Source organism: Camelus dromedarius, chromosome 19 (assembly GCF_036321535.1).
Source record: "Camelus dromedarius isolate mCamDro1 chromosome 19, mCamDro1.pat, whole genome shotgun sequence".
In the NCBI taxonomy this organism is placed as follows: domain Eukaryota; kingdom Metazoa; phylum Chordata; class Mammalia; order Artiodactyla; family Camelidae; genus Camelus; species Camelus dromedarius.
The window spans coordinates 27,025,888-27,148,662 of record NC_087454.1 but is presented as its reverse complement, the minus strand read 5'-3'; the positions used below and the strand labels follow the sequence as shown (position 1 = coordinate 27,148,662).

The 122,775-nt window shown below is 43.6% G+C and overlaps 6 protein-coding genes across 29 annotated transcripts; 2 read left to right on the top strand and 4 right to left on the bottom strand.

Moving 5' to 3' along the window:
• Nucleotides 1-4,131: 4,131 nt before the first annotated feature.
• LOC105086742 (adenylate cyclase type 10) lies at nt 4,132-41,086 on the bottom strand. 8 transcript variants are annotated; one of them, XM_031434743.2, is made up of 32 exons: nt 40,924-41,086; nt 39,908-40,012; nt 36,936-36,974; nt 36,048-36,191; nt 31,829-32,034; nt 31,453-31,543; nt 31,271-31,359; nt 30,483-30,674; nt 29,647-29,768; nt 26,103-26,179; nt 25,806-25,995; nt 25,262-25,317; nt 24,369-24,522; nt 24,025-24,247; nt 22,741-22,827; nt 21,838-22,109; nt 21,156-21,292; nt 20,344-20,469; nt 17,851-18,120; nt 16,870-16,988; nt 14,425-14,488; nt 12,996-13,210; nt 12,521-12,646; nt 9,944-10,116; nt 9,217-9,373; nt 7,614-7,818; nt 7,428-7,524; nt 6,866-6,984; nt 6,502-6,619; nt 5,858-6,056; nt 5,137-5,332; nt 4,132-4,633 (listed from the first exon to the last, which is right to left on the bottom strand). In XM_031434743.2, exons 1-32 carry the CDS (start codon nt 41,078-41,080, stop codon nt 4,566-4,568), a joined length of 4,593 nt encoding a protein of 1,530 aa, XP_031290603.2. In that variant the 5' UTR covers nt 41,081-41,086; the 3' UTR covers nt 4,132-4,565. The 8 variants fall into 8 exon arrangements, 7 of the variants coding, with proteins under 7 accessions (XP_031290603.2, XP_031290604.2, XP_031290596.2 ...); XM_031434744.2 differs by having other exon boundaries at nt 17,995-18,120; XM_031434736.2 differs by having other exon boundaries at nt 4,134-4,633; nt 12,996-13,215; nt 16,659-16,988.
• A 1,055-nt stretch (nt 41,087-42,141) lies between these two features.
• Nucleotides 42,142-67,548, bottom strand: NFYA (nuclear transcription factor Y subunit alpha). 6 transcript variants are annotated; one of them, XM_010977306.3, is made up of 10 exons: nt 67,397-67,548; nt 61,093-61,240; nt 59,575-59,661; nt 56,594-56,740; nt 51,199-51,330; nt 50,883-50,988; nt 49,422-49,588; nt 48,108-48,281; nt 47,226-47,327; nt 42,142-44,745 (listed from the first exon to the last, which is right to left on the bottom strand). In XM_010977306.3, exons 2-10 carry the CDS (start codon nt 61,165-61,167, stop codon nt 44,692-44,694), a joined length of 1,044 nt encoding a protein of 347 aa, XP_010975608.1. In that variant the 5' UTR covers nt 61,168-61,240; nt 67,397-67,548; the 3' UTR covers nt 42,142-44,691. The 6 variants fall into 6 exon arrangements, with proteins under 6 accessions (XP_010975608.1, XP_010975609.1, XP_031290612.1 ...); XM_010977307.3 differs by having other exon boundaries at nt 49,422-49,570; XM_031434752.2 differs by having other exon boundaries at nt 59,578-59,661.
• Nucleotides 67,549-67,858: 310 nt separating this feature from the next.
• Nucleotides 67,859-73,333, top strand: OARD1 (O-acyl-ADP-ribose deacylase 1). Of its 5 annotated transcripts, none has more exons than XM_010977305.3 (6): nt 67,859-67,967; nt 68,759-68,835; nt 69,178-69,322; nt 70,342-70,400; nt 71,384-71,496; nt 73,028-73,333. In XM_010977305.3, the coding sequence occupies exons 2-6, from the start codon at nt 68,797-68,799 to the stop codon at nt 73,128-73,130; spliced, it is 459 nt and encodes a 152-aa protein (XP_010975607.1). In that variant the 5' UTR covers nt 67,859-67,967; nt 68,759-68,796; the 3' UTR covers nt 73,131-73,333. The 5 variants fall into 5 exon arrangements, with proteins under 5 accessions (XP_010975607.1, XP_010975604.1, XP_010975603.1 ...); XM_010977302.3 differs by lacking the exon at nt 67,859-67,967 and adding an exon at nt 67,984-68,141; XM_010977301.3 differs by lacking the exon at nt 67,859-67,967 and adding an exon at nt 67,987-68,157.
• Nucleotides 73,334-75,406: 2,073 nt separating this feature from the next.
• APOBEC2 (apolipoprotein B mRNA editing enzyme catalytic subunit 2) lies at nt 75,407-86,086 on the bottom strand. The gene is made up of 3 exons (XM_010977300.3): nt 85,830-86,086; nt 78,445-79,008; nt 75,407-76,042 (listed from the first exon to the last, which is right to left on the bottom strand). The coding sequence occupies exons 1-2, from the start codon at nt 85,958-85,960 to the stop codon at nt 78,465-78,467; spliced, it is 675 nt and encodes a 224-aa protein (XP_010975602.1). The 5' UTR covers nt 85,961-86,086; the 3' UTR covers nt 75,407-76,042; nt 78,445-78,464.
• On the top strand, nt 86,083-110,674 carry UNC5CL (unc-5 family C-terminal like). Of its 8 annotated transcripts, none has more exons than XM_064476469.1 (10): nt 86,083-95,096; nt 98,619-98,895; nt 102,396-102,915; nt 103,355-103,655; nt 104,393-104,655; nt 105,381-105,482; nt 105,744-105,811; nt 106,651-106,751; nt 106,880-106,993; nt 108,891-110,674. In XM_064476469.1, exons 3-10 carry the CDS (start codon nt 102,531-102,533, stop codon nt 109,111-109,113), a joined length of 1,557 nt encoding a protein of 518 aa, XP_064332539.1. In that variant the 5' UTR covers nt 86,083-95,096; nt 98,619-98,895; nt 102,396-102,530; the 3' UTR covers nt 109,114-110,674. The 8 variants fall into 8 exon arrangements, with proteins under 8 accessions (XP_064332539.1, XP_064332538.1, XP_031290608.1 ...); XM_064476468.1 differs by having other exon boundaries at nt 86,083-96,245; XM_031434748.2 differs by lacking the exon at nt 86,083-95,096 and adding an exon at nt 96,938-97,209.
• Nucleotides 94,533-95,653, bottom strand: TSPO2 (translocator protein 2). Its single transcript, XM_010977299.3, is given in 3 exon segments — nt 94,533-94,734; nt 94,972-95,109; nt 95,481-95,653. Coding segments are annotated over 3 exon segments (513 nt in total).
• Nucleotides 110,675-122,775: the final 12,101 nt, after the last annotated feature.

Sequence of the window (122,775 nt, the reverse complement as noted above, 5' to 3'; positions counted from 1 at the left end):
CTCAAACTGTTTAGTTTGAAAATATTTGCCCATATTGAGATGAGAGGCTTAAATGCAGAGGAATGAGGTACTCAGGAACCCAGTCTTTTTTATAATCATGGAAAGCTAGGCAAAAAGAGGTTTTCACCATCTAGAGGGGCCCTAAGCCTGGTTTAGGCAACTGAGAAGGGACAGGGAGGGACTATGTAAGCCGATTTTCAGGGAGCTCTGGCAGGATGTTCTGAGCTTCCCTTGATAAGAGTCTCAGCCTGTGACAGAACCTAAATTTACTCTGTCCCTTTGGAGGCAGCAGCTGCCCATCAATCAACTAAGACCTCATTTTCCTGGCTAAGATGACTGGGGACTTGCCTGGTGGGAAAGCAAGGTAGAGCTGGAGGCGGGGACAGGAGAATGTGGGGGAAGGGCAGAATAAAGTATAAAAGAACCCCTTGGGAGAAACTTACCCTGGTCTGAGTGTGAACTTTTTAGAACCTGACAGGAGTAGTATATTTTACAATACAAAGGAAAATACCAAGATAATCAATTGGCTGGTAAAGAAGAGGGAAGGAGGAAGGGGAAATATATTAATTCCATCATTGTTCATGGTAAGAAGTTGATGAATAACACAGTCACAGTTATAAAAGTAACTTCTAAGATGAAACTGCTAACCTAAATTTTATTATAAGAAACACAAAAACAAAGCAAAGAAAATGCAAGTGACATGGTGAGATGGGTGCTTCATATCAAAACTTTTGGGATTCAGTTAAAGAAGTTCTCAGAGGAAAATTCGCACCCTCAACAAGAATTAAGCATCTTCCTCAAACAGCTAGTTAATTTTAAATGAGAAAAATGACATAACTAATACATAAATAAAAGAGCATATTCTTTGAAATAAAATGAAATAAAAGAGATAAAGTGTTAGATAACTTACTCAAGAAGAAAGATGAAATAAGAAATGACAAGGGGGAAATAGTCACAGATATAAAGACAATGAAAAAAATAATAAGAGTATTTTGTGCTGCTGTTGGTGGTGAAGTGGAAATGATGGTAAAGAGGCCTGAAAGAATTTCTGGGGGTGATTAAAATGTTCTCTATCATGATTGTGGTAGTAGTTACATGGGTGTATACATTTGTGAAAAAGGTGTACTTTATTGTATTTTAAGTTATATTTTGATAAAGTTGATTGAAAAAGAAAAAACCTTGAAAGGCCACTGGGGAATAGTTAAAAAGTATTACACAAAACTCAGAAGTCATAAAAGAATTCATAGATACATTAAAACTGACACATTAAGATAAATTAAGACTGATACCTTTCCCTCCATGACAAAAATACCATAAACAAAAGAAAAAACACAAAATGAGGAAAAATTCTGCAACTCATACAAAGGCAGATGACTCATTTCCCTAACCTCTACAGATCACTACAAAACACTTAATCGAATATGGTCATAGGACATATACATGTGGCTTACACAAAAAAAGAAATATAAATATAATAAATATCTTTACCTTCAGCTAAGGGAAATACAAATTAAAAGTACACTGAGAGTGAGAGTGATTTTAAAAGAAAATGGTTAAAGAACTCTGAAAATTCTCTCTTCCATAAAAGAAACAAGAAAACTGGTAAAAATAGAATCAATTTTTTTTAGAACTCTGGAAATTAACCAATGGCTTGCATCAATCCAAGGAGTGTTTACTCAAGAAAAATGACTTTCCCTTACCCCTATCTGATTTAAAAGACAACTTCCTAAAGCAATAATTATACATCTGTGTTGGTGGACATACCATTTATTAAAATGCAACTTTTATGACAATAACAATATGAAGAAGGGGGGAAGAAATGGGGCTATACAGAATCAAAGTTTTTATATATTACTGAAATTAACTTGGTATCAATCTGAACTAGATTGTTTTAAATTAAAATGTTAACTGTAATCCCTATAGCAAGAAAATAAAAATTATACAGTAAAAGAAATAACAAGGGAATTAAATTTAAATTAAAATTATCTAATATAACAAAAGACAATGGAGGAATAGAGGAGGAAAAGACATAAGACAAGCAGAAAACATAAAAGGGCAGACATAAATCATATCTTATCAGTAATTATACTGAATGTAATAAACATTCTGATGAAAAGACAGAGACTGGCAAAATGGATTAAAAAAACACATGACCCAACTATATGCTTGCCTCAGGATACAAACTTTAGATTGGAAAACACAAGTCAGTTGAAAGTGAAAGAACAGAAAACATGTATCATGCAAACTAGCTACAGAGTGCTGGAATGGCTATACTAATATCAGCCCAAAAGGACCTTAAGAGAAAAATTGTTACTAGTGACAAAGAAAGGACATTTTATAATAATAGGAGTCAACCAATAAAGGAGATACAATTATAAAAATGTGTGATACCTAACAACAGAGTTTCAAAATATATGAAGCAAAAAATGACAGAATTGAAGGGAGATAAATAGTAATAGTTGTAGATTTCAATATCCACTTTCAATATCCAAATGATAGAACAAGTAGGTAGAAGATCAACAAGGAAAGAACAGACATGAACAACACTATAACCCAACCAGATCTCCACCCAACAACCGCAGACGGTACACTCTTTTCAAGTATACATGCCACATTCTCCAGGACAGACCATATGTTTGACCATAACCAAGTCTTAATAAATCTAAAAGAATGGAAATCGTACAAAGTATGTTTTCTGACCATAATGGAATGAAATTAGAAGTCAATAACAGAAGCAAATTTTGGAAACTAACAACCATGTGTCAATTAAACAATATATGCTTAAATAACAAATAGGTCAAAGAAGAAATCATAAGAAAAATTAGAAATACTTTGAGATGAATGAATATAAAAACACAACATACTGAAACTTAGATGATTCAGGAAAGTCAGTGCGTAGAGGGAAATTTATAGCTGTAAACATCTGTATTAAAAAAAAAGATCCCAAATCAACAACTTAACTTTCCACCTGAGGAAACTAGAAGCAAAAGAATAAACTAAACTCAAAACAAGCAGAAGAAGGAAATAATAAAAATCAGAGCAGAAATAAATGAAATAGAGAACAGAAAAACAATATAAAAAAATCAACAAAACCGAGTTGGCTCTGACAAGATTAACAAAATTGACAAAACTGAGCCAGACTGGAAAGAAACAAAGAGAAGACTTACATTATTAAATCAAAAATGAAAGTGTAGGGAGAACTACTAACCTTATGACATAAAAAAAGAATTGTAAGAAATATTATAAACAATTATATATGAATAAATTAGGTAATGCAGACGAAATTCCTAGAAAGATACAAACTACTGAAACTGACTCAAGAAGAAATAGAAAATCTGAAGAGACATATACCAAGCAAAGAGGTTTAATTAGTAATCAAAAAACTTCCCACAAAGAGACGCTCAGGTCCAGATAGCGTCACTGGTGAATTCTACCAAACACTGAAGAGGGAGAAAGGGGGAGGGGAGGGAGAAGGAGGGGATGTGCAGACCAGACAGCATGATTTAAAGGGCAAGTATCGGCTTCCCTTTCCCAAGCATCTCCCTCCCTGTCGTTAGAGTTCTGATCTTGGTCATTTGAACAGAACACTGAAGATTGGGTACAGGGTCACCTACTACAGGCAAGGTCCCATGAAAGTCTGTAGAGCCTAGTGGTGAAGCTTAAACTCTGGAATCAAAATTGAGTTAGAGTCCCAGATCCACCATCTGGTGGCTATTTCTTAAAGTAAAACCTTTCTAAGCTTCAGTTTCTTCAACTGTACTATGGGGATGATAAAAGTACTTGCTTCCCAGAGCTGATACAAGGATTTAAAGACTGTATTTCAAGCATTTAGTATAGTGCCTGGCACAGAATAAGTGAATAATAAATGGTAGCTAGTGTAACATTAGCTAATTGATTCTATGAAGATTAGATGATTGAGTTATAAACTATAAAAATTGGTGGGAAGATCATGTTCTGTGGAAGAAAGGCCATCAAACAGATAAAGGCCAAAGACACCAGCTCCAAAAAGGGAAAATAAAAAGAGACGAGAGCTAGGGTCATATACACTCTAGCCATTTCAGTTTCACATGGGAATACCCAAACCACAGTGCAAAGGAGAAATGGAATCCCACTGCCTTTTGTACCTCTCAAAAGACTCCTTGACTTCTTGGGAGCCATTTTCGCATCTGTGCCAAAAGAGGGCAATACCAAAGTACTTGCACTGCCAGCCTTCCTTCAGTAATGACCACTTCTTCATTAGGCCTATGCTTCCATCTCTTAGTGGATCTCACCTTACATAAGATGGAATCAGTTTATCTCCAAGCCTCCCTGGCCTCTGGTCCGGCTCTGGTTCTATTTTCTGCCACAGCTGTGATAATGACTATTACGAATTAAGAAAGATCTAAGTTTCACGCTTCATAAACATAGGCTTTTATTTTGGCAAAGCTATAGACAGCGGTGACTGTAAGCAGCTAGCATATTTAATATGTACACTACACAATATCTTAAAAAGGAGAATTTGGGACTTTTCTTTGTGTTATATATAATAAAAGAATCATGGTCCCTTCAGATGATTTTTGTTTGTATTAACATATGTATTCTTGAATTTCTTCTTCATCCTTATTCTCCTTGACATCAGCCACTCTGACAAATCCTGAAAGCAGGAACATAAAGAATAATACAAAAACAAAGAATTTCCTCAGCAATTACAAATTTAACCCATGGCCTGGAAAAGAAGATTTTCTGGGCTCTAAAGCAAGAAACTATATTCTTTCCTCTCTTTTTCTTGCCCACATCTTATCATTTACCTTCTTAGATATTACACTGTGATTTCTAAGGCCTTCTTTCTCCCTTAGTGACCATCTAGCTACTCCAAGGGAACAATCTATTTAAGCTGGGACCAAGGAGGAACTTTCTATGGCAAGGGTTATAGATGCTGAAACAAAGGGCTGAGAGAGGTTGAACAATATAAGGGGTCTCTGTCTGTCTAGGCTGGGTCCAGCTCTGTGAAAGAATGACAGTTACCTCTGGAGCAAGGACTAATCCTCATATCTGCACATCCTTTCTTATTTGGAGTTGTAGCCTTTGACTGCTGTGAGTAAGAATCTGAGACTGTTCTTTGTCTCTCAGACAAGGGTTCCAGGAAGGGATGCTTACTCTGTATTCCTAAATTTCCTTCAAAGGAGTTATTTTCCTCCAGGAATTTGCCCTCTATCCAAATCCTGGTAAAGCAGGTGTCAAAAGGTCTGGTGGACTCTTTCCTTCCATATCTCATTACAGAGGCTTTAAGCTCAGAGACCCACTGGTGATAGACGGGGCAGGTCACACATCGAGAGAAGAACTCCTTAATGTACTGAAAGGAAAGGAAGGTCCATTAGCTCAGGGATTAGTACTTTCTTTCCTCCACTCCACCCCACTCCATTACAACAGTCCACACTCAGTATACTCACTCAGGGATGGAGGAATAGAAAGGAGTTATTGATGGCAAAGCAGGCCCCCCAGATCGGTTTTGAGATACAGAGAAACTGGAATGTCTTAGACTCAGAAAGCACTGGCTGTGGGGAGATGTCAAATGCCAGACTGAGACAGAAGTAGTCCTTTGAGAAGGGCTAAGTGTTAATGTTTTAATGGTATTGGTAGTTGCTATGCAAAGTCAGAAAGTTAAGGAATCCAGTCCTGACCTACATGCAAGAATATCTGGGAGGAAACATGAGGTAGTTGAAAAGACTTTCTAGTAGAGGGAAAAAAAGGGTTCAAGGAGGAAAAAGAGACAGAGGCAGCAAGGAGAAGGGTAAGGGAGGGCGGCAGGTGGCAGAAATAGTACCACAGGGTCAAAGTATAACTTAGGTGTCAGTTGATGAACAAGAGAGACAGGTACCTTGAGGGCCTGGCGGTGAGTCTCTGAGGGAGTATGCTTGAAGACACCCTCTGGTATTTTCTGTAACATTAGCACATGGCACTCGAGGAATCGGACAAAGCCATGTGAACCAAATAGTGAAGCATTGGTTCTTTTCACCAGCTGGCGAGCCCTGGAAAAGTGGTGCTCAAACAGATTCCACTGCGAGTCCTGGGCAAACCTGGAGGGAAAGAATCACAGCTCTCAGCTCTCTCCCCTGCTTATCAACCATGGCTTTTCAATAGAACCGTCACTTCTTTAAGGCCTTATGACCTCCTGGACAGTCAGAATTGTGATTCTGGTAAGTGACCAAGGCTGCTAACTCACATGTAAGGAGACTTAAAAGGAGACCAATGATATTCAGACTTACCATGTCTTATCTAGCACTTAAATGTAACCCTAAACTTGGCCCTTAAACTATAATCCAAACATGTTAAGGGACAAAAAGAACCCTTTCCATAAGATGAGGGGAATAATGGGAGGTGAATGGTCTTTAGAAGTGGGTTAGAGATGTGAAATAGTCCTGCCTGGGAGGGCAAAAGGCCATAGCTTAAACGACACCATGGTGTCCTCAAATTGCTACCCTTTCCAATAGCCCTAAGTAAGACTCTGGTACCCCACATTACCACATGGCCAGAGAGGCATGGACCCCCAACATGACATTGAAGTCAGAAGTTAGAATGCAGCTGTGCTCATAGTGCTGAATGAAATGCAGACATTCCCCAAAGGGCCGATACAGCCATCCTGTGGACAGAGGGAAAAAACAGGCCAGTATAAGTTGTCATGTAGGAAGTGGTACAGAAGGTGTGTGGTACAGGGGAGGAGAAACACCCGAAAGGCAGACACCCCTGAATCACAACGTGGTTCCTAGACTTCAAGGAACCAGCCACGCCCAAGGGACAGGCTCATGACTGCCTTTCTGCTAAACCTAGGGCCCTTCCTGAGGCCTGAATCCCTTAGGAGCACAGCAGAGCCCTGCACAAGATTTACCTTCTCCGTAGAGCAGCAGATCTAAGCAAGCAGAATAGAAGCAGGCCAGGCCAAGGACATCATGACCCTGGGAAATGAGCGCCCACTGACTCTCCAGCACATGGACACACAGATCAAATCTGCCGAGAGACAGAGCCACTGGGACCAGCTAGAGAATGGGGATGATGGTACAGGAGAGGAGGGGACCTTACACCTTCAAAGCAGCTTAATATCCTCTAGATCTCCTCTCCTTAACTCTACTTATACAGAGAGCATGTGTGTGGGATCAGACCTGTCTCCAAGCAAAGGAAATGGGAAAATGCCTCTGAGACAATGCCCAGAGCCTTGAGCTATGGCAATTACCTACCTCCCCAGACAAAAGTGGAAAAAAAGGTTTATGTAGTAACTTAGACTCTGCATTTCCACTCCTGACCCCCCACACTTAAGATAATGCTTCCTGGAGTGAACAGAACTGTGGAAATGGAACAGCATCTCCGTCTCCACTCCAAACTTCTCTGGAAGATCGTACCCTCCCCTCCCCTCTTAGGCAACAAATATAAAGGACAGAAAATGATCTTAATACTTCTTCTTCAGAAATGCAGATCTGAAGAGAACTGAGAGAATTAGATTCTCCAGAGCTGGTTTCTTGAGGTGTCTGCATATCTCATGAGCTTGAAAACCTAAGGAGGTTAAAGAGCATTGTTTGAGCTCTAGTGGTGAACCTGGCCTCTTTAAAAGCCCCAGGACCACCAGCCCCAGGCCCCATTACCCAGCTTGATGGAGAAGTCAAGATGGCCGAGGCAGAGCTTGGTGTAGGCCAAGGCCTGCATGAGCTGGGCTGTGGCCAACAATCCCTCCCTGGAGAACCAACACAGGGTGCTTTTCTGAACGGCCATCTGCTCACAGTGCAGCCACTTCTCCCTGTCACCCATGTTCTGGGAGAGCTGGGAGAGGGCCACATAGGTAGAGACAACCTGTGGGGCAACAAACACGGGGCAGAATATTCTGACTGTCCAGTCACGCCACATTTCCACCTCATCCCTTTCCTGCACGAGAGCCCACTGCACACCTTGCTGCTCCCTCAGTGAGCACTCCTAGGGTCTCCACCACTCACCTCAACGCCGGTTATGAAAACAGGCTCCTTCTCACCCCTCCACGTCTAATTTGATCATTCTCACTGCCTGTTCTTTAAGCAAACCACTTTCTCTATCTACCCCTCTTCTTTTTCTCCAATCCAAGGCTTTCCCCTTCAAAATGCTGGCCAAACTGTACCTCTTTTATGTTCTCTCTAATTAAGGCCTCTGATTCTTGCTCCTCAGAGGTCTTCAGCACTGCCGCCTAGATCTCTGTTACCAGTTACACACACATTTGACATCGCTGATGACATTCTTCTTGAAACACTGACTTCATTAGGTTTCCAACAGGATGATAGTATTAAAATGTAAGTAGACTCTGTCACTCCTCAGAGCCCACTGATGGCTTCTCATCTTCTTCAGAGTAAAAACCAAAACCCCTTCAGTGGTCTACAAGGCCTGCACCGTCTGCCACCCGACCCCCAACCCCAGACTCTCTGACTCATCTCCTGGCTCTTTTTCTCTCCTCCCTCCTCTCTAGTCACACGGGCCTCCTGCCTGTTCCTCAGACACAGAGGGCATGCCTTGTGCACTCTCTCTGCCCTCTTCCTGTCCACTCTTCCCCAGATAGCCATATGACTTACTTTCTCATCTCCTTTAGATATTTGCCTAGATGTCACCTGCTCCGGGAAGGCTTTCCCTACCACCTTATTTAAACTTGTACCCCCCAGCTCCCAGAACTCCATGTCCTCCTGCCTCCACTTAGTTTTCCCTCATTGCATTTATTATCACCTAACATACTATATATTTCACTTATCTATTGTCTGTTTCCCTGGAACCAAGGTCAGTCCCTAGCACAGAACAGGCGTTCATCAAATATTTGTTGATCAGATGGCTAAAAGAGAGATAACAGACAGATGGACACTAAAACTAGGAAGACATATTTCCCTTTCTTCTTTTCACCTAAGTCAGCGACTCTAACCCTTTTTTTAGATCATGGACTTCTTTGAGAATCTGATGAAAGCTCTGACCCCCTCCCTACCTCCCATCACTCCCTGGATGCTCTTTTGAACATACACACAAAAGTCGACATTCAGTTCAGAGTTCACAGATAGCCTCGCACCTGGAAGCCCATCTATAAACTGCAGATTGGGAACCCTGCTCAAACAGATGATCAGCAGTGTCCTGTTAAGTCTGGGTTACTGTGGAACCATGCTTAACCAGGGACTTAGCAGGGTCCTCTCCCTAACATTTTAGGTTTCTGACTGATGTCCATAGGTAAAACAAGGACTTGCTTACCTGGGCTTCACTGGCAAACTCCTTGGCTGAATTCTTCTGCATAAGAGTGGCCAGGCAGGCAAACCTGCGGCTGCTGGGTGTGGCCTCCAGGTTGTAGAGCTGCCAGAGCAAGGAGAGGCAGTGCACCCGCTGCTGCAGGACTGCCAGCTTCTTCTTACTGGTGTGAAGCACAGGTGGTTAGCCTGCCCTTATTCTTCACCAGTGTCCTCTGTCCCTCCCCACAAGAAATCTGAATCTATCTATCCACAGACTTTCAGACTAGAAAGGTTCCTGGAATCCCACTACTTCTAACCCCGTATGCCTTTTAAATTCATCCCTCTTGACCAGGAAAAAAGTTAAGAGATGTTTTTAAAAAGGTTCACTCTCTGAATTGTTACTTTGGTTGAATATATTTCCTATGAATTATTATACCTCAATAACTAGGGAGCAATTTAATATTATGTATATGTCAGAGAAATAATATTAAATAGCTATTTTACGTGTATATGTACACACAATACACATATATGTATCTTTATTTGAAAGAGACAGGATAATACCACACTCCAAGAACAAAGTCCTCATTTTGCTACACTGAATTGGCTGGGAGAGTAAGGTAAATGAACTGGACCTGTTATATGCCTGAAAGGAGGAGTCTCTATTTCAAATAGGCAAACGCCAGGCTGGGCCCTAGATTAGTTCTCTGTGGCCCTAAATGGAACCAGGGCAAGTTGACCAGGCTTCTCACTTCTCACTAGTGTTGTTCAAAGGTTGGATCTGGGAACAGGAACGCCAGTATTTTTCTAGGAATGTTTGGAAAATGACACCAAACCAGGTCCAAGGGAAGCTCCTTTTTAGCAGTCGAAGGGCTTGCCTAGCCAATTTTTTGGCCAAGGTGATCTGGCCCATGTTGAAACAGACCTGGAGATGGGAAAAAGACAAACAGCGATGCAAATGTGGGAGGAGTGCAAGAGTCTGGATATGACACACTGGCTTTTATTTTGGGAAGTGTACTTGAGGCCACTGTGGTGCTCGAGTGAGCTGAGTTAGAACAGAGGACAAGCACCAGTAGGGCCATGAGCAAGTAAAAAAGTGAGAAAACAGAATTATAGAGAAGCCACTCTCCTTTCTCATCTTCCACACGTTTGTCAGTGAGCAGGTGAGGAAGTCTGTGATAAAGTGATGCTGCCAGACTCAGATGGGATTGTCATTTGCGCAGAGACTAAGATGTTTCAGATGCCATGAAAGCATCTGAGATATCACCTAATCCTGTATCTCACTTCATAAACAGGTTGTACTGCCATAGTGCATGTAGGGGTAGGAGCTGAGAAACCACCCTGAAGTTATCATGTACCTTCATGTTCTAAGGCTAAATCGACCAAAAAAGTGATAAAGTCCAAGGTGATTTCAGTACAATCTTGGGAAGACTGCACAATAATTCTTTTTTTATATAGAGAAAGAAATAATTATTTCACTTTGCTTCAAAGACCTTTTGTCTGAAATATAAATAATGCAATACTGTGGACAACTCTAGTAATCCCTTTGGTGTTTAAAGACATTGTACACATTAGGTTTATTCTCCTAATCAGGGTATCTTGAGGTTGACATTGAAATTAGTTTTTATTTACTTTTTTTTTAATTTTAAAGCTCAGCTCTGTAACAAAACACCCTCATGGGTGTTTTATGGAGTCTTTATTTATAAATTGATAAATAATTATTCCAACACATTTTGTCCTGCTGGATTTAGCAGGAATGAGGCTGGGAGAAGTTGCTGAGTTGTCCTGAGTTATTCATACAGAATAAATACATTTACTCCTGTGTGTTCTTTGAAAATGGAATGTCTCATGGCATGCTTTCCCCAGAATTTCTATTCATTATACAAATCTCATTCTCTGAGGAAATTTGTTATAAATGATACAGAATGATCTACAAAGCATATTATTTATTTATCTTTAAAGCAAGTAGTAGAATGGAGTACAGAAAGCTCCTATTTGTATATAACAAAGGAAGAGGGGAGATTATATGCATTTATGTATGCCAAGCCCCTCTGGTAGAAAACAAAGATATATAACCTTGAGGAGGGGACACAGCAGCTGAGAGATGGGGTAGGGAGGAGACTTTGAAATGTATGTTCCTTTTTTCTTTCTAGCTTTACTGAGATATAGCTGACATATAACATTGTTTAAGGTGTACAATGTGAAAATTCTTTTTATGTAACTGACATAGAACCTTCTGTTAGTTTTAGTAATACAACATAATGATTCAACATTATGTATATGCTGGAAAATTATCACCATAATGAGATTAATTAAATTCTGGCACCACACAGTTACATTTTTTTTCTTGTGATGAGAACTTTTAAGATCTACACTCCTAACAACTTTCAAATATACAATACTGAATTGTTAACTACAGTCACATGCTGTACATCACATCCCTAGAACTTATAACTGGAAGTTTATACCTTCTGACCATCTTCACCCATTTTGTCCACTCCCCCATACTCAGAAATTAGTTTGTATACACTCCGATGAGAAAAGTACATGAAAAGGTAATTCACAGAAATAAATGACCAATAAACATATAAAAATAATGTACCTTATTAATTAAGAAATATACATTAAAATATAATTATCATTTACGGATTAGCAAGTACAAAGAAGACTTATAATATTTGATGTTGGTAGGGATGTGAAGAAATGGGAAGAACTCAAATTGACACAATATTCTGCCAGACAATTTGGCAACATATTTATTAAATATATTCATATCTTCTGCTTTAGCATTTCCACCTCTGGAAATTTCTCTTACAGAAACACTCTCACAAGGGAGTAAAGAGATATTTATGAGAATATTCACTGTACCAATGTTTATAATAACGCAAAAATTAGAGATAACTTAAATGTGCATGTAGAAGGGAATGATTAAATAAATTTGACATATGGATACAATGTAGTATTGGCAGCTACAACTATGATTGGATACATGCCAATATGTGAATATGTTCAATCTGCATTATTAGGAATAAAAGTCAGCTGCAGAAGAAAGAATACAGAATATGATTCTATTTGTAAAAAATGGAAAACAATAATGATATGACTGTATGTGTACAGCTGGTGGAATTTGCACTACATTATTAACTACACTAGGGGTGACATGGGATTAGTAAGAGCTCTTTCACTCTACATATAGTTCTGTTTTGAATTTGTATAACCTTTTATCACACTTATCATCACACACAAAAAACAAAGAGATTTTAAAAGAAATAACAAAGTATCCCTCAAGGGGAAATAACCCAAACTTCAACGTCATCCCTCACCCTCACCTCTGATCGAAGACGGCAGAAAGTGGCCTCCTCAAACTGACAGATCTTCACCTTGTGCTTTTTCAAATATGAGAATGCTGAGGGTTGGCCCAGAAGACTGCTTGCCTTCCTCAAATAAAAGAAGGCCTCCAAACAAGACAAGAGATGGAGTAACTGGATTAGGATTCGGATGCTGCTAGGCACGTGCTTAGGGTGAAGGTTGGATCAAGGTTTCGGCAAGTTTGAACTGGGGCTGGATTTAGTTAGAAATGGGGACTAAATGGACTACGCATGCAGGAGTCAGGGGCAGCGCCGACAGCACGTGCTGCTCCTTCGCTACCGCATTCCCACTTCATGTTTTCTCCTAGGCCCATTACAGCTCCTTTCTCCCATTTTCCTCCACTTTTCATTCCAGGCTACTTGACAGTAAGAAATCCTAATCAAATTCCCTCAGTCACTTGGCTCAGCTCAGGGGCAGAGAGCAGAGCTTGCTCACCATATAATTATCTGACAGGTCCAAGGAGGCAGCAGCAGCCTCCAGCAGGTAATAAAATGCACACGTGGTTTCTCCAATGACCAGGCAGTGCTGGGTGAGGGGTGAGAGCACTAACTTCAGGATCTCATCACAGTGGCAGGGCTTTGTGGTCAACATATCTTTCTCCAGGTTGGTCTGAGCCAGTCTCCGGTTCACTTGATCCAGGAACTCTTCCTCTGTTCTTTGTGAGAGAAGATGAAGAACTGAGAGAGGCCACAAAGCAGACACTCTTGCCAGGCCATTACCAGGTCTCAAAGCCACTCTGTCCAGGAAGCTTTCCTTTATAATTCATTAATTCTATGTCTATCCTTCTCCTCAATCACTCCATAAGTTTTTGAAAGTCAGGGACCTGATCTATAACGGCAAAGCCCTATTAGGGAGTTTTAAAAACCCAAAGCCAATCTAAGTATCTCACAAACTACATGGGGAAATGACCATATCTGAAGAGTAAATTAAACAGTATTCCACGAAGACATAAAAAATGATACAAAGCAGTAAATAATACATTTCTCTATTAGTACATTTGAATTCTGTCATGGCACTTTGAATATTATTTTACACAATGTCACCATCTTATCCTACAATAACCTTGCCATTCAGACAGCCAAATTTACCTTTTACAGATGAAGAAATTGAGGCTCAGAGAGTGTAAGTGACTTATATACGACCTCACAGCTACCATGTAGAACCAAAACTGGAGTTCACCTCTCTAGCTATTAATCCAGTGTACTTTCCACAGGCACCATGAGTTCAAAAGAGGGCTGATCTCTCTGAGACAGAATGATTGAAAAAATGTGGGAACTGAGGAGGGCTCTGAAGGATGGTGAACACTCTGATAAGTGGAAGAATGTGGATGCCACTGAGTATTTTTAAAAGGGAGAACTGTGTGAGCAAAGACAAAAGGTAAGTGTAGGGGCGATTTGTGTGGAATATAGATTTTTGTTTGAAAACTGTAAAAAATCAGGTTGGATAAATGGGATAGGAAACTCTAGAGTGACTGGTGGGTTCAAGGTAGTGACATTTAAAACTGATAAGACATTAGAAAGTCAGGAGGTTCATGGTTATGGAAATAAAGTCATTTTAATATCATCTGGGTTCAAAAGTAATTGAGAAGGCAAATTTATAGCAGAAAAGAAAATCTGTATGTACAAAGCATTTGAGAGTAATTAAAGTTTTTCTCTACCACTAAGAAATAATTTCCCTACAAAGAATCAAAAATTGCCTTTCTGATTCTCTGTTAGCTTGAATTTGGGGCCAAGCACAAGAGTCACCACTCCTGGACGGTCAGCTGCCTTCCTTGTCGGCAGGTAAGGTGAATACCCTAGTTAAATGATCATCTGTGTCTCACTTTCTGGCCCCCTTCATGCCCACTCTCAGCATCTCCATCTACCTGTAGTGTTCATTTGTGAAGGCCTCCTGACTTCTGGGTGATTTTGTCTGGAACTGAAAACTATCTGTAGGGAAAAAAAGATGATTATCTTTAATTACCCATGCCTGGTATTAACTGAGAACATTTAAAATTCCTGACTCTATTTCCTTTGCAGCTTAGTTCATGAGCTAATTGCCTCTCTCATTATAAAAATGGTAAATTTGGGTTTACTATTAGCCTTACACACAAAATTAGGGTGCTAAATTTTTTTCTTAAAGGCAACTATCTGTGATTCAAATGGTAACTCCTTTCATTTGCAAACCTCCCAAACCAATTCCTAATTCTGTTTGCAAAAGAAAAGAATAAAGAATGTGTCCATCTGGCTGGCTGGCTAATTCTAATAGTAAAAATCCATGAATATATATGGATCAGGTTTATGAATAGATGGGAGTGAACCACAGAGCCTAAGACCTAGTGAAGAAAATCATGAAGGCACAAGATGCCACAGTTCACCAGTCAGTGGGGGTTTTCAGTGGGCCAGTGGGGGTTTTCAGCTTTACCTAGCTGGCCTTAAATACACTTTATCCTCCAGATTTGACTCTTCCTCTGCAGCTGTCTTCTGATCAAAAAGCAAAGACTGGGAATGATGTGGAGATGTTACCTATTACAACTCAGCAACACAGGAGGTGGGATTGAAAAGAAGTCCAAGAGAACTGTTATAGGGAGGACTTGTGTTAAATAAAAGAACTTGTTCTCTGATTATTTAATGATGTCTCATAAGGTAAAGTAAGGCTAAGGCTAGGAAACTGGAACTTGGCAGCACCACTGCAATGCACAATTCCCAGGGCACCATCCTATCGCAGCCTGTGAACAGAACCCTCCAGGTGTAGGCAGTACCTGTTTTGCATGGCCATGCACAGAGGCCCTGGGTCTGGGAAGCCTCCTCAGGGTTCGGCTGTGCTGGAAATGTCTTAAGCCTCTCACACCCAGATTGACTAGGCTGTCTAATCTAAAGCTGATAGTGACCTCTCAAAAACAAAAGGTCATATAGGAAATATGAATGATAATGCATTTCTTCATAACACCAACCAGGACATTCACTGTTGCTTTCCTCTTTTCCCTCAGAAAGTACAAAAGTGCAAATGCCCACAGAGCTCATCAGCCAGTGACCAGTTTCTCCAAGTCACTGGTCCACCTTCATAGAGTCATTAAGAATGTTACAGCCAGATGAGGTATTAGGATCATAGGTCAACACCTTCATTTTGGTCCTTTACCACCACCAATTTATCATCTCTCCCATATCCCTCTCCCCTGCCAACACCAACACCAACTCTTCTTCTAACAAAGTAGAAAAAGAGACAATTTCGCTGGGTCTTGATAGCTGTCTTCAAATATGAAAGAAGGTACAACTCTGAAAAAATGCATGAAAAAGTTGCAAGATGGTAGATTTCACCTGGATGAAAGCAGCTTTCTGACAGCTACTGACAATGAAATGGACTGTCCTACAACGTAAGCTAACTGAAAATGTTAAAACAAAGAGGAGGAACTCTTACCTGGGACGTGGTAGAAGGATTACAGGTTTGGGAGAATATCTATCCACTAACGAATCTTCTTTAAGTAGCTAGCTCTTACTTATCTTTCAAATCTCACTTCTGGCATCATCTCCTTCAGGGGAGAGTCCTATCTTACTCCTTTCTCAGGCTGGGCTAATGGCCCTTTCTCGATGTACCTAATCCCTACATAGTCTATTTTCATCACCCTTACCATACCATATTGGAATTCTTTATTTATATGTCTGCATCACCCCCAAAAAACTGATAATTTTATTTTGTATTCTTAACACAGCATCTGATACACACAAGGACTCCATGTACGTGTACTGAGCTGAATAATTATAAAAACAGTAACGAAAGTGTACTGAGCACTAACTAACCATGTGCTTGGCACTATTCAAAGCACTTTATATATTTTAACTCATTTAATCCTCACGACAATCCTGTGAAATTGGTATTATTATTTTCCTCAATTAATTGAGGTTAAGTAACTTGCCCAAGATTGCCAGCCGAAACAAGTATGATCTCTACAGTTCCTTTTACCTTTGAGATTACATTTTTCTTATTTCTGGTATTTCAGGGATAAATGGCTCTTTCACCTATTTTTCTCCCTTAATCTGATTTCACTTTTTGGATGAAGAGCTCCAAGTACATGAATAAGAAGTGCTGCCCACACGTCCCCTGTCTGCCCCCTGGATTTACCTTGGGGAGAAGGCAGCTGCAATTTGTCTGTGATCACTCGTGTTAGTATTGAGCCAGTATCTCTGTAGCTACAGAATCGGGAGGTCCCACTGGAACTCTTAGCAGAACAGATGGCAAAACGGTGGAAGGGGACAAAGTCGCCCCCCTGACAGCTCCCACAGCGGCAGGCCAAATCTTGAAGAAAGCAGGCACATTCAAGGTGCAGGGCTACCTGTTGTGCCTTGGGCCACAGCTCCCAAGCTGCTTCCCGCAGAAGAGGCACTCCAAATTCTAGGTCCTCGGTTTGAAGCAGGGATAGTCCCTCCCGTAGCCTGAGAGGAGAGGCAGTATCTGAAATACAGGAAAATCTAAGTGAGAGTCTCACTTAAAGTCCTTTTATGCTACCAGGTAGCAAATTCCCAAGCACATGCTGCTAGTTTATAAGAAAATTTTATTTCTAATTCTTACTTCATATTACTGCTTTCTTTGCATAAAAAATTTTATACCAATCTGAGAGTGACACTGATCATATTTAATATAAAGTACAAGAGGGAAGAAATGATCAGTGGTACAGAACTACACTGAATAGATTTCTTAGTTGTTTCTTCTAAGTTGAGCTTTTTTTTTACTAAAAAGTATCGTAAATATCAAATAATCAGAAAGGCTCTGCCCAAATATAAGGCCCAAACATATTTCAAAGTCAAAGGGAAATTATCTGTGGGTTATATGTGTTCTGAGTAGCTTATGCCACAATTTTATTCTTTCAGGTGGAGAATTTGAGATTGCAGCTATTTAACGTATATTTTGCGTTATTGATGTCTGTTTCAGTGTCACATGTGTTTAACTTCCTTATAACCTTCTAAAATTAGAAATAGTTCATCTTTATTTCTTTTTATTTATCCCAAAAAGCCAATAAAAGACTATGGCAATATTTTTTGAACCAAAAATCAAAACACAAATACTTAACACATGGGATTAACAAGGAACTAGAATTCTTGAAATTAAGACAACTCTAAAAAACACAGGCCATTCATTTACTATAACCATGGCTCCTCCATGATTAAAATAAGCAATTTTCCCAATTTCTTAGACATAAGCTTTAAGAGAGTGGGCCTGTGACCTATGATACGGATGCTCTTTCTGAACACAGATACCCTCACCCAAAGCTCTCTATTTGGGCCTGAGAACAAGGGAATAAATAGCTCTTCCTCACCTGGCTTTCTCTTCTCTTTGGTTTGTTCAATAATCTCGATAGAGGAAGGCACTAATATTGGCTCAGCAGGAAGCTCCTGGCTCTTGCTGCACCAGCAGAGCACGTGTATGTCCACAAGAGCCCTTAGCACCTGAAGTAGCTTACTTTCACTCCAGCCAGGCAGGAGGTGCTGCAGTAGATCTATGTGGAAGGAGTGACCGATGACTGCTGCACACTTAACCAGCAACTGCTCCTCTGGGTTCAATTGATCCAGTTGGTTCACTGCTATTTCTGAAGGAAAAAAAAAAAGCAGTGAATAAGCTTTCTACAAACGTAGAATATATTGTGCTAATAATACATTGTGTTCATTTAAAAAAAAGGCTTGCTTTTTGTCCACTCCTTTTTCACTCAGCCAAATCTCTTGAAAGAGCCTTATCTCCATGTCCTCTTTTGTCCCCATTCCCCATTTATTATTCAACCAACAATCAGGTTTTCACCAAAACACTGAAACTGTACTCCTCATGGTCACCAAAACCTTTTGTTAGTAGACCTGAAGTTGTGCTCTGAATCCTGTACTAACAATTCTTCCCATTTTCCTCCTACTTTCAACTAAACACTGAGGTTGGCTTCCAGGTCCCAGAATTCAAGTAACTGTAAAGATCTGAATTAACTAAAGTATTTTACTAAATCTCTCCATATTCTGACCAGTAAGCCACCAAGCCCAAAATCTTGGATTAATTCTAAACTTTTTCCTCTCCCTCACAACCACCAGTCACCTGCTCATTATCTTTCTAAATATTCTTGAATATGATTCTTCCAGAACAATTTTACTATAAGCAGTCATTTTCACCTGGATCACCATACTACTCTGTTTTGAACATCTCCAAGTTCCTCTCATTCTTAGCCCTAAGACACACTAACTAGTGGTTGGATTATACGCCTCATGTGCAAATATAATCATGCCAGCACCCTTCTTAAATACTCTTATAACTTATATGGCCTTTCACAATTTAGCTTTGGCCTTTCATTTAGACCAAGGCTTTGCTGACTGAACCATTCATTTTAGCTTTTTCTTTCCATGTGGATTAACTTTCTAGCTATTTTCCCAGGACCCTGATAAAATTAGAATGCCAGCTGAGTTACCAGGTAACATTGCTTATGCTAAGAGTGATCCCTCATAGGAAATTGAATTTGGACTAGGAGAACTGTGAAAAAGGTACAAATACCTGGTGGTAAGCCACAGTTTTGGGCTTCCCTGGGTATAGTAATTCTTGTGACAGGTCACACTCCTGGCAGGGCCTGGAGGCTATGCCTAGATGGCTATTATAAGAGATGCCAGTTCCTAGCTGGGAAATGGGGCATCCAAGCACTCATCCAGGAGGGATGAGTGACCTCATTCCATCACATCTAAGCTATTCCTTAAGGCTCCAGAGATAGCAGTGGAAACTGCTGTGGGGATTCCCACTGAAGAAAACCACTTGCTGCTGTTCTGCTAGAGTGCTGTTTCCTGACCTGCATGCTTCTAAGTTAGTAAAGCCAATGCTAAGTGTGGCCTATCACGGCTGTAGGTATATAACTGTCCAGATGGACCTAAAACCACCAGAGTGAATAGCTTATAATAGCTAACATTCATTGAATGTGTATTATGCACCATGATTTATTTGATTTCATCCTCAACCAACCCCATGAGGTAGGAACTATCATTAACCCCATCTGAATGATGAGAAGACTAAGACTTAGATCTAAGCTTATCTAAGGTTTCACAGCCAGTAAGTGGAGGAGCCAAAGGTACCCAGGTTTTTCTGACCCCAGAGTCCTGGCTCTTAATTACCAAGGTGTTCTGTACTGCTGTTTCATATGCATATCCTATATTCTCAGCAAGAACATATTTGACTTGAAGGCCTACTTATTCATCATAATTTTCCTCAAGAAGGTTAGCAAAGTACCCTGCCCACCAAATACCTGAATAGAATATTAAGGGGAAAAAAAAAAACCCAAAACCTCCTTGTCTCTAAGAAGAAGATCCTCTCTAATTATATATACCCAATTCTGATGGCTTCTTTACTCTTTATCTAATCATTCATTATAAACTTTCTTTGTACTCTTTTTATGAAATTCCTGCTATGTGCGTAACACTGTCTCCTCACTACCACCATGGATTTTCTTAAACTTCAGTAACATTGTCTCCCTTGTTCACTGTCTCCTCCAGCACAGGAACATGCACAAAGGGAAACTCAGGACATAATTTTTATTAAATAACTAGAAAACTTTTCCAGATAATCAGTCAGCCTCAAAGAGAACAGTGGGCTTACTTAAGTAAAACATTACTCAGATAGCATTACAAGTGTTTAAGAGCTCTTCTGGTAGTGCCAAAATTTATTTCTGGAAGGCAGGTTTCTTTTTTAAAGAAATAAAGCTAGCATGATAATGAGAGACCTATACTCAATCAACCACCAAATTACTAAGTGCAATGATATCTGTAATTGGTTTACTTGAGGTTTTTAGGGGACCTGCCTTTTAATAATGGTGGGAGAAGCACTGTATCCAAGTTTACATCATCCTTGACTGTACATACATAAAGGTCCTGGTCTTCAGAGCTGGCAGGAGAAATACTATACATTGTGGATTTCATGGCATTGGCTGTAGGAAAAGAAGACTACGACTGAGGAAAATGCCATGCTTAGTGACTGTGGTTTTAAAGATACAAAAATACAAGAATTTAGTCAAGAAACTAAAAGGATTAAGATGAAAGGAGCTATAAGATTTAAAGTGGTTTACCCACCCATCCTCCCGGTTCTCTAATTTTCTCTTAGAAATGAACAACATTTTCTGTACCACATGGTATCCAACATTCTCACCCTTCCTGTTTACCTTCCAATAGCCCTTGATTCTGCTACCTCACAGCTCCAGGATGCCTTTCTGGATTTTACACATACTTCTCTCTCTTTCCTCCTCCCTTCTTCCATTCCTCATTCAGATTATCACGTCACCCTTCTCATCAGTAACGTGCAATTCTCTATTGGACTCTCAAGTTTATCAATCCTTTCTAGTGGACTCTGATGTTTATAAATCCTATTTTCCTATCTTCACCTCCTGGGCTGCTCAAAAAGGAACTAAAGTAGATTGACTCAATTACTTTACCTGAGGAAAGATTTTGTGTTTTCAACATAACTACATATTATCTGTATAGTACACTTAGCCAGGAAGGCCTAACCTTGCTTATGATGCCGGTAGGGAATCATGCTTCATAAGGGCCAGGTGATGCCATGGTCAAGAATGAACTCCAGCAGCAGGACCAGGGCAGAACCCTGGGGTACTCAGCTTACCTGAGAGGGTCTCCCACTTGCTAGTCTCCTCCTCCTCCTTTTGGAGGTCATGAAAGAGCAATATGTTCTTAGAGAGAAGGTCCTGGCATAAGACCTCACAGTAAAGGGGGTTTCCAAAGCACCTGCGGAAAAGGTAGCTGTAGAGAGGTAAGTAGGGGATTAAAGATGTCCACTGACTAAAGATGTCCACTTGAAGAAAGCCAAGCATAAGGGTATTTCATACTGAGGAATATTTCTTCTGTTGTTAAAGTCAGTTCTTGATGATATACACTAACAGAAGGAAGCCTCGCCATAAAAATGTTAAAAAAAAGTTTCTGATTGGTTTTGAAATGTATTTTGGCATTAACTTTTCTCTCACCTATCTTCCTTCTATTGATGTTAAAAGGAACTAACATCCCCTTGCTAAAGGGCCTGACAAAAACTGGCCTGACCACACATAATGGACATGTAAAGCAAGTCATCCAGGTCCCAACAGACCTGTGAAAACCTGGATGAACGGCCCGGGGAGATAGTCCTTTACTGGGTACTAGGAGACTGTCTACCTTTAAATCTAGTTTTGGGCCTCACCATGGTCGCTAACGTCATTCTATCCCTCAACTTTGGTGAGACCTGAGCCTTCTCACTTATATTATGGCACCGGCTCCTCCCTTAATGAAGTGCCCAGCTGGTCCTAGCCACTCACATCTGTAGCTCTTGGGGGATGCTCACCACCCCCAGTTCCCAACATGCCATTCTCAGCAGTGAGGTCTCTGCCAACTTCGAAATGGGTACAAGGATGGCCTGAGGGCTCTGCAGGAAGTGCTGGGCCCAGCCACACAGGGTGAAGGTGGGGGTCAATGTCATCACCATGATGATGGGCACACTGGAGAGCAATGTTCCCAAAAACTCCCAGGAAGCTGCATCCATATACTGGGCCTCGTCAATGAGGAAAATCAGTGGTGTTTCCCTCACTGCCTGGAAATAACAGCAAGGAAACAATGACAACCTCTGATTAGAAATGAAGTCACTTTATTTTCAAATCTACCATAAATTTCCCATCAATAATTTTAAGTAAAATGTCAACATAGGCTGGGATTTTCAGAGTAAAATGTATCCTAAGTCCAGGTAATATTTTACTTCATAAATATAAAATATAGCCTGTATATCTAATTCCTAAAGAAATCTACTGAGTTTCTTTGAACAAGAAAATACTCTAACTGAAACATGAAATGAGCATCAAAATATTCTCCAAATCAAATATGAAGCTTTCAAATATTTCATTTTGGCAAAAGCTTCAAACTGTGGGAATTCATAGTATTTTAAACCAGCTTCCAGACCAGGCTGCATATGAGAATCACCTAGGAGTGCTTGCTAAAACTACCAGTTACCATGCCCCACTCATATACACTTTAAAAAAATACCTCCTCCCCATCAAAAAAATTAATAAAATTTAAAAAAATCTAAATATATATATACAAAATTTTTTAAAAAGATAGATACAAACAATGAAGAAATGCCTAAGTCAAGGTATGATGGAGATAGATTAAAATGAGCATAAACTATCTGCACATGTTAAGAGTTGACGGCATGTAGCAAAAGTACCCACCTTCTGAAGCACTTGAAAAAAACATGCTTTAACCTTCTTTTGTCTGGCCAGGTCATCCATGTGTGAAACTCTGAAGGATAAGGGAAACTGACCGGGAAAATTATTCAGATATTATCTTTCAAAATGACAATCTAATAAAAATATACAGGTTCTCAAAAGGGAACAGAAAATGATTCTATTTTGAGTGAGAATAGCTTTCCACAGGACTAGGCATAGGGTTACAAATACTAATCCAACATCCATATGCAGTTCAGAGGGCAGACTGAAAGTCCACTGGTGGTTAGAGAGAGTGCGCTCCTTTCCATACCAGACTCTGGCAAATCTTTAAAGGATCATGACTAAGGAGTAAAGTGACAGGTCAGACTTAGTAATGTCAATTTGGACAACTCCAGTACCCCCATGCTTCCAAGTATACTATAATGAACGTATGCATGACACCTGTGAGAAAGAATCTCAGTGGATGTCTCCAGCACTGTGTCAGGCTGGCACATGAGCTATCATGGACCTGAGAGCCAAAGTGAGCCTATTACTTGACTGCTTTGGCCAGAGTCCCAGGTAAGGCCTGGCTTAAGCAAGTGCTATGCTGAAGGATTGGACAAATTTTCATTTTTTCTATTTTTCACTCAATACAACATCCTGCATGCTGGGGCAGATTAGGAGAAGTGATGGAAGATGAATAAATGGAATTGTGGACCAAGGAATTCTTAGCCTACTCGCTGCTGGAGACCACATAAATCCTAGACCACTGGAAGCTTTTGAGATTCAGATGCTAGTTCAAGTGACATACTCCATGGCCTGGGATAGGGAAGGTAAGGTTAAAAAACAGAACACTGCAACTGACTCAAGAACACGTGGATGTAATTGCTGGAGATGCTCGACTGGTCAGTATCACCTGGACAAATTTTAGCACTTTCACATTTACAATGCAATCTCTTATATATTACATCCTTTACAAAATTCATGCAAAACCCATATAAAGTACTATCATCATCATTTCACAGGTGAAAAAAAACTGAGGCTCAGAGAGGCTAAGTGATTTGTGCCAAGACATACAGCTAGCAAGACTGAGAGTCAGTCCTAGAATCCACTCTTCTCAAAAAAGGAAAAAACCTGGGTTTTGGTGTCAAAGGCTTTTCAAATCTTGATCCTGCCACTGCTAACTATGTGTTCTTAGACTATGCATATACATATGGCCAACAGGTGTTAGATTAGAAGACAATCCTGGGTCCAACTATCCACCAAAAATACAAATAATCCAGTTCAGAGAGCTACTGCCTTCATTACCTTCACAAAGAAGAGGTCATTAAAAAGACAGTGAAGCGGTTCTTCCACCATCCCATGGAGCTGTTTGAAGAGGCACTCTTGCCGGTAACAGGCTGGGCATGTATCAATCTCAAAGAAGATAGCCATGAGGGTCTGGATGGCATAGAAGCACTGCTTGGAATCTGCTTCCTTCAGCTTCAGTGGCAACACCCTGATGAATGTTACTGTGGTCACTGGGAGTCCCCTGATCCACAGAGAGGTTACTCACTCCACCAGCCCAATGATTCTGAATCTAACAACACAAGAGTCTCACCAACGAGGCAAAGGAGCCCCAAAACAAATAGGTGCATAGCACAAGTCTTTACCTGTGTCCTTCTTTCTGGGCCAGGAAGTTTATTTCAGCCAACAGCTGACTTTTTCCATAGCCTTTTCCACCTTCATACAGAACTGCTTGTCCCTTCTTCAGGTGCAAACATCTCTGCTGTGCCATTTGGAAGGCTTCTAGTTCTTTCTCCCGGTCTGTAGAGAGACAGGGAGCACCTAACACCTGTGGTTTTTAGCAGACACTTATTTATTTGAATTAATTTATAAAGGTGACTCTCAGAATGGCTTTTTTCCCAATATCTTTGACAGAATCCCATTCTTTGATGAACCTTCACATCTCTTTCTAGAAAATCAACCCTTCATGATACAGAAATGTGTGTTGGGCTTGGGGGGCTTGCTCCAAAGCCCAAGTAATAACATTTAGAACAGTTAGGCAGCACATGGGCATGGAGACTATCATATCTTCTTAGCTTTTTGCAAAAATTTCCATTGTAACAATTTAGTGTTTAAAGTCTGTCACCACCACATGAAAATAATGGACGAACAGAAGTAGATAAAACAAAGATTGGGATATATAGTATGGGTGGAACAGTGTCGGTGCTATCTTTACTATTTCAGAATGAGAAATTTCCCCCTAAAGATGATCAACAACAAGCAGATCAGACCTCAACAGCTTAATTCTGACTTACAAAGATTCTTACTAAATGTTGGCACTTCTCAGGCAAAGTGATAGGACCCAACTTGAAATTTAAACATTCAACATGGAAAAGAAATGGAAAATCCACTTCAAAATTAACAAATTCACTAATAAAGCTTCTCTCTATTTTTTAATAAAAGTTTAGAAGCATTTAGTCTCGCATTTTGTTTTTTAAATCATATGTAACCATCTACAGCTGAAAAAAAAATATGATTAAAGGTAAAAAAGAAAACTTACCTAACAATGGGTGATTTTGATTTCTCTCTCTGGCCAAATGTCTCTTCCCAAACATTCTGGAAAAAAGGACAAAGGGAAACATTACAATTAAAAATAGATTGGGATGGATAGATAATACATCTCTAAATAGACAGAGGGCAAGTTGTCCTCATAAACAAGTATTTCAGACAACTAAAGAGGTCCGGAGTTCTGTACAAAAGAGTTTTTTAAAAAGTGAAAAAAAAATGTTTTTGGTGGGGGGAGGGGAGAAAAAGCATTGACTGCTCCAGGCTCAGGAAAGTAAATAGGTTGTGAAGTACACAAAGGAAAAAGAACATCTAGATTAGTGAGCTACTGCGATCCTCTTCCTGTTGGACAGCAAGAAGCTCACTGACACATAAAACCTGAAGCTCTCAGACACGAAACCCTCCTCTTATGTTTCCTATTCTAGCAGGCCAGCACTAGAAGCATCTTTCTTTCTACTTTCATATAATCAAGCACTGATTATTCCTATGCCCTGATACTATAAAGAGATGGGAGTGAAGTATCACATAATGACACTCACATACATCTTCTATGGCCAAGATATTCATACATCTTCTCTGGGTTGGAGATGTTTTTCATCATTTTCTCTGGGAGCTTCTTGAAGTTATAAGCAGGTAGCATAGATCTTAGATATGTTACCTCATCACAGGACACCAAACCTGGATAAGCAGTTATCATTCTTGCCAAAAGGCTCACTTTCGGGCCAATAACTGTATCAGGGAGAAGTAAAGAAAAGGATGCAGAATTTTTGAACCAACTCCTCCACCTTCACCCCTCTAACAAGTCACAGAGCTAACAGTCCAATGTCCTATTCTACCTGTATATTCATGTCTTGCTATTGCCCCAACCATGCCACAGAATACTGGTCCATTGGTGATACTGATGGAAACAAGCCTGGGGATCAGAAAAACAACAGTGGGTAAATATGCACTCAGAAGCCTCTAAGTCAGACACTAGACGTGCCACTCTCTGGATCCAGAAGTCTAGTTTAGAGCTCAAAATGGAAAAGGCCAGAAGCTGCTGTCAGTCTGCATCACATGATGGGTACACAGTACTGAATATTAGGGAGATAGTCAAAAGGAGCAAAATGGTCCCTCTACTCTAAGAATTTTAGTTAAGGAGCTATTATTAGTAAAAAGATGAAAAATACCTTATATCTATAATTAGATACTTTATATGTGCTTTTTGAAGTACTCTCAAATTGATTACCTCATCTGATCATCTGAGGACTAATTAACAACAAACATGTGAAGTATAAAGGGCAACATTTTAAACCCATTTGACAAAAGAAAAAAAAAGCTGAAGGAGTTAATTAACTTTGTCCCAGAGTTATACAGCAGAAGGTAATATTAGTGACAGAATGAGAATCCAGACTAATGTGGCAGAAATAGTTTCAACTTAAATCTACAAGTAAACAATTTTTCATTTGTTCACAGAGAGTGTGAAGAGGGGGAACAATCCTGATATTGCTGTCTCCCAGGCCATCAAAATTCTCCTGTTGTCCTCTAAGGACAGAATCGAGGACTCTCACTATCCACTTACCGGGCTCACTGCCCAGGGAGAATCGGAGACACTCAAGACAAGAAGCAGGCAGCTGGTTCTGCTGCCATACCAAGAATAAGACTAAAAATTTGCTTATGTTTCATGATGCTTCCTTTGTCTAAAACGCCCTTTCCCACTTTCTCCACCTGCTGAACTCCTTTCCTTCTCAATCTGGCTCAAAAATCATCTCTATAGTCAAGACTTCTCTGGTACCTCTGGGGAGAACTATTTCTTCCCATAGCACTTTGTTGTAGCTCCTACAGCATTTTATCCCTACACTTAAATTTCATTGTATTAAAGTTAGTTAGCTGAGGAGGTAGTGTCTTATTTCTCTTAACGTCCAGCACAGCTAGCACAGTGCTTGTCTCGTGGTTATGTTCTATGAATGAATTTATGCATGTGAGAAACTCAACTTTTAGTGAGACTACGATAATGAAACAGATTAATTCTTTTTTCACTTGGTTATTTCTTATCTCTTTCTATTTTACTTTATAATTCCCCCTTGCTCTTCCTGGCAGCCCATGTTCCTTCCTTTATAAAACAAAATGTTCTTCACTGATGAAGAATATAGTCTTTATTCATATACATAAAGTATTTCTGGTACTGCAAAACTGTAATGATGAGATCTGGAGACTGCACTCCCCAGGTTTCAAAAGTATCCTGGAGAAACAGTCACAAACCAGAAAAGCTTGATCAATTATTAGACATAGGGAATCATCTTTCTTTTGTAAGTGAGCTGAAAGCTGAAGGTATTTCTTAGACTAGAAAGAGGAACTCAGACGATGACCCAAGGTGAACAGGGTCCTTGAAAAAGGAGACATGGGTGTGGTTTGGGGTCTAGGTGAGGCTGATGTGATGCAGAGAGGCATGAGCAATAGTAACTGCTTATGACACCACACAGGCACCTCTGAGAGTGTATCTCTACACTTGAATTACATTGAAGAAAGCAAGCTTCAGCATCTGGCTAGTGCAGCATTTCCTAAAATATGTTCTTGAGAACATTCATTCTTCTGGGTGTCTCTAGGTCTTGGTGTTTGGTGATCAAGTCAATTTGGGAAATGTTGAATAAAATGAAATACAACAAATTTCTTTACTGTAAGGCTGATGTTAATGTATACTGTTAACCTTCAAGAAGGAAATATAGTCACATCACTTCTCAAACATATTTGGCTATGAATTTATTGGATTTATTAAGGGAGTAATGTTCTACCAAACATACTTAGAGAAATTACTAAATTCGTAATTATCTTCAAGGAAAAAAAATACTGACCTGGAAACTAGCTTTTAGGCTCTGACACTGCCAAGCTATTTGGCTTACCAACATAACAACCTTTGAATCTTAGTTTCCTTTAGTTGGGGAGGCCAAATGAGATAAACTCTAAGATCCTATCTCCCTTTTAATATCTACAATGTTCTAAACTAAGTAAGACAGCAAGGACCACGTTATAGCCTAAGAGCCATAAAAGGCATCCTTAAGGACACTGCAAGGTAGCCTCTACTCCTGAATGCTATCTCATTTAGGAGTAAGGGCTAAGGGCAGGACTCTCCAAGACCACAGGTCGATGCAAAATTTGAAAGCAGACTAGAGCAGCACTGGAAGGAATGGCTCAGCACACTCATACTGGAGATAAGACTGGAAAGCAGGTTGTAAGAGTATCTGTAGATCTCACCAAGCCTGAAAGAAGTGCCATCACATATCTGCTTTGGACTAAGAGTTTCAGTATTTATGAAGCAACTGTAGCATCTTTTTTACCTATAAAATAAGGAGTTGGATCAGAAAACCTCTAAGTTCCTTTTCAGTATCACTGCCTCTATAATGGTATCACTTAATTTTATTTATTTATCTTTTTTATAATGGTATCACTTTAGTAATATATGCTGTCCCTTTGGGGGAATATCCACACAGGATTTGAGGACAGACGATCTGGGTTTCGTTACCAGCTCTGCTATACGCAAGTAACTTCTCTTCTGTGGCCTTAGTTTCCTCACGTGTAAAAGAAGGATACAAATATTCACACTAGTAGCATATACTAAAGTATTCCATAAATGTTAAAGCATTGTGTAAATGTATGACACAGTTTTTATTCATCTTGAATAAGTATGGCAAGCAAACAAATCTCTGACTTAGTGTTGACATTAGAAATAACTTTTTCAAATCTATTCACTTTCCCCATGGCTTTCTAGTGAAAAAAAAAAAAAAAAGGCCATTTGAAAAATTCCAACCAATCTTATCATAGTTGCGCTAAGGAAAATGGAAATTTTCTATACTTCATTAGGACTAGGCTTTTGTAGGTGGGAGGGTGGGGTGGATATGGAGCAGGAGGTCAGTTCAGTGTGAATTCCAGAAAAATCAGTAGGACTGGGAAAGACCAAGAGCAAAAGCCAAGAAGGAGAGCATTAACCAGCTGTGGTCCCTCCTATCTAGGTTACTGCCCCACAATTTGTGTTCCCATGCCGCCCCTCCCCACAGACGGGCAGCCTTCCTTCCACACACAGATACATTATTTGTATATTCATTTCCACATCTGCTTGTTCCTTTGCAATGTTCTTGAATCTTGCTATGCATATTGTGTCCCTCCCCTTCTCCTACCCCACTGGATGGAAACTTACATTCATTTCCCCTGGGTATCTGGTACACAGTTCTGTATCCAGTGATTCTTAACAGACTTTGTTTTCTGACTACCCTCAGCATGTTCCCTCTCTCCCCTTTGGGCAGATTCCAGATGCCCTCAACCCCTGCTACTTGCTACTGCCTCCTTCCTTGGCTGAAGAGCCCCCTGGGCCTGAGAAGCTCCTCTCTGCCCCACCTTCCTCCTCACTTGGTCTCAGCAAGATTCTCCCAGCAGAAGCTGAAGATGCTGAAGGAGCTCTCCAGGGCATGTGCACACTCATCTGGCTTCTTATCCCCAGGAAGGCCGAAAACACAGAGGAACATGCAGCCCTGAGATAGATGACAGAGAAAGAAAACAGAACTTGATCTGGGGAAGAAATACGGCTTGCGTCCACTGCACCAATTTCCCTTAGTGAAGCCAGACTCCTTCCAGATTCCTTCCTAGCTGGTTTTCTGTTAGGAATGTAGGATTCTATAAGATTCATGAAATGGGCATGCTAGGCCACAGCAACACGGACATTTTTTTTAAAAAGAAGAAGAAATAAAATCTTAATTTAACTATTTAAAGAACTAAAATTCAAAACATGAGAAAAACTGATGTCAAGAACTTTTCAAAAATTCAGTTTTTAGTGTCCAACTTAAGCTAACTCTATCTGCTTCTATTTTCTTCACCTAGAATGTAAAATATTACAATACTGCTCTTTTTCAAGCTCCTAAATTATATGAGAAAGATTTGATTACATTTACTTTACTAATAGAGCCATAAAAACATTCTTTATGCCTTCAGAAGGATTTTTTTTCAACAACGATAGATTTAAAAAGGATATGGAGAGTAACCCTCAGTTACCTTGAAAATTAAATTAACTAGAACATCCCTTTCCTTAACTATTACTAGTTGAAGTTTTAATGTAATATAGCTTGCTACAAAATAAGCAGCCGGGGATCTGACTTATGCCTGTGTTATGTGAGAAATAAACTGGTGATACAAGACTATTATTCCTCACTCACCTTTAATGCTGATGTGTCAAATTCCTTTGTACTTACTTTATCAAACATAAAGATCCGGCTCAGCTGGCCACCCCCTTTCTCTATCACTGTGGAGATGTATAAGGCAGCCTCCTGGATAAGATGACACAAATGCAACATCCATTCTGTCTTGTGGAGCTCTAGGCTGACCAAAACCGTAGTCACGGTACGGAATTCAGATATATACTCCATAGGCTGGCCTTCATCAATCTACAAAGACACAGTGAGTTACCTTGTCTGTATCTTCAACTTTCACTATCATGCTTAGGCATTTAAATTCAATATTCCATGGTGAACATGAGAAAATAATTTATGGATGTTAGACAAAAAACTTAAAATTCAGGTTCAAGCGGTATGGTAGACCAACCAGTACACTTGGAGTTAAAACTGTTTGACTTTAAAACTAATTCACTGATGAAATTTGCTATGCTTTTATATTTCCTTTCTAAGACTTAGTTTGGTATGTCCAATTCTCCTAGCCATTAAATCACTCACTAAGGGATTCACATAGATTCAGATACATGTAATCAACACATATTTACCAAGCATATACTCTATACCTGTTTACAGTGTACCAGCTTCTAGAGGGACAAACATAAACAAATATGGCTTCTGCTTTCTAGGACTGAGAAATCTAAACTTGTAAGACATGTCACTGTAGTAACTGATGCAGATGAGAAAATCTGCTGGTATTAAAATGGGCAGCAGGAGGTGAACTGGATCAGTACAAATGATCATCACATATAAATGTACATTCTTTACACAAACACACAGTCTACACGATGACTCAAGAACTACGAAATAACCTTCTTCAGAAGGCTTTTCATTATGTGCTTCCTCAGGGTTTGCTCAAGTGCAGAGTCTGGATCCAACTCCAGGGCTGTTCTTAGAATGTCTGAGAAAAGGAAAACAAACAAAATGTCTCCATGCATGTGAAAAATTAACCTTTGAAATTTTGGTATTGGATACAAAGGGCCAAGTAACTTACCAGCACTTGTCCGGTAATGTGGCAGGTAATCCAGGCACTTGTCAAAATGCTCATCGAAATCAAATGGGTCACTGATCCGCATATCTCTTAACTACAGAAAGGAACTGCTTAATTCTGTGCCCACCCACCAACTGGATTACCTTTGGTTCCTTAACAGAGGGGCTGAGGATGCCATCTCCCTTGTTTATCTCTTATCTTTCCAGCCTTACTGTTCTGCCTCATCTATCTTCCTGGGAGAATATTCCCTGCCTCCCTCTAAAATAGAGTTCCAACATTTGTTGGTTTGGTCAGGCCATATGTGAGCACCACCAGAGCACTGCCCTGGGTAGTAGGAAGGCCTCTGCAGGACGTTCAGTGGATGTGAGCAGGCTCCTACCTTCACAGCTTCGTCCTCCCTCATGATTTCCACTTCAAACATGTACTGCTCACAGAGCTTCCAGCAGTTCCAGGACAAGACAATCTCATTTGCCTGAGCCAAACGCTGAGCTAACTGGACACCGTCCACATCCCGCCCAATCACCAAGAGGTACTGTCGCTGCTCGTCTCCAACAATAACCTGGGAAATCCGTCCTGCAGACAGACCTATCCAGGAAAAAGGAGACACGTGATGAACAGCCAAACTCAGTTGGAAAACTTTGCAAAGGGCGGGGTCTGGAATCCTCACATGGTTTTATGCATCATGCCAATCTCGTTATTGCCATGAAGTATTAGGTGAGCGCAATCTCAAAAGTAATACCTTGCTCCAGATTTCTCTGTCTTAAACACACCTAGAGATAGACATTCAAATAAGCCTGAGTTGTATGAGGGAAGAAAAAAGAGATCTTAGGTGTCTGAGAGTTTTGTTTCTAAATTGTTCTTCTAAAGGACAGCTAGGTCCTGATGGCAGAGACCAAATGGTTATGCTCAGAAACTGCTGACCACACCAGTCCTCCTCATGTGTAAGCAGCACTGAGACAGTAGACAATCACTATTTTACCAGACATGGGCTCTGCCATACGCTTTTATTCTGCCTCCTGTTTTTCTTGCCCTGGATTTCTTACTGCTAATAGGGCTGAAAAACTGGTTTGCTTGCCAGAAAAGAAATGCCTATAACCAAGAGAAGTCTGCCCTTAGGTAAGTCATTCACCCAATCTACACTAAAAACAAGCGAAAAGTAGTTTTAAAAGAATGGCAGAGACATATACTTTTAGCCAAGATGGAATAACAGGTAGTAAATTTACCACAACACCTGGAACAATCATGGAACTGGAAAAAAAGACATGAAACAACAGAAACAACAGTTCTCAAGATACTGGCCATCAAGTAATTAAGGACAGTATGCTTGAGAGATGAGAAACAAACAAGGTGAACCCTCTGATACCCCAGCTCACTGCTTAGAGAGTTTCCAGTACACAGCTTGGAGAGAAGAAACCCAGGTGCAGCCCGGAGGGGTCCCCGAGTTGAGGAGACAGAACTAGGAATCTGAGGGGCCAAGGTGGTTTGTAGGGCAAGTTTGTAGGGCACTGTGACTACTGGAGAGTAGAGAGAGAGAACTCCAGAGAACTGGGTCTCCCTCAGTCTTTAGCTGAGTACTGGTAAGTGCATCAATCTGAGGAAACAACCTGAGGCTACAGAAAGAACCACCTGAAAAGATTAGAGGGAACAATCTTTAATATCAGACAGGGCCGGGTATAGTTCCTATTCCCACTAGCCAGAGTATCAAACTTAATAATTCACAGGACATTAGGTACAGTACCCGGAAGGGGTTTGACTTAGGAATAGGGCAAAACTAGCTCTGGACTAAACACTGCTCTGGCCCCTCCAACAAAGTTTGAAAGTAAAACCTGGAAGTATCAAGTCAACTACATCCCAGAACTAAGTTCAAGAATATTTATAGAAATATTTAAAAATTCAACACTCAACAAGGTTAAATTCACAATGTCTGGCACCTACCAAAAATTACAAGGTGTGCAAAGAAAAGGGAAAATATGATTCACAATTAGAAGAAAAATCAATCAGTCAAGCCCAGTGCAGAATAATACAAATGACAGAATTTGGAGATTAGGACATTAAAAAAGCTACAACTATATTCTATATATTCAAGAACCTAGAGAAAAGACTGAACAATTAGGGACATGGAAGATATGGTATCTTCATATGGATGAAGACTATCAGGCTTGAGATGAAAAATATATTAGATTGGATCAAAGGCAAATTAGACATTGCAAAAGAAAACATCTGTAAATTTGAAAACACAGTGATAGAAACCATCCAAAAATGAAACACAGGGAGAAAAAAGACAAAAAAACAATAAACACAGCATCAGTGAGTTGGACAATTTCAAGCAGCCTAATATGTGTGTAGCTAGACAGAGGAGGAGGAAGAGAGAAAAAATTATTTGAAGAAATAATGGCAGAACATTTTCTAAATTTTACAAAAACAAGAAACCTATAGATCCAATAATCTCAATAGGTCCCAAGCATAAGAAAGATGAAGAAAACTGTACCAAGACACATGATAATCAGATTGCCTAAAATTAGTGACAGAGAAAAAAATTTTGAAAACAGCTAGGGTGGAAAAGGGAGAGACATTATATACAAAGAAACAAGAATAAGGATTTCTTGTTGGAAACATTACAAGCTAGATGTCAGTAGAACGACAGCTTTAATATAAGAAGGGGTGGGGGAAGCCCCTGTCAATCTAGAATTCCATACCTAGTAGAGATATCTTTCAAAAACAGGTGAATTTTTTCCAGACACACAAAAGCTGAACTAACACATCTCCAGCAAACCCACATTATTAGAAATTTTAAAGAATGTTCTTCAGACAGACAATGATAAATGTTGGCAAGGACATGGTGAGACTGGAACCTTCATACACTGCTGGTAGAAATGTAAAATAGTACAAACACTTTGGAAGAAGTATTAGCAATTTCTCTAAAAGTTAAATATGCATCTACTATATGACCCAGGCCTTTCATGTCTAGGTATCTGCCCAAGAGAAACATATGGATATGTCCATACAAAGACTTGTACGTGGATATTCATAACAGCTTTATTTGCAAGTCAAAACCTGAGAACCCAATTGCTGATCAAAAAGTGAATAAATAAATTATACTATATATATATATATATATATGCAATAGAACACTACTCAGCAATAAAAAGGAATGGACTACTGATACACACTACAACATGGATGAATCTCAAATTATGCCGAATTAAAGTAGCCAAAAAGTACCTACTATATGATACCACTTATATAACATTCTTTAAAAATGCAAAATAATCTCTAATGACAGAAAGGAGAGCTGTGGTTGCTTGGGGATGGGGAGGGGAAGGCTGAGAGGGAGAGTTTATAAAGGGGCACAGGAAACTTTAGCGAGTGCTGAATGTTCATTATCTTGATTGTGGTGATGGTTTCAAAATTGTATAAATATGTCTATGTACAGTAACAGATATGAATTATCTATCAATAAAACAAAAATCAGAAGAACTAAAAAAGGACGGTAGGACAGGATAGATGCCATATAACTCAGAATATGATTCTTCACTACTGACTAGTCCTCAAAATACAAATGAATAGCTGGAGTTTTGTGTCTAGAGCTAACCCTCCAATCCTGACTCTGCCACTGGTGAAACTTTCACCTCAGTGTACAGCTTTTTTCCTATAGTATTGTATTATATTTTTGATTATGTAATACAATGACATAGCTCAACAACCAAACTACATAAAGAATATACATTAAAAAGTCTTGATTCCATCTATATACCTATCTACACTATTTTCCCCTAATAGGTGACTTTTATTAGTTTCTTATATATCTCTCCAGTGTTTCTTTATACAAATATAAAGAAGAAAAATTATTATTTTTCCTACTTGCATAAAAGGTAGCATACTAAACACAGTGCTTTGCATCTTGTTTTTTCTCATCTATGTTTTGGAGATACTGTTATATCAGAACATTTTTTTTTTTAAAGCTGCAGAGAATCTCAGTGAATAAACATATTATTGTTTATTTAACAAGTCTACTATAGATATTGTTTTCAACCTTTTATCACAATCTGTATTGTAATAAATAATCTTACATACATGATATTTAATGCACAGTCAGGTATACCCATAGGATAAATGTTCAGGAGTGGGATTGCTGGGCTGAAGAATAAATGCATTTGTAATCTTGGTAGAGATGACTGGATCACCCTCTACAGAAGTTATACAACTGCTGACTCCCATCAACACTGTGTAAGAAGGCTTATTCCTCGCAGCCTCACCAACAGTGTGTCCAGCATCTGAATTTTTCCATATTTGTAGGTAGGGAATGATCTCAATGTACTTTCAATTGGCATTTTTCTTATTACTAAGTTGACTGGTTTTTCACACATTACAAGAGATGACTTCTGTGTTTATGCGCTATTTATTCATTCTTTTGCTCAGTTTTCTCCTAGAATGTTAGTCTTTTCTTAATTTCTAGGTGTTCTTTCTATAGAAAAATTTACCCTTTGTCTACATATGAGTCGCAAATATTTTTTTTCCAGGTTGTCATTTATCTTTAAAATTTTTAATCTTTCCTGCCCACCCCCACCCCCCAACTTATCACTCTTAATAGCTACTACCTATCTTTAACTGCAGGTCCTGGCCTTCTCTGGTGTGGTAGATCCCAAATTTCTCCTGTATCTCCAGACTGCATTTTGCCACCAGGGTAATGATGTCACTCAGTTGATTCTGTTCCACTGTCCAGAGTGCAAGGAGCACATTCCCTGTAGACACACAAGACAGGCTGACAGAGATCAAATATCTGAATTCACTTGCTGTGGCAGAACCCTCAATAATGCAAAAGATATCATGCAAGGTGTCACGCAAGGTTTCTCGCCCTATACATTATGTTAGGTTAAAATGCTGCCTTAATCCTCAAAAACCATGAAGCATATAAAAACATGACTAAGTAGAAGCTGAAATGTTCCTAAGGTTTAAAGCTATTTTTGGTAATTCTTTCCCCACCAGTATCCTAACAGAAGGGGCGGAGTACTAGCTAAGAGGCCCACAAAATATAGGTTTACATTCAAGTTGAATTTTAAGATTTTAAGTGGTTTCATTAAGTTTAAATGAAAAGACAGGCCAGCTCTGTGGCACACAGCTGTAAATGATCGCAAGAGTTCTCCAGATAGGAGACTCTTGACTCCTCTCCCTCTCCTCTATGTAGCTTCTGTTATTAATGACCAAGCTTCTCATAAGTTTTCTCACGAATGCTTTAGAGGCACTTATTTTTCTGTCAATCTGAACAAACTGTAAAATACATGGGAGCTTAACATGGACAAGGCTTTTCCATTAGACTGGGAGACCCTTTGAGGCAGAGACTGTCTTCCTCATCTGTGTTTCCTCAGGGCCCAGGACTTAGAAAAATAATCAAACAATGCTGAATAAAGAAACATGCCAAATTCCACCTAAAATACAGTCTTCCTCACTTCATGGTGCTTTAAATATTCAGAAAAACTGAGAAATACCTGTAATATTTAGGATATCCCCTCCAAAACAGAGCACATCTGAAACCAAGCAAGAGGGGAAAATGAATCAAAATCAGATATGCTGGATCATGGCAGAATCACATATGATGAAAAGAATGGCCTTCTGAGTTTCCCTTTGTATCTTTTCTGGTCAATTTGTTCATTCCAAGGTTCAGACTCCCTCTTCCTTTCTCCTAGCTTCTCCTCAGATATGTCTGTTCTTATACCCAACTTCTCTAAAAACAGAAGAAAAGCCCTCTTGGTATCTTCAAAGCCATCCCCCTATTTGTGCTCTGGATCCTAGTCCCTCTCACCCTCTCAAGAACTTCACTCCCTTCCTTGTGTTCTTCCTGTGCCATCATTCCCATTAATATCTTTGTAAAAAAAAACAAACAAAACAAAACAAAATTAATCCACCTATTCTTGACTCTGCCTTCTCTAGCTATGAGCTCAATTTTTCTGCTATATTCCCAGCCAAAAAAAAAAAAAAAAATTCTCAGTTTATTCCAAACTGACTTCCATCTCTACCACTTCACTAAAATTATCAAAACCACCCAAAGCATTCATCTTGCTATATTTAGTATTTTTCTGATATCACTGTATTTGACACCTTTTATTTTCAATCCAGCTAGGGCAGCGCTCTTCTTCTAGAGACACTATTGCCCTTTTGGCTTCAGGAACACCAAATAGCCTACCTGACTGACAGCTTCACAGTTGCTGTTGTAGGTTCTTTCTCCCTAATCATAATCATAATCTCCCCTTGGCGTTCTTTACAGTCTCCCTATGTGGACTCAATCAGTTCTTAACTTTAAATAAAATCTTCATGCCATCAATTCACTTTTCATCTCTAAAGATCTATTCTCTAAGCTCAATCACAGCTACTAACTTCGTTGCCTCACTTGACTGACTTACTAACAACTCAAACTCAGTATATTAAAAATAGAACCCTTGACTTTCTTCCTCAAAGCCTAGTCTTTCCCATCTTGGTATGTGACATCACCATCAATTCGGTTACAAAAGCCAAAAAACTTGACAGTTGTTTTCCTCACCATTTCCCATGGAAATCCAATACATTAGAAAATCCTGTCTGTTGAACTGCAAAATATATTTCAAGTCAGTTCATCTCCATACAGCTCCCTTCATTACCACACCTTGAGACTAATAGTTTCAGCCTTTACTGCACACTGAAATTGTCTGTAAGAAAAATCCTTAGTCCTGGGCTTACCCCAAGATATTCTGATTTAACTGATATGGAGTGAAGTCTAGACATCAGTTTTAACAGCCTCCTAAGTGGTTATCTAACGTGCTGCCAAGGTAGAGAACCACTAACCTCATCTAAATCTCTAACTTCTCTCCACAATTATTCCAATTGCCTCTTCCAGCTTCCCGTTTTACCACCTACCTTCCATCAGTTCCCTATAAAACAATCTCCATGAGGGCAGGTACCGTGTCTTATTTTCCTGTGTACTTCTAGTACTCAGCAGTTCCTGGTATTATAAATACATGCTTGATACATAGTTTCTATCTCCAGGAGACAGCTAAAATGAGCTTTAAAAATGTAAATCAGATCACATCACTCCCCTGCTAGAGTCTTTCAACAGTTTCCCTTCGTACAAAAATAAATAATCCAAACTTCTATGGTCTATGGAGCTTTATGGTCTATGGAGCTTGATGCTCTCCAGTCTCACCTCAAGCCACTCTTCTCCCTGCTAACTATGCTCTAACCACACTGGCCTTTTCAGTTCCTAGAACACGCCAAGCCTTCTCCACCTCAGAACCTTTTTATTTGGCATTCTTCTGCCTGAAACGCTCTACCCTTAGCTCCACACACAGCGTTCCTCACATCCGTTATGTCTTAGCTTACACAGCACCTTCTCAGAGATGTCTCCTATGACCACCCTAATACAGAAGCTCTTTCACCCTACAATTCTTTTCTTTTTTCCCACAACACCTTATTTATTTCCTTTGTAGACTACATACTCTGAAATTATCTTGTTTACTATCTTCCTTCCTTGGAACCTACAAGAGGGCAGGTACTGTGTCTTGTTTTCCCATGTATTTCTAGTACTCAGCAACTCCGTTATAATACATACATGATACATAATTTCTATCTCCCCCTTTCACCTAAACTTGATGACATCCATTGAAAGACCTCAGGCAGAATCCTCAGTGGTAAGGGATTAGTCAAATAGCGACTTTATGTGGCTTAAGGAGAGGCCACAAGGTAATTATTGTGGTGAATCTCAGAATGATGGAATAACTATGGGACACTGTCAGTAAACGAAGGGAATGTACATACATTAGTACTAAAGGGTGTAGAGCCAGTATCATTTGTTAGGTAGACCTAACTAGACTGAAAACGCCTCAAAAGTAGGTTTCTGTACCTTCTGCACTTATTACGGTGTATGTCATAGTAGGTACTCAAAACAAGTTTACTGCACAAATAAGTTTTTCTCCTAGATTAGACAAATATCCACAAGCTTAATACATGGCAGAAAATAAAACACTCACTCCTACTTCACAGGATCAAAATGCAGTAACCAAATGGGAAGGTATGAATTGACACAACAATGTAAACTGACTTATAACTCAATAAAATAAAATTTTAAAAAAATGAGGTGTGTTGTAAATTATACCTGATATACACACATGAAGCACATTATATTTTTGTTAAAAGAGACGGCCTTAGGAATACTTCATTTCAAAATAAAATACAAACATGCAGAGTTAAAATTAAAATTAGCATTTCCCCCCCTCTTTCTGAACACTGAGTCAATAGGATGTGAGATTGGGTAGAATGGCAGGTATATGGAAAGATCTAGCTTGTCAGTGGCAACCTGAAAAAATAAAACATGACTGACACTAAAGGAATGACCTTCACTATCCGTTTTAAGCACCTCAGGCCTGTTTCTGTTACAAACCCTCAGAAGTCCAGCACCACACTTCCTTGTTCCCCTACAAGGGTCACTCACGCTCCACGATGTCACTAATGTAATAACTGAAGATGTGGGCCAGTTTGTCCATGTCATGTTCCGACTTGCAGCTCAGGCTGAATCTGTCCATTAATGCTGTAAACCCTGACCAACAAAGCAAAAATTACTGTTAGCTGCAAATCCCAAACTTTTAGGCCTTAATCTCTCCATGCATTAGAACAGTGTAAAGAAAGCAGATCTCTTTAATATGAGTAATTTCACAATTCTTCTTTTTCTTTTTTTGAGTAATTTCTCTATTCTTTAATATGGTGTTACTTAGCAAGTACTCAGGGCCAGGCTGGTTGCTGCTGCCTCTAGGAGTCCAGAGGGCCAGCCTTCCCTTATTTCCAGGAGCTGCAGATGAAGATTCACCCACAAGAGCCTTTTCCATCAGAATGCAGCTACTGCTTTCCCGTCACACCCTCTTAAGGCTCTCTGACCAAGGGAAAGGATTTCCCCCGATATGAAGCGCAGAAAAACCAGTAACAAGGAGATTGGATTAAAGCTTCATGGAAAACTCATACGGTAAGCTCCTCGAGGACAGGCACCTGAATCACTCATTTTCATATCCATGACATAAACTCCCTAAGTATTTGTTAAATGAACGACCCTCCTAGTAGCTACTAGGTCTCTTAACACCTAGCACAATGGCAGGTACATACTTATGGACTCAAAGAATGAATTAATTGAGTAAATAAAATCACTAGAAGCAGCAGAATGCTTATTGGAAAACACTTGGGTTCAAAGCGTGCCGTATGGCCCCGAAAAAGTCCATTCCCTTTTCTGAGCCTCAATTTCATCATCTCTGAAGTGAACTCCAGGGCTACATCAGGTTATCTTCTTGCTCTGAAAATGACCCTCGGTTTCCGGCGGAGGTGGCGGAAAATGCGGTGAAACCGCGCTTGCTTTGCTCGCTCCGGAGCCAGGCCCATAACCGCAGCGGCCCCTACGAGCTGAGGCCCAACGGCTGCCCCTCCCGCAGGTCAGGAGAGCAGCGGGCCTCCTCTCTCCCTCACCCGTCACGTGGACGCCAAGAAGGACGCCCTGGGCCGTGGCGAGCTCGGGTTCCGATCCCCTGGGCTTCCTGAAGACCAGCAGGTCAGGAAGCAGCGCCGCCAACCGGGCCTCTAAGGGCCACAGAGGCGGGGCCACCAGCCGGTCGCCGGTCGCCATGGCGGCGACGGGGCTGCGCGCCGAGCTACCGGAAACAGGGTTCCTCCACGTAGCAGCCAATCCTCAACGACAGCCCTGATGGGTCCCTCCCACCAGCCAATCAGTGCGGGCTTGCTTGGAGCAGCGTCAATCGAAAGCCGCCGCGGGCTCTGCCCCACCTGTTTCCCAGCGCCTTGGCCCCTCGCGCTGGCTTCCGGGGAGGGGACGAGCAGAAGGTTGGCAGGACAGCGCGTTTCAAGGAATGCAAGCTGACGGTTTTAAAATCTCCGTGAAACGTGGTGAAGATACTTCTACGATGAAGCCGATCATCTGGGATAAGTTATCAGTAGAGTGGTCTTTTTCCGGAGCAGAAACTTGGGTCATCTCAGTTTGTAAGGAAAAGTTCCATTGATATCTGCCTGAAGCAAACTCAGGATGGCTTTTTAATTTACCGCCTTTAGATTAAGACTGTTTAACAGTGTCAGTCTTTTTCTTTAATTGTTAGCTTCTTCCATTTCTGTTGTCTGCCAGGACAGGTCACTGGGTATCATGGGAGTATTACCCGGGGCTGTTTTGTCAAGTTCCCGGGTCCCTGACTTTTGTGTAATAAGGTCACGTTTGTGGTTGCCCATCTGTTGCTCAGATCTGTGAACACAAGACAGTAAGAGGACGAGTATGTTGTGGATTAACAGAAATGCATCTGTTTTCCTGCATAAATAAAAACAAAAATCTAAAAATTACATCTTCACTATCTTTACTTCTACAGTATCTTATAAATCAATGGTGGTAACTAAAGGGCTAATTTTACTCATGGAATTACTTCATCGCGTTTTGATTAATACTTAAACGGTAAAACCAAATGGATGATCAATCCACAGGCGACAGGAAATACCTCCTCAGGAGGGAGAGAGGGCCAAAAGTGAAGGAAAAGAGATCAAGGGGATACACACAACCAAGAGGCTGGACACTCCTAGTCTTGACACACTCCACAGAGCTCATGTCTGTCTATAGAGCTCAAAATATCAACACTATAAACACAACATAGAACCCAGGGGATGCAGACTCCTCAATATTCAAGACACTTTTTAGCATTTTTATAAATTTATTTATTTAAAAAAATAACAATTGAAATGACATCAATGATCAATCGCCTGTGCTCCCCACTACTGCTGGGGGGAAAAGAACCTTCTACAGAGTTGAGTCCCAAAGGAAAATCAAGACATTATTATCAGGCACCTATTAGCCAGAAAATGCTGTTGGTCCAGTGGTATAGACACTGACATGTTCAATGTATCAGTGCAATTAAAATATATACAATTATCCTGCAAAAAAAACCCAAGAACAAAAACAAAAAACCACTCAAGAAGTGAAATAACTATGTATTAAACCAATTATTCACACACCCATACACTCTTTTTGCATATATGAAGTCGTCACTAGTCACAAGGACAAATGAATAAAAGAACTGGTAACAAAAAAATCCAAACCTCAACCCCTTTGTGGGTTATTATGTGCTAAAATGACCACAATAAAAGGGCCATGAGCTACCTGAAATGCAATGACAAAATGACAACTGAAAACTTCGTTTCAAATAAAACCAAACTCAAACTCATGGAAAAAAGAAATCTGCAACAATATGAGGTTGGTACTATGTACAAACATACAGACAAATAAATATTTTAGAACTGTTGTTAGCTTAAGTACTAGAAATTAGGTCTGAGGAATTTCTTTCTGAACTCAGCATCTTAAAGATTCCTAAACAAACCAAGGGATGTAAACTCATTGTTTTTAGTAATCTATCCTCTGAAAAACCAAATAAGGTTAACACCCGAAACTCACATAACCGGCCAGGAGTTTCTAGTGAGCCTACCAAAGGGTCAGCCCCTCCTGACATCTAGAAGTCAGGACAGATGACTAGAGTCAAGGGACTAGGAAGACACTTCACTTCCTGCTTTCTTTGCATAGCTCTGTACCTCTATTTCTACCATTACAATGATTTCCCTTTGTGATGTCTTCTTTACAGGGTTTAATTTCTTTTCCCTCTTAATACAGCTAGAGTGAAATCAAAGAAAGAACCAATCTCTTCTCTTGGTATTTAAATCAAACCCACATGTTCTTCAAAAGAATTAGGTTTTCCTTGTTTGTTTCCAGGGAAGGCAGCAACTCTTCTGAATTATCTTAGTTCTCCCAGGGTACCACATCTAGAACAGAAATAGATTTCTGAGGCACAACCCATTCTGGAAGCTGTGGCCCAGTTCCTGACCCTGCAGGAATCTCTTTCCAGTCTGCAGTTTATCCCCAGCATGTGAAAACCTTTCTGCACAAGGCCTACAGAGAAAAGGGCACACAAACGGAAACTGGCACCAAAGAATCAGCTGCCATGGGAAGAATGAGAATGTTCACTCTCTGGGGCCAGCACAAAGCACAGCAGGAGTGAAGCCAACATCAAGCTCTAGTAGATGACCCAGAATATCTCCAGGACAGCTTGACTGAACAGTGCTTTCCATAAATTGTCAAGGACCAAACCTCAGACTTCTCCCTTTCCATGCTTGTTAAAAAGTTACAGTATGAATGTAATGTACATTATTCTCTTCATCTTAATGATCCATCCAGGCATCCATCCACTGGCGAATCATGTTATATGACAACACGTGGGTGTATATACTACTCTCTTTGTTCCTCTAGACTGAAACACATACCAACCCTTCCATTCCTCACATGCTGTCACAAAGCCTATGACTGAAAAGCTCTGGTTTGGCTCTGTTTAGGAGTTACTACAAATGTCCTCAGCACTTCAGCAAAGAAGTTGTTGTATAATTTTGTTCTCTACGTAGGAAAGGCAGTTTCAAGGTCCAGTACCCTCTGAATTGTCTTCAAAGTAGCCACAGCAAGAACTATGTTCCAGGTGACGTGTCAACACAGACAAGCAGACCACAACTTGTCAAAGCTAAGAGATCCAGCAATTTGTATTTTTAGTGCTTTAGTGCACTTTCATCATTCCCCCAGTTAGCTTTTTCTTGGCTGGAGTCCAAAACTACCAACCTATCATCTGGGTAGAAAGAGATTCTTATTATTACCACAGATTAGATGCATGTAACTCAGAGAATTTATTGTTTCCATATCATGAGATGGAGCTTCCCTTCCTGGAAGCCATCTCTGAATACTAAGTGTCCATTAGTCAGCCTGAGATCCCCGTCAGAGGGATGGGTGCTGTTTAGAATCCATGGGAAGGAGTTGGCTGTGGCTTCCCTGATTGCAGTTTAGGTCGAGAAGGTTGTTCTCTGCTGAGATGGCTGGCTGTCATCACCAGTCAACTAAGTGCTTTGTGTGATACTGCTGGGCTGGCATGGGTCCCTTGCGTCATCCCAACTCATGAAATGTCAATATCATCAACAGTCTGAAATAGGTCCTGACTGAAAAGGGTGAGACAAAGGCTTGCAACTTCAATTTGCCAGACATCGCTGCAATTATAATACTGAGCCACTTATTAAAAACTAAGTGGTTTCTGTCCTGTAGAAAAGGGCAGAATGTGATCATCAGTGTCCCATCGGAAGAGCTGATCCATTTCCTTGGAACAGTGGGAAGCAGTGTGAGGAACGTGACCTTGATAAGCTCCATCACATGGCCTGGGGTTAGGACACTCGGATGATCTGTGTCATTGCCTCTTCATCTGCTTGGTTTGGATCCTACAAAGAAAGCATAATAATGATTAAAGTCTTTTGCAAAAGCCAACTGGGAACTCATGGTTCTCACTACTTATCACAAAGGGAATAAACAAACTTTGCTCAGAAACCCAAAGGTTTATAATGCATCTAAGTCTGCATACATGGATTAAAATGCAGCTCCATTAGGAAAGGAGACAATAAACCTTGTTCTTAAAACGACTCCAAGTCTGGCCTGGCACTTCATTACTGAACACTCAAGGGTCAAGAATATATCTCTTTTCCTAAGTACCTACGTTGTTCCCTACCTTTAAGGATTAAGAGTCCTTAGGCGGCTAAGAAAAAGACCCAGAGAAACTATGTCAGGCTGTACTTTTATATCATTATTTTCTTGTCATATTTAAATATTGAGCACTCGGCAGGGCTGGAAAGGACACTAATTTATTTACATTATTTTAGGCACTCATTTTGTAGATAAACCTGAAGCCTGGATGGGTAAAGTGATCTACCTGGACTAGAATCAAGTTAGTCAGAAGCCCAACAAGAAATCTTTGGCTCCCATTTAATCTTCTTTCCACTAAACTCTGTCTACTGCCTGCCTCTTACTTAAAACCTGTAAGGTTAAGACAAGGCTGTCCTTGGGATTTTTTGCAACATTCCGCAATAACCACCTTCAGTTCCTCCACACTAAAGTTCTGAAGCCTCAGTTGGCATGATCCAAGAAAAAGCTGAAACATTTCTGCAGGTAGGAGGACGGGAGGCTGGGTCTTGATCAACATGCAAGAACAATAACCAGCATTTACTGAGCTCTCACTGTGCACGAGGCACTGTGCTACACAGGTGCCTAACATGGCTTACTGTATGAAATCCCCACAACATTCCTGTCAAGTATCAACAGCATCTCACTTACAGGTGGACAAAGTGAGGCTAAAAGACGTTAAGTAAGTTATAGAAATAGTCTGAGATCTGCTGCAGAAAGAAATTAAAAACTAGCATGCATCCTTGAGCGGGGACTGACATTGTTAAGAAAGCACTTTCTTACAAAGACTGATTTGACAGTAGTGCATGTGGGATGTGATGGGCATACAGAATAAAGTATCAGTAAATGGGAGGGACCCATCAATTCAACATTTACTGAGTGCTTGCTCTTGAATGGGCATTATACTAAGTCCAATAAATACAATGGGAAACAACAATCCTCTACTCTCTGTACAGCTTATAGTCTAGGGAAGGAGGCAACTACCACATGATCACACAAATACAACAATGAGGTCATTACACTCAAAAGAAAAGGAAGATGTGAGAAAATAATGGGGTAGAAGAGACCCAGTCTGGATATGGCCTCTCAGATTTAAACCAAGACCTGAAAGATAAGTAAGAGATAGCCATGCAAAAAGATGGCATGAAAAGCTCTACAGATTGGCTATTTTAAAGACCAAGGTCCCATGGCAGGAAACAGATCAATGAACAGTACAGTAAGAGCACAGAGACCAAGGAGCAGGAGGAAATAAAGCCAGAGGTGGGCAGGAGCTAAGACCCTGCAGGACCTTGCTGGCCATGGTAATAAGCACTTTGGATTTTAGTCTGAGTGCAAATCAAATGGAAAAGGGTGAGAGTGAAAGGGGTTAAAGCAGGATGGTGATGTGATAATGACATTTAGAAAGATCACACTAAGATGTGGAGAATGAAGTAGAGCGGCACAAGAGGGGAGGAGGGGAGATGAGGCAGATGTATTAATTGAAGCAAAAGAAGAGATGGTTAGACCAGATGGACTGCAGTTGGGAGGGAAAAAAGTAAACAGATTCAGATTATATTTTAGAGTTAAGAACAAGGACTTCAAGAATTGGACAATTCTAGCTTTAATAACTGGGTGAATGGACATGTCACTTGTGTCTGGTTTAGGCAAGAAAAAATAAAAACCAAGAGTTCTGTTTTGGATATATTGACTCAGAAATACCAGTGAGATACGATAAGTAGAATCAGATGCAAGAACCGGTGTGGTTACAGAGTTAAGTACTGGAATTTACACTGCTTGGGTCTGAATTTCAGCTGCATCAATTTATTAAACAGTTTAACTGAACTACTTAACCTCTCTAAATCTTAGATTCAAAGGTAAAATGGAAACTACAATTCTTACCTCATGCGGCTTGAGGTTGTTATAAAGATTCACTGAAAAAAAAAATGCTTATGAAAATGCTTAAACCTAACGGCTGGCACACAGCAGTTAAGTGTTAGCTTCTGCTGGTACTAGGACACTAAGAAACAAACTTGTTCTTTGAAAATCAAGAAAAGTGAGAATTTCAAGAAATTGATAGTGATAACTAGAAAAAAGGCCACTGGACGTTAATTCTGAAAAGATGAAAAGGAATCTAAGACACAATGTTGTATCCACTTTAGAGACTGGTTAGTCCCTAGTGTGAAAATATCAAGAGGACACTGTGAAGGCTTCCATCCAAGAAAATACAAAACAATAAAGAGAAGAATAGAAGTATTAATTTTCTTACCTGCATATGGGGACTATCTTTTTCCTTTGGAGAGAAAAATCGTCCACCTTCACCACGCTTCCGTGCCATGGCATGACGGTGCCGAGACTCATGTAGGTATTTCTAAAACAAGAGACACTAGCTGAAATCAGCATAGTTATCCATTGCACAAATCTCATCCTCAAAAGTGTGATCAAAGCCACCAGGGGCAATTATGACCTTGTGTTATGAAGAAAGCTTTGGAGAAAACACAAATAGCAGCTAACCATACATAACTATCATAAGAATGGAACTGCCAAATGAGTAATAACTAAAAAGATTTGCCAAAGATGTAGCAGAAATCACTATCTACCTCCCAATATGTACCCTCTCCTTTGCTTTAGTAACAAACCAAATTTTAGTGTCTCCTCAGTAAAACTAACTACATTTCCTAACCTTATTTGCAGGCTTCAGTGTGGCCATGTATATAAATTCTGGCTAATGAGAAGTGTGGAACTTCTTGAATGTTTCCTTGAAAGAGTGCCTTTCCTGTTCCCTTTGCTCCTAGGCTGAAGCCCAAGCAGTCATCTTGGACAATGGGTAGTATACTAAGAATATTAGGATGCTAAGACAGGAAGACAATGGGTCTTGAAGACTAGAAATGTGCTACCAGCCCAAATCTCTGGACCTCTTTTATGTAAGAAAAAAAAAAAACCCTATTTAGGCCACAGGTTTTGTTGTTGTTTCTGTAGTTGCAGCTGCATATAGCAATAACAAATGCTAACTTTCACAAAATGTAACAGCTACCTAACTTCAGTGTTTGGAAGGTACGCAAGGAAACCAACCAACCAACCACATAAAAGGTAACTTCAAAAGTAGAACCCTGCTATTATCTTCCTATAGCCTTCCCAATGTTATACATACCCTTCTTTCCTTTGGAATTTTCCCTTCTGCCTCTAATTTAGCCCGGGCTTGCCTCCTCTTAAGTATACGGTGGTACTGTTTGGCATTCACATAGAGAGGCTCTTCTTCGAGCATCTCTGCTCCAGGGAGAGGGATTCTTTGGATAGCAGGCACAGAGCCAGCACCAGGTACCATCTGAGTGAAGAGAAAATCAGAGCTTATTAAATAGTGGCATGAATACGAACACAGAAAAGTTTCTCGGTCCCTATTAATTTTCTTCTAAGTGCTACAGAGAATAGCTTTTTAGTGCACTAAGTGAAATGCAGATTCTTGGAGAACATTTACACCAAGGCCTGCATTTTAAACAAACACTCCAGATGATTCTGTCATAGGGGGCCAGGAGCCACACCAAGAAATGACACAATCATGTCCAAATTTTTGTCCACCTATGGCTCCATGTTCTGGGAAGGTCTGTTGCCATCTAGTGGTCATGGACAGTAACAAAGCAATAAAAGAGCACAATGAAAACAGCACGTATGTAGGTTCAGATTGACCAAGCACTATTAAATGCTTTTAAGTTATATGAGTAATTTAATCAAATAGTTAACTTACGATATAATCCAATCCATATTTTCCATTTCAGAAACAAAAATAAAACACTGTACTAAATGTATGAGGAAACAAGTAACAGGCTCCAGTGCCCCATTCCCTTCCCAACTATAACAACTCAATGGCTGTATTGTTTCTTCTGGTAGCTTCCTGCACCTCGGAGCAGGTTTCTCCGACTCATTCTTAATTTATCCATCTTAGGCACTGTATAATGACAGCCTATGTTGACATGTGAGAATTTAGCTTTCACTTGCATCACCCAACTCTCCTTCCCTGTCTTGCCAATATATTTACCTCACACATTTTTTGGTTTCTCTATATTGATTACAAGCTTTCTAATTTTGAACTCACTTCTTGTTTCAGCCACTTGTGTGTAATATACTTTCCATTTCCCAAAGATGAGTAGTAGTCTCTCCCTCCCTTCATTATCTGAATTCTGAGTAAGATTACATAAAAGCATACATTTACATCTCTTTATCTTCTGCTATATCTCTAGCTACTAGAACATTCTCCAGCACATGGGAGGCGCTCAGAGTGAACCACGGCTCACTGCAGTATTCACTGTAGAAGTAGATCTCTGTAAGTGTCTCGGGGTTAATCTCAACCCCAAGAGGTCAGCGTTATGAGAGACATCAAACTGCAACTTCAAGAAATTTTCAGACAAAGAGATACATGGAAAAACACATCATAGACGTGAAGAGTGAGACAAAGAATCAGTCTTCTTACCATGACCATCCCTCCTGAATTGACCACATTGCCTGCCACTGGTAGTGTCACAGTGACAGTCCCTTGCCCACTGCTGGTTGTGTTGGTGTTGGCTCCTGTCTGAACAATCTGTGCTCCTGCCAAACTTGCTGCGGGGATGGTGATCATGCCTGAAACAGGGACTGTAACTTTAAGAAAATAAAACATAAAACAAACAAAAAACAGGTACACAGAGAGAAGGGAACACAGTTAGTCCCTCTTCTATCTGGCACACACTTATTCACCCTAGAAAAACATCCAACAGCAAAGGGAGGAAAAGCACCCTTCCATTCTCTGCCTGGTTTGCTGTATATAATACAAGTAATCACAATCTTAGATACTCTATTAACTATCCAGGTTCCAGTTCTGAATAATCTTTGAAATGGATACTTCCTCGGATATTCCAATAATAGGTTTTGACAGGGGACCAAAAAGTTTGGAGACTGCTCTTTGTATGGGTCAGTCTGACTTCAGCTATATCCACTGTTCTTATGTACATAAATTATCTGCTTCAGGATGAGGGTTTTATAAACTTAAATTTGTTTACCCTACATTGACAGTGAGTCAGCCAGGTGCAGGACTAAAACTTAAATTCCAAGTCCCCAAACTATCAAGAACAGCACTTGACGATTTGTTCACCGTCCTCTGAGCTCCTGCCAGGGCTCATGCCAGTTCAGTCCTCTCCTGAGTTCTAGGAGAGCACTCGCTGGATCTTGTACACTCCCAAATTTTAATCACAAGTCAAACCTTTAGTTGTAGAATCTGAGATGTCATCTCTAGATTTAAATATTTGAAAAATGCTTCCAAAAGCTCTTTAGCTCAGTTTGAGTCACCTCCTCCTCTCTGAAGTCCATTCTCTTCCCAAGTCAAACAGATTTCACCTCTTAATTTACACACCATCTATTCCCAGAACACACCTCTAATAAGGGCTCTGCACTGTGTTTATTTGTTCACAAGCATGTCTCACCTACTAGACTAGAGGCTCTTTGAGAAAACTCTTCTTAGTAAAGTGCCGCACATGCAGTGGGCATATAAGTCTTCTTGGAATAAATTAATAATAAAGTGACCCAGCAAAAAAGAAAAAACATAAGCAGAAACAGCAATTAAATGCCAACTTGACTTACGATGTATTTTTCTACCACTAAAGAAACTCCATATTTCCATTTAGAAACATTTCTTCCCCAATAGGATTAAAGCTTACATAATCCCTAGGGTCCTAGTGGTTATCTTTTAACAACCACTGTAGGTCTCTCACAAATGGAATCAACACTGGTCACATATTGGTGACAAGGAACTAACAATCAATGGAGACTTAGAGGAAAGCTTTGTTGTTGTTGTTTAAAAATATGCTGTACAGGTCACCACAAAATTTCTAAACCAGTCATTTGCTCAAGATGAAAAGGATGCCCCTAGAAGTCCCACAGAAGTGACGGGCACACTTACCTTGCTGGAGAATGGTGCCATCTGCATTAACTGGCTGATAGACGATGGTCTGCCCTTCAGCAGTCTGGGCCACTTGCTGGCCCTGGACAGCAATCTGCTGCTGCGTCTGTAGGAAATTAATCATGACACAATTTAATAGATTCCAAAAACACAACAAAGAAAAGGACCATCTATTCACTTTTTAAGAAAAAAAAATTTGGGGGGGGATGGTTTCCTTCCCCATTTTTATTACATGTGAAATATTCGACTTGCCTGTCTGACCCTTCCAAATCAGCCATGCTCCTGTGTTGACACAGTGGAGAGGTAGTGGAATTACCTGAGTCTGGCCAGCAGTGACAGCTGTCTGGGGCTGCTGGATGATGATCTGCTGGGTCTGGCCCTGCTGGCCCTGTACCTGCACAGCCTGCCCACCCTGGATCTGGATCTGTCCAGGTGGGACCAACTGTATCTGCAGAAGAGAACACAAAGGTTAGCACCCTGCTGACACTTGCTTTCCTTTGGTCCCAGAGTGGTAGTTACCCAAATTCCTCTGGAAGACAGGAAATGCTCTGAAGAGGCAAAAGAAGTCCTGTTCTGCTCTCTATTATGAATTAGAGATAACCTGTTTTCCATTTATGAAACAATGGGGGAATTCTGACCATTGTCTGGATACTGGATATTAAGTAATCAATATCAGTTTTTTAAAGGATGATAGTGCTGGCATGGTTATATACCTCTGAAAGCATGTTCATTTAAAAATGCATCCTGAAGTGTTTTTTTCATTGATGGATGGTAGTATATATATTCAAAACAATTTCTGAGAGAGCAGGGGAATACAGATCAAACTAGAAGACTGATTATGTATTAAACTGAGTGATGAGGATTCGCCATACCATCCTCTTTGTTTTTGTCTGATGTTTGAAGTTTTCTGTAATAAAATGTTGAAAAAAATCATTTCCAATTTTTCCAACTGTGATTCTACAAATATGTATATAGAAAAATCTTTAAACATACAGAAAAGTTGAGACTATCACATTAGACACCCCTGCAGTCAACATTCAGATTTAACAAATTAACATTCTGCTACATTTGCTTCATTTCTTTTAACATTCCCGTCTAAAAGGTAATCTCTATCCTGAAACTGGTGATCATCCTTATAGAGCATATTTTACACATGTATATCCATAAAATATATGGTACTATTTTACATGTTTATAAATCTCATATTATTGGTACCATATTGTACCTTTTTTCAATTCATGTCTTTAATCACATTTGGGACATTTTCAACCATTATTTCTTCAAATATTCTCTGCCCCTCTCTTTCTCTTCTCCGGCTGGAACTCCCATAATGCATATGTTGATCCACTTGATAGTATCCCACAGGATCCTTAGGCTCTGTCCACTTTTTTCAATCTTTTTTTCTTTCTGTTCCTCGGATTCAATCATTTCCATTGTCCTATCTTCAAGTTCGCCAATTCTTTCTTCTGTCTGCTCAAATCTGCCTTTAAATCCTTGTAGTAAAATTTTCATTTCAGTTACTATACTTTTCAGCTCTAAAATTTCCCTTTAGTTTGTTTCTTTTAAGGTTTTCTATCTCTTTATTGATACTTCCATTTTGTTCATACATTGATTGCTTCTTTGACTTTTCCCACATCTTCTTTTAGTTCTTTGAGCATCTTTAGGACAGTCACTGATTATTTTATTCCTTTGAATGAGCCATACTTTCCTGTTTGTGTGCCTTGCAATTTTTTGTTGAAAACTAGAATTTGAGTCAAATAATGTAGTTAACTGTGGAAATCAGATTCTCCCCTTTCCCCAGGGTTTGCTGGGATTTTTTGGTTATTGTTGTAGGCTGTCTCTATGCCAAAAACCAGCCTGAGGCATAAACTTAAGGTCTTTTCAGAGCTTGCGCCTTTCTTGGGCATGTGCAATCACTTTTTTAAAAATATGCAATTGCTTTTGAATGCCCTAGAGTCTAATGTCTAGCTCTCAAAAGGAGAAAAAGGAAAATGAAGGCAGGGAAGGGCACTACCTTTTAAATCCCCTAAAGGTCACTTTAGCTGGAGTGGGAGGGCTCATAGCAAATGAGGGTAGGTGTAACAAAAATGATGTCTTCCTCTCTGTACCTCTGTAATCAGAAGCAGCAACCAGCGATCCCTGATATTTAGAGAAAAGGGTCTTATTTTGTTTATACCCTGGTTCCTACAAGCTGTGTGTAAGCTGCTTCTGAAACCTTGCACAGCTGTCTACCAGGGAACTGGGTACCTATTACTGTGCTAGCTAAAAGCTGAAAATTACTGAACTTAACCTCAGTTTACCATCTAAGCTGTCCCCTGGAAGCTGCAAGCCTTCAGTAGACTCCAGAGTTCCCAAATAGCTAAATCAGACAGATTCTGCCAGTGCAATCGTTGTGTGTGTGTGTGTGTGTGGGGGGCAGATTCCTGGTATATCCCACTCTGCCACCTTCCTAGAATCCTCTGCCTAGGTCTTAACTACTTTCCCCAAATAGTCATCACTTGGTATCCATGGAGACTGGTTCCAGGACCCCACCCCCAACTGGCAGATACCAAAATCCCTGCATGCTCAAGTCCCTTACAGGTGGACCTCCATACCTGCAGATGTGAAACCTGTGGTTATGGGGGGCCAACTGTACTTAGTACATAGTTAGGACTTAGAAAGTGTTGGTAAATAAACAAACAAGTAAAGAAATCTATCCAGTTATCTCAATCTATTTCTCTCTGAATTTTGGAATAGCAAGGAACATCTGTCAACAGGGTCTCCTCTTCCATCTATTCATATTCTTTGCCCATTTTTCTATTGAATCGTTTTCATATCTATATAAAAATGTTAATGTACTCTGGATAAAAACCCAGTTATATGTTAAAAAATATCTTCTCCAAATCTGCACCTCATCTTTTACCTTTATTTTATATTTTGATGTATATAAGCTTTTTTAAAGTACTCAAATTAATTTTTTTGTCTTTAAGAAATCCTTCTCTATCCTACATCATAAAGAAAATGTTCCTGTAAAGAGAATATAAAAGTTTGCAAGTTTGCTTTTCTACATTTAGATCTGTAACCTATCTAGCTAGTATTTTTTGACACAGTATGTGTCAAAAGGGATCGATTTTCTTTTTCAATATCATTCTTAAACAATTTCTTCACTAATACTTTATTCTTTTGGGGTTATATACCAATTTCCAATATTCTTACGTCTTTTCTTGACTCACTATTTTGTCTGTATCAAGCCAGGGATCTTAATCTAAAAAGAGAGCACAGGTTTCACTGGAATTCTAAAATAGAAGATGCAGTCCCAAAAGAGTTAAGTACTCTCCTAAAAGATATGGTCATTCAAAAAACACCAAAGCCGCCTCTAATAAAAATGGATTTAAATTTTAAGCATTCTAAGGGTGGCTATGGAATCTCACTTAGAGCCATATTATATAACATTAACAGAAAATAATTTTTCCAATATGGTTTGATTGCTTACAGTCCTGCTTGGAGGGAGGGGAATAAAATAACCCTTCCAATGTCTTTTAAAGGCCCCCCCGAAAAACTACCATAAAAATCACAGAATGTAGAGCTGGAATGAACCCTAGAAATCACCTGATATAAACTGCATTTCCGAATGAGAAAACTGACAATCAAATGACTTGGCCAAGATCAGAAAGTTTGTTTACTGGTAGACCTGAGAATCAAAGCCAGGTCACTGCACTTAGTCCACTGTTCCTAGAACTCTATTACAGTTTCTACTCAACAGGAGAGAAGAAGGCGTGGCAACAGGGGGTTGGAAAGCAGGCAATGAGAGGAAGGACAGAAATGAAATTGCACTGCGAAACTGAGGAAAGTACATACACTAAAAATATACTTAAAGGCTCATACATTTATGCATGGAGAAACGTGGAAACTATTTTTAATCCTAACTGCAACTCTATCCTGACAAAAATATGCCAATAGCTTTAAAAATGATCTTACCTTTTGCTCAACCAATTCCCCTACTACAAAGAAATTACAGTAAGATTTAATTCAACTGAAAAAATAAAGCTATAAAATTCAAATACATTTTAGTATCTTACCTATAAAAGAAAAAACAAACTCACAAAAGTAAAGTAAAAAAAATCCCTAAATACACTTTATAAGTGAGAAATTCTGATTCACCAAGTTGACTATTATGAGGGAATTAAACATGGTAAGAAAATCATCCGGAAATAAGAGAAATTTTTAAAAAAGCAAAACAAAACAAACAAAAACACCAAACACACAACAATGAAAACTATATGCATGGTACAATTATGCCCGAAAGGTGTGCATAGACCTACAAAGGGAATATGCAAAAATTAAGTTTGATTTATCGAGCAGTGTAATCGTGGCTGAATTTTTTGACTGATATTACACATTCCTCCAGCAAAACTAAGACATTAATGTGATCATTGTAACCGTTAAAACAAGATATAAATAGTTCTAGAAAACTTTGGTAAAAAGTTCATAAACATATACACTCAATGGGATATGGCTATTAATTACAAAGGTAAGATGACAAGTATATATTTCTTTGCAAATCATTTTTCACTAAGAATACTTCAATATTAACCCCTCCTCCAAGTCAACAATTCATTCTTTTCAACAAAAAGGACATAATACTCCATATATGAATACAGTATGCTGTATTCGACCATTTTTAAAATCCTTATTAACATTCAGGCTACAGGTTTTCTTTGTGTGTTTTGTGTGTGTGTGTGTGTGTGTGTGTGTGTGTTTTTAAGTACAATGCTGCAGTAAGTGCCTTTGCACATTTTCCCCTACATATTGATGCTTTTCTTCTCATAGAAGTTTCTCAGAAGTGTGACAGGTAGATCAAAAAGTTTCTGGATTTAAGAGTAAGATATCTTTCCAAAGTGATTTAGAAAGATTACTAACAATAATGAGTGTTTCATTTTCTTCACACCCACTCTAGCACTGGATAAAATCAGTTTTAAATTCTTGCCAAGATAAAAATCCCTCTAATTTTAAAATTTGATGCCAGAGTTGTGTGCCCTGTCTACTTTTGTTTGCCGTTTCTGAATCAAGTCTTCTCAGTGGATTTATCTAACTACTTTATCAGTCTGTTTAAAGAATCAGCTTTTATTTACCTTTCTACACTATTGTTAGTTTCCTACTTCATTAATTTTAATTTACCTTTTGCTCATTTTGTTCTTTTCCTAACTTCTTAAGAGAAATACCATTCATTTATTTTCAGTTCTTTTAAAATATTTAAGGTTATAAATTTTGCTCTAAGTACAGCTTGAGGTGTGTGCGATGGGTTTGGACTGAAGCATTTCCTTTTTCTTCACTTGCTAGATAACAAGTTATATATTACATGGAAGGAAATAAAAAGGGTAACATTTCTGATCCAAAACAAAAATCTCCAAAGCAGAATGTAAATTTTCTCCCCCAGTGCCCAGAAGTGCCAACAAAGGTCACATCAGTGAATTACTTTTACAAACTAGATTCTCTTTTTATATTCTTTATTCAAGATTATGTCTAATATCTTAGTTCTTAGCAGAAATGTCCATTTCTGTATAGCTCTGCTTTATACCACTGACACTACAAAGGAGGGAAATTGACTAAATGCGAACAAAGGGTAGGAAGCAATTAAATGCCATATCAATTTTCAGTTTGTAACAACCTGTTTTTTAAAGCTTCCATCCTGATATTTTGTCTCAACTTTTCTTTTTTAAACTATCACTCACCTGCTGCAAACCCTGTGTCCCAGATACAGGTACTTGCATGATGGTTTGACCTTGTCCACCGGGAACAGCCTGGACCATGATGGGTTGGCCAGTTGATGTGATTAATTGGCCTCCACTGACTTGTACCATCAATGGCTGCCCCTGGACCTGAAATACAATGAGAACAATGAAATAACACAAGAAACAAAATGGTTTTTACCAAAAGACAATCACTGGAACTAGTCTGTAGTCTGCTTCCTGCTAGAGGGAGAAAAGGTAGGAAAGACACTAAGAATATAGTCTCAAGTCCTCATCCTCAAGTTATCTTCTTCAAAAATACAGTATCTGTGACTAAATGCCAAGTTGAGTACTGTAAGATCAGATATAAAGGAGTATGCCCAGGGTCTTTGGGAAGCCTCAATAGATATAAGGCATTTATCATCAAATACGGGCTAAACCTATGAGAAATATTTAATAAACATCAAGGATGTTTGCCTTTTTAGACCAATAGCCAGGAATGGTCTCTAGTGAAGGCTGGAGAGGAGGCAATGAGGGGGAGGGCTAATGGTGGTTGGGTGCAAATTCTAAGTAACTTGGAAGAAATAAATCAAATTGTACCTAGCAATGACTGCAGGTTAGGTAGCAAGCAGCTCTAGAAGTTTATGTGGAATAACCTTCTTCTCTACAGTCTCTCAATCATATTTGAAACATACACCTTTTACCCTTTTTTTACCTCACTGAGAATTCTAGTCCTTTGTATAAGGAGCCCACTAGTAAAAATGCCTAGAAATATTGCTGGTCAGTTTGCAATCTCTGTGGTGGAATTTCTCACACTGGACCCTGCAATATCTGCACAATTATTTTACCTTTAACAAATGTGAAAATTACACAGAGCATTTTCAATGTACCAAAAAACTCCCAACTTCCAAGATCCAAAAAGCAAATGGACTACTCCAGAAGCCAGGGCATTTTAAGTGCTCTGTAACATCTTGAGTCCCAGTATAAAAATATCTAGCTAACTGAATGCATTCTGAAAAGCCAAAAAAACAAACAACAAAAAAACCAACCAACCACCCACCAAACAAACAAAAAAACAAGCTACTTTAGAAGTGAACTGGACTGTTCAATAGAATAGCTAAAAAAAGCCCAAAACTTTCATTTTCAGATTCTATCTTTGTTTTGAGGAATTATCTGGAACAGGGCAAAAAAAATTTGTGTATCTGAAATATTCATTCTTAATGTCAGTGAAAGTACATTCAAATAACAGTAATTACCTAAAAGATCAATCTGTCCTAGATGAGTCGATTAAATATTAAGGATCCCTCTTTTACCAGCACCAGCACATCAGAATCTTCAGGAACACTTAAATTCTATGTTTTGTTAAACTGTTCAGTGAGAAGTTCCACTTTTCTTTTCAAGGACTTTATAATCTGATACTCTCATGCTTTCTCCTTCTCTCACTTCCTCATCCCAAATCAAATTCCCTTTGCTACACTAATGCTTGCATATGCTCTATCAGGAAAGATTTTCTAGAAAATTTATTGTGTGACTAACTGAAAGAAGTTATTTAAAATTCTCCAAAATAATCAGGGCCCTAAAGAAAAAGTTTCCATTATTTCCATAAAGTGCTTCTATTTCTTTGAATAAAATCTGTGTAAGTAAGAAACACAAGTTTTATAGTACAACTATTAATAATTTTCTGGCTATCCATCATCTTAACTTCTCCCCTCACTGATACGCTATGTATGCACATGATAAACCATTTGAGACTCCAAGGAGCCCATTGTTTTTAGAATATATAAAGGATTACAAGGACACATGCATCAGACAAGAAGCCATCCAGTTAAGAGCATGTTACATTCCCATTCCACAAGTGGTTAATGACAAGACTGCTTTATGTCAATAAGATGAAGCAAGCATGAAAAACACGAGTAACAAGCTGTTGAACTCTGAGATTTGAATACAGTCTGGGAGTACCTACAAGCTCAGCTTCTTTTAGCTTAATTTATGTTCAGAATTGGCTGTGTATCATCATCAAACACCATGGGCAGCAGGATTGGGGGTGGGGCTGGAAGGGTGAAGTGAAATGAGTATAATAAGGGGTAGTTAACTGCAGGATGCTTGCCAAGCAGTATTAATAATAAAATGAGATGCCAGTTCTACATTCTAGGTCCTACTTTGAATCACTTCCATCCAATGGAGGAAAAAAGGCAGGGCACTCCAATCTTGCTAATTTCTAAAAAATATGTTCATTTAGTTAAAGTAATCTATAAACACAGAGAAGACTTATGCTTCTACTCTGGAACTGGCTAAAATATAACCCTAATTTATTTAACTTGGCCATACATGTTAGGGAACTGCACTGTTTAAACAGGAATTCTTATAGTGGTTGTAACACCTAAGACCTGTAGAAAGCATATGCCATCTCCGTCCAACCAAGAGCTATGGGGCAATCTTTGCAGATCTAATAAGACAGGTCATGATTTCCCCAGGAAAGGTAGTGAAAAGATAGCAGTTAAGAGATTAACAAGATTCAGTGATTAGCTAAATCTTGTCAAGTATAAACATTATTTACAGCTGAGTTGTCCTTTGAATAAAAATACAGCACAATCTAGCCTAGTAGATACGTATGTATTCTCATCTCTTCTTCACTATTATAAATACAAATTCAAGAAAATTTACCACACTATCTGACTAGAGTCTGAGCTCTAAACAGGTTCTAATGCCACTTGTAAGAATTTCTTCCTGTCACTTATACTGATTCTTTCCCAGGCATCCCAAAAGAAACACACTAGCCAAATGGCAGTTTTGAGAAGATTGATACTGGAGTCACTACATGACTTAGGAAACTGGCATCTTATAAGCCTCAAAGACAAGTTAGCAGCATCAAAGACATGCAACTGACTTTGCCATCCCTCCTTAAGATCCTACCACAGACAGCACCAGACATGAGGGGAGGAGAAGTTCATGCAGTGCTTACAGAGAATCAGAGAGGGCACCACTACCTGGAGGGTCTGGACTTGCTGGCCTGAGGCGGATGCCACCTGGGCCTCAGTCTGCAACTGGACAGCAGTGACACCACCCTGCTGCTGAGAACAGGAACAGGAAGAGCTTGAAATGTGTCAGGAAGGAAATGTATAGTTCAAGACATGAGATCACCTTACCTCTTGTGGGAGAGGGAGGATCTTCTTTCAATAGCCCCACCCTACACAGGACTTTCAAACTATACAAACTCCCTATACAGAAGCTGTTTTGTTGAAAGTGGCAGGATTAAAGATATTAGCCCTCTGACCCACAGAATGGAATTCAAAACACTTCTATGACTCAAAAACATCAAAATAGCTGCCATGATCATTAAAACAAAAAATTTTAACACAGTCCTTCCCTCCAAAAATAGGTATTTGATCCTTCTGCTTGTAGTTATTTTAATGCTCTTTTCATTTCCTCAAATGAGTTCACAAGAACAAAAAAGTTAATCAGGTTTTTGCAGCTGAGAAGCTACAATGAAGAATTTCTGGAACTTAAATGCAATCACCAAAAAGGAAGGAAGCAATCACTATGAGCCAAAATCACCTTCATGAGGTTACTGTTCTTATGGCCCCAAACTAGGATTACTCCTACTCAATTGGACTAACTACCTTAGAAGAAATGTTTTCACAGATTGAACCTTATTTCTATATCGCCTAATAGCAAGCTCTGAGAGGACAAGAATTCACCCACCAGGGCACTGATGTGAATGGAGCGTCCTTTGTGGACCCCCTTTTCTACCGTCCTTTGCCCTCCCTAATAACTATTAGTTAATAGTTAATAGAAAAACTGTTTTACTGTATTATCTAAGTTCCATTTTGGAAATAAAACATTCTCAATCTTGGCCTAAAGTCAAATCAATGCATAATAAACTTCTTCGAGGGAAGAAAAACAAGTGAAATTTTACTAAAATAAAGCCAGGTACAAAGCATCAGAAAATGTAATCTGTGTATAAATTCAAGAAAGCAACCTATCTTAATTAGGAATAAAACAGCAGCGGGGAATTCCTTTCTAATATGTGCTTATCTGTAAGTGCAGCTATCTAAATATTATCTTCATGTTAAACTAGAGCTTTTCAGAACAAGCACTGTGACAGATCAAATCAAAGAACAGTGTATTTCTTAGAAGCTACCATGGTTTGTCTACTGTGGCCAAAGATCATAAGCTAGCTTAATCAGTAAGAGAAGCAACCAAATTGATTCCAGAAAAACTAAAAATTCCAAAGTTCCATGTGAAAACAGACTAGATGTTTTGAATTTTAGTAAAGGGGGCAATCTGCTATTAAACCAGGCTCCAAACTGTAAGTGGTCATAGAGTGGATACAGAGTTCCAAACAGGACAGAAATCACAACAAATTCAATCTTCAAAAAGCACTTCAACACAAATCACCAGACCCATTACTTAGAAGGTCTGGAACCTCTCAAATAATTCCACAACTAAGCAGTGCTATTAGCTCTGTTGCTGTGATGTTTAAAGCTGTTTTACTTCCATACCTGCTGCTGAATCTGTCCAGCCTGCACAACAATCTGCTCTGTTGAACTATTGCTGTTCGCTGTGTATTGTTCCATGGTCCCTTCAAGTCAGAGTCCTGTCCACAGGGAGTTTCACTCTGGAGATCCTCGAAGACTTCAAGATGCACTCCTATTGAAAGGTAGGAAAATAAAAGTAAAATGAGATTGTTAATAAAGTCCTTACCAATGCTTAACCTTGATAACTTACTGCTGTGCTTTATTTGCAAGAAAAGAGAAGTGGGAAATGTTTATATTCAGTATCATTTTTAACTAGGAATACATGGCACAATCCCAGTAACAATACCATAATGCTATTTAACACATTTAAAAAAATGTTCTTAGTCATTTCTTAAGAGCAACCTTAAGCTTCAACACTACTAGAGAAACACCTGCACCTTAGAAATTCTCATTAAGCTACAGTATCACTGTTACAGAGCCTATTTAACACTGATTTTCAGGTCTGCACATGTACTTTTGAAAATAAAGTTTCTGTAATTTGTACCACACATTTGTCATACATAAAACTTCAGGGTTTATTACTTAGTAAATAATTACCCAGATCCGAAGTCAAACATTTTGCTTATTAAAATCTCCATTAAGTAGTATTAAGAAAGCCCCAGTGAAGGTTTAGGAGTTTGTGTTTTAATCCAGAGCAAAAAATAAAAAGGAATTATACTAATGGCAAAAATACTATTTATAGACTAGACATATGGAAAAAAAGTTTACATGCCATATTACAGCTATGATTTTCTCTAGAAAGAATTTTTAAGTTTTTCCCAGCCTTGAATCTGAATACCTAATAATATCCTACCCTTTCTTGTATAATTTTAACTTTTATTATGGAAAATTTCAAATATATACCAAAACAGTGAGGACAATATAATGAACACCCACAGCCAACACCCAGCTTCAACAATTTTCAACAGATGGTCAGTCTCACTTCACATAATCTCATCCACTTTTACCCACCCCAGGATTTCTCTGAAGCAAATGCCAGGCAATTTATTATCCCCAAGCCTCACAAATACTACAGCATCTACCTCTAAAGAGAAAAGATTCTTTTGCCTTTATCACTTTATCACACTGATATTGTGTCTCTATAATTCTTTCAAACTTAAAAAATTAACAAGTCCTTAATATCATTAAATATACAGTCAACACCCAAATTTACTCTTCTCATACACTTTAACAGCTGAAAACTCCTTTTTGGGCACAATCAGATAAAACTGAAGTGATATTTGAGAACTTTGAATAAAGACTTGAATTCAAAAACTTAAAATCGTATGTAATTCTCCTTGGAAACATGGGGGAAGTACAGGTATAAACAAAATGTAGATAAATCTTTCCTCCAATTTTTCTCTAGGTCTTCATAAATTCTAAAAATTAAACGATAAAATTATATGAGCTACATGAGCCACACATCACAGCAGCAAAGCAGTGCACCGCTCTACACAAATCCACAAATGAGATGAGTAACTTGTAAAGTGTCTCAATGTGGTGTGAAGAAGTCAAAATATATTCAAGTGCATGTCCAAATATTTAGGAAGAAGTGTTATCGACAGATGAATGGATGGAGAGATATCTGAAAAGGCAAGTACAGTACAACATTAATGGGAGACTCTAGATGAAGGGTATATGGGTGTTTATTGTAAAACCCTTTCAACTTTACTGTATGTTTGCAAATTTTTATACTAAAATGTTGGGAGGAAAATCTAATAAAAATTGAGCCTATTACTCATAGCCAAATTGGTATGCGATGTAAAAGTATAAGAGCCATAAACAAGTGACAGGATGACTATGCCATCACAGCATGATGGCCTGTGGCCATATGGCTCTCCAACTCACTACCCTTGCTCTAACAAAATGCTCACCAAGCAAACATTTTGCTATAACTTGGATTTACACAAAGATGAGCCAACAGGGGAAATATACACAAAATGTTATGATAACTCACAGAGAAAAAAAATGTGACAATGAGTGTGTATATGTCCATGAATAACTGAAAAATTGTGCTGAACACTGGAATTTGACACAACATTGTAAAATGATTATAAATCAATAAAAAATGTTAAAAAAAAAAAGATTAGCCAACAGGGAGCAGATATGATCATCAACACAAGTAAACCTGATAGTTATTTCTCACTGCATACTGACAAACTGGCTTTCTGGTTTTTATACCAGTCTCTTCTGAACTGGCTGACTGAGTTCGCTCCTGAGAGATTGTGGGAACAGTTCAGAAAAACAGATTTTCAGCCAGACTAAGTGGCTCTGCCAGGGAAGTGAATGGTCTTCCCTAAACTTTATCTTTTCTCTAGCTGCAACACACACATTTATGTTTCTAAACTAAAAAAATTAAAAATTAAGGTCATGGTACAAAAAAGAGTGGTATGATTCCATTTATATGAAACCCTGTTCTCGGCAATAGTAATCTAGAGACAGAAAGCAGATCAGTGGTTCCTTGGAAATGGAAAAGGGGGGGGAGAGGGCAAAATGAGAAGTTGACAGGGTCAGACCATCAGGAACTTTCTAGGGTGATAAAATGTTTTATATTTTCATTGTGGTGGTGGTTGCATGGGTGTATAAATTTGTCAAAATTCAACACGTACACTTCAAATGATTATCCTTTGTGTCTAAACTATATCTCAAAAGAGTTGATTTTAAAAAATAAGAATCAGGAAGGAATATCCTCTGTATTTTGACACTCCACCCCCCCCAAATCCCCTTCCTGTATGAAATCTTTTCATTTACAGCTAATTTCCAGAAATTTAATCTTACTGGAAGTGCAGGGAAACAACTAATAAAATGTCATGCAGATTTTAACCAGCTTACCCTGGTAATACAAATGCTACAATTTAAAAACAGTTAAATCCACTACACTTTGAAGGGTAAAAACAGAAGCAACTTCAAGTCTAACAGCAATTCTCTGCCGTATTAATGAGGGAATGATCCTGCTTGGAGCATGATACTGAGACTGCTAACGGGGAAGGCTGCAATTGAGTGTTCTCAGCGGAATGGCAATATAATTTGACACCGTCTTTCCTCAAGTGTTTCTCTGCCCAAGATTCTAACAAAATTAAGTCAGCCAGATTTAGTCTGTCTCTGGCTCTTGCTCCTAATCCAAAGTTTTGAATGTTTTTTTCCTCAAAGAGAGAAAATGTGTTTACTCTGGTTAGCACGAACTTTTCTTCCTCCCCACTTCAAGGTGCTAAACCTAAAATGCAGCTAACTACTCAGGAACCCATTCTACATGGACCCAAACTTTTAAAGCTAAAATTTCTAGAAACTCAACCATAAGCACGTGAAAAGCCCTTCAGGAGTACTGTATTTGACAATCACTACCAGGTGAAGACTGTAGCATTAACAGTAGCTTTCAAACTTTTTTGACAATTCACAGTGAGAAACACATTTCGTATCACAAATGCTCATGCAACACACTAAAAAAGTAACAAACAGAAGTTTCATAAATACTTATCTTTGTAAGTATAACTTATCTTTGTAAGTTTAAGATGCACTGTGATATTTTCTATTCTATTTGTAAAAAATTATCAGCACTGACCCACTAAACTGATTTCACAACAAACAGGTCCTGATCTGTGTTTGGAAAAAAACTAGAGAACAAAGGGCTGTCCAGCTGCCCCATGGTCCAAAAGGATTAGGGTTCCTAATTTGCTCCTTAATCTCCACTAATGATGTACCACTTGTCACGTGTTGTTCTGAAGGTTTCAGAAACAAAAGGAAAAAAACTCTGATGAAGATCGCAACTTCAAACAGTCTTTAAGTTTAGCAAAGGAGTAAAAATCTACACTGAAACCCTACGAGAGAAACAAATATGGGAGTTTGGAGAACAGAGATTTCTTCCAACTGGGGATAGACAAGGCTTTAGAAAAATGTGGCATCTGACTTGGTCTTAAGCATGAGAAGTATTTATATATGTGATGATGTGGGAAGGAATGGAATACTCCAAACGAAGGAAGATCACAAAAACAAGGACATGAAAATTTCCTCTTATGAAAGCTGACTAAAAGGCCACATGTCAAGAGAAAGCTAAAGGCCCAGACTATTGTCTCTCAAAATTCCAGGCAAAGAGGTTCTGCAGACAGGTGGAAGCTCTAGAGAGGTTTGGCAAAAAAAGTGACCAGGCTATTACTGTCTTTTAGAAAGAAGTCTAGCAAAAATGTTTACTGGTTTTAAAGTTACTAGATATACCCATTTTTAAGTACCAAGGTATTTATCTAGCCTAAAGGCAAATGTAAATGTTTTTTAAAAAATCGAAGCCATGGTGCCCCATCTATTGATGTAGGTATTTTAAGAATTATAAGAATTTAAAAAATGATTTAAACAATGAAAAAGTTCACCCCTCAAAGTGAAAACAAAAACTGTCCCCAAAGTTTTACTAATGCAAAGAGCTCTGGACTAGTTTTCTGAAGCCTAACAGTTGTATAACCTTAATAAATGCGATTATAAAAACAGGCACCACATACTAAAGACCTACTCTACATAGCAGGGACTGCTGCACTAGGCGTTTCACATGAGTAAAAATAGCTTTTAAAGTCCCAGGAGAAAAATCTCCCTTTCTTCTGCCAGAGTCAGCTGTTATTGTGGAGCAGAACCTCGTAAGTCAGAAACTTATTTTTCCAATTTTAGGAGGAAAAAAAGTACTTCTAGATTTCTCCTATCTGAATCTCCACAAAATTACTGCTTCCAAAAAAATTCCTTAGCAAGATAGACAAGTGTTTCTACCAACTGGGCTTCCAGCCTAAACTCTCACCACTGCCCACTGCCCTACGCTCTCTTACTCTTCAAACGCAAGGCAGTTTGGTGCTTCTGCACATGAGAGCAACGCTCTTTTCTTGTCCCAAGAAATCCCATCATCCTTCAAAGCCAATCAAAAGTGTGGCAATGTTGAGCTTTCCACCAAGGCTGTTGGTAGCTTATACATCAGCTAGGTAACCTAATCGGGAGGTACCAATTACTTGTTCACCTGTCAATTTCCACCAGGCTAGGTAGGTTCTTATCGACCTCTCTATCCACTCTCTTCCCAGCACTTAGATGGATGCCTGGTGCATACCAACTGTTCGATACTTGGTTGTCAATGAAGATTTCCTCTCACTCACAAAAACCTAGTAAGACTGTTAAGTATTTGTAAGTATCTACTGAGAAAACGTCAACATACTAAAAAACAAACGAAAAAAATGTTGTGGACTGAGCTAATTAGTGGTGTCTGACACATTCAAAGTGACACACAAAGGTGAAAGAAAAAGCACTGTACATTCCCAGGGGAGGAAGAGTTCACAAGATGAGCAACAGATAAGACTAATGATACAGAAACAAGTTGTGCAGCCTCGGGGAAAAGGAACGCACAGGGCTCTCAATCTTCTAACAGTGAAAGTTCCAGACACCGAATGGACAGGCCTTACAGCTCGGGGAAGAAAGGGAGACCGCTTGGTTGGGCTCCAAGACGGAGGTGTGCGCCTCTGCCCCGAGATCGGGGTGGGGAGGAGAGGAAATGACGAGCCAAAAGGGGGTGGTAACGGCGCCGGGCCGGAGACCTGGGCCAAACGTGCTGGGAGGAGGGGCGCAGCGCGGCCCGAGTAGGCGCACTAACGGACCCCCTCCCCCGATCCGGGGGCCTGCAAGGGCGGGCCCGCAGAGCACCGAGGCGGGGGCAGCCAGGGCTCCTCTCCGCGCCGAAGCGGGGCCCTACGGCCGCGGCGCGCATCTTCCCCAGGCCTCCCTCTCAATGCAGGGGCTTGCAGACCCGCTCATGGAGGGGTGGGGTACGCGGGCCCTGCAGGGGGAGACTTCCTGTCCCGAGGGCCAGAGCGTGTTGAGTTCAAGGGCGGGCTTAAACGTCAGGCCGGAACGACCAGGAGGAAACCGCCGAGGCCCTGGGACCGCTTGTGTGTATACCTGAGCATAGGGGCCTTCAAGCGAGGCAAGCCCACCACCCCCAGGCCTGGGGCCTGAGAACCTGAGCCTAAGGGTCAGGGGGACGGGGACACATCCCCAACTGGCTCCAGCACTCTGCAAGGGTCTGGACCCCGAAATGCCTGCTCCCGAGAACGCCATCACCGCGCGGGGCGGCCCCCTGCAGGCCTCGGTCGGGAGTGCCCCCGGGCGCTCGCAGGCTCCGGGCCGAGGACGCTGGCCACCCCACTCGGCTAGGCTCAGCTCGACTCCCCGGGCTCGACGGGAGCCTGGGCCTCTCCTGAGTGGTCAGCGAGACCCGCCAATCGGGGCCCTGGGGCCGGCTCTGGGCCGCTGGATATTGGCTCCTCACACTCACCGTGCCTCGCTCCCCCGGTTCGCTGCCCGCGCTGATTGGCTCCAGTACCGGACCCCGAAACCCAATCAGAGGCTCCAGCCGCCGCTGCCGCCGCCACAGCCGCTGCCTCGCAAAATGGCGAACCCGAACAAAGGGGAATCAGGCCTCCCTCCAACTGCCTCTGCGCAGGCGCTTCCAAGACCACGCCCCCTAGCCCGAGCTCTGGGCTCGCCCCACCCCCAGTTGAAGGAGCACCGCGCAGGCGTCGCCCGAAGCCACGCCCACTTTCCTGATTAGATTCCACCCCTGGTGAAGGAATACGCAGGCGCCTTCTAGACGCGCCAGGCCCTTTAGCTCAAATACCGCCCTGAACATAGTACTACGCAGGCGCCAACTAACTCTTTTGCCAACTGCCCACTCCCGCCTCTATGCGGCCCCTGGAGACACACCCCTAAGGCTAACGCGCAAGCGCCGTTCTAGCCGACTCGCTGTCGGCTGTCTCGTTACGCATGCCCGGGCGGCGGCGGGATACTCTACGGAATTTACCGCCGGAAGTTCGGCGGCCATCACCAAAGAGTGCAGGCTTGGCTAGGTAGCTAGAGGGGCTCGTTTCCGCCCCGCTCCCGGGTGGTGGGCGGCCATCTTAGGTGTGTGCAATTAAGACCCGTGGCGGGATTGGCTCTGCATCTGGGCTCGTCCGCTGCTTCCCACCTACCAGAGCCCTTCCTTGCGGGGAGGGACCTCCTAACGGCCGACTCTTTTCCAGGTGAAGGGTAACCCCGGTATGTTGGGACTTTGAACGAGCCTCCCTGCTCCCTCCCATGGGACCCCGGGACAGGCCCTACGCCCTGGCTGATCCGCCCTAGGGTAGGAGACAGAATGGGAGGCCTCGCTAGACTTCTTCCCTTCCTCGCCCTCAAAAGATGGAGGTGAGCCTTCCTTGAAAGGCCGCCTTCCCTCTCCCTGGCATTATACTCCCCCTGGCCCGTACACTCCCTGTTTGCGACTTAAGGGGACTGTGGCTAAGTCCCACCTTTTTGCTTGTGGGCCAAACCCAACGGGGAAACGCTTATAGAGAAAAGGAGACAGTCCTGAATCCGCCTTTCTCGGCGCGGGTAAGAGGAGGAGGCGTGTCTGAGGACCGCCTTTCTTCCGCTCTAGGAAAGCGCGAAATGCGAGCAGGACGCTGCCACCTCGGAACATAGGGTTTTTTTCTCTTTCTTTTTCTTGCCTCAGAAGAGTTTTGCATTACTTCCCAGAGTTTGAATGAACTCACATTCCGCAATGAACGGTGGGGAAAAAATTAGTAAATGGGTGGTCAGGGCAGTCCGAATGTAATATATTCAGGTTGCGTGCATTTTTCCTTCTTTCCCCTTCTCACAGCTGAAGAAACAGTTAAATTCTGGGAATAGCGACTCAGTATGGCCAGCAGTCCTAATGAAGATTCAGAAGGAAGCAGAGTGCGTAACAACTATTAACTTATTGGTGAACTGAAATTCAGAATAATTGAGGTCAAAAGCATAAACACTTTTTAATTAAACCAATAATTGAATTGTCTCCCCTCTCCCTGCTGATTTACTTCAGAAAGGCTAATACAATCCTAGCCAGAGACCATCCATCACTTTCTTTACATATGCTTTAATTTGCTTTAGATAACTTCTTAAATTAAATTCCAAGGATTTGTCTTTAAATCAAGGAGGGGCTGGGGAGGGGTAGTGGTGGGGGGCACAGTAAAGGAAAAGAAATAGCTTAGTGTTTTTCTGTATCTAATAAAACATTTTCTTTACCTTTGCACGTTTTAGATTACTTACGTGAAAGGAGACCTTTTTGCATGCCCCAAAACAGACTCTTTAGCCCACTGTATCAGTGAGGACTGTCGAATGGGCGCTGGGATAGCTGTCCTCTTCAAGAAGAAATTTGGAGGGGTGCAGGAACTGTTAAATCAGCGTGAGTTTTGAAAGCATTTTAATTCATCTGCTCTGGCTAGAGCATCTTTTGACCTCCTGTTATATTTAATTGTTAAATAAGATATGCATGTATAGAGAAGATTCCTCCCACCGAGTCCTTTTAACTATGCAGGTTGAGTTTTTCCTTTACAAAAATGGCCTCTAGTTTGCATCTTATCACACCAAACTTGAATTCTTGTAAAAGTTTTTAATTTCTTTTTCCTCTATCAGAAATCTTTCTTGATAATAAGACTCCACTTCTCTGAAACCTTTAATAACTCTGAAGTGCTTAGCAAAGTCCATAGGTATGAGCTTGGCATTCAAGATCCTCTTTTTAACCGTATTGTACTTATTCTTCAAAGTAGTTTAGAACCTCTTCTTCCTTACAGACCCCTCCCATGACTTTTACTAATGATTTTAAATTATAGATGTGTAGTAGAAGCACATGAGGAGCTTCTGAAACAGTTGCTCGGACTACAGTTCAGGCTTACTGAATCAGTCTCCACTGGTGATTCTGATCTCAGTCTTTAAAAAAGCAATTTCTTACTGCTTTGTATTGTATTTATTTGTGAAAATGACACTCCATTTTGATTGAAAACTCTTTAACAGTTAAGAACTTTTTTATATGTCTATATTCCCCCTAATGCTTAACACATTAGCTCTTTGTATTTAAAAGATTATTATTGAATGAACACACGTTTGGCAAGTAAAAAATGCTGTACTTTCTAAAACATTTCAAGGCAATAAACATTAAAAATTTTTAAGTGAACAAGAGGGTATATTTGAAAATGCAGCAGACAAAAAATCGGGTGTGGGGAAAACATTGAGAAGACATTAAGAAAGCAGGAAGTTAAATATAGTATTTTGGGAAGACTGATCAGATAAAAGTGTTCCAAAATGAAAATTCTGGTTCTAAAGTAAACTCAGATCTATAGAGATTTTTTAAAAATCTAAGAATGGAGCTCAGTGTTTTGATTTTCTTTTTTTTCCTTTTCACTATTAAATAACTGTTTTTCTTAGAAAAGAAATCTGGAGAAGTGGCTGTTCTGAAGAGAGATGGGCGATATATATATTACTTGGTAAGATGGGGCCAATGCTTAATATGTTCTAAGGGTTGGTAAACAGATAGGCTGCATTACATTTGTGTCGATCCACTCCAGACAACCAAAGATGTTAAAAAGCTGACCTCGTGCCAACTCAGATCAATGGTGGTGGCTATTTGGTGCACTGGGTTGGAAAGGAGCAACAGGCTGCACCCCGGCTCCATAGGAAAGAGTACTGTGATATTCACCAAAGACTTGGGTTGTAAGACTTGCAAAAGTTAGGGACGCCTTCCATACTTTAATTACTTCCTAATCTTAGTGAGATAGAGACAATAAAGTCTCAAGAATGAGAGTTTTTCCTCTCATTCTTCCCTATCAAATGCATTGCCAAGTAATACTCAGTCCTTTCCTGCCTGCTGCCTCAATGTGGGATCCTTCCACTGTCCAAATGGTCTTCAGCCCCAGAAAGAGTGTGGCTTCTTGGTGATGGTGCTGGGTGACGTATAGCCCAACTCACTATAAGCCCACTGAGTGGGGATGTGTCCTAGCCTCTTTGAATGCTGTCTTTAAGGCTGCTGTGAATTCTGATCTTGTTTGAAATGCTACCAGTTTCTCCCTGTTCTTTTGTAGAGAAACCAAAAGCAAGCACAGTTTCTAAATAAATAGACTTAACAGAAATTTTAGGAGCTATGGGTTCTTCCTTGTTACAGATATGCAGCTTATCCATTGGAAGTGACTTTTACCTACCTTGCTTAAAAACAAATGATGGGTGCACCTGCTAATCTGGGTTTCTTGGGAAAAGGAAATATTATATGGCAGTGTCTGGGTTTCTCAGGCCCTATTCAGTGGATTTCCCCTCCCATCACTGGAAGGGACAGTATGACATTTGCCTTCCCTGCTCTAGACTATTCTATAAAAATATGCTTATTTTAATTATCAGGATGTTGGGAGAATGTGATGACTTTTCTTTGGCTGTCATTTTGAACTAATAGAAGTTTGAATTAATTCCCTGTACTCAGATTACGAAGAAAAGGGCTTCACACAAGCCAACTTATGAAAACTTACAGAAGAGTTTAGAAGCCATGAAGTCCCACTGTCTGAAGAATGGAGTCACCGACCTGTCTATGCCCAGGCAAGGAAATCCAGGGCCCTAAATGAAGACTTATTGATGAGATTTACTTTCTTACCCAAAAGCAAATGACTTAAAAGCTTAACTTAACCCAAAATACTGACTTAAGGGTAGACAGATTTCAAAACATTAAGAAATTCTAAGTAAACCAGTTGTCAGATCTTAGGCCAGGGCATTCCTATTTTTTAGCTTGGGTTGAATCAATCAGGATGACTAAAACAGTCCTGCCTCAGCTTACTTAGTAGTGGAGAACCATAATTCAGTCCCATTTGTTGAATTCTGGGCATCCTCTGCCTGAAGCTTAGCGTCTATTCTTGAAGCAATGAAAGTTAAAGAACTAAGATTGAACAATTGTGATTTCCCTCTGGGCCATTTCAGGTGTTCCAAACCTGTTAATTCTGTGTGAAGGAAATTGTTACCACTGTGTTTTATACTGCATGCTTGTTTGTGTTCAGCGTGGATAGTAGCCAGAGAATATCACCCTGATACAACATCTTAGATCCTTCCTAGATATTAGGAATTTAAGGGACTGATGTTGGGGGTTCAGTCTCCCTTTTGTTTCCTTTTTCAGGAAGTAGGCTTTGAGGTCCCTTCTCTTCCTGTCAGACTAGTTTTGAGTCAGTGCTGACCATGTATGCAGGTTTATTCCAAGCCCCAAGTTACTTATGAATGTGGCTATAGGGTTCCTCATCTTACCTGGGTCTTTAATACATTCATGGCTTGTGTACCAGAAACTGTTTTTTTGTGGGTTTTTTAATCACAGTGTTTTCAGGGGCTTCCCACATTATACAAAATTAGCAATTTTAAGCCTCTCTATTTTCCCTAGGAATAAAGTAACAATCTTGGAAGAAAGGTGCCAGGTAGTAGGAGTTTTGTGGGCTGACTGAGGTTTCTCACCAGGGTGTTGCAGAGATCTAAATTACAATCAGCTTGGCATTTCCCAACATTCCATCTTGACTTCCTGTTTGCAAAGACCCTGTCCTTTGTCATTCTCCTTTTTATCTTCCTTAACGTTTCATTATCATAAGTGTATTTTTTAAATACCAACTTTTGGGGGGAGGGATATAGCTCAATGGTAGAGTGCATGCTTAGAATGCATGAGATCCTGGGTTCAATCTCCAGTACTCCATTAAAAAAAAATTTATTAAAAAAATTTTTTTTCCCATCATCCACCCACAGCTAGTTTTCATCAGTAGAAATAGAAGGATGGTGAGTTGTTCCATGTCACTTCATGGCAGAGTTATGCATTTCTGAATGTAGCCTGAAATAATTGGGAAGTGGCACTTAATTAGGCAAAAAAGAAGTGACAGCTATTGGATGTCAGAGCTGTCTAGGAAGCAGCCTTAGGTGTCTCACAATAGGAATTAACTTCCAAACTCCCACCATGGCTGTCTGTAGGTATGAGATGAGATAATTTGTCCTTAAGCTTTGGGTGGATGCAGCCTAAAGGAAGAGGGAAGAAGTGATACCTAGAAGGATCCTAGATACCTAGATACCTTCATCACAACCAGTGGGGATGTTTTGTCTTTTTCAGGATTGGATGTGGACTTGATCGTCTGCAATGGGAACATGTATCTGCGATGATTGAGGAGGTGTTTGAGGCAACAGACATCAAGATTACTGTGTACACACTCTGAACAGATAAGCATGTTGGATGTGTCCACATTCTGTGTCATCTGTGTGGGGCCATACGACTGAGCGAACTGTCCTTAAAATGGTTAGAGGAAAGTTTCATGGGAAGTAGTCTATGTCACAGGCCAGACTTGGGTTGATTCCCATGATTGGACTGGGACTCTGGAGGAGGGGTTTCTTGGGAAATGTTGCTGGTAATTTTTTTTTTCAGTAAGGTAAGTAGAAGATGGCCTGATATTAGGTGGGGAAACCAAATGTTGGGCCTATGACCCCTGTTTTGCTCTGGATGCTACTTGATTTGTTTGGCTTGCCACTAGGTGGCAGCATTGCTTCTACTTCTCTACTGTTAAGAGAACTTTAAGGAAGGATGAACATTCCAGTTAATTTTGCATCTTATGTCATTTGTGCACTTACTTGGTATTATCCTTATGTCATCATATTCATCCTAGGAGAGAATTGTTGGTTTGGTTTTGTTTAAATTACAGAAAGTTTTATGTTGTTAGTGAGGAATTTGTGGTGTTAAGAATGGAAAAATAAATACCTTTTAAGGGGGTGTCCAGTGAGGTTCTGTGCACATGTCTGTGTTGTTCTGAATTTGGGTAATGGAGGATTCACTTGTAACTTAATTTGGAGGAATCAGATAGAGGGTCCAGTAGGAAGAAAAGCAAGATGAGAAATAAGAAATCAGAATGGGCAAGAACTGTGGGTCAGCATACTGGAAAGGTAGGTTTTTAGAATCTCCTCATGGTGAACTCTTGCTCTCTTCTGTCCACTACATAGTTTCTGTGATTGAACCTCTCTGAATTCAGTCATGAAACCAATGAAATATATAATACATGTTAAATACCTGGCAAAGTTCCTAGTGTAGAGTAATGACTCAGTAAATCAGTGGTACTCAACAAAATCCTTTTGAATCTTCTTAAAAAAATAAAGGTCCACTTAGTCCAAAAAGAATTCTAAACTCGTAGTGGGGGTGGAGGGGGAGAGAGTGTCCAGGTTTCTTTGTGTTTTTAAGCTCCAGAGGATTCTGATGTGTAGCCAGCTGGGATCAGAAACAGTAACTATTAGTCCCCTTTTCTGAGCTAGGAGAGCAGTGCTTTGTCCACTCTTGATTTCATGGTGGAAGAATAAAGTTCATGGATTCAGCCAGTGGTTCAGTATCAGAGGTATGGGGGAAATGAGTGGAGTATTTTTTTTCCCCTTACTGAGGTGGTAAGAGTTCAAACAGCCAGACCTATTGATTTTTCTCCCTAGAGTGGATTCTGGGTCTGTCATAGGACTTGCTGCTTCCCCAAGTGTAAAAGAACTGGATTTGAAAAGGGGGGGGGGCTTATTGAAACACTAGGAAAGCACTGGTTAATTACAATCTTTGTACTTTAGACTTGTGTTCTTATCACATTTCAGCCTGATACGAGGCAGCAGTTTCAAAAAGTATTTCACTTCTTTTGTATCTCTATGTGTAACAGATGAGTTCTCCACACGGTTGGGGTAGGGGCAGTGCAAGGGGCAAGTTCACTGTCAAACTTTTAAGACAGGCTTTTCTTCCATCTTTGTTTCTGTCCACATACACACAGTAAAATTGAAGGGGAAAAAAAGAGAGAGAATATCTACACAGAACTGGAAATGAGAGTGGGGTGATAAGAAATTTAAAGTATCTTGCGTAACAATGCAAGTAACTCTTAACACTGGGTCAAAACATTGGCTTTCTAGGCTGCCTCCACATTTAACAGGTTTCAGGTTAATTTTTTTCATGGAGTGTGAGCCTCACTCATGTTTCTTTTTTGTGGTTTTGTGGAGGTGTGGGTGTAAGTGGAATTCAGCAGGGTTCTGATAAAGTGCTTTGTCACTTGCAGCTAGTCTTGGGGTCAAATTCCGATGACTTATCGCACTTGAAGCCTGGGGAAATGAGACATGGCCTGATAATAAGAATGAACACATTATTCCTGGAAACTAGTTAGAGTTTGGCAAACACCCAGAAATTCTCATGTGAAATTCTGTTTAACATAGGACTCAAACAAACCTTTTAGGAAATGAGACTTTTGGCATCAGTCTGCCATCATCATCAAGAACCACATGCTGACTAATCTTACTGTATCCGAACATTGAAACCCTCCTACTTCTCACCCTGTCTTCTTTAATCCAGAGGCTAACTGCTTATGAATTGGCATTTAGGATGTTTATCTACCTTATAAACAGATTTTCTGTGCCTTTTGTTTCATTCTCTGCTGTATTCCTGGTCTTCAGAGGAGGGAAAAGACACTCACTTACAAGTAATCACAGAAGAAAATATTTTATGAGAGTCAAGACCAATGTGTGAAGTCCGCGTGGGAGAGTTTGTATTCCCTGTGTTGCCTAGCCAAGTCCTTGTTTAAGCCTCCCTCCCAGTTTATAGAATGTCATGGCTTGGTTCAGAGCCTCGGACATCCCTATTTCTGGGACTTGCTCACTGTCCACAGTAACTTCTAAACGTCCAAGTTCTTTAAAAAACCTGGTCACAGAAAGACCACACCACCTCTTTTATTAATGTTGCTGTTTTTCTTTCTTAAAAAAAACTCAACAAAATGCATTTCTGGACATATTTCAAAGATCTGTGCAGACCTGGGGTCTCAGGCCCTTTGCTGTAAGCAGCCCAACTGAGGGACTAATGAGGACCTTCAACCCACAGATGCCTGGTGCCCATATATGGTTGTTACTTCTCTCCTTGCAGCTCACTTTCCTCTTTCCCAAGAACAGCCTTAGAGGGAGAGGCACGACTTAAATGATTAACAGCAAAAGTGTATTTTGAGTCCTTGGAGGGCCTTGTGCAGTAGGATTGGTTGATTGTCGAATGTTGTCCAGCTCCAAGTGGTGTTAGGAAGTCAGGCATGTCCCAGATGGCCATACATGTCACTGCTCTCTCTTGGTGGCAGCAGGCAGCCTTAGTGAAAAAACAAAAAGCATGTTACTGAGAGCCCTGCTGGCCCCAAACAATGTGGAGTTTTCTCTTTGAGCAAGGGTTTCTGTGTGCCTTCCCCAACAAGTGCCTGAATTTCTCCTCCACAGTCTCCTGTGATTTCTGGCTTACTCAGGATTGAGTTTGGTTTATTCATCTTTTGGTGTGCTTCACACAAAGAAAGCTCCAGAAGAGATCTACTTTCACTCGGTTCTCTTGAGTTAAATATATGGTTAAATCCTCTTCTGTCGTTTTTTAAAAAGATAGAATAAATATGAGACAAATTTTCTTTAACAAATGTCCGTTTCTTAGGAGTATTTTAATTAAGCAGAGTTCTTTGGGGCTTTTAGATTACAACTTGATTTCATGCCTTTTTTTTTTAAGCTTCGTACGTTTTTAACCTTTCCCTTCAGGAACACGAGGTACTCAAGTAGAATACAGGGAAGCATGTTAATGGGTCCAGATAATACGGTTATGTATGCTAATGGAAGGAGGCTTACAATGTGGAACATGTACAATAATGTTTTATTTAAAAATAATTTGACTTAGGAATGGACTTTTCCCTCAGACTGATTTATCTATTTTACTTCTGTTTAGATTAGCGTAATATACAATCTCAATTATCCAAAATTAAAAGCTCTTTTAATCCCCCTTTAAATGCTTAATTTTTATAGCAGATTTAGCTATTTAATTATTTGACTTAATGGAAAACACACACACATCTCTGAAGTCTTGCCAGTTTGGCAGCTGGAAGAAGTGGCCCGTGACTCTGAAAGTCTTCTTTCAGAGTTCTGAATGTTTAAGAAGGAAGTATATCCGTTAAAATTAAGCTATCATTCTGCAGAATCTATGTAGGGTGTCTCATTACAGTGATAGTCCCTACACTAATAAAATCTTTAAGGAATTTAAAAGTTAATTTTGTGTTTTCAGAGGTCACCCCTAGAAATCTGTTTTTATTACTACTCACCACCACTCAGAGTGGTGTCTTATTTTATGTGAGCAAAGTACTAAGTGGCATTATCCAACCATAGTCTCACTGATTTCAGTTCCTGGGTCCTGCTTTTTGTAGGAAATGGCTGAAAATTGTGTCTTCATGGGTTGGCGAGTGCTCAGCTGGATAATTACCAGGCACCCTGTGTGCATATCTATCAGCAAACACCTGCCAACATCAAGCTCTGGAACATTGATATTTCCAGAACATGTCCATGAAGTGACATCATTTCTTTAGAGTATTAAGAGTGAAAGACACCAAAAATTTTTTTTTTGCATCTTCATGGAAGCATGCTGCTTTCATGTTTTATTAATATGCGAGTTGTTCCAGAATGAAAGTTGCATAAGAGGTGAAGACCCTTTCTCTGTACAGGAAAATTCTGATCAGTAACTCAGGTCTTGTAAAGGGACTTAGTCATAGCAGTTCTGTGGGAGCAAACTAGATCAGACCAACTTCAAAAGGAGATAGTAAAGGATCCTTCACCCTCTTTCCTGAGAGTAGTCGGCCCGTTTCTCTGACAGTCTGATTTACCCTCAGCAAGAGGCCAAATTGGCCTTAATTGTGTCCTAATTTGCTTAAACAGTTCATCTTTACTTCCAGTTCTCCTATCCCATCTTCTGTCTCTAAGAGGCTACTTCTGAGCTGCTGCCTAATTTGCAGACATCTTTTTATCCCTTTAAACATTCCTTTGTAGAAGAACTAGTTACTGTGTTATCTCCATTCCTGCATTCAGCATTTTTCTCCGAGTTCTGCTGAGGTCTTCTTAACTTAAGAGAAGTGTTCTTGCATTGTACATTCACACAGCAATTATTGGTCTCCCTCAAAGTGGAACTATTTGCTTGAAAACATGAAAGCTTCTTTGGTCCCCCAAAAGTTGATTACAGATCCATTTGGGGACTTTGGAAAGTATGAAAAATAAAAAAAGAAAATACCCCTGAAGGAATGAAAAATTGCATTAGAGAAAAATGGAATGGTAAGGTTGCAAATGGGGGTAGGGAAGACATCTAGAAGGTGTATATGGACATGGGGACATGCTTAGGGGGTTGAAATATCTTCTCTGCTGTTGAATAACAGGTCCTTGCACCATCTAAATCTCATTACAGAAGTCATTCTACCTCATCAAAGCTTCTGGGTTGTTGTCACCCTTGAGCATTCCAAGTGATGGTTTGATACAAAAGTCAGTTTGATAGAAAAGGGTAGGAGAGAAAAGGATTTAGGGAGAGGAATTTAGAGGAAAGAGAAAAGAAGGCAGGATATTCTAAAAATGTTTTTGCACCTAACCAAAAGCAGAGAAATGAAATTCTTTCAAAGGAAAATCAAACAAACCACTCACACTGCCTGACCTCAAGCTTTAACCCAGGTTAACAGTGAAAAGAGTGATGGTGTCATGACTCACGTGAGGCTGAGCCCAGTCGCCTACTTCAGGATGTCCGCCAGTTTCTCCTCGTAGTACAGGAAGTTCTCCTGAATGTCCTCCCAGGGCTCAAAGGCCTTGGATTCGCCCTCTTCTTGCTCCACAAAATTCTGCCAGACGTACTCGAAGTCCTGGGGCTTCATGATGCGCAGCTTGCAGCCTGCCTCCTTCAGCTTCCTCAGAGCCGCCTGGATCTCGGGCTCCTCCCACATGAAGAGCCGCCCCACCAGGATGAGCAGGCGCAGGTTCTTGGTCTTGTTGAGGGTTTTGATGATGCGGTCAGCGCAGGCCGCGCAGGGGCTGGAGGACACGTACCAGGTGACGATGTACCGCAGTGCGGGGTCGAAGGTTGGCATGATGGTGTTGAAGAAGGCTTCCTCCGCATGGGCCGCGGCGTGCTCGTCCTCTAGGTATCCCCGTGTTGCCTGCACTTGGCCTCCCTTGCTCTGCGCTTCCACCACGTAGCAGAGGAAGGTCTTGTTCCGCCCGGAGCTGTACTCCACATTCCGGAACTGAAACTTAAAGAAATTGACCGGCAGCCGCTCCCTGTGGGTCAGGGAGACAAAGGCACAGGGAAGGAGAGAGAACGATGAATTCTTGCTCTAGGACTAGCCTAGTGTAGGTAGCTCTCCAAAATCAGTACCTTGGAGACACATTCACTCTTACTATTAAGACAGGCCTTGCCTACACTAACAGCAGTGACAGAAAGGCACAAAAGAATCCAAAAGTGTTTGTCTAAAGGAGAAGAGAGAATTTGGGGTGAGGTGTGCACCCTGGACACCCTATTAGGATGGGTCCCCGAACACTCCGCCATCATTCCCAGCACACAGCACACTCCCACATTTCTGAATCAGTGACTCTTTACTCTGGCTGTACATTAGAATCCCCTTGAGGACTCTACAAATGTCCGTGCCAGGGCCCCACACCAAACCAGTGAAATCAGAACATCTGAAGGGGGCCAGGCATCAGCATTTTAAAACTCGCCACATGATTCTAGTATGTGGCCAGGTGTGAGAAGCAGTGTTCAAATAGTGATTGTGCAAAGCGGCAAATGTGAAAATGCTCAAGACAGAGCAAGACAAAGATGTTGCAGGTTTCATGCTTTCATTTCTCCTGCTCGTCACTCATGTATACTGCTTCTTAGGCATGGGATGGCCTAAACCTTGCAGTCCCAGGCTCTCCTGATGACTTTCTCAGGTCTGTCTTTTCCCTCAGGTGAAAGGGTTGTCACATAAGTGACCAAGAATGTTTATCTTTGAGGCCAGACTACCTAAGGATACCTTCAAAGGAGTTAGTGTGTGTATAGTACTGAGTCGTTTCAAAATCATAAAAGACTTGGCCTCTCTTCTCCAGACACTTATTACCTAGCAGCTACATTCTGGCTGGACAGAGAAGATGTAAATAAGACAGCTGAGAACAGTTGTAGACTACTAAAAATAAAGACGTAGAGTGCAGGACACATGATGGAGGCTCTTGAAAGTTTAGCCTTGATTCAGGAGGCAGTAGAGAATTGTTACAGGTTCCTGAGTAAAGAAGGGTATAATGAAGGTCCACGGCAGAGTGCTGTGATGGCTTTAGGCAGACAGAGTGAAGCTGGGGAAAGCCTGAAATTTAGGCTTTTCCCTTGGTGTCCTAGGACACCAGACTTGGTGATGAATATATCCAGTGGCTTTAAGGGGAGATGGACGATTAGGAAATGAAAGCAGTAGAAAAAGGCCAGGTGTTTTGAAAAATTTAGTAGTAATAAGAAGGTGAGAAAAAAGGAGAGAGGCTAGAGAGAGCATCAGAGCTGAACACTTTTTCTCTTTATGAGTATGTGCTTGTTTTTCTAAAATAAGGAAGATTTGTGCCAAGTTTCAAGGCCAAAGAGAATGAAGAGGCTATGACGGGAGAGATTGAAAAGGTCAGAAGGAGAGGCTGAATGTTTTCTTTTAAAAATGTAATCATCCCTGTGGTTGCCCCAGAAGGTGCCCTATGGTAACCAGTAACTGTGCTCTTGCTTCCTTACACCCCTTCCCTTCCCCCGGGGAGGTCACCCAACTCTTTGGGCTGCAGGGGGATCCCTGGTATCCCAGGGCCTTGGCTTCTTAGGGATAAGCAGCAGGTGCCAAAGCGCTGAGTAAACTTGAGCTGTTTCCCTGCAGTCCTCCCCTCCCCCATCACCAGATTTTCTCTACCCAGGTTCCTGTGTCCCTTGCTGTCAGATTAAGGTTCCACTGTGGAGATGGATGTGTTTGGGGACCCAGCCCTGGGATTCCTTCAGGGACTATATTTAGCTCTCTAAGTCCCTCTGTCCCTGGTTGGATGTGTTTATTGTTTACTTAACATTTGGGGAGAATGGCTGGCCTGATGAGTACCCTCTCCTATTTTGATCCCTGCAGGGAACTCACACTGAGCTCTCTCCACTTAAACTCACCTCACCAGACCACTTGAGAGCTCTGGCCAGTTGCTAAATGATATCTTTACTTCCTGGACTGTTTTTTTTCCCCCACTACGGAGACACACAGAGCTTATTTACCCTTCTTGCTGAAAGCCTTTTTTGCTCTTCAGGGCCTTTTGCCAGACCACGCCCCTCCTTGGGCGTGCTCAGAGGCTGAGCTTGCTTGGCTTTGCAGTGGGATCCTTGGTCTTCTAGGAGCATAAAGGTTGAATGAGGCCCTCTGGGGCTCCCACAGACTGAAACAGCCAGGCCCTGGAGGGGCACCAGGAGAACAGGGGTGGTAGAGGTCTGAAATTTCTCCGGAGAGCTAGACAGCGTGGCCATCTTAGGTGATATTGTAGAATCACAAAATATGTCAACGCTATTATGCCCACTAGTGGAAGGAAGGAAATAGTGACAGTGATCTTGTAGATAATCACAAACATATTTTATTTTTCTGGTGGCATGGTATGCCTGAGTACTATGGTTACTTACAGCCCTTTACACTCAACCCCAGAAGATATTTTACTGCTAAAGTGGTGTGTGGGTGTGTGTTGGAGTGGTGGGTAGGAGAGAGATGCTGTTGGTAGTCTTCACCTGGACTCAGTCACCTCTTCAGGCACAGAAACCACCAGCATGATTCCTACCCGCTCCCAAGCACCTCTTCAAGCACCACTTCCTCATACTTTCTGCAAACATTCACACTTCATCTGCTTAGACCCAGGTTTCTGGGCATTGCAATTCTCTAGGCAGGAAACCGAGAGTCCTCATGGTGGGGACGATGGCCAGCTTGATGGAGAAAGGATGTGAGTTGATGTAATATATATATTTTTCTCACTTTCACGTTGAAAAGCATTTGCATTTCTTAAGCATAAATCTAGACAGTGAAAGGAAGCAACGTGGAGGGCAGTGAAAACTACTTGGAGATTAAACATTTGCTACAAAATAATCCATAGAGTGGAAAATCTACTCACAGGTAATTGAGTGTTGACTTGTTTCCGCTTTGCTCACTGAGACCTTTTGTGACCTGCTCGAAAGGGGCAGAATTGCCAGTTTCGGTTTCCTTTTCCGTTTGTCAGACTACTTTTCAAAGTGGATGCTGAGGAGTGGGCATAGAAGGAGTGGAGAGAAGCAGAGAGTTCTAACAGCCTGACTTGCTAGAGCTAAGGAGGGTTTTGATGGGCTACTGGCTCCTGATTGGCGGTTCTGGATGCGATTCTGCCTGTGGCAAGCCCCGAGGCCACCCTGTTTCCCTGGGAATTACCATCTGTGCATGTGAGATTTGACCTTCCCCCAACCCTCAGTGGAGGCCAGGGTGGCCAGAGTCAGTGGCACAAACCTTCTCAGCACCCTTGAATCTAGTGAGCATTAAGAATGGTGTCAGAGGCCCCTCACTCCTTGCGCAGCCCTTCCTCTCTGAACCCTCACTGTTCCTCACGTGGGTGGAGTAAACTACTGGTGGCTAAAGAAGTGGTTGAAAGGAGAGTCACTGCCTGTGCGATTCATCTCTGTTCCAGAATAACCCCTTTGATAGTAGGTTCAGCTTTATGTAAAATCACACACAACATAACTAGAGAGAAAGACACAGCAAGGGGTGCTGCCAGGCAGAGCTGCAGTCACTCATCACTGGGATGGAGAGATGGAGAGATAGCCTCTTCCGGTGCTCCAGAGCTTCCCTAAAGCATGCTGAGTTCAGAGGCAGGTGCGAACCAGTGGAATTCTCCTCTAAGCCTAGCGCTGCCGGATCTTCATATATCCTGAACTTCTCTCCTCGAGAAGCCCTCCCCCAATTAATTCCTTCTTCAAGTGCCTGGCAGAGAGCCTACCACACACTAGGTTCTCAATTAGTTGTTCACTTATTTATTCAACAAATATTTGTTTAGTATCAGTTAAGAGCTGGGTACTATTCTTGGTGCTGTTCTCCAGGGAGAAAGCAGCTAAAAGGCAGAGTCCCTGTCCTCATGGAGGTTAAATACTTGTGGGGGGAACGGGCAGCAAATAAATGACTCCTATTCAGAAAATATTTGTTGCATATGACAAGACTTCTCTTTATGGTTTTTTTCGATGCAGCCTAGTGATTTGGATCGGACAGTCTTGGCGTTCACACCCTACTCCATCTGCTAGCTCTGGGCAAATTATTACTCCCTCTGAGGCTTGGTTTCCTCATCGGAAAGATAGGTTGAGTAATCCAACCTCTCAGATTTTGAACAATGGTTGACACTTGAGAAATTAAACCTAGAACTGATGGGTGATGCCTTCTCTGGACCCCAAATCTTACCCCTCAAGCACTCCTAAACCTGATCCCTCCTCTGCTCTCCCGTTCATGTTCAGAGGGTTCTCTCTTTCAGTGGTGTGCTGGTTTAACACCCAGCTTGCTGAAAGGAAGGAAGGAAGGAAGAGAGAGAGAGAGAGAGAGAGAGAAAGAAAGAAAAAAAGGAAGGAAGAAAGGAAAGGAAGGAAGAAGGAAGGAAAAAGAAAGAAAGAAAGGAAGGAAGGAAAGAAAGAACCCTGATTTCTAACATTTGCTGATTTCTGTAAACACCCCCATTGTGGAGATTTCAAGAAAGCAGCATAAAGTCACTGAACACAGTTGGTAAGAAATGCACCCAAACAACTCAGCCAACTTGAGCGGGCCTGGGCACACCACAGTTATAGACCTTTCTCGAGCAATTTCCACCCCATTATTTTTAGTGTTCTGAGGTCTGCTTTCTATCCCGACTGCCCTGTTCAAACCAGAATCACAACAAGCAGACATCTCTCTCCTTATTCCTCACCTAAGACTGTTTCCTGAAAAGCCACCTGCTGTTCTAGTTTGGGGCCAGAATCGTAGGGGCAGTGTTGCTAGACCCACCCCTGTGGGAGTCCTGGCTCTGCTGGCTCTTTTGACGCCAGGGCACCTGGAGAGTGAAGGAGAGGGATGGGGTTCCCTCATCCTGCCCCGGCACAGACACAGCCGCACCTCTGCGCTATTTTAAGCAGTCTGTTTACCCGGAGGGGCCCAGGAGACCAGTCTCCACAGCTGTTGCCTGTGGCCGGGAAACACTCAGGGCCCCACTTCCCTCTTGAACTGTTCTCAGAGCACTGGAAAGTGGCCCCACTTCTGCCTCTTTTTCTGAGCCTTGGGTCAGGGAAGCCACTGAGCCTCACAACTTTGCAGATGGAGACAGGCGGAGCTCTGTCTCAGAAATCGGGGACCCAGCATGAGTAAGAGACAAGTGGTAAGGACGCTTGGCTAGAGTCAGAAGACCTGCCACTTACTGGTTCTGTGCTCTTGGACCAGTCACTCCATTTCCCTGACTCTCAGTTCCCCATCTGTGGAGTGGGGATGATAGGGCACCCCTCCTCGCCTTGTGCAGTGGCTTGAAGGAGCTCAGGCATGTGAGTGTGCCGGGACTATAAAGCCCCAGACAAGTGGAAGTGACATCAGGGGATTTAATCTTTCAAAACCCACCACCCTGAGACCACAAAGCATGTTCAACTCAACAGACATACTCTTAATTCTGTTCTGGACTTACCCCACCCCTGTGCTGGGAAGATCACAGCACTGCGCAGAGTGGGTGTGCATGTGCCTGTGTGTGTGCGACCAAGGGCAGCAGGGACCAGCATGCTTAGCTCTTAGGAAAAGGATCTCCTTCCATAGAGAGGAGGACACTGGAATCAAGGACTCTCCTGGCCTGGTGGCCCTAGGCCCTCCCTGCGTCTAAATTAATCTGTGTCCCATTGGTCCCTTAATCCTGGGATGAGGGTGACATTACTTGGTTGGGCATGGGCGAATGCAAGTTCAAGGGCTCTTCCCTGAACTCTTGCCTCAGGAACTAAGATGCCTTTCCCTCAGGTTCTCTTAGAAACCGGAACATATCTGAGCTGGAAGGGATCTTCGGGATCAACTAGTGTAACTTCCTCATGTTACGAATGAAAAACTGCAGCCAGGGCTAGAAATTCACTTTCCCAGCTTCAAACAGCAAGTCCAAATTGCCTCCCAGGCCTCCTTCTGCCCCTTGAAGGCATCATGCCCCTGTTCTTCCTGAAATTTCTCTTAGTGTAGCCCCTCTTCTGCCTGTGGGCATTGCTGGAGACTCCCAGGAAGGAATCCTCAGGCCCCACATATTCCCTTCTTGTTCTTTGTTTAGGAACTTACCCGAATCTTCTGCTAAAGGGACAGAGAGGGAAAAGGAAAAAGACAGCTTTTTTTCTTCCTGGAAATGGCCTGATCTGGACAAGACAAGGGGACCCTCTGTGCAGCCCCCGTTTGGAGCCTCGAGACTCTTTGCTCTGGGTCCTGGTTCCTCCGGGTTGTGGCTGAGGGCTTTGGAACTCCTCTGCCTGGGAGCTGTGGGGCCTAGCCTGTGCTACCCGGCCTGTAACGTCTCTGCTTCCCTGGGGGCAGGTGTGCATAGTCCCTGGGGAGACTTAGAAAAGATTCAGCAAGGGAGAAAACCTCTTCTCACCCTGGCTTGGGAAAGGATGAATCTATCTTTCCTGTCTTAGGATCTTCTATTCCAGAGAGAAGCTCTAAAGAAAGAGAAACATACAGGTAGAGGAGAGGCCCACTCAGAAGCAGAGAGAGAAGCTGGGGGAAGAGGTACTTTGGGGCCACACTGACACGTGCCAGTGGCATCCGGTGTTCTGACCAAATTCCCTAGAACTATACAACATCTACTCAGAGAGGCAGCTGATGGACGCCCCCAAACCATGAAACCTCAGGGGTGATTTCCTTCTCTGGGCCCTCACCTCCGCGGAGCTCCTCCTACTTCCCCTGTTAGAGGGTCCAAGGTGTCACTTAGAAGCAAGAGAGTTTGCTGCTGGGTCCCCTGCAGCCCCCGCTGCGCACTCTCACACTGCAGGACGGAGACCCTGACCCCTCCGATTATCGTCCTCGGTGCCCCCAACCTGTCCCCAGCCGGTGCTCTTCTAGGGAGGAGAAGCCCAGCCCACACCGGGCTCTCACCCTGTGACGATCTCAAAGGGCGGCAGCTCAATCAGCTCCTTCAGCTTCTCGGGGTCCTCCAGGTTCTCCAGATCCTCACCATTCTGGGAGGCAGGCGCCGCGGCCGCAGCGGCCTCTTCTTTCTGGGCCATGGAGGGGCTGTGGCTCAGGAGTTGCTGAGAGGAAGGGAGGCAGTGGTCTGGGCCAAGGTCTGGCAGCAGAGTCCCAAGCAGCTGTCAGCAGCTAAGTCTGCCTGGAGGGTGACAGGAAGAGGACAGGGCAGGCAGGCGGAGTGCGCTTACCCCCTGGGCCGCAGGCTTTATAAGCAGAGGCCCCTCCCCCAGGCCCTCTCCCTCTATCTTTTTTTAATTGAGTGACGGCGGATGCCAGGATGGGGGGAATGGAAAATCTGGCCATCAGGATCCCCTATTTATCAGGAGCAAGACAGGAAGCTGGCAGGTGGGGATGGCTTGGCCCTCTCCCCGCACCCCGCACCAGTTCACACGTCTTCATATCTCTTCCTAATCCTCCGCTCTCACTTTCTATCCCTCACCTTTGTTTCCCACCGGACTTTCCCAGCATCCTGGTGAGATCATGGAAGGGCCCCAGGGTGGGTATCCTGAGATTTTGGAGGAAAGCTCTCTCAGAGGTTTAAGCAGGAAAAGGCTTGTGCAGAATGGGGCGGTTGCAAAGAGACCCGGGCCCATTTGGTTGAGGAGATTTGGGTTTAGGAAAGGAGGGTCCTGAGACAGGGCAGAGAAGTACCGCTAATTGGGAAAGAAACTGTGAGTTGTTACTTAAAGGGAGTGGATGCTGCTTCCGGTTATGGGCACATAAGGCAGTGTCAAATCCACTGGGAGCCTCCAGGAGTAACAATACTGAGATTTATTAAATTGAGAGTTTTGAAAATAGGCCAGGCAATGATGTTAGTGTTTTACATGTGAAATTGGACTTAATGCTCTCCACAGCCCTGGCAGGCAATGCAGATTATCCCCGTGTTACACATGAGGAAACTGAGACTCACGGAAAGGTTAAGGGCCATGCTTATGGTCATCAGCCCACAGCAGAGGCAGGGTTAAAACCCAGGCCATTTGACACCAGAGGCCAAACATTCAACCGCCATGCATGTTCCTTCCCAATTGGTCCTTTATTCATTCAATGAATACTTATTGAGCATCTACTCTATGCCAGGTGTTGTTTCAGGTACTGGGGATATGGCAAAGAACAAAACAAAGTCTTGCCTCACAGGGCTTGAGGGGTTTGGATAAGTAGTATCTATGGTCTATTTGGTGGTACTAAAGAGAAAAGTCGGGGAGGGGTAACACAGTGACATGTTTTTATAGGATGGCCAGGGAAGAACTTTGAAAAGGAGGCAATTGAGAAAAGATCTGAAGAAGGTAAGGGAAATAATCATATGGATATCTAAGGGGAACATGTTCCAAGGAGGAGAAGAGCAGGTGCAAAGATCCTGAGGTGGATGTATTTGAGGAACAAGTAAGGACATCGGTGTGGCTTGAGAGTCCTAGGAGATGAGGCCAGAGAGATAAATGAGGAATAAATAGCTGGGGCCTTAGGCTGTTGTAAGGGCCTTGGCTTTTTCTCTAAGTGAGATGGGAAGTCATTGTCTTTGAACAGGTGAGATGTGTGGTCTGATATATTTTTATAGGATCACCCAGGCTGCTTTGTTGAGAATAGAGAAAAGTGAGAAAGAGCAGAAGTCAAGGGACCAGCTATAAGCCTATCAACACTAATGAGAGATGACTGGGGCCCTTAGAATAATCCCTGAGCTGCAACAGCACAGGGAGGGAGCTGGATGATTTTTGCACTTCACATGATGCGTGCCTAGCTGGGGCCAAGGGTTTTCATGTTTGGGGCAATGCAGACACTCTAGGACATTCTCAGGGCAACAGAAGGATGGGGTCTGGGTCACCTAGAGTTTGAAAATGAGGAACCTGAGAAAAAGGGGGAACCGGTCTGAACATAGCTCCCAGTCGGGTTTGGTGGTGGGGATGAGAAGGCAGAGGACCCTTTCCATGGTCTGACTAGAGAATAGGAGTCAGGATAGTTCGGAGGATTGGAGGCTCTCTCTTCCAGAGAGCTCTCAGCAGCATGGCCCCTTGTGAGCGAGATGTCCAGGTGTTCTGGTTTGCCCAGGACCATCCCAGTTTATATTTGTTTTCCAGGCATAATTGCTACAAATGCCCCTTTCACTCCCCAGGTGACCCAGTGTAGAACAATCAACTACATATACGGTCAACCTACCTATTAGGCTTATTACTAAAAGCATCCTATCCAGAGGTAATTTTTTTCAGGTATTTTTCCAGGGGTGTAAGGCACAGGGTAGCGGTAGTAGTGCTTGTGTACACAAAGTAAAGGCAATGATAGCTTATAAATAGCCAACACACAGACACACAACATTTAAATGCAGAGAGTTTACTTCATTCTTTTATTTGATCAGCATTTATCGAGGGCTTCTACGTGCCAGGCACTACAGTGGTAAACACCTAGGAGACAGAGATAAATAAGGTGCTGCCTCACCAGGAACAGCTCCCAGTCTTTATAGCATCTGGAGGTGTTCAGGCACGCATGATCGCCTGTGGTCCTCACACCAATCTCACTCAGTTTGTGTGTGTGTGTGTGTGTATTATTGGCTTCATTTTACAGGTTAGGGACCCTGCAGCTCAGAAAGGTGAAGTGATTTGTATAAGGTCACACAAGGATTTAAGTCCAGGTCTTCTGAGCCTACATTTTTATTTCTAGGGCTGCACCCAGCAAGCTCTGATGGCTGCATCTCTAAAGCATTATGTCCCACTTGTGGTTGCAGCTGCTGTGATGTGCTTGGATCTATGAAGGAAGAGAGTAAAATGTCTTGCAAGGAGGAAAGTAGGGAGGAGAGATCCTTTCCCCTGTTGGAAAGACTTCCTTCTTGAGAGTAGATTCCTATATTTTGGCTGCTGTGTATAACCCTGGATTGGGAGAGGAAAAAAAACCCATGTTCATATCCCCATCTCAGCCTTTGATTCACTGTGTGATCTTGGCCAACTCACTTAGCATCTCTGGGCCTCAGTGTTCCTGCCTGTGATGCAAGCTGAGTTATTACTGTCTATTCCAGGATGGTCAAAGACATGAAACTGAGGAAGCAGGACTGTCTCCCAAAGACTTGCAGGGTGGAAGAGTGTAGAAGAAATGATCCGACTCTGGGTGATGTTGGGAGATGGTGCAGAGCTGGTCCCCAAGCTGGTCCTCTCTGAAGAGGTGACCCCTCGCTCCTACCAGATCCACGTACAGCTTTACCTTTGGCACTTGGGAGAGCGTCCTGACCCTCCCTGGACTGACGACTGACAGCTTCCTTTTCCACTACTCCTTTCCAGCCCCTCCTCCCCGCTTCCCTGGAGGGCCTCTGACTTGCTCTGGCTATTTATGGCACCTCCTGGGGGCCCGAATTCCTGCCTGGTCCCTGGCTCTCCTTTCCAAGTCTGACCAGTTTTCCCCGCTGGCCCCAGAGTGCAGCAGCTAATCTGGGGGATCAGGTGCCAGGAGCTGGACTCCTCCTCCTGCAGCTGCCACCATACTCTTTTTAGTACAGGCGCTCCCCACCCCCTGCGTTAACACTGCTGGGTAGGTTTATATCAGTACGCCCGTTCTGCAGAGGAGGAAACTGGGAAATAAGGTATCTACTTATTTCCGTGGGGTCAGGGGGGTGCTGGGATTTGAACGCAAGTCTGTCAGCCTCCAAGTTACATGCTTTTCCCATTGTGTTATGCTGCCTGGAATTCAGTAACAGTGAGAACTGACACCAGCTCAGCCCCTACTCAGGGACTGACACTGCTCTGAGCAGGTCACATAAATTAATTCATTCACTCCTCATCAGAATATTGGGGTAGGTATTATTATTATACTCATTTTATTGGTGAGGAAATTGAGATCAGAGAGGTTAAGTGACTTGCTCAAGGTCACCCAGCTAGTGAGAGTAGAACTGTGTGTCTTTAGAGTCTTAACTCCTGCACCATTCAGTCCCTACTGCTCCCAGGACCCCTGAGGCTAGGCTCTCAGGGAGGAGGGCAAGAAGGGGATTAGGGGAGAGGGAGTTCTTGCAGGGAGATTGGGCTCTGGAAGCAGTTGGTATATGAAGGGGTGTGTGTGTGTGTGTGTGTGTGTGTGTGTGTGTGTGTGTGTGTGTAGGGGGTATAGGTATGGAGACACCAGGCAGCTGGTGAGTGGGGATGGAAACAGAAAAGGGAATTTTCCCAACCTGTCTCTGTAGCCCTAGCCCTAGCCCCTTTCTGTGCGGTGGAGGTGGCTGGAATGAGAAGGATTAAGCCCAGGGTATGCTGTGGCCTGCCTCTCCCTGTCCCATTTCCCACGCTTGTTTCAGAAAGCATTCAGAGGTTCTGGGAGGTGGCTGGGGAGGAGGGGACAGGGTCAGGTTCGGGTACTCCTTGGGTCTCGGCCTGATGCCAAGCTGCCCTCACTGGGAAGGGAGTAGAGAGGCCAGCTGGAGGCTGGTGGAAAATAGCAGCCTCACCAGGGGAAGGTTTAAATTCTCACCCTATGAAAGAAGACACCTCGGGAGCCCGTTGTGGGTGCTTTATGTGCAGGGACAGCTGGGACCCCAACAGCACGTTGCCCCAGAGACCCAGCCTGGGAGTGCCTGCCCCTCAGTCACTACTGAGACGAGGTACACAAACAACGGGCCACGAGTACCAGGCACCCCGCTGGCAGGCAGGAGCCTGCCCCGGTCGGCAAGTGCTCTGTTGACATAAACACAGGGGTGTCCAGAGCCTTGGCGGGATGCGGGGAGAGGGCCACGGGTCTCCTAGAGTCTGAGGCTGGGATGGGAGGAGGCCAGAGTTTCCAATCGCCTCCTGTGCGGGTCACCATGCTTGGCTTGCCATGCAGGACACACTACCCTGTGGGAGAATGGTGACACCTGGAACTTTAGTCCTGGTCACCATGGTCTTCCATTCTAGAGGCCACTCCTGGCACCACCTGGCTCCCATGGTTGGAGTCTTTGAGGAAAATGGTCTGATAAGAATCATGGCCATTAAGTTGACTAATAGTGTTCCCCTTTGAAGGGATGTTTGCCGGGTCGAAGAACCTACTGGGAGAAAGTGATGAATTTAATAATCAACTTTTGAGAGGAGATTTTCAGCCCGTAGAAATGTGTTGGAGTAGGTGCAGGTGGAGGGGGTAGGGCTTTTCAGGTGATCTCCTGAGCAAATCATTTCTAAATGGGCTGGGGGACTTGGAGATAGACACTAGAGGACAAATGAGGCCAAATAGCTACTGTTGTGTCTGGCGTGACACAGAGGGGTTCTCCTGGCTTGCGTGCTAGAAGGGGGGCCTCCGTGATGAAGGGTCCTTGAAGCTAGGCAAGAGCCAGGGGCCTTGGTGGACTCTGCTTGAGGATGAAAGGGGGGGTCCAGATCCGAGGGGACCCTGACTAAAGTCAGGCTTTGTTTAGATGGGTCACCTGTGCATCACTAATGAGGATCAGCAATAAATCTTTAAAACAAAAGGTTCTTATGCTTGTTTTCTGGAACTACAAGGGAAGGGAACCCTGGGAAGACTTTGAAACTGGGCTTGGTGTGCAGGGGAACCCCAGGAGATAGAGTGGATGGTGGCCATGACTTTGGAGCCCTGGCCGGGGCCTGACAGCACTCAGGGGCCTTACGCCTCCCATAGGGCATCACCTCTACCTGCCCATAGGTAGGAGGGGCCGGAGATGTGCAGAGAAAACACTGCTTGCACTCTGCCCCTCTCCCAGCCCAGCTGACCTTTGTCCACTAGATATACACCTACCAGTCTGCTCATCTCACCTCACCCCTGTGTATTCGCATTCTGCAGACATTGGCAAAGGGAGGAAATTGAAGGGTTCAGGGGAGAAAGACGGCACCAGGAGACAGTAGACTGAGACATAACCCTGTCTTCTGAGGTTGCTATTTTGCATGGTGCTGCTCCCCACCTCTCCAGACATTGGTGAAGGGCTTGTCTCTCCCCTACCTTCCGAGTGAATCACTTTCAGACACGATGTGCCCATTCAGAGGCAAGTGGAAAAACACTGCCCAAGGACAGAGACGCACACACATGTGATTTGGATGGTGGACTCCTGGGCTGCATCTGGCAAAGAGAGGAGACAGCTCCGACTCTATTTAGGCACAGCTCTAGGTAACAAGAGAGGAGGGGCCAAGGGCAGCGTGTACTCCAGGCTGGGCTCAGAACTGGGAAGAGGGGTAGAGGAAAGGTAAGAGGAAAGGTGGGGAGGCTCGGGGATTAGAGGTTCCCATTCAGGAACCAAGGAGCTGGTGCTGAGGGGGATTTTAAGAACGACTTTGGGGTCAGAGGATGAGAGTTCCGGGTTGACCCAAGTCAAGCTTCCTTCTAGGGCCAATATCCAAAACTAGAGGCATCTGGATCCCTGGGCTTGTGGCATCAGCTTGGCCTGGGGAGGTCTGAGTCATATGATAGGCATGGTGCATCTTCTTGGAGGGCCAGTTTAACTTCTAGAATTGGTAACATAAATGAAACTGGTAGCATATTTGTAATGCCTACATGAGATGGTGACATAAGGACAATGACAGATACTTCTGGGGTGTTCACTTGTTTAAGGTCACGCAGCGATGGAGCAGCTGGGCACATTTACTCTTCCCAGCAGTTCCCTGAGGTCCCTATTTTACAGCTGAGGAGCATGAAGCACAGACAGTGAAGTCAGTTACTCGTACCCAGTTACCAGTTAATAAATGACAGAGTCAGTATCCAAGCCCAAGCTGGTCTGTCTCCAAGGCCAGAACTGCTAACCACTCATTCCCCAAGCTGATCTGATTCCGTGGGTCTGGAACGAGGCTGGAGTCCCAGCCATGCGCAAGTGCCCCACGTGGTCACTGGGCCACACTTGGAGAAGCACGGCAGCTCTTCTCAGTCTGCCTGCACATTAGAACCACCTGAGATGTTTCAAAAACTATTAGGGCCCTTCCCTGCCCCCAAAAGAGGCTTTTTCAGTTGGTCCAGAGTGGGGTGCAGGTGTTAGTGGGCTGCTGGTCAGCACTTTCCTTTAATAGAACAGTGTGTTCATTTATTCAGTCAATCATTTGATCAACAAAGATGTGTGAACACCTCTGTGCCCTGTGCTGCACTGGGGCTGGGGACACAAAGGTGGGTGGGGCACTGTGTGTGCCCTCCAGGAAGGCAGGTGACCGATCTGCCCTGCTGGGCAGAGCACACCCTTTGTGGAGGCGGGAACAATGCAGATTCCTTCTCGCTAGTCCTCCCTTGGCGAGCTCCAGGAAGAGCCAGTCTCCTTCTCAAATGATGGTGTCCTCTGGCTGTTCCCCTCTGTGTGGTCCTTGGCCCCCACCTGAGAGGGCACAGTTGGTTCTAGGCGCAGAACTCAGCTCACAGAACCAAAGGCTGTCAAAGCAAAATGGGCCCTGAGGGACCATCCGTGCCTGGAGCTCTCAAATTTTGGTGAGCGCAAGTGACAGAAGTGCTGGGAGCTTGTTAAATCTAAAAATGTATGGAGCCCACCCCAAAAGTTCTGATTCAGAATCTGGGGTGGGGTCCAAGGAATACACATTTTTAATAGGCTCCTGGCTGGCTCTGGGACACGCTCAGCAGTGGTCTCAGGTGGGCTGCACATGAGGAGGTCCTGGGAGTTTTAAAAACACCAAGGCCCAGGCCCATCCCTAGAGAGTCTGGTCGGTATTTTTAAAAGCTCTTGCCGCAAGGCGCCTGGCCTTCCAGCTGGCCTTGTTTTAGGATTTGGGGAGGGAGCCCTGTGGCAGTCACTCCTTGCCACCATCCGGGCTTTGAAACAAGAGGAGTAGGAAACAAGAGGCAGGAAGAGACGAAAAGAAAAAAGCCAATGAGAAGGTTTAGAAAGAGAGAAGGGTGGACAAGACACTCCTACTGAAATCACTACATCTCTTTTTTTTTTCAACATTTTTTCGTATAATAATAATAATGAATTGAAGCAAAAACCCAATAGTATGAGTATATGAAAACAAAAATAAAAAATGATCTATAATCTTACTTATACATTCATATGTATCAGATAATGACATAAGGTACTGGTATAACATATATAACCATATCATGTATTATTGTATAGTTATTAGTATAATTAATGTACTGAATTAATAAAATAGATGAATTAAACAGAATTAATATAACATATTTTGATATATAATACATAATATATATTTGTATTTACATATAATACATAGTATAAAATATATAACTTGACACCTGTAATTGGTATCCTTTTTGACTTTGCTTTTCTGTTTTCCTTTTATGTAACTTTTCAAATACATTTTGTTTTTCAGGTAATCAGTAATCTAAGTCCTAAACTTCGGGGTCAGGTTTGGGAGGGCATGTGAGTGGAGATGGTGCGCCCGCCCTCCGAATACGTGCATTCACACCTTCATTCACGTGTGCACACTCACACACATGCAGACACACTCATTCCGGCCCTGCCACCCTGGACATCATACCCTCAAAGTTCATTAACAGGATTTTATTCATTTATACAATTAAATTAATGCTTATTAATACAGAATTTATTAATTTATATTAAGTATAAAATAAGTCTCCTCCCTTTTCCCCATGTCTCTGAATTCTAATGGATAGTGGCAGTGGAGGGCCCAGGACAGTGGCCACAATGGGACGAGTCACCTGCGGGGACTTGTCAATCCCTGGCCGCTTCCCCTGCTCCCCAGCCCCCGTGCCTCAGTTACTCTTCTCCCCCATGGGCCGAGGCTGGTGGTCTGGACAAAGGCTGTCCCTTCACAGGTGATAGGTGATGGATGTGATCACAGTGAGCCAGGCCAGGTAGGGCAGCGGGAGCAGGGCAGCCAGTTTGTTGGTGGGGTGCCAGATCAGTGCCATGCTCACCACCAGCCCGAAGAGCAGCAGCAGGTGTGGCAGGGCCTGGGCAGAGGGCAGGGCAGTCAGGCAGGCTGCCCTGGGAAGTGGCCCTTGACCTTTCTGCAGCATCCTGGACCCAGCGAGTCCAGTTCCTGGCACTCTGTGCACACCACAGGGGCTCAGAGAAGTCTGCCCAGCCGTTACTGCCTGCACCCGATTGACCTGCCATTCCATCTGCTTCTGGGTCCTGGCAGCCCCCCATTTCCCACGCTATTCCAGTGCTGAGCCCTTGTGACTTTCCAGACCCAGGGAGTGGGCTAGGAAGAGAATCAGGACAACCCAGCTGATGGCGAGCTGCGCAGCAGAGAGGCCTAGAGGCAAGGCCAGGGCCCGCTCGAAGCCCCCTCCCAGGTCCTTCCACACCAGGTAGGAGGCATAGCTGTGGAGAGATGGTGGCAGAAACGCTCAGAAGAGAGTGTTTCCATGGTAAATGGAGGAAGCCCTCTGGCGTAAGGCATTTTGGTTACCAAGAGGTAATCCTCCTGGGCTGAAAAGGGGTAAGTGGGTCTAGGCTTCATTTGAGGGCTGGGGCGGGGAAAGTGGTGGGAAGAAGTGGGCTTGGTGATGTGGGGAGGGGATGGAGAGACTGGGAGAGGGTGGAAGAAGACGGGCTGGAATCCAAGGCAGGTACAGAGGGGACACATCAGAGGAGGCAAGATGAGGTACCAGCCCTTTGGAGGTCAGAATGCAGCAGCAGTTCAGGGATGGGAGACTTGTTCCCACCCCATAGCATGAGAAATGGGTCCTCACCCTATGACAGGGTAGATGGTTGTCCACACAAGCAACAAAACCTTGTGGGATGGGCACCAGGGCAGCTACTTCAGGCTGTTACACCAACCAGACGTCCAATGATGGGTGAACAGCCTGACCAGGGTGGGCCCTAGGAGTGCCAGGGCCATGAAGATGACCCCTTGAGGCCACATTCTCCTCAAGGAGGCACAATCTGGGGAGGCAGAGAACACACTAATGGTAGCCTTCCCCTGGTCCTTTCCCTGTGTCTGCCCATCTGTCTCCTTCTACCTGAGCCTTTGTAGGAGGTCTAGTCCTAGAGGCTGTGTTGGGCCAGCTCCCATCCTGCTCCTCTGAGCCCACACCGCCTTTTCTGTTTTCCATGCACTTCTTTTCTCCACACCACTCATTTGGCACCGAGTATACTGTCCAGTATTGATACCTGCTTCTTAGTGAAGACTCCTCTTCCCCAGCGTGTGTCTGACTCCTGGATCTCAGGTCCAGCTATGCCTGTCTTTTCTGCCTCCCACAGCAGGTGGCACTTGGCCAGGTACATAGCAGGCCCTCGATGGGACAGTGTCTTAGACTGAATTCAACCAAGTTGCCATAACCAACCTGGAAGAACCACGTTTGGAAGGCAGGAGCCAGAGATCCCTGGGAGTCTTTTTTGGTCCAGAATGGGCCAGCCCATCTGCCCTGGCTTATGTTGCTGTACCAGACTGGCAGACTACAGGAGCCCACCCCACCTGAGCACCTGCCCAAATTCAAACTCAGCAGAGTGACACTGTAGGTGCCTTTCTCTGAAGCTCTCATCTATCTCTCCAGGGCTGGGGGAGGTTCCCCTTCCATCTTTCCACTTACAGAGGGTCAGGGCCACCTACATGAGCACCCAGATTTCTTGTGGCCTGACTTCTCAAGGAAATAACTGCCTGGTCTCTGATGAAAATGCTGCCATGTTCATTTGCATTTTGGTTTGTTAAGTCATTCGCATGTGGGGTGATGCACAGACCCTCCTCCAACCAAGGCCCCCACCCAATATCATGCTTCTCCTTTGCCTGTGGTATTTCAGCCTCCTGCCCATGATTGATGTGATTGATTATTCTCAGTGTTCTGGAGTGACTGCCCACTCCATCCTTTCTTGTCAAGGATGCAGGAACATGTCTTGGAGGTTCTAGGGACAGGGCTGACCAGCCTGCCGGCCTGGACACCTTTCTATTTATCTTTCTCTGCTCTTCACCATCCATGTCTTCACTTTCTGCCTTCCTGTCTCTCTGTCTGTTTTCTTTTTTTCTATCCAGTGTCGGAGGGCCCCCCTCCTTGCTCCAATCCTTTCTTCTTGTTCTTCTTCACTCCTGGTGTCCCCTTATTTATTCCCAGGCCTGTGTTCCCCTTACCTCAGGCAGCACATCTCCCAGACTGAGTGCCCGCTGACATATGATGTGGAAGGCAGAGGGTGGGAGGCGGGGGGAGGGGTGGAGTGGGGCTCCCAGCTGGGCTGCCTTTCTCCAGTGACAAGGGTGGTGACATTGGCTGGGGAGTTCAGATTGCATGGCCCTGAAGGGTTCCTTTCAACAGGGGTCTCCTGATCTGTTGGACCTAGCCTCTGGAGGCCCCCCCCCCCCTTAATGGAACAGTTGAGGCTTTGGCACTGCAAGACCCGGACCTCCTGAGACAGTTCAGCCCCAGGCTGCCAGGCTACTGATGTCTGTGGTCTCTGCATCCCATGAACAGCTTTGTGTCCATGGGGGTGGTGAGGACCCTCAGATTTCCCCAGAATCTTCCTGTAGCAGGGGCTGTCCCCAGGTGAGGCAAGCACCAGCTTCAGAAATGAGCTCATGAGACATGGACACAGCCCCTGGTTATAATCTGTAGTTGGCATGGCCCTTCCAGGCTTGGAATCGAGCTTGACAGATGTTTCACAAACCCCTGGGAGCTCATGACTCAGAGGAGAACGCCTTCTGTATGACTCAGAAAGAGCTCTGTCCAGCAAAGACTAACACCTCCCCTCTTCGTCCCTATCAAAGTTCTGAGTGCCTCTTCCTCGCTTGTCCTTTAGACAGGAGGTCTCCTCCCCAGGTTGGCGGCTCTCCACTATTCCTTTGCCCCATCTCTCCACTTTGGGGACCTGGGCACCCCTAGGAGGCATTTATCCCATCCTCCCAGGAAAGGTAGCAGAGGGGAGGGGGTTTTAGTCCAGGGCAGGAGGCCAGGGAATCATTAACTAAGATGAAAGCAGGAGCAGTTACTTATTTTCTAGGACAGATGATCACTGCCCGGCTGGGGGAGTTCACCATGGCTCCTCTGCTGCAGGAGGTCAGAACATGGTGACAAGTTACCACTTAGCGAGCACCCATTTTGCACGCACTTGATATTTATTAGCTTGATAATGACCATCATTGTCCCTTGCAAGGTAAATATAATCATGTGCATTTGACGGACAAGGAAAGTGAGACTCAGAGGGTTGAGCAACTGACACAGCCAGTGGGTGGGTCACTGGGTTCAGTGCTGGCAGTCTGGATCCAAAATGCCTCCTCTTTTCTCTTGCCGATTCACTCATTCATTCAAGTCTTTAGTGAACAGCTACTATGGGCTGTACCAGGAGCTGAGGATTCAGCAGTAAACAGCTGGAAAAATCATCCCTCTGCACAGGGAGCTTCATTCCAGTGGCATTGTCTTTCCTGGGCAGTTTCTAAGGCAGGACTTAGACTGGTAAACGGCCACAATTTCAGCTCTCCCCTAAGTGGCAGTGTCCCTGTGGGCAGTGGAAAGTGTGCTGGGAGGGAGCAGATATGGGTACACCCCAATGCTGTCAGCAACTTGTGGGTTGACAGCCCTCTCAGTGCCTCCACTAGCATATCTGTGTGGGAAGTGGTGGAACTGGGTATGGTCTTTGCTCCCTGGGCAGACCGCCATGGTATCCCCTGGGGGCTTCTTAAAGATGCAGAACTTCAGGTCCCACCCCAGATCTATGGGATCAGAACACACATTCTTACAATGTTTGTGTGCACATTATAGTTTGAGAAGCTCTGGTTAGGGTTCCTCCTCTGATCTTGTGCCATTTCAACAGCCTGTGGCTGGGGATGATCACTGACCAGTAGAGGGCACTGTAGAGGGGTTTCACCTGTAACACGTTGTCTCCCTCTGTCCCCTCCCTTCCAGACCTAGACTGGTAAGTCCACCGATTTCTGGGATCCTCGGCTGCTCCCTCACCTCGGCTGGACTTTGCCAAAGGACGGAGACAGACTCCCCCACCCCTGTTCAGGGCGGCTAGGAGGAGGACTCTGCCAGGAAGCGGGAAGCACCACTCCTGCCTGGATTCCCCGCCCACCTCCACTTGTCTGCTGGCCTGGTGACGGGGTCTGGCTGACCTTTCTGTTTCTCAGCGACGGAACTACTGTTCCTGGACAAGCTGGCAGCCTCTGGGAGCCCCTACACGGTAAGGTGAACACCCCCTGAGGCAGCTAGGGGTGGGGTGGGCATTACCATGGGGCCACCTGGGACTCAGGGGAGGAGCCAGGCCAGCTCAGCAGGGCCAGGCAGAGAGTGGAGAACCTGTGCTGGAGCAGGAGAGGAGAGGAGAAAAGGGCTTGGGAGAGGGCCACTGCCCAGCGGGTGTGAGGACAAGGGGAATGCACTATGGAAATGTAAACTATGCTGATGAATGCAGCCATGACAGGTTTGGACTTATCCATCCCGGTACTTTTTCTGTCCTTCAGAAACTGGAAGTTTTCTGGTGGTTGAGTAGACACAAAAACAACCAGTGACACGGGAGAAGGGTTGAGAGTTTCCTCAAAGTATACAAGCAGAGCTTTGTAGTGGGAGCCCAGATCCTTGTGTGGAGGGACAGGTGACGGCATTCTAAAGGACCTTCATCTTAAGGAGGTGCTACCCAGGATGACATGGGGTCTGGGACAAGACAAGACAAGACAAACTGGAGGCATGGGTAATACAGAGTCAGGCATGTGGTTAGGAGGCTCCAGCCTGCAGTTAGCTGGTTGCTATGCTGTAGATTCAGGACCCTGCCCTGTCCTGGGGCAAAAGGGAGGATGGAGTGGGGTCCAAGGTGGCCTGGAGAGCTCTCAGCCTTGGAGAAGGGAGGCTGAGCTGGGGGAGGAGTGAACCTTCTCCAGGCCAGGTAATGAATGGGCCATTGAAAGGCCCTCCAGGTTGGAAGGCTGGGCAAGGGGACTTCACTGTGCCACCCAATGGGGTGGAGGGGATTTGGACTCTGGTCTTTGGAGGCCCCAGGAAGGTTGTTGCTATAGAAACAGAGGGAGCCCCTCCTTTCTTTCCCAATATCTGACCCATCCCCTGTCACTGGTGCCTCTGTGGGCAGGGGGTGCAGGGCATCACTGGCTGTGGCACTAAGGTTGTGCCTTTAGTTCCTTCTGTTTATTTTTCCTTTTGTTTATTTTTGTTTCTTTCTCTTCCAACTTCATTTCCTCTAGAAGTGGAAAGAAAAGACCCCAGAGAAAAAGATGGGGCAGAGGGAGAGAGGGAGTGTTTCTGGAAGCCCTCGTCATCTCTGCTCATCCTTCCCTTCTGAAGTTTAATAATCTCCCCTCTGTCCTCACTGGGGGAGAAAACCTGGCTTCCTTACCTGTGAAATGGAGATAAAAATAACAGGCAGCTCATAAATCTGCTCCGAGGATGGAATGAGCTAGGCCATGTAGAGCGCGTTAACGCACTGGCACGGAGTGAAGCTCCCTGACTGTTAGCTATTATTACTACAGTTATAATTCTGATTATCTTTAATGTGAAAAAACCGGAAGGATTGGATGGAAGGTCAAGGGAAGACTGCGGCTCTGACGCCCATTCCCCGCAGGCTGAGGGCAGGCTGAGGGCAGGCTGAGGCCGGCTTACTTACGTCACCTGCCTGCCCTGCTGGGGCACTGTCTGCAGCCTTGGAGTTTAAGGCCAAGGGAGCAATGCCACACCTTCCCTTTTTGTCTCCGTCTTCCATGAGGACGTGAGGCAAACAGGTCCCCACCCTGCTCCGCATTGCCCAATCCTGAAGATACAGAGGAGCTTCGGCCCCTGATTGGGAAGACCTGGGAGCGGGGCTTCACTTTCCTGGGGCCCGTAGAAGGGAGGAAGAAGGCAGACAGGGAAGGAACAGGAGGTCTGGGGCAAGGCCTCAGCTCCGGGGTGGGGGTGGTGTGAGCAAAGGGAGTGGAGGAAGGGGTGCCGGGAGGCTTTCCGGTGTGGATCCTAGGGGATCAACCATGGGGACCCTGAAGACTTTGAAGGAGGATGTGGTGTTTCACAGAACTCAGCCTTGGGGTGAATGAATCCCAGGCCCTCAGAAGCTCCTTGAGAGCTGAATAAGACATCTTCATTGGCAGGAACGAACTTCCCACACAGCCTGGGACCCAGCTGACGCTCACAAATGGTTCATTTGAGTGGGAAAGCCACATGTGACAGCACAGGGCCAAGAGTTACTCAGTGTGGCGGGATGGCGGTGGGAGAGCTTTTGGATGGGGAGATGGCCCAGGGCTGGGTGGTGGGGGCGGGGGGCACTACCGAGCAGGAGGGGTCCAGGTGCGGGGAGCTGGTGAGGGGTGAAGCAGAGAACAGCAGGAACAAAGGCCAGAGGCTGAAATCAACAAGCTGTGGGGACCTGGGCTGACAGAGAATGGGCTGTTGGAAATTAAGGGAGGAAGAGGGGGAGTGGGAGGGGGAGGCTGTGGGTTCTGAGGGCCTGGGGAGGGGCTGGTGTCTGTGCGGGGAGCTGCTTGAAGGCCCAGGCCCCAGGCTGAGGCTGGGGGCCAGGTGAGCCTCACTGGAGGACCGCGCCTTTAGTCTTCGTTCTCTTTTGGCTTCCACTTTAACTTTTGTGACTCCTGTGTTTTATGTATCCCTGGGAGCTACCTTCTGACCTTTCTGGAAGAAGGAGGGGCATGAGCAAACATATGTGGGCCCGGTTTATCATCTACAGATGCTTTTCACATGGTCTCATGCCATCCTCACAATCACTCGGAGAGGTTATTTCTTCCCTCTACTTTTCATAGCTTTTAAAAAGAATCACAAAGTTAGTATAAAGACATGCATGCTTGGTGTGAAAAATTCAAAGAGCACAGAAAAAAGAGTTTCAGAAAATAGAAAGTCCTCATTCATACCTCCAGGCCCCCGATTTCGCATCCTTTTCAGTAATGACCGGTGGGAATAGTTTGGGGTGTACCCTCCCAGACCAGCACTGTCCAAGACAGGAATCACCAGCACATGTAGCGACTGAGCATTTGAAGTGGAGTGAGTCCCAGCTGCGATGTGCTGGGTGTGTAAAATACACATGGATTTCAAAGACTTAGTACGAAAAAAGAACGTAAAATAGCTCAATTTTATATTGATTACCTGTCGAAATGATAACATTTTGAATATAGCGAGTTATATAAAATATATTATTACAATTAATTTCTCCTGTTTCTTTTTGCTTTTTTAATGTGGCCCTAGGAAGTTTACAAGCACATCTGTAGCTCACGTTATATGTTTATTACACAGCACTACTCCAGACATTTCTCTATCATTTACATATACATCCATAAACAGGTATCCATACTTGTATATAGTTTTGTTATTTACATTAATGAGATCAGAAGATGTCTAGCTCTTTGTGGCTTGCTTTTCTACTTTAAGATTTTCCTAAATCAGCCCACACAGATCAAAGTAGCTATTTTGACATTTGAGGAAACGGAGGCACATTAAGCAATATGACAAGCTCACTCAGCAATGACCAGGGTGGTATTTAAACTCACAATCTCTAATTGCAAATCCAAGGTCTTTCTGTCTCATGGGAGATTAATTTGATGTACTAGGTCATGGGGAGCCATGGCAGGTTCTTGAGGAAGAGAGAGATAGGTGAAGTTCTGTTAAAGGAATTGATCTGACCGGGGCATGTGGGGTTCATGCAGATGAAGACAATTTGCTCCCTCATTGCAGCCACTTTGGAAGCCAAGTCTCACCTCCGTGACCTTGAAAAGGCTCATCTGGCACTGACTCCTTTTTTCCCCTGAGCCCTTGGCCTCTGCTGGCACAGGGGTGCAGGGGATCTGGCAGCATCAAGTGACCAGGCGGATGTGCTCCCATGAGAGTTCCCTCCATCCCGCCCAGTTCCTACTGCTGGTGGGGGTTCCGGTGGCCAGTGCTGTCCTTCTGGCCCAGTGCCTTCGATGGCGCTGTCCTCGCCGGCTGCTGGGTGCCTGCTGGAAGCTGGAGAGCCTGGAGGAACCAGTGTCCCATCCCACTCCCCTGCCAGAAAATGAGTCCTCCAGGCAGTTCCCACCAGCTACGCTGCAGGAGGTGGCCGCCTTCTACCAGGAACTGCACACACCCACCCAAGGCCAGACCGTCATCCGCCAGCTGATGCACAAGCTGCTGGTGTTTTCGGCTCGAGAGGTGGATCACCGAGGCGGCTGCCTGATGCTCCAGGATACGGGCATTTCCCTGCTTATCCCACCAGGTAACAGCACCCAGCTCCCTTCTCAGGGTACAGTTGTTCACGTTGCACATTGGACAAGGGCACCAACTCCAAGGGAGCACCATTCAGAGACATTGTCATAATTTTGAAAATTGTTTATATGTTTAGTTTGACTTTCTTGACTCTAAAGGTTGATATATTACAAATGTTTATGACAGCTTCCTGGCAGGTGGAAGTAAAGGGCCTTGTTCTAGTGAGCTGGCAGCAGCCCTGGGAGGAAGGAGACAACTTGCTCAGGGTGACATCACAAGGCAGTCAGAGTCACCTTCCTCTCCTTCCGTGCTGCCTCCCCGTGTGTCTTCTCCCCTGGGCACCGTCTCTCCTGGGCTCCTGCCCCACCTCCTCTCCCACTCTGGCCCGGCGTCTTCTGGGGTAGGGTGTATCTGCTTGCCAGGCCCATCTCAGCTCGCCCCCTCCCCAGGTGCTGTGTCTGTGGGACGCCAGGAGCGCGTGTCACTGATCCTGGTGTGGGATCTGTCAGACGCCCCGTCATTGTCCCGAGCCCAGGGGCTGGTGAGCCCCGTGGTGGCGTGTGGCCCCCATGGGGCCTCCTTCCTGAAGCCCTGCACCCTCACGTTCAAGCACTGTGCCCAGCAACCCAGCCACGCCCGCACCTACAGCAGCAACACGACCCTGCTGGACGCCAAGGCCTGGAAGCCCCTGGGGCGGCCAGGAGACCACACCTCCCGGGATGAATGTCGCATCCTCCTCTCCCACTTCAGGTAGGCACCTGCCCATCGGCCTGTGCTTCCTGCCTCCTTTCTCTGCTGGCCTCACCCTCACCTCTCTGTAGGGGTGGCCCCTTTATCTGTCCATGATGGCCTGTAAATACCTTATCCCCGTGTCCTTCCCCAGTCCCTCTGTCCTAGTGTCTACAACAGCTTACCTTGTCCAACCCTGTCCAGGACTGCGCACCTTACTGTGGTCCCCTCTGCCTACCCAGAGTCCTCTGTCTAGAGGGGGCCTGTCCCATCTCTACCTCTGTTCCTAAGATTGTCTCTTCCCTGTGCCCCAGTCCAAGACTATCCCCAAACTGACTAGGGCAGTCTGCCCCCTCCAGTTCTCTGACTCCGTCCCATCTCACGTCTGTCCTTAGTTCTGTCTTTCTAGAAACTTAGACCCTTCTGCCTCCCAGTCCCCTTGCCACCCACTGACCAGAGCAGGGCCATGTGTGGGACCCCTCCCAAGCATGGCAGCCCTGAGACTAGCTTCCCTCTTTCCCACACTGGCTCTTTTCCCTACTCAGTGACGGTCACTGTGACATGACTCACTTTCTGTCCCCTTAGCTGACCCCTCCGCCCCAGGCCTTCCCTACACACACCCTGGAATGTTCTCTTCATCCCCTTGGAGGCCTCCACAGAGGCCCCTGGTGCAGTGGGAGCTTGGTGGCAGGTGGGCTGGTGTCCCAGCCTCTCCCTCAGGCACTGTGCATGGTCCCTGCCACCGCCTCTCTCCGCAGCCTCTACACCTGCGTGCTGGAGGCGCCGGTGGGCCGGGAAGCCCGCAAGTGGCTGCAGCTGGCCGTGTTCTGCTCGCCTCTGGCTCCGGGGCAGTCCCACCTGCAGCTGCGCGTCTACTTCCTCAACAACACGCCCTGTGCCCTGCAGTGGGCTGTGACCAACGAGCAGCCGCACGGCGGGCGCCTGCGTGGGCCCTGCCAGCTCTTCGATTTCACCGGGGCCCAAGGGGACCAGTGCCTGAAACTCAAATACATCTCCGAGGGTGAGGGAGGCAGGCCCGGGGGGCAGGGCAACAGGATCCCACTGGAGGAGGGGGTCTGGACCTCTCCTGAGGTGGGAATCTGGGAACTCCAAGTTGCTTTTCGAGAATCCTGGGTTGACAGCAGCTTCAAGGGGGCCTCTGGCTCCTGCTGTGCCTCCCAGAGCCCCAGGCTTATGCCCACTTCCTCCCTCTGTTGCCCACTCAGCACCAGTCCCTCCGTAGGAGGGTAGGTGACGTGGATGGGAGGTGGGAGGAGAGGTGTGGCTCCCACAGGGTCAGGGAGGGGAGGGGAGGCTTCTGTTGTCCCATCCTGATGGAGCTGGTGTCAGAGGAGGAGGCCCAGTCTTTTCTGCCCTCCTTGTGTTGTGGGTTGGCTACAGGAATTGACGATGGGGTCGGGGTGTTTGTGTGCCTGAGGACATGGGAACACATGTGTGGCTGCTTCTGGGGGTAGTAGATGGGAGGGTGGGGGTTGGAGTGGAGGGTGGAGGGGTGGGGGTCTGTGTGCTGTGTGTTGGGGGCAGTGTGTGTTGGTAGAAGGAAGACCGCTCAGGGGTCCCCCCCAGGCTCTGGGGGCTCCCATCCACTTGAGTCGCCCTCCGGCCTTTGCTCCCTCCCCGGCCCTCCCCACAGCGCCCTGCACAGCGCCTGCCACACAGTGGCCTCCTTAAACCCTCGTGGAAGGCCCCGCTCTCTGAGGCCCTCTGCTCTCTGCCCCTCCCCAGGCTGGGAGAATGTGGACGACAGCAGTTGCCAGCTGGTCCCCCATCTGCACATCTGGCATGGAAAGTGCCCCTTCCGCTCCTTCTGCTTCCGCAGAAAAGCAGGTAGTCCAGGAGCCTCGCATCCACCTGCTGCCCTCTCCTCTCTGCTCCCGGTCACCCTGGAACCCCGCAGCTCCTCACTCAGCCGTGCCCGCAGACCCTCTCTTAAAGGCAAGGGGCCACGGCAGATCTTCGCAGTGAGGAAGCCGGGGTGGCCTGCACAGCTGCTTCAGATTTCCAGTCTTACTGTGGGGTCCCTTTTGCTCTCCTGCTCTCCTCCCCGGGGACTTTTCCTCTCTCACCTGCTACATCTTCTCTTTGCAGCCAGTGAGAACGAAGACTGCTCGGCACTGACCAATGAGATCATCGTCACCATGCACACCTTCCAGGATGTGAGTTGGAGCTGAGGGGCAGAGGAAGGGCAGAGCCTGGGGGTGTTCTGGGCAAAGTGGGCAAGGGTCTGGTGCCCAGGAAGTATGGCTCTAGGCACATAATCAAGCAAGGGAAGAGGGCATTTTTCCAGGGCAGAGACCTCCTGGCCTCCAAGTTACTCAGCATTCCTGACTCCTGTCTATCCATGGATGAATCTAGCAGGAGGGTAAAAGAACCAAACCCTAGAGTAACCCTTTCTCCCCACCTGGATGTGGTTTCTTTTTGGACTGACGGTCTACATCTGAGAGATGGTGCTATATATCTTAAGGTGGAGAGTAAACAGGAAGGGGTCTTGAGTGGGTAGAATGGGATTTAGATACTCAGCTCTCCTGAGGGAAGGTATGAAGAAGTCAGGACTGGAGAATCTTTGGGGAGACATGGTGGCATCTTATTGGGGAGGAGGCAGATACTCCTTGAGGTATCACTTAGGGAGGAGGAGCCAAGGAGAGGAAGAATGGAAGAAGTGGGCATGTATGCCCAAGTTCAGTCTCTGTTATTGGATGACCTCCCCCTGCCCATGACCCCACCCAGGACTTCTCTTAGTGTCTTGGGATGTACTTTGTTTGGTCTTCACGTCCCAGGTCCCCAAGAGCTCAGTGAGCAAACTTAAGTGAGAAGGTTCTGGAGTCAGGGAAGCAGAGGGTAGAGGGTGCTGGTGGGGTGGGGCTGTGTCTCCTGGTTAAGTGGCTCTGGGTGACAGGCTGAAGGAGAGACATGGGGACTGGAGGTGGGTGCCCCAGCTCCTTCAGAGGGATGTCATACAATCCCTAAATGTTTCCCTGCCCCTCTGTCGGCTCAGGGTTTGGAGACCAAATACATGGAAATCCTCAGATTTCAAGCATCAGAGGAGGAATCCTGGACAGCGCCACCCCCTGTCACCCAGCCACCCCCATGCAATAGGTGAGGTGGGGGTTGCTTGGGCTGCTGCCTGGGGGATGCCTGCAGGGCGAGCACAGCATTGAGGTGTGTCTGGAACCAGACTGGGTCTCTTGATCCTCCCCTCCAAGAGCACCCTTTCTCCCCCGCAGGCTGCCCCCAGAGCTCTTTGAGCGGCTGCAGATGTTGCTGGAGCCCAACAGCATCACAGGCAACGATTGGCGCCGACTGGCCTCCCACCTGGGGCTCTGCGGTATGAAAATCCGGTAAGAGGGGTGAGGTCTGAACATGGGAGCGGAAGGTGGACTGGGGTGGGGTTCTCAGGACCCCTTGGAGGGACCCATGGAGACTGGACGACAGATAAGGGAGGGACTTAAAAGTCAGGGAATGGCCAATCTCCCCCCCACCCCCACCACTCCTCAGAACAGGGCTGATCTCCTTAGGACAATGATCCCATTGGTTAGGGCCGAGCAGTCCTCGTTCTCATGGCTACAAAGAGGAGAGGACGTGGCAGGTGAGAGAGGAAAAGGCCAGGGGAGCAGAGCAGGAGAAGTGAGAGGGACTCCACAGGAAGGCTTTAGAAATCTTTCTGCTTATCACGGTATTCTCGGTACCTAGAATGATGCCTGGCTCATGGTTGGTGTTCAGTAAATATTCAAAAAGATATTGGATCACATGTAAGTCACTGGTACATACTGAGTGCTTGACATGCTGTGCCCTGAGGGGCAGGACGGCAGACCATAGAATGAAGTGTGTAGACCATGTAGCTGTGTGCCTTGCATGTGTTAATTCAATAAACAGCAATGATGCAGGCAATGCAGCTGTGGGCTCTGTCAAGAGAGATCAGTAGACCAGTTCTGAGCTAAGCCCCAGAACTCAGATTGTGACAGCAGGGGTCACAGAGGACTTCACCCAGGAGATGAGACTAGAAAACAGGGTAGATTTTAAAACCGCTCATTTATTAAACATCTATCAAATACCTACAATGTCCTGGAAAAACTATGCTAAGCATTGGAATACAAGATGAACGAGACATAGTCCCAGTGCCTACCTAGCAGCTTACACTCTAGTAAGGGATATAGAGAGCTTAAAAAAAATCAAGGCACATGCTCCTTTGACGTTATTGTATATGTCCAATATTGCATAGCAAGCTGAAAACGGGGACATGGGATGGCCGAAGCAAGAATAATGAAGACTTACGTCAATTACAGTTGATCCTTGAACAACGTGGGGATTAGAGGTGTGACCCTCCATCCTGTCAAAAATCCTAGTATAACTTACAGTCGGCCCTCCGTATCCCTGATTCCCCATCTGCAGATTCAACCACCAGGGACAGGGTAGGAATGTACTATTTACTCCTGAAAAAAATCTGCATATGAGTGGACCCATGTAGTTCAAAGTGGTGTTGTTCAAGGGTCAACTATGTATCTCAATTTTAAAAAATGAATAATAAAGACTTGCGGGAGCTATGCCCAGAAGTCCAAACTGAGGAGTGCAGAATGGTCTCCACCTAGGAGGTGGGAATTAGAAAGGCTTCAGGAACAGGTGGTGAGGAAGAGGGTGATCAGCCTTTCTGTTTGGGGGTAGCAGAGGTGATCGTGGGTCTGATGGTTTAAGGTGGGAAAGGGATAGGCCTGAGGAGGGACGGCTCAGGGAGAAAAGGTCAGAAAAAACAGGGCAAGGCCAGGTGGTGGATGAGCCAGAAAATCAGGAGAGTGAGCTTGGTTAGTAGTCGAAAGGGACTCTGAAAGGTTTTTGAGCAGAGGAGGGTCATGGTAAAAGTCGTGGTTAGGAACAGCTGCTTCCTTAGTGGTGGGCCGGATGTGGTGGCCTGGGAGAGAGGGAGGGGAGGGTGTGTTTGGAGTAGGGGACATAGAGAAGGCAATTGCAGAACATCAGAACTGGAAGCCAACTTAGAGGTCTTCTCATCCAAGCCCTGCTGTAAGAAGAGGAAACTGAGGCCTGGAGAGGATTACCCTTTGGGCCAGGGCAATATCAGATTTGAGCTGGGGCAATCTCAGATTTCAAAGTCCTGGGCCTTGCCACCATCCCGACTGCCCCGGAAGGCAGACAGGAGGAGGATGAGGAGCTGGGGGAGGGGTGGATCTCGCGGCAGTGCCCCTCCTCCTGTCACCTCCCCCGGACCGCCCACCTCCCGGCCAGGTTCCTGTCCTGCCAGCGCAGCCCCGCGGCAGCCATCCTGGAGCTGTTCGAGGAGCAGAACGGCAGCCTGCAGGAGCTGCACTACCTCATGACCATCATGGAGCGGCTGGACTGCGCCTCCGTCATCCAGAGCTACCTGAGCGGGACGCAAAGCGGCAGCCCAGTCCCGGTCCGCGGGGGCGCCCAGGAGAACCAGGGCCTGGAGCTGGACGAGAAGTTCTGAGCGCCCTGCTGCGAGGCAGGGTGGGGCGCTGTCCACGGGGAGGCCGTGGGTGTGCCCCGACACGTAGGAAGAACACAGCATCTGTTCCTGTCTGTGCCCACCGACCTCACTGGGATCCTTAGACGGTGCCTGGGGCCACCGTGAGGCCTGATGCCATTGTTAGCCTCCCCGGGTCAGGACCACCGTTTTGGACCACTTCGTCCTGTGTGCAGATCCCTTCCTGGCCAGCAGGGGGCGCAGGAGCCCAGGAGATGGCCCCAGCGCGGTCAGCCTGTGGGAAACTATTTAATAGACCGATGGACTATTGCTGCCCTGTTGGCACTCCTTGGGGACTGGTGAGCCCACAAGTATTCACTAAGCACTTAGTGATACCTGGCATTGGACTGAGTATCATGGAGAATCCTGGAATATATGGGCTTGGGTTTGGAGCCTTGGCAAGACCACAGTTCTCTTGTGGGAATCAGGATGAGCCCACAGGAGCTGAGGTGGAACTCTAAACCACATGCCCTGTGGTCAGAAGAGTTGGATGTGGTATGAACTGCCCATGCTTTAAACGTTGAGAAGGGAAGGAGTGGATATGGGCTGGAGCAGTGAGAAAGCCTCGTGGAGAATGCTGGACATGCAAAGAGTGGTTCAGAGATCTTAAAGTTGGGGGAGCAGGGGATGCTGAGTGGATCACGGTAGGAGCTGAGTCTTCATGGGGTGCTGAGGCTTGAAGGAGCCCAGCGCTGTGGGTGTGAGGTGAGGGAGGACAAAGGTTCAAGGCCAGATCTGAAGATGGGCAGTCATACCTGGCTGTCCACCTGTCTCCTTTGCCTTCCTTGATCTCTTTATCCTCCCATCCTTGCCTTGTCTTCCTTTCTCTCTGCCATTATCTCTGTCAAAAAACATCAAAGCTGAAAAGAAACTTCAAGATTATGACTGTTGCCCAAACTTTTTATCTCTTTATCTTGAGATTAAAACTGAATTTTGAAGTCTCTCTGACTTCATTTTGCTGTCACTGTCTCCTGCAGTAGCTCTATCCCTGAATCTCTCAGGCTCTCTGTTACCATCTTTTCATCTCTACCTAGTTACTGAACCTGCCCTTATGTGTTTCTCTCTCTCTGCAACCCTCAGGCATTCCCCCCCAAGGCAAGTGTCTCTAAACCAATCTTATGTATCAAAAGCTACTGAAAGACACCGGTCTACCCTAGGAATGGATGGGTGGGGATTCTACCCCATGAATCAAGATCAAATTTAGGGTCAGAAAATAAAAGGTTAGGGATTAAAGAACAGCCCTTTCAGTCAACAGTGATTTATTCAGCACCTACTATGTGTTAGGCACTGTATAGAAAATAGATCAATAGGCTGGATCCTGAAAAGAGAACAAAGGGTTTGACTCAACTCAAGCAAGGCTTTTGTTTGCAAACAGGTGTTGTTAATTTTTTCAAGGGCAGACAAATGATCTCCCTGGCAACACTAACAGTTTGCTTCTGTATTTAATTAAAAAAATACTAAAGCTTTTTCTGTGGTGAGCAATATTGTATAATAAAACACGAAAATTGCTTTTCTTTGCTACTAACTATATTTTGCTCAGGTTGATAAATTTGGATGTGGGTATGAATGGTTTTATGTGGTAAAATCGTACAGATGGGGGCAGGTTGGAGGGCAGCATTTTGCAGATTGTACTTCCAGTGTGGCCATTGTCTGGGTCCAGCATGGTAAATCAGGGAGGTTCTCTTCCCTTTCTACTAGAAGCAAGCCTCCAGGATGGGACCCTCGCACCCCCTCCCTCTTCCTGTAACCCTGTCCACCCTCTGTTACTCCCCCCCACACACACACACTGGGGGCTGCCAGCTATGCCAGGCTGGTACCTTAGCCTTCTCCTTCTGCTCTTGGCTTGGAACTGGGCTGCTAAGAGCATCTTTGTCCCCTGGAGTCCAGCACAGTTTTCCCCTTTTCTCCTATTGTCTCTTCCTTGCTCTCCATGCCAGCCAAAGTCATCTTTATTTTGTGTTACTTCCTACCCTGGAACAAATCACTTTAAGAGTTTCAAACCTTCTGGAATTGTGACTAGAAGCCATAGGTGGGGGGGTTTCTATGATGGGAGGGAATGCTTTCTGGCCCCAGCCCTAATCTGTCAGAATGGGCTTGCAGTGGGGAGCAGGAGGCTTGGAAATCTTGAGATAGGTGGCAAGCTGCCTGATCTCTGTAGGGTAGATCCTTCCTTCCTCAAATCAAACCCAATTGGCTGTGTTTATCAGCTCCTAAAGCCAAGAGATGGTGTGCTCCAGGGGCGCTGGGACATTAAGTGCTCAGCCCTGGCTCTAGTGCTAATTAGCACGGCTTTTACCTCTCTGGCTTCAGTCTCTTCGCCTTGGAATGAAGCAACCTTGTTTGAGGCTCCCCGAGGGCTTTCTTCTATGGGCCTGGCACCAGTTCACCCAGGGGATGTCCACTTGGGGAATTTTTCTTTGTGTGTTGCCTTTATTTAAAGTGACTGGTTACTGCTTGTGGACTTACCTCCAGCCCTTTTCCTGGTAGGTTCCCTCCCTGGTCCCTAAACACACCAAATTTGTGACTTCTGTTCTTATGCACGTTGTAGAAGCCCATACCTAAACTTCCACCTGTTGGGTTTAGAGCCGGAAGGAGAATGAATGAGAAAGTTTGAGCCCTGGTCTGCAGGGTTAGTGGTTCCAGTGCCCAGAGGTAACACGTGTCCTCGGCACCCCATCTGCCTGCTGAGCAACGTCCATGCCAATGTCAGATCTGTCCATTGGAACACAATGGAAGCCACATACTGAATTCTACATTTTCTAGTGGTCACATCAAAAAATGTAAAAAGCAACAGGTGAAGTTAGATTGTAATAACATTTTTTGCTTAACCTAATATCACATATAATCAATACAAAAATTATTAATAGCATGTCTTACATTCTTTATTTCCCATAAAGTGTTTGAAATCTGGTGTGTTTTTTTATAATTACAGCATATCTTGATTTCAGAGTATCAAAAATGTGTTAAATTTTTGTTGCAAATATTCGATCCATATTTAGCGTTCATAAAATTTTTGTAAAATGGAAAAAGGACATTGACACTCACAAGTTAAACAAGCTGAAAGTTTTCCAAAAATGAAATTAGGTATGAATTAAAATTTTTAAATCAATTGAAATGAAATAAAAATTCAGGCCCTCAGTTGCACTAGCCACATTTCAAGGGCTGAGTAGCCATGTCCTGCTAGTGGGCACTGTGATGGACAGCATGGTCTGGATGATGGGTCCAGCTGAGCATGACTTTGGAGTGTACTTGCCCGTTCATTCATTCACTGATTCATTTGTCAAACATTTGCTGAACACCTGCCCTGCACAGTGTTGGTTACAAAAAAAAACCAGTGAAGAAGAGCATTCTTGTTGGGAGTCAGAGAGAGCAGCACTTTCCTTCCCTCCCTCTTGGCGCCTGACTTGATGAAGGAAAAGGGGCATAAGGTCCAGGCGGACACTCTCTGCTGCAGGGATGGTACTGAGCGTGGTCCTGAGGCCGTGGAGTCAGAGTCAGATGTTCCCGGCTCACCCAGCACATCAGGTGGGTTCTCAGTTGCTCACAACAGAATCCACTGTTGCTGGAGATTAAGTCAGGGGGCTTTTATCCTGAAGAATAAACAGTCATTTGGAGGGCTGAGAAATAGAATTGAGGTAAAGTTTCCAGGAATGATGCCCTCAGCTGTGGGGGTAGAACCAGCCCAAGAAGGGAAACTGGTACTACTGTGGCTGCTGCTATTGAGCACTAGATGGCAGGAACTCAACTTTATTGCCGCCACTCCTGCCACCACCACTGCCACCTGTGAATTGGGAACCAGACCTCACCTCTGAAAGCTGGGGCCTCTGCTGCCATCCATGTCAGCAGAAAATGGAAGCTGCATGTGCTGCCTGCTTCTTCATGCCACCCATTTCTGCATCAAATCTCAAGTTGGGGCATTAGATGGTCAGAGCCCGGTTCCCATGGTGAATCTAGTTAGAAAAGAGTCTGGGAATTTGAATTCTGACTTCAATATTGGGAAGGTGGGACTCATTACGTGCAAATATCCCCAAATATGGAAAAAGCTCCTCAGAAGTGGATGGACAGCTGCAAATATGACAGATGTCCACTACGGCCTGGGTGTGGTTGATGCTGTGGCCCCAGGGAGCAGACCCTCTTCCCGAGAAGAGTCATGCCTTCAGCAAGTGTCGGTGTCATTCCACTGACCTTCAGAATCTTCTCAATAAAGCATGACTGCACACATCCCTCAAGACATACTCTGATCCCTGCACAATCCAGGGTCAGACTTTGACATGTTTCATGAGCATGCAGCAAAAGCTTGCCAGCAGTCGTGAGCTGATTTACTCAGTGCCTTCTCCAGCCCCACGTGCTTTCCTATACTGCAGAGGCTGAAAAGAAGCCTGCATTTCCCAGGCTCCCTGGCAGACTGGGATTTAGAAGTTTCGTTTCTGCCAATCAGCTGAACTCACAGAGGTCTTCGATTTGGCCTTGAGTAAAGCGAGGAGTTGAACAGCATGAGGCTAGTGCTTATTCTGAGGAGCAACCAGCAGCTGTGGCTGCACCTGCCTGACTTGGCAGCTTTCTTGGTGACCTGGTTCTGTGGTGTGGTTTGGAGACTCGATACTGGAAGCCCTGCTTAAAGTCTCTTCCTTCAGCCCTTCCAGTGATTCTGTGAACTACGTAGACTCTCTAATACGTTGCTTTGTGCTTAAACTAGCTGGACGGAAACTCTCCAATGTGCAACTAAGATCCCTACGCAATGCGCCCATGATTCTTTCTCTGGAAAGACTTTGTCTTTTGTCCTTCGTTCTGTGATCTACCCTTTCTTTCCTTGCTGGTGTCAAGGGCCTATTATCTTATGAAAGGATAGTAATGGAGATGATAGTTTTATTAAAATGTCCTTACTTGGCAAAGTATAAAGGTAGTAATCCTATGTTGATTCTCCCCTTCCCAATTTAAAACACAACACAAATTTATTGGTCTTTGAAATTCAAAAGCCTGGGAATACTCTTTCATGAGAACTGTCATCCTTATTCATCCTTCTTGAAGCCTTACACAGGTATGTTTATTCATCTGCTCAGCACATATTTGACTTCTTATTACGTGCTTAGAATTCCTCATTTATTTTCTTTAGATAATCTCTCTCAGACTGGCTTTGTTTTAATCTATGCTAGTTTCTTGTTGGTAGAGATGTTATGGCTCCTGGCCAGCAAAAAGCTACCATCGGTATGAACTGGTTGGTGTCATAATGTCATAAAGACGTTAGCCTGAGGACAGGAATATGCTTTGTACGAGCTATCAACCCTCAGGTGGGAATAGATTTGTTTCCAAATAACCTAGAAAAGCTGTAATCAGAAAATTAAGAATAATATTTAGGAAATACTGAGGTAGGTGGAGATGCTATTGTAAAAAAATTCCTTACTTGGGGAGAGCGTAGAAGTGGGACTAGGGAAGTGTCTAACACTTGATCCAGGGAGAAGCTGGCCATCCCGTCCCTGGGAATCTCAGAGAGTGTGTGACAGAGAAGGGGACCTGGTGGCATTGGTGGTCTTGGAGAGGTACCAGGAAAGCCTTCACATCTTGCTAGTGCCCATCCTCAGGGCTTCCCCAAAGATGGGCTCCTTGTGCTCTGGCTGAAGTGGACCCCTTTCAGTGTGCACAGTCTGAGCCCTTGGGAAGCTTCAGTTTCTAGAAACTCTCCTTCTCTGTGTATCTGTGCTGTTCTTTCTGCCTGTGACTACCCTCTTCTTTCTGGGCCAAGCTAGACAGCTATAACTCAGGTACATTCCCTCCCTGGGAGCAGATCTGGTGACCCACTTATTTCAGCCTTGGTTTCTCTCCCTCAATGAACTTTTAAATTTATCAAAGCAGATCTTATCAAAGCAGAATGTGGTCCCATTCCCCTGAGGCCCAGTCTTGGAAGCCTGGTAAGATGGGACAAGTCAGGACCAAGGAACTCTATGGTCTTGAACTTAAAAACCATCTCTATCACTTTCCATGAAGACCCAAGCAAATTATTTAACATGTCTGAGCTTTCATCTCCTTGTCTGATGGTGGGCATAACACCACCCTCCTTGGAAGACAGGAGATTAATGGGACTACGAACGTAAAGCGCTCAGCCCTCTGCCTGCCTGTGGTCTGGGTCAGTATTTGAGGCCTTCCTCTTTGTAGCACCATGTAGTGACCCCTGGGCTAGACATTTATTAATTTTGGCTGCAGAGTATCCCATCCCCTCCTCAACAGAACCCCAGTGTCCTTTCAGGAGTCATCTTTCCCCACTGGGAGCAACCTCAGAGGAAGACAATACCAAAGGGATGGGTCCTTTCTCTCCTGCCATTAGTGTAGCCAGGGGGCTGGGACATAGTCCATTTCTTTGTCACTCCAGACTCTGAATGCTGAAAACTTAGATGAAGGATGTGCTATGGATTGAATGTTTGAGTTTCCCAAAGACTCATATGTTGAAATCTGAACCCCCAAGGTGATGGTATTAGTGGGTGGGGCCTTTGGGGTAGTTGGTCATTGATGGCAGAACTCTTATGAGTGGGATTAGTGCCCTTATGAAAAGAAACAGAGAGATATTGCTTCCTCTCTGTCTGCTCTCCTATCTGCCATGTGAGGATACAACAATATAGTCATCTGAAATCAAAAGAGAGCTCTCACCAGACTCCAGGTCCCAGCACCTTGATCTTAGACTTTCAGCCTCCAGAACTGTGAGAATTAAATGTCTGTTGTTTAAAGCACTTGGTCTGTAGCATTCTGTTATTGCAGCCTGAACTGACTAAGACAGATGGTCAGTGGCTCTTCAGAGCCGTGGAGGTGTGCCTACCTGACTCTTTTTCTGAACCGGAGCTGGGGTTCTGTTGCCCAGTGTCCCTTTGGCTTATGTTTGCCAGAATTGGTTTCTCTTGCTTATAACTAAGAACTTTGATTAACACCCCGTAATATTATACGTAAGCTGTGAAAGCATAGACTACCAATTAGTTACCTGTTAGTTGCTATGTAACAAATCACCCACCAAATTAGTGGCTTAAAACAATAATAGTCATTTCTTATCTACCAGATATTATGAATCTTAGGGATTTAGGTGTCATTTTTGGTTCAGAGTCTCTCTCGAGGTTACATCATCTGGAGGTTTGACTAGGGCTGGAGGATCACTTCCAAGGTGACCTCTTCAAATGGCTGACAAGTTGACGCTGGTTATTGGCCAGGGGTCCCAGCTCCTCTCCACGTAGGGCTCTCTGTAGGGTCCTCACAGCATGATGGTTACAGAGTTGATTCCTAGATGCTCTGCTGAGGTGGTCGGGGTACAGACAACTGTGGGCGCTCAGGCTTGGAACAGCTCTCTGTTGGGCAAGTCAAAAACATCCTTCGAAGCTGTTTCCAAGCAGAGGAGGCTTATTTTAGTCTTGGTGTCTCCTAACTGTTTTACTGTCTAAAGTAGGATCATCTTAGCAAAACTTGGAGACTGCTTTTCAAGCTTTTCTCATGAGGCTGTAAGTTCACAGAACTCCTTGGCAAACATTTCTCAGTGGATCCTCATAGCAGCCCTGCAGGAAAGCAGAGCCAGGTATAGTGACCCCATTTCACAAACAAGGAGACTGAGGCCATGGCCAACCAGGATTAGTCGAGCACAGTGCTTAAGACAGAGTGTCAGGAGTCGGACAGTCCTGAGTCTGCTGTTTACTAGCTGTGTGACTGTGAGTGAGCTGCTTAACATCTGTCTGCCTCCATTTCTGCATCTGTGAAATGGGACTAGCAGCAGTGCAGCAGCAGTGTCAGTCTTCAGGGTTATCGGGGTCAGATGAGATAGTGGATGTAAAACACTTAGCAGAGTGCCTGGGACCCAAGAAGCACTCACCAAATGTGAGCTGTTGAAATGAATTAGCTCTGACCAGATAGATGAAGTCTGTTAGTAATTTGCACAATGATTTGGTTTATCTCACTGTGAACACACTCATTGGTGCTTTGAAACAAGAAGGCTCTTCCTTCTCTAGTATTTGCTCTCCCTTCCCCTTCCTCCTCTGTTCTATTTTGTACTATTCCAATATTTGAAGAATGCGGGGTTGTAAAAATTTATAGGGTTCCTGTATAGCATTCAATTTACTGCAGGCCTTCAGGAAACTGTTCAATAAGTACTTGTTAACTCAATCAAAAATCAAGTCATCCATGTGGATAAACGACTAGCTGCCCAGCTGGCCGAAGCAGTGCATGTCTGCGTGCGCACAAACACACACACACACACACACACACACACACACAAAAGCAGAGGTGTTCCTTCCATGCTCCTCCAGGCTCACCTTTGGAAACCTACTCATCTGAAGCCCAGACTTTGCTCAGACAGGGCCACCTGTGGCCTTGCCAAAGAACAGCTTTGGAGTAGAATGTGTAGGTCCCCTCAGGCCCAAACTAATCCCTGACTTGTGACAGCACCTCTCAGCTTGATAAGCCATGTGACATTCACTATATTCCTGGATTTTCACCTATAGAGAACTGAGGGCTGAGAGGTTCAGTGACTTTCCTAAGTGAAGGTCATGGACTCAAATCCAAGCATCCTTTTTCTAAAACCTGGAGTCTAATGCAACTCAAAAAGGTCTGCCCAAATTCCCACCCTCATTAGAGTTATATCTCTCAGTTAAGTCTTGCATCTCCATTAGACCCCTGTTAATAAAACATGCAAAATGCATATTTTATCTGGAGGGGATCCAGCTCTACCTCGATGGCTAAAATTAGTTTGTCAGATCAGATAGCTGTTACCTACGGCAAACATTTATCCATATGAGCATCTTTGAGCATAACCAAGTAGAGGCTGACAGCTGCCTACCAGAGCATGTCTTCCTCTTCTCCACTGTAAGGAAATTGCATTGAGCACTCATACCCCAGGCTCCCTGCAGTTCTGTGAGGCCAAGTGATGAGGTCCTCACCAGCGGAATGTGAGTAGGGTGAGGCAGGAGACCCCCGGGCCCAGTGCTTTAGGGCAATCAGGGTGCCTCCTCTCTGCCCCCTTCTCCCCCACCACCCTCCTCCCCCTCCGGCTGCAGACAGACATGGCAATGACCCAGCTTCCACCAGGAGGATGGGGCCCATGTCTTGGGGGATGGCAGAGAAACAAGATGGAAAGAGCCTGGGTCACTGACTTTCTGCCTGAAGTGGAACATCCTGCTGACCAGGGAGACTACCTCAGATGTTGTGGGGAAGAGGGATGAGCTAACTTTTTTAAGCCACTGGGTTATTGTTGAGTTTCCTTGTTATAGCAGCCTAGCTTTCTGTCAGAGTTCCATGAATCTCCCCACACGAACTGCTTGGCACGGGGCCTGGAGTGTAGCACGTTAGCTCTTACTTCCTAGGACACTGCTTGTGTTTCAGAACTTTGCATTCATCTCTGAGTCTCTGAGTGGAGAATTCAGGAGCGATTTTCACAAGGGCTCTGCTGGACCTGGGCTGCCCTGCCGCAGTGCCCAGGGGACCAAGCATGGCCTGGAATGAGCATCTGCTCCAATACTGCATGGAATGCTGAGAAGCTTCAGGTCAGGGAAGTCCAGTGGACTTGGCTGGGTTTGCTGATATCAGGAGGGAGGTTCTTTTTTTAAAATTTAATTTAATTTAATTTATTTTTAAAATTAAAGTAGAGTTGATGTACAATATTATATGTTACAGGTGTATAATATAGTGATTCACAATTTTTAAAGGTTATACTCCATTTATAGTTATTATAAAATATTGGCTGTGTTCTCTGGGTTGCACAATATACCCTTGTTGCTTATTTTGTAGATAATAGTTTGCTCCTCTTACTCCCCTGCCCCTATATTGCCCCTCCCCCTCCCTCTTCCCACTGGTAGCCACTAGTTTGTTCTCCGCATCTGTGAGTTTGTTTCTTTTTTATATTCACTAGTTTGTTGCATTTTTTTTAGATTCCACACATAGGTGATATCATACAGTATTTGTCTTTCTCTGTCTGACTTATTCACTTAGCATAATGCCCTCCAAGTCCATCCATGTTGCTGCAAATAACAAAATTTCATTCTTTTTTTATTCCTGAGTAGTATTCTATTGTGTGTGATATACACACACATCACATTGAAGTGATTTTTTTTAACACCTTTATTGTGGTATGGTTCCTGTAGAGTAAACTACGCATATTTCAGATGTACACTTTGATGAATTTTGGTAGATGTGTACACCTATGAAACCACCACCACAATCAAGATAGCTAACATTTCCATCACTCAGGAGGGAGCGTCTTGAACCCAGGCTCTGGTGATCTCCACATCTGGTGTAGGAGCCTAGATGAAGCATCTCTCTGGAGCGCTCAAGGGCAGAGGGCTTCTGCAGGTGGGATGGGAATGAACAGCAGAAGACAGTGGGTGACCAGTGGACTCATGCAAGAATCCCCAGGGGTCCCCAGTAATAACTGGGGGAGATTTGGTTGGAGTGGAAGCTCTGTAATAGCAAGTGGGAGCAACACCTGGTGAAACATGGTGACATCTGTAACTGTGAGCCCCTCTGAAGACAGGTAAGACTGGAAAACTTGGGTTACCCTAAAACAAAGGCACCCAAAAATAAGAGTCTGCTAAGTAAGGGGGCAGCTATGACGTTTTATACTTCATACGTCTGGGATGAGGGCTACTACTGCATTCTTCATCTTCTATTGCTGCTCCTTACTTGCTAGGAACTATTTAGAATCTCCCCACCCACCCTGGCCCTGTATTTTCAACAAGATGTTTCTCTCTCTTTCTATTAAAAAAATATTTTTTAGATTTAGATTTTTCACTTTGAACAAATAGACTTATCAGAGGTTGCGTAGAGTCCAGAGAACGCCTGTGAACTTAGCGCCCACTCCCCCCAGTGGTGGTGCGTTGCTAATTCTCGTGCATCATTAAAACCAGAGAACTAACACAGACACAGTACAATCAACTAGATGACAGACCTTATTCAGATTTCACCAGTTTTTGCAAGTACTCATGTTTCAGTATGTCTTTGGGCATAATTCTATGATATCTTATCACATGGATAGATTCCTAAACCACCACAGCCACATCTCAATCACTGTAGCTTCATAGCAGCAGCAAATATGTTAAAAACCTACAGTGTAATGAGGAAGAGCAGGAGTTTTGTCAACAGACAGACCCAGTTTCACACTCTGGTTTCTTCACTGGGCAGCTGTGGGACCTCGGACAGGAATGGTAACTTAATCTCTGTGAGCCTGCTTCCCCATCTGTAGAATGGGGATGATAAAAATAGTGCCTGTTTTTATCTGGGGTCGTCTCAAATATAAAATGAGATCAATCCCATAAGAGCATGTGCAACATGTTCTGCTGTCATCAGGATCCGGTGTCAATGTTTTGACTTTATGACTCAGGGTTGCTGACTCAGCTTCTAGAATAACTAAGGTTCTTAAGAAAGAACAAACAGTAGGAGAACCTGCATATGATGTACTTAGCCCACTGGGGCTACACTTCTCAGCTCCCCTCCCTACGACTCTTGCCTGTAATAAACCAATGCCAAGGTCCTTGACATCCTCACAGAAGCCCTGGAACGGAAACTCCTCAGAGGCTCTGTTTGACTCTTCCTCATCTTCCTTTATCTTTCCAAGGATCTTTGCAAAACCTTGCCTCTGCTTTGCATCTGCCTTACCACCCTTCCCGCTCCTGACCCTCACCGCCTTATTTTTAAATCATGGCCAATGGGAGCAACTCATGTTGCACATATGAGATCATTGTATACGGAAATATGCGTGTGCAAACCTGGATTTTATTTAAGGGGAACTTGGCTGGAGAGAGATTACTATACTTATGTTGACATTCATTTCTTTTTCTCTCTCTCTTACTCTCGTTAGATTGTGAGCTCTTTGAAGGCAAAGGTTCTTTGAGTTGTTAAGGCACTGTTTGGGCACCCGTGAATGCTGACCTCCCAGAAAACAATAATCCCACACAAATAATGGTAGCTTCCACTGTGTGGACCCCACCACATCCTTGTCACAGTGCCTGAAGTTCTAATTCATTTAACATCCTGCAAAATAGATATTATAATGATCTCTATTTTGTGGATGCAGAAACTGCAGCTCAGCCTGATTAAACGACCAGCCAGAACTTGTTCTGTTTTCTCCCCAGAACCGATGCACTCTCCACTTTGACAGGCTTCCTCTCCTTCCATGTCTGCTTGATTAGTAACAGAAAACTCCTCATGCAGCAACCGGGGATAGTGTCATCTGTAAAATGGTGCTATGCGTCTCTGTCTTGTTTATGTCACAAGATCCTTAGTGAGGATCCAATGACCTGGTGTTGGGGACCGCCCACTGCAAACCATGGCACTGTGAACAGCACGCATACGCTGAGGGACTCGCCATCCTCCACTGCTTGTAGGATAGACATTTCTTAACGTTGCATCTTTTCTACTCCATCTACTCTTAGTCCCTGACCTCACCCTGCAGTGCTCTCCTAGGCACATGGGAGGAAATGCGTTCAGATTCATCTTACATGTATTGAAAGCTGTCTTTCTTGTAGCCACTTCCACGTGGGTTTTTCTTTTTAAACACAGTCTCTGTGAATGCTCATAATAACCCTGCCATATAGGTACTATCCTCACCCTTGTTTCACAGATGGGGAGACCAAGGCTCAGAGATTGAAGCGACCTGCCCAACATCACATAACCAGTGGATTTGGGTTTTGAATGCAGGTCTGTCTGACTCCAAGGCCAGTGCTCTTAAATAAAAGTCTGTATATTTTTAACAGCTTAAAATTCAAAATGTATAAAAGAGAACTTGGTGACTGTCTTGTCTTTTGACCCCTGGGATCTCTTCCTTAGAGAAAATATTACCATTTCTTGAGTTTTCTCCCAGACTTTTTCTAAGCATATTAATTAGATATGGGATTATATTAGTTTTTCTCATTTTCCCCACATTCTTATGTACTGTGCTTTTTTTTCACCTAACAATGGACCTTGAGGTCTTTTCACAATCAATTTATAGACATTTCTTCACATTTTTCTAGAGTTGCCGTTTACAAGCGATTCACACCCAGAGTGTCAGTGAACCCGACGACTCTTGGCAGACTCCAAAAAAAGCTCACAGCTGGAGATGCTGGTGGGGGAGACAGGCTACAGGCTTAATTTAAATATTAATAATAATATTAAACATTTACTGTGCCTTTATTCAGTGCTAGGAACTGTGCTAAACACCTCACATGGATTACCTCATTGAAGCGTCAGATAACCCTGCAAGATGTGTGCTGTCATTCCTGTTTTAAGGATGAATAAATGGACAGCATGGGATTGAGCACGTGAGTACATTTCCCAAGACCGCATAGTTAGCAAATGACACCGCTGGGGTTTGAGCCCTGGTTGTTTGATTTCACACTCAATCATTGCACCAAATCACAGCCCAGGAGAGCAGAGGATGACCTTCCTGAATCCTTCCCTTTTCCATGCTTGATTTTTGTCTTTTCAAGAGGCCTTCCCCTCTCCCTCCCCCACCTCCAGGCTGCCTCTTCTCTGGCAAGACTCAGCTTGTCCCACCGGCCTCTCCCTCCCCGATCTCTGATCTCTTCTTAGTCCCAGTTCCCAGCTTTTAAATCTCAGCTTCCCAGAGGGGCGGTGTTTATATTAATAAACAATAACAACTATGTAAGTCTCCACTGTGATACAGGAAAAAAA

Bases quoted from the DNA above. Each gene is read 5' to 3' on its own strand.
- LOC105086742 (XM_031434736.2), bottom strand. From the start codon at position 41,080: ATGGCGACCGGCGACCGGCTGGTGGCCCCGCCTCTGTGGCCCTTAGAG. The intron at 36,192-36,935 runs GTATTTCTCAGT...GTGTGTCTACAG, and splicing joins GGATATCCTAAATATTACAG to GGAATGTGCTCCTTGCACTC. The intron at 20,470-21,155 runs GTAAGCTGAGTA...CTTTTCCTACAG, and splicing joins CAAGTGGGAGACCCTCTCAG to CCAATGCCATGAAATCCACA.
- UNC5CL (XM_064476469.1), top strand. From the start codon at position 102,531: ATGTGCTCCCATGAGAGTTCCCTCCATCCCGCCCAGTTCCTACTGCTG. The intron at 105,483-105,743 runs GTAGTCCAGGAG...TTCTCTTTGCAG, and splicing joins CTGCTTCCGCAGAAAAGCAG to CCAGTGAGAACGAAGACTGC. The intron at 106,752-106,879 runs GTGAGGTGGGGG...TCTCCCCCGCAG, and splicing joins CAGCCACCCCCATGCAATAG to GCTGCCCCCAGAGCTCTTTG.
- NFYA (XM_010977306.3), bottom strand. From the start codon at position 61,167: ATGGAACAATACACAGCGAACAGCAATAGTTCAACAGAGCAGATTGTT. The intron at 51,331-56,593 runs GTGAGTGATAGT...TCTCTTCTGCAG, and splicing joins GGACACAGGGTTTGCAGCAG to ATACAGTTGGTCCCACCTGG. The intron at 50,989-51,198 runs GTAATTCCACTA...AATTTCCTACAG, and splicing joins TCACTGCTGGCCAGACTCAG to ACGCAGCAGCAGATTGCTGT.
- OARD1 (XM_010977305.3), top strand. From the start codon at position 68,797: ATGGCCAGCAGTCCTAATGAAGATTCAGAAGGAAGCAGA. The intron at 68,836-69,177 runs GTGCGTAACAAC...TGCACGTTTTAG, and splicing joins AAGATTCAGAAGGAAGCAGA to ATTACTTACGTGAAAGGAGA. The intron at 71,497-73,027 runs GCAAGGAAATCC...TGTCTTTTTCAG, and splicing joins ACCGACCTGTCTATGCCCAG to GATTGGATGTGGACTTGATC.
- APOBEC2 (XM_010977300.3), bottom strand. From the start codon at position 85,960: ATGGCCCAGAAAGAAGAGGCCGCTGCGGCCGCGGCGCCTGCCTCCCAG. The intron at 79,009-85,829 runs GTGAGAGCCCGG...CCTGACCCACAG, and splicing joins CCCTTTGAGATCGTCACAGG to GGAGCGGCTGCCGGTCAATT.